Source organism: Nycticebus coucang, chromosome 18, assembly GCF_027406575.1.
Source record: "Nycticebus coucang isolate mNycCou1 chromosome 18, mNycCou1.pri, whole genome shotgun sequence".
Taxonomy (NCBI): domain Eukaryota; kingdom Metazoa; phylum Chordata; class Mammalia; order Primates; family Lorisidae; genus Nycticebus; species Nycticebus coucang.
Genome location: NC_069797.1, coordinates 33693543 through 33833186, shown reverse-complemented (window position 1 = coordinate 33833186; position 139644 = coordinate 33693543). Strand labels below are relative to the sequence as shown.

At 42.4% G+C, this 139644-nt stretch overlaps 1 protein-coding gene and 3 pseudogenes across 1 annotated transcript; 2 read left to right on the top strand and 2 right to left on the bottom strand.

Annotated features, from left to right (window-relative positions):
* Positions 1 to 31410: 31410 nt before the first annotated feature.
* LOC128570753 (calmodulin-1-like) lies at positions 31411 to 31849 on the bottom strand (annotated as a pseudogene).
* A 12881-nt stretch (positions 31850 to 44730) lies between these two features.
* Positions 44731 to 47247, bottom strand: LOC128570220 (pantetheinase-like; annotated as a pseudogene).
* A 1610-nt stretch (positions 47248 to 48857) lies between these two features.
* On the top strand, positions 48858 to 105867 carry LOC128570221 (coiled-coil-helix-coiled-coil-helix domain-containing protein 2-like; annotated as a pseudogene).
* A 12215-nt stretch (positions 105868 to 118082) lies between these two features.
* WSB1 (WD repeat and SOCS box containing 1) lies at positions 118083 to 136831 on the top strand. Its single transcript, XM_053567619.1, has 9 exons — positions 118083 to 118460; positions 125342 to 125510; positions 127031 to 127299; positions 128815 to 128946; positions 130853 to 130953; positions 133185 to 133357; positions 133945 to 134058; positions 135010 to 135117; positions 135733 to 136831. The coding sequence occupies exons 1-9, from the start codon at positions 118421 to 118423 to the stop codon at positions 135890 to 135892; spliced, it is 1266 nt and encodes a 421-aa protein (XP_053423594.1). The 5' UTR covers positions 118083 to 118420; the 3' UTR covers positions 135893 to 136831.
* The last annotated feature ends 2813 nt before the right edge of the window (positions 136832 to 139644 follow it).

Here is a 139644-nt window from a genome sequence, read left to right as displayed (position 1 = left end):
GCCTCTGCCTCCCAAGTAGCTGGGACTACAGGTGCCCGCCACAACCTGGCTATTTTTTGGTTGCAGCCGTCATTGTTTGGTGGGCCCAGGCTGGATTCGAACCTGCCAACTCAGTTGTATGTGTCTGGCACCTTAGCCGCTTAAGCCACAGGCGCCGAGCTCTTAGTATGTTTCTTTAGGAAAGGAGTTAGTCATTCTCTCAAGTATAGTTAAATAACACTTTCGTTGTAAAGGTCACGTGTGTGTGCATGTACGTGCCTACAGGCATGTTTTGATATTTACTCCCAATAGCTTCTGCCCTTCACAGAAAAGGTCAGCAAATTTAGTTTATTTGAATCCAGATATTATACGCTATAGATCCACTGCATTAGGCACAGATAAACTGCAGTGTATCACAATGCATTGAAAGTAAATAAATGGATGAGAGTGTCACTGACAACACCTCCATGCTATGGATTCCCGCTCTTGAAGAAATGAGAACAGCATGAGAAAATAGAGACATTAAGAAGAACTGGACTGGCTACCTTCTCTCTTTTCCCTGACCTAACCCCCTCTCCAGGACAAAGTTACATGCATATTAGCAAGAGAATAGCCAATCAGGAGCTTCTCCTGGGATAAGAAAGAGATCAGCTGCGACTAAAAGGTAACTTCTAGTACCCACATAAGGACAGACATATAGAACAATAGAAACGAGAGTCCAAAAATGAACCTTCACACTTGTAGTCAATCAGTTATCAATATGAATGTCAAGACAATTACCATATTTTGCCACATATAATACGCTCCCGTATATAATGTACACCCACATTTGTGGCCCAAAAAATCTTTTCTTTTGATTTTTTTAATTCAAATGTTTGTTTATATTTAGGTACTTGCTTTATTTTTTTTGAGGCAGAGTCTTACTATATTGCCCTCGGTAGAGTTCCATGGTGTCACAGCTCATAGCAACCTCAGACTCTTCTCCTTAAGTGATTCTCTTGCCTCAGCCTCCCAAGTAGCTGGGACTATAGGCACCTGCCACAATGCTCAGCTACTTTTTTGTTACAGTTGTCATTGTTGATTTTTAGCTGGCCTGGGCTGGCTTCGAACACACCACCCTTGGTGTAAGTGGCTGGCGCCCTACCCACTGAAATACAGGTGCAGCCCAGGTACTTGCTTTTTGTATTACAAAGGGATTTTAGCATTTATTTTTTAATATATTATGGTACAAAATATTGTATGTTACAAATAATTACAAAACACAAGAACAGATACAAGGTACAAGAAATATTACCTACCAGTAACAAATTTATGATTTATGCATCAGAGAAGACCAAGAGCTCTTTGTCACTGTTAATATCAGAAGTATCATCTTCTTCAATTTCTTTCTTTTTTTTTTTTTGAAACAGAGTGTCATTATGTTGCCCTCGGTAGAGTTCTGTAGCATCACATCTCACAGCAACCTCCAACTCCTGGGCTTACGTGATTCTCTTGCCTCAACCTCCTGAGTAGCTGGGACTACAAGCACCCGCCACAACGCCCAGCTATTTTTTTGTTGCAGTTTGGCTGGGGCTGGGTTTGAACCCACCACCCTCCATATATGGGGCCGGTGCCCTACTCACTGAGCCACAGGCACCGCCCATCTTCTTTAATTTCTGCATTGCTGATATCTTTGTCCCTTTCCTTATCCTGGTAAATTTCATTATCCTCAGTTCCATCTATAGCATTCTTGATGCTGTCTTTTAAAAATGGTATCAGAACCACTTCCTTCTTGACACCATTCCACAACCTTAGGATCCAATCACAAACCTGGTTGATGGATGCTTTCTGGATTCTGCCTGTATGTGTTAAATCACCTGCATCCTTGATATCCACTTGTTCTTCATTAGGGCCTTAAAGGACTTGTTTACTGATACAACAAAAAGTTGCAGTTGACTGGTTAGCCCATAAGGTGTCATGGTAAGTGGGGTTTCTAAGTCTTTTGCACTTTGTCTAACATGGGCATTGAAGTGATCAGAAACAAGCAAAACTGTTTTTTTTTTTTTTTTAAGTAATCTATCAGGTCTTCATAACCAGATATGTTAAACCAGATTTTCATGCCTTTCTCATTCATCCATCCTTTTGCGTGCATGTGGACAATAACTCCACTTGGAATCTTTTGTTTTGGAAAGATCTTTTAAAGATCTTTTAATGCTCATAGGTGGTGGCTTTGTCCCATCTGCACAACAAGCTAGACACAACAGTGAAATGCATTTTCTCATGTTCATCAGTTTTAACAGCCACAGTCTTTGCTCCTTTGACATCCACAGTTCTGTCGGACGGCACATCAAATGTGAGTGGGACCTCATCCATAGTCCCCCTATGGTGATTTGGACAGCTCAACGTTCTAAGTCTTTTAAAGATGGATCACTTAAGAAAGAAATTCCAAAACTTGATTCTTATAGGTTGCTGGAAGTTTGGGGGCAAGTTTTTCTCCTGTCCTCGGGCTCAAATCTCTGTCTTCATAAAGTTAAAATACTATTTAGGTGTCCCTGAGAAATCATCAATGTTCTTTTTCTATTCAATCCTTTTACCTTTTTCTTGTATCATCTTGGTCAAAACAGAGATCCCAGTTTGACATTGCTCCAGAATCCAGGACTTCACTTCCTGCTCCACCTCCAGCCACTTTGGAGGTTTCTCTCCCGTTGCCTCCTTCTGTCTCTGTACCTGAAGAAGCTTTTCTTCCTGTAGCCTCCACAATCTACTGACATTCAGTGTCCAAAGTGTCTCTTAGCAGCTCTGTGGCCATGCTCTTTAGCATATATAATAACTGTTAGCTTAAAGCTTGCAGTGTATGAAAACTGTTTCAACATTTTCCAAGGGATTTTCCAGTAATTTTTTGTAAAAATATCACCTATATTGCTAGTTCCTGCCTAAGGTGTATGAAGAGAAATAGTTGCTCTTCATTGGCCAAAAATGCTTTCTTTGGAAGTTTGTCATAAGTTCGACAAAACCAATTACTGTATTCTAGGGTATTATTTTACATATGGATATCGTTTCTTTCTAGAGTTACACTTTAAACATATAAGCATAAACAAAATAATTAAAAACATTTATATATTGGCTTGGCACCCATAGCACAGTGGTTATGGTGCCAGCCATATACACCGAGGCTGGCGGGTTGGAACCCAGCCCAGGCCAGCTAAACAACAATAACAACTGCAACAAAAAAATAGCCAGTGTTGTTCCGCGGACCTATAGTCCCAGCTACCTGAGAGGCTGAGGCAGGAGAATCGTTTAAGCCCAAGAGCTTAAGGTTGCTGTGAGCTGTGACACCACAGCACTCTACCAAGGGCGACATAGTGAGACTCTGTCTCAAGAATAACAACAGCAGGGCGGCGCCTGTGGCTCAGTGAGTAGGGCGCCGGCCCCATATGCCGAGGGTGGCGGGTTCAAACCCAGCCCCGGCCAAACTGCAACAACAACAAAAAAAAAAATAGCCGGGCGTTGTGGCGGGCGCCTGTAGTCCCAGCTGCTTGGGAGGCTGAGGCAGGAGAATCGCGTAAGCCCAAGAGTTAGAGGTTGCTGTGAGCCGTGTGACGCCACAGCACTCTACCCGAGGGCGGTACAGTGACACTCTGTCTCTACAAAAACAAACAAACAAAAAAAAAAAAACAACAGCAACAACAACAACAAAAAATATATATATATATGCAGAATTATTACTAGCTATATATAATGTACATCCTTATTTTTCTCTTGAAAATTTGGGCATGGCAAACTGGGTAAATTGGGAGAAAAGATAGTCCTCCAACAGATGGTGCTAGATAGCCACGTGCAAACAAATGAAGTCGGATCCCTATCTCACACCATATACTAAAAATTAACTCAAAATGGATCAAGGACCTAAATGTGTGAGCTAAAATTCTAGAACTTTTAGAAGAAATCAAAGGAATGAATCTTTATGACCTTGTACTAGGCAATGGTTTCTTTTTTTTTTTTTTAAGAGCATAACTGAAACTATAGATTTCTTAAATACCACCGACACCAAAGGAAAACAAGTAAGGAAAAAATAGATACATTGTGAAGTTTTTGTGCTTCAAAGGATACCTTTGGCTTTTTTTATTTAGACTAATGATTTCAAGGTTCATCCATGGTGTAGCATATATAAGCACTTCTTTACTTTTTATGGCTAAGTAATACTCCATTGTGTGGATATACCGCTTTTTGTTTATCTGTTCATCAGTTTATAGATCTATGGGTTGTTTCTGCTTTCTGGTAATTATAAACAATGCTGCTATGAACATTTTTGTACAAGTCTTTCCTCCTTAATTAATAACTAATTGTTAAATCCTAACAAGTTCAAGTGATTGATACAGCCATGCCTGCTCAGAAAATAGCAGAAAGGTACTCTGAAGTGGATGACCCACTCCCATCCCAAGCCACAGACCCTGGTGAGCCTGAGGCCCTCCCCAACTCTGCTCCCTCTGAAGGTTCTTCAGGACTTGGTTGTCCAGGCATGGCTGATAATCCCTCTGAGCTCCACATCTGAATGAGGAATTGTCTGGAGAAAGAAGGACGATGGAACAGATTCTTCCCAGTGGTTTCCAGTGACGTGAAGAGGTCTTCCCAAAAGTCTTATGGTGGAAGACACTTGAGAGGGTGGGACACTGTCACCTTAGGGGAATCCTCCACCCCCACCCTGTAAAGGCCTAATCCTGTGCTACTTTGCTTGTGACTCTGTGACTCATCAAGAGCTCTCACTTGTCCTTTACTAAATTTCAATTGCCTTTCCAATTGTTCCAACAGGTCAGTAAGATGAGTGGTTCTGTTTATTTGTTTGTTTATAGAAACAGTGTCTTACTATGTTGCCCAGCCAAAGGGAGTTGTTCTACCTATGCAAGCTGTGTGGGCAAGGAGAAGGAGACACACACCCCCCTCTCACATCCCAGTAAGACCTCTGAAGACAGGACTAGACTCTTCTCCTATCAAGGGGACAATCTCAGGCAGAGTTGGAGTTAGCAGACCCCTGGAAAGGGAGATGTAGCCCTCAGCAGAGGCAGGGGCAGTGGGAAACAAGCCTGTGACTCTAAGAACTGTTCGTAAGTGAGCAACTCAAGATGCATAAGACCAAACTTTCCATTTATCCCTGTGTTAAAAGAAGCTAGCCTCAGGAGGGCAGGTAAATATTTACATCAGAAAATATGAAATAAGGCTGTGGAGCAGCCAGAAAGCCAGGTTGGCTGAATTGTAGGCCAAGACTAGAAAAGCTGTAAGACAGAGGGTCCCAGGTAGGGCCATTCTGGGCAAAGCCCTGGAGGTCTGGCTGAGAAACTGGGACTCCCTGCTTATAGTTCCAATGTACAAAAGATGGTCGATGCCCAAATACAAAGGCACAGCTATGTCCTTAGCTTGGATCTCAGAAAAGAATACTTTTTTTAATCATCTGCGGGAGGCTAAGACAAAGGTTTACCTTTGTCTCCAATTATAGAATCCCGAAAGTGTGAATAATCCTGAAAGAGTGTATTGGAAGGATGTTGGTAGGTGACAGAATGGGATGGGGGCCTGGATTGCTAGCCCCAGGAAACAGGCAGGAACCAATGGAGGTGAGTCAGCAGGAAACCCAGCCAAGTAACATGACACAGGAGCATTACCCATGGCAAGGCCACTGCTCAGTCTACTCCACAGCCACTGCTGTGAATGTTCCCTAAGGGAAGGCATTATCTATAATTATTATTCCATTGCTGAGCCAAAAGACAGGCACAGGGAATGTCTGGCCTTTTCCAGCTTCCACTGTCAGAGGCCCTCCCACTGGGACCTTTCAAAAGTGGAATTCCCACTAAATAGAAAGGAGATTTGGGCTGTTGCATAGCCAAACAAACAAACCAACAAACCCCACAAAACAGCATATGTCCACAATTTTGAAATACATGAAAAAGGACTAATTCTTCTGTCAATATAATATTCTCTTCTGGTTTAAAGTCAGAGACATGGTAGGGTTTTAAAGCATAGATTTAAGATCCAGACTATTTGATTGGTTTTATACAGTGCTTTGAGGGCCTGTTCAGGAGAGTGGCTTGAACTCGGACCGGACCTGGGTTTGAGACTCAGCTTTATCGTTTCCTAGCTGTGGCCATAGGCAGGCAAATTAACCTCTCTGAGTCCACACTTTTCTGTAAAATGAGGTCATTGTAGTACCTGCCTCACAGCTTTGAACTGAGGCTTAAGAGAGATAATATTTGTGAAAATTGACGTAGTTGGCATCTAAGAAACACTCAGTAACTAGCAGCTATTATTATTGCGTGACTAGTCCTAAGGTATGAGGAATTAACTCGCCTATGAGGGATGTCCAGAGGTCAGCTTGTACCTGTTTGCCTCTCACTCCTTGCTTTTTCTCCTTTCATTGTTTAAGGCCATGGGCTTTGGTGTTACAGGTTTGGATTTGAATCCTGACCTACCACATAATGTTGGTGAGTTATTTAACTTCCATAAATCTCAGTTTTTTTCATTGCAAAATGAGAATAATGATATCTACCCCACACATGGAGAGGTGTGAGTCCTATGGAGGAGAAAGAGATAAAAAGACATGTATGCATGAACATGAATTAGGTGTGTTCTGGTATATATGTGAGTATGTGCATTTTCCTGCAAGTGTGTGTATGTGTGTGTGTGTTGGGAGTCAAGGAACAATTTGAGGTACTGTTTCCTGAAAGGTGATGGGGGTATTTGGAGCAACACAACTCTTTCATCTCTGTTTAAAGCAGTCCTTACCAATTAGCTGAGAGAGAGAGAAGAATCTTAGAAACCTTTCAAAGAAAAGAAAAAGTAGGCTCGGCACCTGTGGCTCAAGCGCTAAGGCACCAGCCACTTACACCTGAGCTGGCGGGTTCAAATCCAGCCCGGGGCCCGCCAAACAACAATGGCGGGTTGTTGCAGGCTGCAACCAAAAAATAGCCGGGCGTTGTGGCAGGCGCCTGTAGTCCCAGCTACTTGGGAGGCTGAGGCAGGAGAATCGCTTGAGCCCAGGAATTGGAGGTTGCTGTGAGCTGTGATGCTACGGCACTCTACCCAGGGCAACAGCTTGAGGCTCTGTCTCAAAAAAAAAAAAGAAAAAAAGAAAAGAAAAAGTAAACGTAAAGATTAGACACAATTAATTTTTTTTTTTTTTTGTAATTTTTTTTTGTTATAAGAGTCTCACTTTGTTGCCCTCCGTAGAGTGATGGGGCGTCACACAGCTCACAGCAACCTCCAACTCCTGGGCTTAGGCAATACTCCTGACTCAGCCTCCTGAGTAGCTGGGACCACAGGCTCCCGCCACAACGCCCAGCTATTTTTTTGTTGCAGTTTGGCTGGTTTGGGTTTGAACCCACCACCCTTGGTATATGGGGCTGGCGCCCTACCCACTGAGCCACAGGCACCACCCACAATTAATTCTTAAATAATGAATGAAAAGAAATAAATTTTTTTTTGAGACAAAGTCTCACTTTGTCGCCCTTGGTACAGGACCATGGCATCACAGCTCACAGCAACCTCAAACTCTTGGGTTCAAGTGATCCTCTTGCCTCAGTCTCCTGAGTAGCTGGGACTACAGACGCCCATCAAAATGTCCAGCTTTTTTTGTTGTTGTTGCAGTTGTCATTGCTGTTTTAGCTGGCTGGGGCTGGGTTCAAACACACCACCCTCAGTATATGGGGCTGGCGCCCTACCCACTAAGCCACAGGTGCCATCCAAAGATGAATAACATTTTAAACTGAGCACTAAATTCTGCAGGATGCTGAGAAGGAACTGGCCTGGCTCTACACTCTCTCTCTCTCTCTCTCTATATATATATTTTTTTTTTCCTTTCTTTTTTTGATACAGAGTCTCAAGCTGTCCCCCTGGGTAGAGTGCCATGGTGTCACAGCTCACATAAACCTCAAACTCTTGGGCTTAAGCAATTCTCTTGCCTCAGCCTCCCAAGTAGCTGGGAATACAGGCACCCGCCACACCACCTGGATATTTTTTTTGGTTGTAGTTGTCATTGTTGTTTGGCAGGCTCAAGTTGGATTCGAACCCGCCAGCTCTGGTGTATGTGGCTGGTGCCCTAGCCTCCTCAGGACAATCCTGGTTTTGAATATGACATCTGTTACTTGTTAGCCAATGGATACTTTGCCAATTTACTGAACCTCTGTGTGCCTCAGTTTTCCCACATGTAAAACAGGGATAATGAAAGTATGTGCCTAATAGGGTTGTTATAAGAGATCAATGTGTTTTGTAGTGTTAATTACAAGGAACTTTGGTGTTCGGTCACAAGGTAAGCATTCTCTTGGTGATTGCTAAGTTATGATTCCTATGTCCCCTCCATGGTTACTAATAGAAAAAGAAATATTGGAAATCTCAGAGGAGGGTGCATTCCTTTTATTTTTGGAGACGCTAGAATGGAGATAGGGTAGAGGGAGAGAAGAAATTGTGTTCCAGTTGGTCACAAGTTTGGACAAATGGAAGCCAACCAAGTGATAGTAGGATGTAACTGTGGATCAGAAAGAGGGTAGGCACCGCCCTGCAGTGTAAGAGAACAAATATGAACCAAGGACCTGGTCTGAGAAGCTAGAGTGTGTCTTGAACATGAAGAATGCCATTTCAAGAGGCCTGTGAGGCTTGGCGCCTGTAGCTCAGCAGTTAGGGTGCTGGCCACATACACCGAGGCTGGCGGGTTCGAACCCAGCCCAGGCCTGCCAAACTACAATGCCAATGACAACTACAACAAAAAAGTAGCTGGGCATTGTGGTGGGCACCTGTAGTCCCAGCTACCAGGGAGGCTGAGATAAGAGAATCACTTAAACCCAAGAGTTGGAGGTTGCTATGAGCTGTGATGTCACAGCACTCTGCTGAGGGCAACATAGTGAAACTCTGCCTCAATAAATAAATAAATAAATAAATAAGTGTGAAAATACAAAAATATGTTGGGGGCAAGATGTGATTCTAAGACGGACTTTGCCTAACAAATGCAATCAGTGTAACCTGATTTCTTGTACCCTCGATGAATCCCCATCACAAAAACCCAAGAAAATTCAAAAATATTTGTTCATGTACTATTTTAAGCTTATTTATACACCCCCAGTGATTTCCATACTACATTTTGGAACATATTGCTGTGTGTGCAATAAAGAACATGCCTTCGCTCTAGGTAAACTAGTCCAGACCAGGGACTGTGTTTATAACAAATACCAGGAGATCCAGGGATTTGCTGGGCCCTGTTCCCTGTGGGCCTCAATTCAACAGGATGACACAAGTTTAGAATAAAATTAAAGCATGACTACATTGGAGTTAGTTTTTGGGTTTGTTTGTTTTTTTTTTTCAATTAGAAATAAGAGGTGGGAGGACACTGAATCAGATGCTCCTTTGAAAGTGTCTCCCATTCTGTAATTTAGTGGGTTCTACACAATGGAATGTTTGAACTTGTAACTTTTAAGAACTTTTCCGTATATGTAATGTGTATACTTCACAATAAGGAAGCAGCGATTAGTCCAGCCTCTGAAATCACAATAAGAGGCTGCAAGGCTCTACGTTGGGAAATAATTCACACCTTGGAATGTTAATTGCACTTGGTCCTTAGCCTGGAGGCTGAAAATGTGGCAGGATCTTTGTGCAACGCTACACGCCTCATCTTGTCTGGCTGGCTCTGGCTTTAGAAAGGAAGAAACAAGAAAATCATTTAAGCTTTGGCAACTTATCTAGGTTGTACTAGATATAAACATTTAATGCCTTTTCCATTTTCTTCAAAGATAATTTTTTTCCAGCTGGTTTTTCCATTTGGGATATCTCCTCTCACTGGCTGTTCACCTTAGAGTTGACGCAAAGGTAATATAACCCAGGACCGGTCAGATGTACCCTCGCCATTGCATTCCACATTCAAAACATCTCCTTTCTTTTTCTGGTTATACAAGTATGAGAGTCGCAATGTTAGCAAAAGTTTTCCAGAAACTTGGGAAACACAGCTAGTGAAGTCAGCCCTCACAGACAGACTAAAAAATAGTCATTAATAAAGTATTATCAGTACACTAACAGAAAGCATAGATTGTCATTCTGGACAGACCAGACCTGTGTTTGACTCCTGGCTTTACTTACTATGAGATTTGGAACAAGTTAATTAACCTCTCAGGTGATTCTATGTATTCACCCTTTTTTTTTTTAGAGGCTCAAACTGTCACCCTGGGTAGAGTGCTTTGGCATCACAGCTCACAGAAACCTCCAACTCCTGGGCTCAAGCGATTCTCCTGCCTCCGTCTCCCAAGTAGCTGGGACTACATGCGCCTGCCACAATACCCAGCTATTTTTTTGGTTGCAGCCATCATTGTTGTTTCTCGGGCCTGGGCTGGATTCGAACCCGCCAGCTCAGATGTATGTGGCTGGCGCCTTAGCCGCTTAAGCCATAGGTGCCGAGCCACTTTTTTTTTTTTTTTTTTAAGGCAGATCACTCTGTCTCACTCTGTTGCCCAGCGTAGAGTACATTGGTGTTATCATAGCTCACAGCAACCTCAAACTCTTGAGGATCTCTAGCAATCCTTCCACCTCAACCTCTCAAGTAACTGGGACTACTGGCTTGTACTACCACACCTGGCCTGTACTCACTCATAATTCAATGATACAAATAGTACCTATCTCCTAGGGTTACTTTGAGGATTAAGTGAGTTAGTGCTTATAAGATATTTTTATTTTATTTTATTTTACTTTATTTTTATTTTTTGAGACAGAGTCTCAATTTGTAGCCTTTGGTAAATTGCCATGACAACATAGCTCACAGCAACCTCAAAGTCTTGGGCACAAGAGATCCTCTTACCCCAGCCTCCCAAGTAGCTGAGACTACAGGTGCCCACCACACTACTAGGCTATGTTTTTTTTTTTTTTGTAGAGACAGAGTCTCACTTTATGGCCCTCAGTAGAGTGCCATGGCATCACACAGCTCACAGCAACTTCCAACTCCTGGCTTAAGTGATTCTCCTGCCTCAGCCTCTAGAGTAGCTGGGACTACAGACGCCCGCCACAATGCCCGGCTATTTTTTTTTTGGTTGCAGTTCATCTGGGGCCAGGTTTGAACCCGCCACCCTCAGTATATGGGGCCAGCGCCTTACCGAATGAGCCAGAGGCACCGTCCCGCCTGGCTATTTTTTAGAGACAGAGTCTCACTCTTGCTGGTCTCGAATGCCTAAGCTCAGAGAATCCACCCTAGCTCCCAGAGTGCTAGGATTAGTGGCGTGAGCCACTGCGCCCTGTCTATCCTCCTAAGATATTAAGCATTGGAAGAACATTAAGAATAGAAGGCATATAGAAAGCAATCAAAATTGCTAGCTATTATTCTCATTATGACTTTCACGAGTACCACCGTTATGTCACACAAACTACCTGCAATCAATATGGTCGCAATCAATATGACTCACTCCATCGATGAGTTCACACAACAACATCCACTCTAACCCTTTCTAAAACCTAGAGTGTCTGGACTCTTTTGTAACTAGAGTCCTGCCAAGCAGATGCACATGTGCTCCAGGAAGGTGAAAGTGACTCACATGAAGTGGCAGCCCCATGTAGGTGGATCTTTTTTTTTTTACAAGCACGATGATGAAGGAACCTTGGTAGCAGTTCCAGTGTCCAGCCCCTGGTACTGTAGGTATTAACTGGAGAGCAGCAGCAGTGGAGTTCCCATGAAAGCAGTCCTGTTTATGGTTGGGCATTTTTCCCAGGGTTGTTTCTGGCTGTGTGATATTCTTGCTTGTTTTCCTGGCACAACTAGAAATCCTATAAGCTACCTAATACCCTACCGTAATCCCTTTCTGTTGAAACTAGCTAGAGTGAATTCTGTTGTCTGCAACTAAGAACACAGTAATTATCAAAACAATCAATATAATAATTATCAGAATAATCCTTGTTACTACAGTAATAAAGATTTCTTTATTAAGCATCTTCAGGCCACTAACAAAGTATGCCGTTGCCTTCAAAATGCATTTATCCTAAAAGATGCCGCATGAATGGAAATCTGTTTTTTTTTTTTTTTCCTTTAGGCTTAGTTTTCTTTGGCAGCAGAAAGCCTTTTTTGAGGAAGTAGCAGAATGAACTGATTAAACTTGAAGGTTTGCAGAAAAGAAATCTCACGTGGGTCTTTATGGAAGATGACAGGCAAGTCTACCTGGCAGAGAGTTCTCTCGAAATTATAGTGGGAGAGTTGAAAGATGCTCCAGAAAGCCAGTTTATGTGTATAAGTACTTGGCTCAGTATGTTGTATACAGTCATTAATGTACTCACCTCTCAGATGGCACCCAGGGGTGTGCTCAGTTACGAGGGAATGCCTTGGAAGAAGTAATTAACAAGAGCATTGAGCTATCTCTCCAGACAGATTTTGAATTAATGAAAAATGACTGTGTGGTGGGTGGGAGCCTGGGTGAAGTGTGGTTTCTGTTTTCTCTGATGTTCTTAATCTGTTGTTGATGTTAGTTTTTTAAACATAATGTTCAATTCTTTCTCCCTACAAAGACTGCTCTTAGGGTGCATTCTCTGAGGGGCTGTGGTTCCACTGGCATCTCTGGTCATTTTAATACCAAATTTTCCACTTTCCCCCCTTATATCCTCCAGGAAAAATGTAATGACCTCTTCAAAGCAGATCTGAGCTGATGGGCAGAATTCTCAAGTGCTTAGGGTACTTATTCCCTGCTTTCCTTAAGAAAAGAGCATAGTAATTCTGGACCTCTGGCTTAGTCAGGTACTTATATTAATTTCCTATTGCTGCTGTATCAAATTGCCACAAACTTAATGGCTTAAAACACAAACTTTTTACTTTATAGTTCCAGAGATCAGAGGTCCAAACTCAGTTTCACTGAGATTTAGCCCAGTTGCCTGCAGGATTGGCTCCTTCTGGAGGCTTTAGAGGAGAACACGTTTTTATGCCTTTTTCAGCATCTTGAGGCTGCCTGTGTTCCCTGTCTCATTCAAGACTGCTGCCTCACATCACTCCAACCTCTTCTTTCCAGGGCCACATCTCCTACTACTGAGCCTGATCCTTCTTCCTTCCTCTCCTGAGGACCCTTGTTATGATACTGTGCACACCAGAATAATCCAGGATAGTCTCTCAAGATCTTTAATTACATCTTCAAAGTCCCTTTTGCCTCGTAAAGTAACATACACAGGTTCTAGGGATTCAGGGGTTCTTCAGCCTACTACAGCAGGCAAGAAACTGAGTAACAGTTTCCTAAATCACTGGGAACTTACTAGAAGGTTACATAGAGAAGGGTGGGTAGGAAACAAGAAAACCAACAGGAATTTGAGATACAATGAAGATACCTGGTTACCTTGCTGTTCTCAGCAGCCAGCAGGTGCCTGTTGCTCAAGCTCTAGGCTTCTATTTTTAATAAGACTCTGTCTTTGCTTCCTCCTCTATTTTAGCAAACTGGGTTAGCCAGAGACCATCCTGTAGAGGGTGACCCTTTTCTGCCAAGCTCGGACAAGGACATTTCATTGGCTGCTGTCAGAGGGCCACTTGTGAATCTATCACCAACTCTTGATCCAATCAGCATTGGCTAGGAAAACAGGTACTGGTCCACAAGACACAAAATGTGCATAGGAACCTTGGGCTTTTTTCTCTAAAAGCAGCCGGAATGGGGTAAGCATTCAGAGATTGTCCGACTGCTCTCCCCAAGAACATCAGTGATCTCAGAGTTTGGGCAGTAGTTTTTTGCTTCCCAATTTTTGAAACGGGGATGTATATGGGTGCATGTTACAAATGTTGGGTTTGGTTACTATTTACAAAGTGCAGTATTCCTGAGAAAATATAAATTATAAAATGTCCGAAAATAGGGTGGCACCTGTGGTCCAAGGAGTAGGGCGCCGGCCCCATATACCCAGGGTGGCCGGTTTGAACCTGGCCCCAGCCAAACTGCAACAACAATATAAACATTAAAAAAAAAATGTCCGAAAGTAAAGAGTGCTTTGGAAAGCTACAGGCTTGTCATACTGGCTTGTAGTCTAAGCATGGACTCTAATTACAGGAAAAGATATGCATTTTGCCAAAGAAGGTCTTCAAAGTCAAAGGCCTATATGGGTACTTCAAATTATATACAGCAACACATTGGAATTCCCAAGCCCTGAGTCATCGATGAAAGAATGTTCAGACAGCTTTCAGGACATGGAGTTTAATTCAGAAAACATTTTATAATGTCTGCTTTCTTTGACAGAGAAAAGAGGTCTAGGAAAGGAGAGAATAGTCTGTAGTGTAGCACAGAATCAAAGTGACTTCTTTTTAATGGAGGCATAGAGCCTGTTACACTGTATATTCTCGGATTGTGTTAGATAATCATAGGTTCAGCCACTGGATTAGTCATATCAGGAATTTCATAATCACCATGTAATTGACACAGACCTTTATAAACAGTCCTTTCCCCTGGGTGCCAGTTTATTGCTGGAATTAAATGAACAGTCGCTCTGCAGAAAATAGAATCAACTTTTTACTTTGCTCACCTTGGCAGTGAGCAGGTACTTTCTAGGAGTTAGCACTCATCCTCGCCAAGTTGTTCAAGTGGAAATAAGTACCTGGTCTTTAAGAATGCAGAGTTTCAGATCAGGGGCGGTGGCTCATGCTTGTAACCCTACCACTCCAGGAGGCCTAGATGGGAGGGTCCCTTGAACTAAGAAGTTCAAGACCAGCCTAAGCAAAAGTGAGACCCTGTTTCTACTAAAACTACAAAATTTAGCTGTGTCTTGTGGCAGGTGCCTGTAGTCCCAGCTACTCAAGAGGCTGAGGCAGGAGAATCACTTGAACCCAGGAGCCTGACATTGCTGTGAGCTAGGCTGATGCTACGCCTTCTAGCATGAACCAATAGAGTAAGATTCTGTCTCAAAAAAAAAAAAAAAAAGAATCCAAAGATCTCTCTCTTCAAGTGGGGTCCCAGAGCAAAGGTAAAGGAAAAAGTAAAATCCAGGCTAACAGGCATGATTGGCTGTGGTGTGTGTGTTTCCACTGTATGGACATTAACATTTAATTAAAACTTTATATAAGCTCAGCGCCCGTAGCACAGGGGTTACGATGCCGGCCACATACACCGAGGCTGGTGGGTTCAAACCCAGTCCAGGCCTACTAAACAACAATGACAACTGAAAAAAAAAATAGCCGGGCATTGTCGCAGGTGCCTGTAGTCCCAGGTAGTTGGGAGCTGAGGCAAGAGAATCGCTTAAGCCCAAGAGTTTGAGGTTGCAGTGAGCTGTGACGCCAGGACACTTTACCTAGGGTGACAGACTCTTGTCTCAAAAAACCCCCACAAAAACCAAAAAACCTTTATACAGCTCAGACACATGTAACTCTAGCTTGGAGTCTGGGGCCAGAAGGACTTTTCAAATCCCAGAGTGGCCACTTACTGGCAGTATGATCTTTGACAGGTGGGATGGACAGGGGTGCATGTTCCATGGGAGTCATGTGGTGATTAAAAGCAGGTAAAATTTGCATGGCAGTATTGTATGAAGCCCTTACTGAGGTCACACTCCGAAGTATCCTCCAACTCCTGTGCTGCCTCTTCTCTCAAGGTCACTTCTGGAATATGGTGCACACTGGGGTCCTTCAACCTCCTAGTACACTTTCTAACACCTAAACGTAAATCTGTAGTTTGGCTTTTGGTGACATCTTCTCCTCTCCTATTCTCTCAGCGTATTTCTCTTATTTAAGAACCTTCTCTCCTGGGTGGTGCCTGTGGCTCAAAGGAGTAGGGCCCTGGCCCCATATGCCGGAGGGGGCGGGTTCAAACCCAGCCCGGCCAAAAACTGCAACAACAACAAAAAAGAACCTTCTGCTGGTCCGAGTGCAGTGGTGTTTACAACTAATTGATCACAACCAGTTACAGATTCCTTTGTTCCTTCTCCACTCCTCTTCTAGCTGGTCTATAGTCTATTATATTTTTATTAAAGTTTGACCCAAATAGTGTTTAAAAAAATGTGTTATCGTGAAAAATGTTAAATGCATAGAAATGTAAAATGAGTAGTACAATAAACACTGATATATCCAGGAACAAAATCCAATCATTGGAAACATTTTGCCTATTTGTTTCATTTACATATATGACCTATCTTTTTTGCAATGTCATCTCCATAAAATAAAGACATCTTTTACACAATCACAATGCCATTATCACCTGAAATTTAATAATATTCCCCAAGGGCGGCGCCTGGGGCTCAAAGGAGTAGGGTGCCGGCCCCATATGCCGGAGGTGGCGGGTTCAAACACAGCCCCGGCCAAAAACTGCAAAAAAAAAAAATAATAATAATAATAATATTCCCCAATATAATATTCTACCATTTCTTTATTTTTTTAATTTATTTTTTATTTTTATTTTTTGAGACAGAGTCTCACTTTGTCACCCTTGGTTGAGTGCTGTGGCATCACAGCTCACAGCAACCTCAAACTCCTGGGCTTAAGTGATTCTCTTGTTTCAGACTCCCAAGTAGCTGGGATTGCAGGCGCCCACCACAACGCCTAGCTATTTTTAGAGATGAGGTCTCACTCTGGCCCAGGCTGGTCTTGAACCTGTGAGCTCAGGCAATCCACCCGTCTCAGCCTCCCAAGTGCTGGGATCACAGGCACGAGCCACTGTGCCCAGCCCCTACCATTTCTTTTTTTTTATCCACAAAATGTCTGTTATAGATATTTGCTTCTTCTGAACCAGGATCCAATTAAGGGTGACAGGTAGCATTTTATTGTTGTGTCTCTTAAGCAAGGCCAGGGGTAAGGTGAGGTAAATGAAAGAGACCCTTATCAGAAATCAAGATAAATAATATTTTAATGCAATATTTTAAGAAACTAAATGGCAAACTACAGTCTATCAGGCACTGGCCTGTTTTTGTAAATAAAGCTTTATCAAGCTGGGATTAGCATGAGGTGAGTGAGGCAAGGTTGTACACATGCAGAATCTTTTTTTAAACTTTTTTTTTTTTTGAGACAGGGTCTCACTATGTTGCCCATGCTGGTTTCAAACTCCTGGACTCAAGCAATCCTCTTGCCTCAGCCTCCCTAGTCTTGGAGACTACATGTGCATAGTCATTCTACCCAACTCCTTTAATTTTTTTTGAGACAGAGTCTCAGTATGCTGACCTCACTAGAGTGCTATGGCGTCAGAGCTCACAGCAAGATCAAACTCTTGGGCTTAAACAATTCTCTTGCCTCAGTCTCCCAAATAGCTGGGACTACAGGCCTGTAATCTTTTGATACGTTGTTCATCATGCATTATTTACAATACATTATTTAAAATATTATGTTAAAATCTGATTTCTCTTGATCACTGAGTTTTTGTGGACTTTTTTTGTTATTGTTTTTGTTTGTTTGAGACAGACTCTCACTCTGTCCCCCTGGATAGATTACCACGGTGTCCTTGCTCACAGCAACCTCAAACTCTTGGGCTCAAGACTTCCTCTTGTCTCAGCCTCCTGAGTAGCTGAGACTACAGGTGCCCACCACAACACCTGGATAATTTTTTTCTATTTTTAGTAGAGACAGGTCTTGCTCTTGCTCAAGCTGGTCTCAAACTCCTGAGCCCAAGGGCCTCCCAGAGTGCTAGGATTACAGGCATGAAGCGCAGTGCCTAACAGATCACTGAGTTTTTGCACATCCCCTTAAGTTTTACACTTATAACAAAAACCTCACTCACCTCGCTTTAGTGCCAGCCCAACTCCTAATGCTCTATTACTCTCCACTTTATTCATAACTTTAAATTTTTTAATTCTTTCAGTAAATACTGTATTTATGGAACACACAGCCAGGCAAACCAAATTCTCTGCAGATTAAATTAAACCTCCCCTACAAGAAAGAAACATTCTAACACTGGACATGACCACGTAATATACAGAAGTCACAAATGACACAGAACAGGAACAGGAAAGGGGATGAGCACATTTCCCTCAGCTGTGGCTGCCTGAAGCTCTTACTGCCCGCAGGCCGAGGAAAGACTAGAAATTAAGAACACACACAAAAAGCTCTTCCGTGACTCCTTTTAGCTCCTACTTCCTCATTTTTTTGCTCCCTTCCTACCAAACTTCTCAAAAAAATCCAATTTAGACTTGTTTTGAGGGACCCTACACCAGTGGTCTTCCGGTATGCCTCACATGCTGGACCTGCAGGCTTCTGTTCTCCTGGTGTCTTACAACTTATTTCGTGATCTCTTGTATTTCCCCCACAAATGGACCCAAAGGCTTATCTAGATTCAGGTTAAATATTTTGGGTTAGAGTACTTTAGATGCGATGTACTGTGCCTCATACAGCATCACCTCAAAAGGCACATGGTATCCATGTTTGGAGCATTTTCTTTTTTTGGAGATAGTCTCATTTTGTCACCTGTTGTAGAGTGCATGGCATCACAGCTCACAGCAACCTCAAACTCTTGAACTCAAGTGATCCTCTTGCCTCAGCCTGCCAAGTAGCTGGGACTACCAGTGCCCACCACAATGCCTTGCTAATTTTTTTAGAAACGGGGTCTCACTCTGGCTCAGGCTGGTCTCAAACTCCTGAGGTCAAGTGATCCACAAGCCTCGGCCTCCCAGAGTGCTAGGATTTCAGTGTGCGCCCTTGTGCCCAGCCCATTTTCAATTTCTTCAATTCTGAGTCAGTGCGAGAACTGGATTCTGAGAGGGACCATTCTATTGACTGCACCATGGAGGAAGAAGAAAACTGAAGATTCAGACTAGGATGAGAGAAGCATCACGTTGTGGAATTTCTAGTGGGTGATACTTTTCTCATTAATTTTATGGAACAATATGTGAGTGTCTCGCACAAAATTAGATGTTGGGAACCCTCATGAATTGACTATTTATAAAAATGGCTATAGTTTAGCTTTTAAAATGAATATTTTATTTTGAAATAATTTTAGATTTATAACAAAGGTGCAGGGATAATAGAAAAGTTCCATATATTCTTCGTCCTAGTGTTAAAATCTTGTATAACTAGGATATATTCAGCAATAATAAGAAATTAACATTGGTACAATAATAAACTAAAGTACAGATTCTATTCTGTTCCAGGATGCCACATTGCACTTAGGAACTTCCTTTCTTTATTAAGGTTGAAGTGGTTTTAAAAATTGTGGTAAAATATGCATAACATAAAATTTACCATGTTAACCATTTTTAAGAGCACGGTTCTGCGGTGTTAAGTACATCCACATTGTTGGGCACCCATCACTACCAATCATCTCGGCAACTTTTTAATTATCCCAAACTGAAACTCTGTACCCACTAGGCAAGTTTCTTTCTTTTGTTTTTTGAGACAGAGTCTCAAGCCTTCACCCTGGGTACAGTGCGGTAGCATCACAGCTCACAGCAACCTCAAATTCTTAGGCTTAAGTGCTTCTCTTTGCCTCATCCTTCCAAGTAGCTGGGACTACAGGCACCCGCCACAATGCCCGGCTATTTTTTGGTTTAATTGTCATTGTTGTTTAGCAGGCCCGGGCTGGATTCGAACCCTCCAGCTCTGGTGTATGTGGCTGAAGCCCTAGCTGCTGAGCTACAGGTGCCGAGCCCCATTATGCAAGTTTCTTAAGTGTTCATTTCATTTTATTTTATTTGTTTTTTTTTGGCTTTTTTATTTTATTTCGTTGCTTATTTTTTATTTCTTTACTATTTTTTTTTGTTGTTGTTGTTGAGACAGGGTCCCACCCTATGCCCCTGAGCAGAGGGCAGTGGGCGTGGTAGCTCACCACAACCTCAGACTCGGGCTGCGGGCACCCCACTGCCTCAGCCTCCGGAAGCCGCAGGGATTACAGGCGCTCACCGCGGCGCCCGGCTGGGCATTTTTTTCATGAGTGGGGGTCTCACTGTCGCTCAGGTGAGTCTCGAACTCCTGAGCTCAAGCGATTCTCCCTCCTCAGCCTCCCACAGTGCTGGGATTACAGGCGTGAGCCACCGCGCCAGGCTAAGTGTTCATTTCAAACCTACAATGCATTAAATGTAAATAACTTAGTCTTAATGTTCCTGGAGAAGATTATCACTGGAGTACATTCTAGGACTTGGTGGTTATGTTTGCCTGCCCAGCCTCAACCGTTTGTACAAGTAGCATCAGCTTGATTTTGCTTTAGGGAATCACCTCTTACTCTTTACCTGAAGCCTTGGGTGGGGATTGTCAGGCATGATGCCTTGTTCTCTTGGTGCCAAGGTGTGGCACGTAACTCAAACAGGGCATACGTGCAAGGGCAGAAAGGAGCAGGAGCTAATGTCCTGATAATAGTGTCCTAAAGTACCAGGCTCCTGCCACTTCCTTCCCCCAGAGCAGCCTGGGGTCTCATCCCTGTTTTTCAGACTCTTACTGGCCCCATCTCTTTCCGATAAGTTCTGCTTCTTTTTTTTTTTTTTTTTTTTTTTTTTGGCCGGGGCTGGGTTTGAACCCGCCACCTCCGGCATATGGGACCGGCGCCCTACCCGCTGAGCCACAGGCGCCGCCCAAGTTCTGCTTCTACCCACCCCTTAAGTTAGCAGAGTCAGGCACAGCCAAGAATCCTATTTGCTACGGAAAATTATTTTAACAAAAAGACCCATGGGGGCAAGTCAACTTCAGAAAAACATTTAGCAATGCATTTGACTCCATCAGCACCAGACTGTTGCATCTGGAGAAAAGGCCCTGACAGAATTATGTCTAGAAACAGCCTCGCTGCCTGAGAAGGGGCCCTGAGCTCTGAGAGTGGTGATATAGAGTCTAGAAAAATACATAAAATAAAAAGTAGAGAGAGACTCTCACCAAATAAATGCTCCCAGGTGCTTTTGGAACAATCTCTGCTATTGCCAGCCCTCTTCTAGGTACCTCTAGTGAGGCGACCTTAGCATAGAAACACAGGCGCTATGGCACCAGGAAGACTTTAGTGAGAATCACCGCAGCTCGGCATTCAAGTAACTGAGGTAAGCTACTCAACATCTCTGAGCCTTGGTTTCCTCACAGCAAAGTAAAGCGTGATGTCTCGTGAAGGTGTAGGAATCAAAGGGATCGTGTCTTGGGCTGGGTGCGGTGGCTCCCGCCTGTAATCCTAGCACTCTGTGAGGCTGAGGTGGGTGGATTGCTGGAGATCAGGAGTTTGAGATCAGGATGAGCAAGAGTGAGACCTGGCTTTACTAAAAATAGAAAAACTAGCCAGGTGGGTGTATTGGTAGGTGCCTATAGTCCCAGCTGCGTGGGAGGCTGAGGCAAAAGGATCACTTGAAGTCAAGAGTTTGATGTCGCTCTGAGCTATGATGCCATCATGACATTCAACACCAGGGTGACTGAGTGGGACTCTGTCTCAAAAAAAAAAAAAAAAGAAAGAAAGAAAATGAAAAAAATAAATAAATAACAGGGATTCTGTGTGCAGAGTGCCTGGCATGACCTAGGTACTCACCCTAGATGTGCCCAGCTTCTTGAACTCTTCTTTGCTACTGAAATTACTTCTAAAAAGGAGTTGGGGTGGCTCGGATAGTGAACTGATTTGTTCGTCAGGTTATATTTGGTGCCTGAGCATAAGAAGCTGGTTGACAATTCACAGGACACTGAACAGTTTGGAGACCTGGGGCCTCCTGTATCCTATGGGCTTGAATGTTTGTGTGGCCAACAGTTCAGAAAGGAACCGTGCACATCCTGCTGAGAGCTCCGCAGCTCTGTAAGAAAAAAGAATTCGGTTCTACAGCAAGTGCAAAGCCCCAGGAGCTCTTCCAAGTCACCACTGGCCAGTTCCACAAGCAATCACAGGAGGTGCAGAAGAGCTGCCCACCTTCAATAAGTTCTTAAGTTCCCAACATGGCTACACTGCAGGACTATTTGCCTGAACAGAGGTTGTCGTCTCATATTTCTATAATGGAGGCCTCTTCTGTTTGGATACCCTTCTCACACATAATGCATCGTTAAGAGCAGGGCCATCACTAGAATTGTGCAGTGTACAACCTACACAACAGTACACAGTGCCCTGGGTAAGAGAATGGGCTCTAGAGTCAGAAAAAGCTGAGTCTAAATCTTACTTCCTCTATAGATTTTCAGTAAAAATGTGAGCAAGTTGATCTTTCTAAATCTCACTTTCCTCATTTGTGAAGTTGGAGTAATTACAGTAGCTACCTCTTAGCGTTGTTGTTGTGCCGAGATCCTGAAATCCCCCACAAAGACCACCAAGGAGCCGAGTCTGGTGCAAAAGCAAAAGAAGCCGTTTTATTACAAGTTGGAACTTGGACTCCTGGGGTCTCCGTTACAACGGATCCAAGCCAGGAGCCCTGGGCTCTGGAGTAGGGGGGTTTTATGGTCCCACGCAACGGGTGGGCGTGCACAGCTTGAAACAAAGGAGGCATTTCTGGATTGGTCAGGTGGGGGGAGGGTCCCTGATTAGTGGGCAGTTGTCTCATGATTTCGGGGAATTGCCTGGGCTTGCCTGGAAGGTGAAACTTACTGAGTGAAATGGCGGGGTGGGGGGTGGGGGGGAGCGAAACTTAACTCCTAAGATGGCGCTGGTCTGGTTCTTTCATTGTGAGGATTAAGATGAAATAATATATATGTAAAGGATTTGGGCACAGTGCTTGGCACTCTGAAGATGCTTATTTAAAGCTATAACAATTATTATTCTCCACGGGTAACTTTTACTCCATCTTTAAGAGCAAGGTACCTTTATTCTACCTGGAAGCCTCTTCTGATTCCTCCCCAAGCTGGGTCAAATACCTCTTCTCTGTGCCCCCAATCCTCCTGTGCTGCTTCCTTCCAGAACTGTGACCTCTTTTTTTTTTTTTTTGTAGAGGCAGAGTCTCACTTTACCGCCTTCAGTAGAGTGCCATGATGTCACAGGACTCACAGCAACCTCTAGCTCTTGGGCTTCAGCGATTCTCCTGCCTCAGCCTCCCGAGCAGCTGGGACTACAGGCGCCTGCCACAACGCCCGGCTATTTTTTGGTTGCAGTTCAGCCGGGGCTGGGTTTGAACCCGCCACCCTCGGTATATGGGGCCGGCACCCTACTCACTGAGCCACAGGCGCCGCCCTGAACTGTGACTCTTAATGTCAGGGACTGTGTCTTTCATACTAGGGTTACCACTACCTAGAATAATACCTGGCACATCATAGAAACTCAATAGATGCTAATTGAATGAATGAATGACTAAATGCTGTCTTTGATCGGACCAAGGGGGAGCTCACTCTTCTTATTTTCAGTTGGAAGCCAGAGATAGAAGAAAGAGGCAGTGAATTGGGAACCAAGTGCACGGACTGGCTATTTGGCAAAGGCAGGTCAGCCCTTCCTGTGGTCACCTTTTGGGTAGAAAGGAAACTGAGTGAAACCTTGTACCAAGCTGGGTCTAAGAAGATAAACAAGCCAAGTGTTCCACCTAGACAGTGGCCTGATTCTCCCTGACCAGGCCAAGTGGGATCTGCGGGGAGCCAGAAAAACATCCCTTCCAATTTCCTTCCGTCTGTGCTCAGCTCCTGCAAAGCATCACAGCCCACACCCTGCTCGTGGCCTTTCTTTCATGGACGGCGTCTTCAAATCTGAGACAGGCTCTTATCCGGTGAGATCTGTGAAGGCTGGTTAGAGCTGCAGTGAGCCTGAATCACTCCTAACCACAATGGCCTTAGAATGACAGAGGGTTTCTGTTTCCAGGGTGTGTTTGAAAGTGGGATTTCGGTGACACAATTTGCTTCCACGTGGCCCCTGCCACATGGGAGCTAAAATGGGCAGTTTGCATAGGTCAGACTCTTGAACTTCAAAACAGCCATGAAAAATTGTGAAAACAAAACAACAGCGGAAGTACAAAGCTGGGGGAGATGTGGTTTAACTGGAGCATGTGTGAAAAGTGACTTGGCAGCCCAGATGCTGGTAGGCCCGGCGTGAGTCAGCTGAAGGGTGTGGAGGCCAAAAAACCTCAGACAGGTCTGGGCCAAGTAGAGCTTCCAGAAAAAGAAAGGTGACAGCTGACTCTGCTCCACACTGGTCAGACCACCCTGGAGAAGTGTTGACTCTGTCTAGAGGCCCATCATATTACAGGAAAGGGTGTGTGCTGAGTGGAGTTACGGAGATTGGGGGCGGGTGGGGAGTGACTCAAAAGTTGGACAGGAAGAAGAGGAGATGGGTGCCCTGGGGGAGAAAGGGCTAGGGTGGGTGTAGAGTCTCTCTCCTCCCTGTAACTTCTGGTTGGAAGTCCTCACCTTCCTATCTTCCTGATGAACTCCTATTCATTCCTTAGGTCTCAGCTCTTGCCACCTCTTCTGAGAAGCCTTCCCTCACCTAAGCAGAACCAGCCACACTTCCATTTGGACCTCCGGCCTCTGCGTCTGGGAGTCAGGTCCCTTCATTACAGCACCTCTCACATGCAGCAATGTTTGAAGTATGTGTTTGAGCAGGGACCCCAACCAACTTCTCTTTGTATCCCTAATGCCTGACACAGTGACTGTTCTTCTGCAAATGTCTGATGAATTAAATTGCTGGCATGAAAATGGTCAACAAACTTTTTGACCATGAGGAAGAGAGACTGTATTTTTTTTTTTTTTCTATGTGGCTGGAAAAGACGGAACTGGAAGAGAGGGTGGAGATTACAAGAAAGTGGATTTTAGCTCAAAATTAGGAAGTGCTTTATTTTATTAATAATGGCAAGGGTCTTATTGCCTGATTTGGGCATCTGTTGCTACCTAATAAGTTACTCTCAAACTTAGCAGCCTAAAACATCAATAAACATGTATCATCTCATACCATTCACTTGGATCAGGATTCAGGAGCAGCTTAGGAGAGGGATTCTGGCTTGGGATTTCGCATTAGGAGGTAGTCAAGATGCCAGCTAGGGCTACAGTCACCTGAAGGCTTACTTGGGATTGGAGGATCTACCTTAAGGCGGCTCAGTCACATGGCACCTGGCAGGAGGCCCCATTTCCTTCCCCGTGAGCCTGTTCATATAGTTTGTGAGTGACCTCACAACATGGCAGCTGGCTTCCCCCAGAGCAAGCATTCTGGGAAAGAGAAGAAGGAGACTTCAGTGTCTTTCATGACACAGTCACAGTGTCATTTCTACAATAGTCAGCGTGGGCATGAACATGGGGAGGTAAGAATCAGTGGGGCATCTGGGAGGTTGGCTGCCACACCAAGTATTAACTATGTACCGGGCATTATGCTAAGTCTTTTACACTGGTTCTCTCACGTAATCCTCACAACCAATTTAAGAGGTTGGTGTTTTTATTATCCTTATTTTATAGACAAGGAAACCAAAGCCCAGAGATTAACTTATCCTTGTTCACATACCTGAAAAGTCTTTGTGCTTTGGTTTGAAACTAAAACCCTGACGTCATCACACTTCCTGCTTTATTATGCTACGCTGGGCTGCCTCTTGGATGGTCACTTGTCAGGGATGCTGGGGCAGTGATTCTCAATCCTGGCTGTGCATCTGCTGGGAAAGTTTTACAAATTATGATGCCTAACCCCAGGATTCTGATCTCATTGGTTTGGAGTTTGATTCTATTTTTCAGCCAGGGTTGAGAACCACTGCTATAAAGAAATTGTCAGCATTGATTAGAGGACAGCTCATACCCTTCCTGAGGTCCCTTCCAATGTTACACATGAGCACGTGGGTGAAACGGGACATATTTTTATTACCCTAGCAGGTAGTGATTCTAATATAATCAATGTGTCAGTGACTTCCTACTTATTATCTTAGGACCCTTGAAAGGCAAATAGATGTTGCACAAACTGAGAAGGAGGCATAATCCAACTAGAGGGAAATACTCAGGACCTAATGTCAGGGTAGAATTTCAGGAATGTAAATTATTAACAAGAGAGTGTTTATGGAAGTCTTCTCTCAGATCCTCTAACCATTGCCAGCCTAATTCCTCACCTCCCTCATCCACAACTCCAGCTCCTACCCACTGTCCATGGTGATCAGAGACACCTTTCTTAATGCAGATACAGAGAAGAAGCCGGAAAGGACCCAAGGAGGAGGAGTCTCTGGGATATGCCCCTGAAGAAAAGGCATGGGGGAGAATTCTTTTTAACTTAATGCTCTGCTAGTATCCTTTGCTTCTTAAGAATGATAGTTTTCAGAAGTTGAATCACAGGATGATGTTCTCAGGTAGTTGTCATAAGTGTAAGAAGACTGGCTAGGGCTTCTATGTGGCTTTCCTTTCAAATCATGCCACAACTTCCTGTCCTGTCTATCTAAGCACACTACTGCCAGTAACACCGATCCTGGTATAATATTTTTTCATCTTGGAGATGCTGATTGAGAGACTGAGCCAGGCTCTGATCTAGACAATAGAGATGATACCATGAATAAAGCAAAGACCTTGTTTTCATAGAACTCTCCAGAAAGATAATCTCTAACGGCACGAGGATTTGACTAACATCAGAATCCTCAATAGGATAAAAGAGATGTTAGAGGGATATTTTCAAAGTGCCAAAAGAAAGGAATTTTGACCCTAGAATTTTATATCCAGCTAAGCTATCTTTTAAAGGACAGAGTTATTTGAAAATAGTGTCCGGTACCCTAGAGGCCCTCATAAGATTTCCCACTCAAAGACTTGCTTCGAAGACATAGTTGGAAGTGTCTTCACTTCCAGCAAGGAGAAAAATAAAGCCAGAGAATATTTTGAGATGAAGGCATTGAAATAAGTTGCTCAAGTTCATTGCTGTGTAAATGCATGGAAAAAATATATATAATGTCATAACTCAAACTCTAGAAAATACAAATAACAGCCACAAAAAGACCAGACCTAGGGAAACATACCTAGATACATGTCTCTTTTGGAGAGAACAAACAGATACTGATAAGCTTAAGAAGTTGAATGGAGGGGGCGGCGCCTGTGGCTCAGTCGGTAGGGCGCCGGCCCCATATACCGAGGGTGACGGGTTCAAACCCAGCCCCGGCCAAACTGCAACAAAAAAAATAGCCGGGCATTGTGGCAGGCGCCTGTAGTCCCAGCTACTTGGGAGGCTGAGGCAAGAGAATCGCTTAAGCCCAAGAGCTGGAGGTTGCTGTGAGCTGTGTGAGGCCACGGCACTCTAAGCCCAAGAGCTGGAGGTTGCTGTGAGCTGTGTGAGGCCACGGCACTCTACCGAGGGCCATAAAGTGAGACTCTACCTCTACAAAAAATAAATAAATAAATAAATAAATAAATAAAAGAAGTTGAATGGAGGAAAGTATAGGTATAAAGGGTGAATCCCAGAAGAACAAAAATAGAATGTAAAACACAAACCACAAAAGCAGTTTTTTTAATCCAATAAATGTAGGAAAAGAGTAGAAATGAAACAAGATGAAAACATGAAAGTAAATGATAGAAAATGTCCTCATATACTGGTGGTTAGAATCTATGTGAGTTAAATTCACCAATAAAAACATTATTTTTATTTTTTATGAGAGAGGTATTTGAAGCCAAAAGATATGAAAGGTAAAAAAAAAAAAAAAGAAAGAAAACTTGGGAAGCAAGTTCAATAGCTGACAGAATAAATGAAGGCATCCCAAGAGTCAAAGAAAAGTAGTAAAAGGAATAGTAGAATGAACATAAATAGCACATAAACCTGTGCTATGCAGGTTTATGCAGTAAACAATATAGCTCCAAACCTATGCAGTAAACAATATAGCTCCAAACAACAAAAATTAATAACTGGTAGAATTACAAGAAGAAAAATATAAATTAACATTTCTAGGCATTAGGATACCATTTTCAGAAATTATACGTCAAACAAGCAAAAAAAATTAAGCAAAGATAAAGATTTGAACAATAAACCTGATCTAGTAAGCATAAAGAGAATTTTCACGCCTGTAGTCCCAGCTACTCGGGATGCTGAGGGAAGAGACTCGCCTAAGCCCAGGAAGGAGTTGGAGGTTGCTGTGAGCTGTGATACCACAGCACTCTATCAAGGGCGACAAAGTGAGACTCTTGTCTAAAGAGAGAATTTTTCACTCAGTAGAAATTACATATTTTTAAAAATACTTGTGAGACTGTCACAAAAATTAGACTAGATTAGTCTAAAATAAAAACCTCAAGGAGCTTCAAGGAGGTCCAAACAATTTATATCATGCAGACGTTCCTCTTACAGTAATGTAATCAAGTTAAAAATGAATTTTAACTGTTAGCTTCAAGGCTGAGCACGGTGGCTCATGCCTGTAATCCTAGCACTCTGGGAGGCTGAGGGGGTGGATTGCCTGAGCTCAGGAGTTTGAGAACAGACTGAGCCAGAGTGCCTGAGCAAGAGTGAGATCCCATCTCTAAAAAAAATAGCCAGGCATTGTGGTGGGCGCCTGTAGTCCCAGCTACTCAGGAGGCCGAGGCAAGAGGATCGCTTAAGCCCAAGAGTTGGAGGTTGCTATGAGCTATGACACCATGGCACTCTGTTGAGGGCGACAAAGTGAGACTCTCTCTCAAAAAGAAAAAAAAAAGTTAGCTTTAAAAGTCCCATACAATTTTAAGCTAAAATATGTCTAAATAATTTTTTAGATAAAGAGAAAATCATAAGGAAAATTCCTACATATTTAGAACTAAATGAAAATGAATGAATTTTGTGTCTAAATGTACCTAAAACTACAATTCGAAGAAAATGTATAAGTATAAATACATTAATAAGAAAACTAGACAGTTGTTTTTTTTTTGCAGTTTTTCGGCCAGGGCTGGGTTTGAATCTGCCACTCCGGTATATGGGGCTGGCGCCCTAATCCTTGAGCCACAGGTGCCGCCTTAGACAGACTGTTTATAAGTTAAATGTTTAATTGAAAATTTAGAAACGAAACAAATAGAGTAATCCTAGAAAAACAAGATGGAAAAGAAACATAATCAATGAACTAGTGAACAAAATAGTGAGATTAATAAAGCCAAAAGTGATTCTTCTAAAGACCCATCATAGGCTGGGCATGGGGGCTCATGCCTGTAATCTCAGCACTCTGGGAGGCGAAGGAGGGTAGATTGCCTGAGCTCACAAGTTCAAGACCAGTCTGAGCAAGAGCAAGACCCCTGTCTCTAAAAATAGCCAGGTGGTGTGGCGGATGTCTGTAGTTCCAGCTACTTGGGAGGCTGAGGCAAGAGAATCTCTTGAGCCCAAGAGTCTGAGGTTGCTGTGAGCTCTGACAGCACAGCACTCTACCAAGGGTGACAAAGTGAGATTCTGTCTCAACAACAACAACAAAAAGACTCAGATGAGGAAGAGGACAAGGAGAGAGAAAGTAAGGAAATTCTAAGTATAACACAGAAGAAAAAGAGACTACGAAGAAAAATGGAGATTTAAAAGGTAACAAAAATATATTAGAAGCTATATTCCAGTAAATTTTAAAATCTAGAAGATCATAAAATACCAAAATTAGCATAGGAAGAAATAGAAAATGTTAATATACCCATAGAATGAAAGCAAATAAATTGCTAGTCAACGTATTCTCCTTCATCCCTAAATTCTCTGGCCCTAATAATTCCACAGGTTTTACCAAACTTGCAAGTTAGAACCTCTATCTTGTGCAATACAGAATCAATAGGATTTATTCATTCATTCATCTGTTTTTTGTTTTGTTCTTTTTTTGAGACAGGGGCTCACTCCTTTACCCTGGGCTTGAGTGCTGTGGTGTCATAATAGTCCACAGCAACCTCAGACTCCTGGGCTCAAGCAATCTTCTTGCCTCAGCCTCCTTAGTAGCTGGGACTATAGGCTCCCACCACAATGCCTGGCTAATTTTTCTATTTTTAATAGAGACGTGGTCTCGCTCTTGCTGATGCTGGTCTTAAATCCCTGGGCTCGAGCAATTTGCCTCTTTTGGCCTCCCAGAGTGCTAGGATTGCAGGCATGAGCCACTGTGCCCAGATTTTTTTGAGACAAAGTCTTGCTCTGTCACCCCTGTTAGAGTACAGTGGCATCCCCATAGCTCATTGCAACCTCAGATTCCTGGGCTCAAGTAATCTTCCTGAATCAGCCTCCTGAGTAGCTGGGATTACAGGTGTGTGCCACCACATCCAGCTATTTTTTTCTATTTTTGGTAGAGAAAGGGGTCTTGTTCTTGCTCAAGCTGGTCTTGAACTCTGGGACTTCAGCTATTCTCCCACCTCAGCCTCCTAGACTGCTAGGATTACAGGCATGAGCCATAGCACTTGGACCATTCATTCATCTATTATAAGGAATAATAAAGAATTTACTATAAGGAATTGGCTCATGTGATTATGGAGGCTGACAAGTCCAAATCTGTAGAGTTGATGTCTGGTTTGAGTCCAAAGGCCAGAAGCTGCTGCAGAACCAGGAAGAGCCAATGTCCCAGACTGAAGGCTGTTAGGCAGGAGAATTCCCTCTGACTTAGGGGAGAATCAGCCTTTCACTGTAGTGAAGCCTTCAGCTGATCGGATGAGGCCTACCCACATTAGGGAAAGCAATCTTTTTTTGACTCTGTCTACTTACTTAAATGTTAATATCATCCAAAGATACCCTTACAAACAACACCCAGATTAATGTACAACCAAATATCTGGGCACCCAGGGCCCAGTTGACTTGACACATAAAATTAACCAACACTGTGTTCCTCCTCACTGATGTGATAAAATATTAAAAACAGTCTCTAATGAATCATGCCTCGCTGGATACAGCTCTTTTCAAGGTGACTTTTTGTCTCCAGCCACCACCAAAGCCTTAGACATATGACTAAAGGCATCTTGAGGCCTCTGAGTGAGTCAGGTCAGCCCAGCTGACAGTGAGGGGCAGCAGTTCCTGCTGAGTGCTGCCTAAAATTCTGACTCCTGGAATCCTGAGCAATAAAATGGGTGTGTTCATTCACTGAGTTTTGGGGGTGGCTTATTTTCAGCCTTACATCAGTGATAGAACTGATCCCACTGAGAAAGTAATGAGCACCTATGAACTAAGATATGGCATAAGAGCATCAGCAATCATTCTTTTTTAATTGTAACTTTTTTTTATTGGAAAACAAATATACAACTTGGAATGGATTTGAGGCAAATGGTGCCATAAGCAGATTTTCTTTAAGTGGCTAAACAAAGTTTAAAAGCAAGTAACAATAAAAGAAAATGTTTCTGGTACTGAGCCAGCAGTATAAAAAAACCCCCCCAAAACCCCAGTGTATGAGTACCTGGATAATACACCCGTTTTACAATAGTGCAACTTTTAAGTACCTATTGTTGACTGTCCATAGTCCATGCAGAGTTACAACTCCACACTTCAACAACAACATGCTGATAGTTCCTAAAAAAAAACTACTTAAAAAAAAGGCATAACCCAGATGGTCCCTCATTGGACCAACGCCATCTAAGTGTAGATGTGCAGAAGGGCTTAGATATATCCAGAGTAAGCCACTTGCAACATGTTACTTGATCAATTTTCTAAAATCAGGTTTCAGGACAATGACAGCCAGGTAAGGATAAGGGAAGAAAACATGGAGGAATGAAGTCCTAATTACTACACATGCATATTTTTTTGACATAGTGAGAAACCTTTTACAGATAAGTTACAAAGAAAAGGCAAATAAACCATTTTGTACAAGACATTTAACACATTCTATACAATGTCTTCACTTCGCTGTCATCATTTGTACAAACTCGTCATAGTTTACTTGACCATCACCATCAATATCTGCTTCCCTGATCATTTCGTCAACCTCTTCGTCTGTGAACTTCTCTCTGAGGTTTGTCAGCACAGGGCGAAGCTGCACTGATAGAGCCGTTGCCATTCTTACCAAACACAAAGAATGCTTCTCTAATTTCTTCTTCACTCTCTAGGTCTTTCATTTTTCTTGCCATCATTGTCAGAAATTCAGGGACAACGGGACATACCCTCAGCATCTACTTCACGAATCATGTCCTGTAACTCTGCTTCTGTGGGATTCTGTCCAAGAGACCTCATTACAGTTCCCAATTCCTTTGTTGTTATAGTTCCATCACCATCCTTGTCAAATAGTGAAAAAGCTTCTTTGATTCTGCAATCTGCTCTTCAGTCAATTGGTCAGCCATGCTGGAAGCACTACTGGTTTCTGAGACGCCACCACCCAACCACTCTCCTCACCCGCTCCACTCCGACTCGGCATCAGCAACTATTGTGTACCTTGGAATTAACTGAAGAAAAATGCACAAAATCTTTATAAGGACAAATGTTAAAGTCTTTTAAAAGATATAAAAAAAAGACTCAGATAGGGCGGCGCCTGTGGCTCAGTGGGTAGGGCGCTGGCCCCCTAGACCGAGGGTGGCAGGTTCAAACTCGGCCCTGGCCAAAACTGCAACAAAAAAAAAGCTGGGCGTTGTGGCGGGCGCCTGTAGTCCCAGCTATGGCACTCTACCAAGGGTGACAAAGTGAGACTCTTTTTCTACAAAAAAAAAAGACCCAGATGATCAAACACATGCCGTCTTTTGAACAGTTTTACTGAAGTATAACTGACATACAATTGCTTACACATTTTAAAGGGTAAGTTTTCACATATATCTATAGCTGTGAAACCATCACCATTGCAAGACCCATGGCTCCCAAAAGTTTCCTCATGTCCCCTTGCAACACTTCCCTCTCACTCTTCCTTGCACACTTATTATCTCCATCCCCAAGAGACCGTGAAACTTCTTTTTGTTATAATAGATTAATTTGCATTTCTGGAATTTTATACATGTATAAATAGAATCATGCAGTAATCTTGTCTGGCTTCTTTAACTCAGCATAATTATTTTGAGATTCATATACATGGTTGTGTGTATCAATAGTTTATCCCTTTCTATTTCTGGCTAGCATGCAAAGGTCTATATATAACCATAATGTATTTATTCATTGACCTATTGATAGACATCTAGGTTGTTTCCAGTTTTGAACCAGTATGTATAAAGCTACTATGAATATTCATATACAAGTCTTTGTATGGATTTACACTTTTTATTGCTTTTGAATAAATACTAACAATGAATGGCTGAGTCATATGGCAGGTGTACATCTAGATTTTTCAAAAACTGACAGATGGGTTATCCACTTTACATTCCCACTACCAGTGTTAGAGAGTTTCAGTTGCTCTACCAATTCACCAACATTTGGTATGATTAGTCTTTTTAATTTTAGTCATTCTAGTAGGTATAATGCATAGTGATAACTCATTGTGGTTGTAATTTGAATTTCCCCAAAGGCTAATAATACTGGTTTATAACCTTTTTATGTTCAATTGTGTGCTGTGCAGCATCAATATTTTGGTCAATGATGGATCCCCAACCTTTTTGGCACCAGGAACTGGCTTTATGGAATTTTCCATGAACCAGAAGGGGGATGGGATGGTTTCAGGATGATTCAAGTGCATTATGTCTATTGTGCACTTTATTTCTATAGTATTACATTGTAATACATATGAAATAATTATCCAGTCACTATAAGGGAAAATCTGTGGGAGCCCTGAGCTTATTTTCCTGCATTAGATGGTCCCATCTGGGGGAGATGGGAGACAATGACAAATGAAGCTTCACTGGGTCACGTACTGCTGTGCAGCCCCATGTGGCCCAGTTCCTAACAGCCAGGGGTTGGGGACTGTAGCAGTATATGACTGTGTTCCCATAAGATCACATGGACTTGAAAAAAAAAATTTTTTTTTTGAGACAAAGTCTCAAGCTGTTGCTCTTGGTAGAGTGCTGTGGCATCACAGCTCACAGCAACCTCAAACTCTTGGGCTTAAGCAATTCTCTTGCCTCAGCCTCCCAAGTAGCTGGGACTACAGGCGCCTGCCACAACGCCCAGCTATTTTTTTTTATTGCAGTTGTCATTGTTGTTTTAGCTGGTCCAGGCCAGGTTCAAACCCGCCACCCTTGGTGTATGTGGCCGGCACCCTACTGACTGAGCTACAGGTGCCACCGGGGTTGAAAAATTCTTATTGCCTGGTGACGTCGCAGATGTTGTAATGTCGTAGTGCAAAGCATTACTCATATTTGTGGTGATGCTGGTATAAAAAGACCCACTGTGCTATTTTGTTGTTGTTGTTGTTGTTGTTGCAATTGTTTAGCTGGCCTGGGCTGGGTTCTAACCCGCTACCTTCAGGGTATGTGGCTGGTGCCATAACCACTGTGCTATAAGCACTGAACCCACTGTGATTTTTTTTAACTGCCCAATTTTAAAAAAAACAACTGGGCTGGGCATGGGGGCTTACGTTGGTAATCCTAGCACTTTGGGATGCTGAGATGGGAAGATTGCTTGAATGGAGGATTTCAAGACCAGCCTGAACAAGATAGTGAGACTCTATTTCCAAAAAATAAAAAAAAAAATTAAAAATTAGCCAGGCATGGTGACTTGCCCTGCAGTCCTAGCTATTCAGGAAGCTGAAATAGGAGGATCTTGACATTGCAGTGAGCTATAATTGTGCCAGGAAGCTCCAGCCCGGGTGGCAGAGTGACCTTGTCTCTAAAAAAGCCCCCCAAATTGTTCCTTTTTCTATTATTGAGTTTCGAGAGTTCTGAATGTATTCTGTGTACAAGTTTTTTATAAACATATGATTTGCAAATATTTTCTTCATTCTCTGTTGTCTCTTTAAAAATTTAATTAATTTAATTTATTTCAAAACAGAGTCTTGCTCTGTTGCCCAGGCTATAGTGAAGTAATACAATCTATCATAGCTCACTGCAGCTTCAAACTCCTGGGATTAAGGGAACCTCTTCCCTCAGACTCCCAAGTAGATGGATCTACAGGCACGTACTGGCCTGTCTTTTTATTCTCTTAACAAAATCTTTCAAATAGTAGAAATTCAGGGCAGTGCCTGTGGCTCAGGGAGTAGGGTGATGCCCCATATACAGAGGGTGGCAGTTTCAAACCCAGCCCCAGCCAAATTGCAACAAAAAAATAGCCGGGCATTGTGGCGGGTGCCCGTAGTCCCAGCTACTCGGGAGGCTGAAGCAAGAGAATCACCTAAGGCTAAGAGCTGTGACGCCACAGCACTCTATGGAGGGCAACAAAATGAGACTCTATTTTTTTTAAAAAAAAAAGAAAGAGTAGAAATTCATAATTTCCCCAAAGTCCAATTTATCAATTTCTTTTATTATGGATTGTGCTTTTGGTGTAGCTAACAAATCTTTTCCTAATGCAAGGTCCCATAGATTTTCTCTTATCTTTTCTTCTAAGAAGTCTTTTTTCATTTAGTTCTATGATATATTTGAGTTAATTTTGTATATGTTGTGAAATATGGGTCAAATCCACTTTTTTTGTTTGTAGATATTCCATTATGCTAGTACTATTTACTGAAAAGACTATCCTTTCTGCACTGAGCTGTTTTGTACTTTTACTGAAAATCAGTTGTTCATATATCTATAGGTCTATTTCTGGACTTCTCTTCTAGTCCATTGATTGAGTTTGAACTATTTGTCTCATGTCAATGTTCTCAGGCTCCACCTTAAGATTTTAGAAAAAGAAGAACAAATCAAATCCAAAGTAATTAGAAGAAAGGAAATAAAGATTAGAGTGGAAATCAATAAACTAGAAAACAAAAACAATAGAACAAATCAGTGAAACATAACCTGTTTCTTTGAGAATATCAATAAAATTGAAAACCTCTACTTATATGAATCAGGAAAAAAAGAGAAAACACAAATTCGTGGATTAGAAAGGTGATGTCCCTGCAGAGTCTCAGATATTAAGGAGATGATAAAGGAATTCTATGAACAACTATATGACAACTTCTATAACTGAGATGAAACAGATACATTTCTTGAAACATATAAACTACCAAAGCTCACTCAAGAAGAGACAAACTGAATAGCCTTACATATCTATTAAAGAAGTTGAAGCTGAAGTTAAAAATTCTTTTCACTGGCCAGGCATGATGGCTCAAGCCTGTAATCTTAGCACAAGACTAGCCTGAGCATGGGTGAGACCCAGTTTCTACTAAAAATACAAAAACTAGCCAAGTGTCATGGCTGACACCTGTAGCTCCAGCTACTGGGGGATTGAGGCAAGAGGATTGCTTGAGCCCAAGAGTTTGAGTTTGCTGTGAGCTGAGATGATGCTGTGGCACCCTACCCAGAGTGACAGAATGAGACTCTGTCTCAAAAAAAAAAAAAAAAGAGCTGGAGGTTGCTGTGAGCTGTGATGCCACAGCACTCTACTGAGGGCAACATAGTGAGACTCTCTCTCAAAAAAAAAAATTTTTTTTTGAATGGAATTTAACATACATAATGAAAGCTACACCAATGATAAATGCAGGGAGAATGGGGACCGAAGACCACATTCTTGGCAAAGGAAAGTACCCCCAGAAGAAGAAGAAAATTAAAAGTAAGCTGAATGAGTTGGAACAAAGAAAAGTCAGCTAGTTTACATTTAAGCTAGTCATTGCTAGCAAGCGTCCTACCTTGTCTGAAATTCTAGCCTGTTGGGGATATAGCATCCTTCCTTTACTGAAACTCCAGCCTGTTGGGAATACAAACACCCCACTGGGTCTGTGAGCATTCTGAGGAAAAATGGTCATAGAAGAGGCTATGGCAAAGACCTAGAAAGATGCATTAACTGGGTTGTCTCCTGCCTAGTAAACAGGCAAAGCAGATACCCATGGTGGAGATTTGCACTTGCCTGGGGCAGAGATCAAGGGAGTAGCTTGAGTCCTGAGATATGGGCAGAAGAGCTTATATCCCTTATTACAGCAGAAGATCCTCTGTAGTGGTGATGGGAAGAAAATTCCTCCCTCCCACCAATTCTCAGAGGAGATTAATGCTGATGGCTTTTTACTCCACAGCGAACTAGCAGAGTTTAACACCTGCCTAGAAATCTCAAGCGGGAGGCTCTCCCAATGCAAGGCTCAGATTTCAACTTTCTCAAGGCTACCCTTAAGGTTAACAATAATTATAGGAGCTGATATGCTCAATCAGAGAAACTGCTGGCATTTTTGTTCCCTCCCTCATCTTACTCTCTGGGTAAATAGACTTTAATAAAAGCAGAGTGGAGCAAACACTCAGTGCCATTGCCAGAATCCCACAAACAGGCAATGGACCCCTGAGCTCCCACTTTTAATTCTACTCTATGTCTTATATCTTTTTTACTGTTGTTTCTACCTCTATATTTCTTCAGCTGGTCACGGCCAGTTTCCACAGGTCTTAGAGGACCCTGCTCCTGGGGTGGGACCCCGACAATGAGTGTACAACACAATGCATTTTTGCAATATAAGCAGACCCAGATCCAAAACACTAAAGCATTATCTGCATCTCAGGAACACACTCAGTATCCACCCCTCTGGTAACCAGACAAAATACCTTTGCCTGTTTGAACTTTATACAAATGAAATGTGGGTAGTGTATAAAAGGAAAGTATATAATTGAACAAAATAAGGCAGCTCCTTGAAGATGATAATGTGTCATGAATTGAAGGGCATGATTAACTCAATTAAAAACCTACAAAACAGGGCAAAGGAGTAGGAGCCTACTCCTGTGGCTCAAAGGAGTAGGGCACCAGCCCCATATACCAGAGGTGGTGGGTTCAAACCCAGCCCCGGCCAAAAACTGCAAAAAAATCCCCCAGAAATCTACAAAACAAAGTAGCAGAAAACATAAAAGCTCTGGTGAACCTGCCTTGCCAAGTCTGGACAGATCTGAATTGCTGTGGCAGACACATCTCAGGGTCATATTACTTCCATCTCCCACCCCCACCATCTCCAAATACAACAAAGTCCCTTTTGGGGGCTAATAATATCCTAGCCTGGGTCTTGGCTGTCTTGTCATTGGATTCTTGTCCTATCCCTGTCTTGTCATTGGATTCTTGTCCTCATCTTTCAATGTCCTCATCTGCTAAATGGGTTTATCATTGGGTTTGCTTGTCTCGTCTCACTCACAAGGATTTGAGGAGAAAGATCAAAATAGGGTAATATATGTGAAAACAATTTGTATACAATAAAGTATGCTTAAAATAAATTGCATTGTAATGATTATTTTAAAAGATATGTTCCAGGCTAAGCACGGTAATGAGGCTCCCACCAGTAATTTTAGCACTTTGGGAGGCTAAGGTGGGAGGACTGCTTGAGGCCAGGAATTTGAGATCAGCTTGGGTGACATACAGAGAACCTGGCTCTACAAAAAGAAAAAAATAAAAAGGAAAATTAGCTCTGGGCATGGTGGCAGTGCCTGTAGTCCCAGCTACTTGGGAGGCTGAGACAGGAAGATGACTTGGGCCCAGGAGTTTGAGGCTACAGTGAGCCATGATGATGCCATGGCCATCCATCCTAGACAAAGGAGGGAGATTCTTTTGCAATAAACAAAAGAAAAAAGATAAGAAGCATTCCAAACAATTCTACCCTGGGTTCTTAAAAAACGAAATCAACTTTATTCTCCAGCAAAGCAAGTTAGCAACAACAACAAAAAAACCACTTTATTTTATAATGCAAAATATTTTATAACATGTAAGAAGTATTTTGATTTGTGGGAAAATATGAGCCCCCATATTGAACTCCTAAGCACTGTGGTTTGCGTATATTACTTATTTATTTATATGTTAAACTTCAGATTAGGTGTAATAAACTGTCTGTGGTGCAATGCTATTGATTTCTCTGCATTAGAAGCTGAATTAAATGTGCATTACTCTGGAACTGGGCACCACACGGGAAGTTTACAAAGTTTTGAGGGAGAGTAAGTGAAGCCATTAAGGCTGCCTAGGCCCCATCTCCTGCTGATCCCTGTCACCCTAGGGAAGTTTTACTGCAATTTGGTCGCATGTACATCCTCGTCTTAATGCTTCCTCTAATGATATCTAATGGCTACTTGGCTACATCACTTACTTTATAAAGAAACCTTCTCCAACCTTGTCTTAAGCGTGTTCTAGAAAAGAGGGGTGCTCTTGAGTATGGCCCATGTCAGCTGCAAAACTCTATGGTGAAAAAAAAAGGAATAAATTTGCTGGCGGAAACTGTGGCTCAAAGGAGTAGGGTGCGGGCCCCATATACCTGAGGTGGTGGGTTCAAGCCCGGCCCCGGCCAAAAACTGCAAAAAAAAAAACCCCAAAAACTCTATGGTGAGTCTCTTTTGTTTCATATGTTCATTTGCTCTTCATTCAGCTAACATTTGTTGAACATTTACATCGTTCTAGGCATTTAGCCAGTTGTATTTGTTATCACAAAATTACAATACTTATCTCTGTGATCAGCCCTTGGAAGTGAATTACCATTCATTTGTCCTCAGAGAATATTAGATAATTGGGGAAAGTAAAGAAGTGAAACCCTGGATTCGGATCCTTCCATTACCTCCCAGGTGGGTGGCCTTTGTCAAGTTATCTTTTGAAATTAATTAAGCTTTTCTTTGTGGCCTAGCAAATGATCAATTTTTATAAATATAATGTGTCTGCTTGAAGAGAACATTATGGATTGTGTGTGTATATGGTTTAAAGTTTGATATGGAGACATTAAATCAGTGCAATAAATTATTTATTAGCGTTATCTATATTCTAATAATTTTGTCCTTATTTTTAAGTTAAAAATGTGACCAGACTACATTTAGACTTTGTTTAAATTAATTTTTCCTGACTTTCTGTGACCTTTGGGCTTCAGAATTAGACTATCTTCACTTTAGTGTTTTTCCCCATTTGATTCTTTGATTATTACTCCTATTTTATCAGTTCTGTATGCTCCTTCTGGGGGCAGCATATTTCAGTCCTATTATAGGTCTCTTTAGCCAAAATCCCAAAATCCTAAAATGTCAGGAAATCAAACATTTTCCCACAAGTTGGCAGCACTTATTTCGCAGCAAATCCTGACCTAATATGATGTGAGACTATTTAACATCTTTATTTCCCTCTGTGTTTTACCACCAAAATGTTAATTGTTTGTTTGCTTGTTTGTTTTTTGAAACAGAATCTCACTTTGTCACCTTGGGTAAAGTGCCATGGCATCATAGATCACAGCAACCTCAAGCTCCTGGGCTCAAGTGATTCTCTCCCTCAGTCTCTCAAGTAGCTGGGACTATAGGCACCTGCCATAGGACATGGCTAATTTTTCTATTTTTGGTAGAGACAGGATCTCACTCTTGCTCAGGCTGGTCTCGAACTCCTGAGCTCAAGCAATCCATCCACCTACCTCAGCCTCCTAGAGTGTTAGGATTACAGGCATGAGCCACTGCGCCCAGCATGCTAATGTTTTTGATGACAGGGTGCTGACCTAGACTCTGCTGGGAGGTGTATGTGGCATCAGCGTGTGGACCACATCTTCTTTCTGAAGTCCCCCAATACTAAAGGCTATTGGTCTGCATGCATGTCTACCTCGGATCTCTTTAATGTCTTCCACATCACTCTTGGTTTTGTACTTTTCACATTTCTCCTCCAAGTTTTGGTGGGTTTCTCATTTGTCTTCCCCAAATCATTGTTTGGAAGCTCTGCCTCTGAGTGGTTTTTCATGTGGCATTTATGGCTAGCTTCTCCATGGAGATCTTTCCAGATCGCAGAGTGACCCTCCTTAGGACTTCTCGCTCCGCGTCAGCCAGTGCTCCCTTCAACCTGGCAGGATGAGAGGATGAAGCAGAAGCCCCGTTTGCCAGAACACTTCAGATACAAGACCCAGAAACCCAGCTGGAGGTGGCTTGAGGGAAAAGGAATGTTACTGGGAAGATGCTGGGGAAGCTGAAAAACTGTTTGAAGCATTTCAGAAATGGAAGATTTCTCCAGGGACTTCACAGAGAGTCGGGAATGCTGGACTAGTTTTCATTTCTCTCTGTCTTCTTGGCTTCACTGGTTTCATTTTCTCCTATTGGATTTTTATCCCTTGGTTAGAAACATGAACACTAGTAATATGAAATTTGTGTCCTTTCAGCTCTGCAGTCCAAGAAGTGATAGAGTTTCTATCTTCCAGCTTCAAGAGAAAGTTTCAGGGAAAGACTTTACTGGCCTGGCATCCACGGGAGGAGGCCAATTATCAAAAGAAGTGGGGGAGAGACACAGAACAGATTAAACAGCTACATCCATTTCATACATTTTCTAAAATGTTGCATGTATTTTCTTGGAAAGTTTCTCCTGATGCTCCAGGGTGGTTCTCTTCTTTTGATTTGCAGCATCTTTTTCTCTTTGCTCATTTGGAAGACAGCCCCGCTGGATGGATGTGTGGCCTGGTGCAGCTGTCTGCTCAGAGAAAAAGCCCTCCAGGGCAAGCTCACTGTGTCTGCTGTCCTCACCTACCGTGGGGAGGATTCTGTCAGGGTCCATCCAGCACCAATTCCAGATGCAAATGAATGGCCCGTCTTGAAGTGTGTCTGTTAGGTTTCCATTTGCTACGTAACAGAAACCCCTTTTGTATTGGCTTAAAAAAATAAAGATTTATGGGCGGTGCTTGTAGCTCAGTGGGTAAGGTGCCAGCCCCATATACCGAGGGTGGCGGGTTCAAACCTGGCCCCCGCCAACCTGCAACAAAAAATAGCCGGGCGTTGTGGTAGGTGCCTGTAGTCCCAGCTACTCAGGAGGCTGAGGCAAGAGAATCGCCTAAGCCCAGGAGTTGGAGGTTGCTGTGAGTTGTGATGCCACGGCACTCTCCCGAGGGCGATAAAGTGAGACTGTCTCTGCAAAAAGTAAATAAATAAATAAAGATTTATTGGATCCCATCACTTAAAAAAATCCCTCACTAGAGGGTGATCAGATGTGGTACAATCAGGGCTCCGGCGCTGCTTCTGGGATTCCCTAGATTTGCCTCTCCCTTGAATTGGATCTCCCATACGCTGGTAGCAAGAGAGTTGCCACAATTCTAGGCCTTGCCTGATGACATCCAGAGGGAGACAGTTTCTTCTGGCAGCCATCTCTTAAGCACCAGGATATTTTATTAAGAAAAAAAAAGCACCAGCTTTTCTAGAAGCTTCCTACAAATTTCTCTTTATATCATATTGCTCTAATTGATTACCAACTCTTTTGTGAAGCCATCCCTGTGTCCAGGGAAATGTCATGTGTTAATTGATCAAGTCCGGGTTCCTGAAGCAATCAATGAAAGGGGATAAAAATCCCCTTAGGCCAAGGATGCTGGGAATAGGTTGGTTCTGGAAGCCCATAGGCTATCTGAGGGAAGGTGGGAACCTGGGACGCTGCAAAGAAGAAGGGAATGGAGACTGGGTAGGTAACTCCTGACAAGCACTCTGCCTAGTCCCCGCACCTGATCTAAGTCCCTGCCACATTAAACCTGTTGGGAATTCCCCATGAGAATCAGGGAGGGGTAGATATATTAGAGGCTTACATTTACTTTGATATCTCATTCCCAAACCCTTAGAGACCAACCAACTCAACCTCTTCACCAATCTTTTGCAGGTTAAGAAACTGAAGCTCATTGAGGACAGTGGCTACCACAAGTCACACTTGGTAAAGTCATTTAAACCTTCCCAGTTCTTTTTCTGAGACCCATCTGTGATAGTTAATTTTATGTGTCAACTTGGGCTAGGCCACGATACCCAAATATTTGCTCATACATTATTCTAGATGTTTCTGTGAAGGTATTTTTTTTTTTTAGATGAGATTAACATTTAAAGCAAGTTATTCTCCTAAGGTAGGCGAGGCTCAACTCATCGGTCGAAGACCTTAATAGAAAAAAGACTACCTGTCCAGAAGAAGAAGGAATTCTGTGCGCAGACTTGCCTTTCTTCCCTGGGTCTCCGGCGTGCCAGCTGACCCTACAGAGTTTGAACCTTGCCGACTTCCACAATTGCATGCGCCACTTTCTCCATGTGTATACGCAACCTATCAGTTCTCTTTCTCTGGAGAACTCTGACCAATACCATCATGACTTCCTTAAAGGCTCAACCTGCTACTTGTCCTGACCTTGGACTCAGACCCACATTTTAATAAATACTATTCTAAAAGAGTTGCTGCTCAGCAATAGGTATAGGATGTTAAATAACTGGGTTTGAGTTAGTGATGAGTTGGTGGAGCGTACAGAGATAACTAGCAGGGGTTTTCCCTGCTGTACTTATAATGTAAAGACAAGAAAGAGGCTTATGCTATTGGTGTTAAACATCAACAAAGATCTTTTTCTCCCCGCTGCATCTCTCAGTGTTTGGGATGATGTGTCCATGTGATCAGGATCTGCTGTAGGTCATCGGGCTCCTATCGGTTGACCTTTGGGCTGCCCACATTCATTGCCCCTGAATGGCACCCTCATTTTCTTTCAGGCATTATCTCTCCCCACTGTGGGTGAGTAATTGCAGATGATCCTCTTGCTAGGAAGTGCTCAAAAGGCCAGACCCACCTCTCCTGGCTGCAACTGGTAGGCGCAGTGTGACTTGGGGTAGCCACTGTCCTCACTGAGCGTCAGTTTCTTTTTTTTTTTTTGAGACAGAATTTCACTATGTCTCCCTTGGTAGAGTGCAATGGTGTCACAGCTCACAGCACCCTCGAACTCTTGGCCTTAAGCGTCCTGAGTAGCTGAGACTACAGGATTCTTTCACACACTCTGCTAATTTTTATTTTATTTTATTGAGACAGAGTCTCACTCTGGTACCCTGAGTAGAGTGCTGTGGCATCATAGCTCACAGCAACTTCAAACTCTTGGGCTCATGTGATTCTCTTGCTTCAGTTTTTCTATTTTTAGTAGAGAAGGGGTCTAGCTCTTGCTCAGACTGGTCTCAAGCTCCTGAGCTCAAGTAATCCACCTGCTTTGGCCTCCCAGAGTGCTAGGATTACAGGCATGAGCCATCCTGCCCAGCTATACTCTACTAATTAAAAAAGAAAAGTTTTTAGAGACGGGGCTTTGCTATGTTGCTGAGGCTGGTCTTGAACTCCTGGCTGCAAGTAATCCTCTGGGATTACAGATATGAGCCACCATGTCTGGCCAGAGTTAGTTCTTAAAAGGAGCAATCCTTAAAAAAGGGGGGGAAATGGAGCAATCCTTTAACCCTGAGCAATTTTCTTTCCAATGGTCAATTGAAATTCCTTCTGGGAAGGCAAACTAATTTTAACAAACTATAATCAGGAAAAGGAATTTGCAACTAAAAACAGAGCTTTTGTTAAAATGAATTCTCTTATTCTCTTCTCTATTACTCTATAAACATCATTAAACAGTCACTAAAGATAATTATGGGATTAGCGGATATGGGGTATGAAGATAGCTATGACTTTGCTCAAATAATTCTAATTTTAACTCTTGGTTACACTTTATGTATGTCAGCTGTTACTGTTTCTACTAGATGGCTCTCTACAGATAATCCCAAGAGTATTTATTCAGTCTGATAAGATAATCAACATTTGCCTGTGTTTTATCAGACAATAATACAGTTCTAGGTACTGGTCCTGATTGTACCACTACGTAAGTAACTGTGTGACCTTGGGTAAGTCACATAAGCTCATTAAACCTTATTTTCTTCATCTCCGACATGAGGGATGTAGAAGAGACATCCTATTATAAACTTCAACTCTGAAATTCTTTCTTCGCTGGTTGCTTTGAAGGATGTGGGGCTTTGCAATCCCGAATGCATCCAGGAGAGGTCAGGAGAAGTCATTAAAAGCTCTGAAATCTAGTCCTAGTTAGCTGTGTGAACAGTTTATGTTGTTCCTCATCCTCCATGTTACTTGCCTGACTTTTAAAGATCAGACCAGGCATAAAAGCAGATATTTTTCTTGAAAGATTAAAGTAGAGTAGAGCTACACTTTGAGCTTTGTGCCTCTTTGTCAAATGTAAACCATTTTTCTACTGGCCAGAGCCTAGTGAGCAAAGGGAAACTGCCTGGGCAAAGGTGATATGTGGGAATGATTTCATACTCAGAGTAAATATAAACAAGTAAGCTCGCCACAGCACATACCGTGTCATCAAAGCTCTCTCTTTATAGCAATGGATTCCTAAACTCTACCTATAATGAGCTAGTATTTTGCAAAATATTTACCTCAGCAAAATTCTCGTCGCAATGGGGTTTGATAGATATTTCTTTTCTTTCTTTTCTTTTTTTAGAAGAAGCCCAGGCCAATCTTTTATTCTTCATCTGTCAACTTTTTAAATTATCCCAAACAAAAGAGAGAAAACATAAATATTCTACCAATATTTATGTAATAAATAAACAGTTAGTATTATAACTGCTAGCATTATTTGTAGTGTTTGTGCTAAGAGGTCTGATGAGGTGTTTGATGGCCAGTCCTTCTCATACAGCCTCCCAAACAGAGTCACTGTTAAGACAGGTCTAGATGTTGGCTTCAGGCTAAACAAGCGTCCATCACTTGACACCTGAAATTCTCCAGGTGCAAGCTGAATCTCACTCAACAACACCTCAGGGAAGACATACGGGGTTCCTAAAGGGCCACTGAGGGAGAACATTTCAAACCTGGTAGAAGCTACTTCAACAGAGTCACCACAGGTGTTTAAGTCAGTCGTTCTACACTTCAGCAGTGTGCAAACCTGCAGATGATATTGACCTTCCACGGTGTGCAGTCAATCAAATGTCCCAAGGACATAAACCTCATCTGCTCTCTTCTCTGACATCTGGTAGCTTAGATGACAAACAGAGATCTTTCTGAAAAACTGTGTAATTTGCAGTGACTCCTGTGAGCTCCACAAAGGTGTATTCATCAAAAAAGATGCTGCTTTTAAATTCCGGGTTTCCAGTTGAGGGTGCTTCTACACTGCTGGCGTAAGACACCCAGTTTACTACAGAGTGGTATGGGTGGGACTCCAGTTGTGAGAGGAGGAGTTTTCTCTCCTCTGTCTTCATATCATAATGAAATGCTCTTGCAGAATCGGGTGCATAGATGCCGCTTGCTGTCATTTTCATTGAGGGGTAATGTATATTAGATGCAAGGACGTTGATCCCCATACCCATAGCCCAAGCTGAGTGGAATTCAATAGCTGACAGATGAGGTAAAACATTCATCCAAGCCGTCGGGAAGAGTGTGGTGTCCACCTGGAAGTCCTTCGCCAGGGTGACAGCAGGGTCACAGAAGACTATATCGAAGCCCGTGAAAATGCCAAACCTTCCAAAGGTGGTATTGAAAGTCACAACCTCAGTCTCCATGGGTACATTGAATTGATTTTCAGCCATGAAAAGGTTATGCTTATGGTAGCGTGCCACCAGCCTACCCTGAGAATCAAACACCGCATTAGGGTTGTATTGGAAATGGCCATCATGGGGACACTGAGGGTCACTGGCATTTCATGGCTTCCTGTCCCCAATATTTGCCACACATAGATAGAATTATCCTTGGCCAGACAGCTGAGGAGTTCTTGTACTGGGGTGTAGCCAAACCTGAAAAGATTCAACCTGCGAAGCCTGACTGACCTCACTTTGTACTGGCTGACTCCATCTTGTACACAGTTTGGAACTTTGCAGCTCCCACTGCCCCGCCCTCCCACACTGTTACAGGCCCCTGAGCACGTACACCCCGATGTGTCTTTTGGTTGTTCCTGAGTTGTATCCTTTATAATTAAAACTATAATTGTAAGTACTGTTAGGATTATTACAGGGGATCCGGTTTACTGGAGGGTGTGGGATAGCCTCCAAGTATGGGTAGAGAGATTCTCCGGTCAAGTTCCAGCCATATGTACCATCTTCTGGAGTCACAATAATATGTGCACCCTGCTGTACTACTGATATGATCGCTCCTTCCAAAAGGTCCAGATTCCGATTCATTAATGCCAACGCCTCCTCATCAGACACTGGTGTTAGGGTGGCGTTAGGCTATACCACGGCATGCTCATAAACAGCTGCAATAAAAGTGTCCAGAAAGCTGGCTTTTAAGACACAGGAAAACAAAATCGCCACATAGGCCAGCAACTGAGAAGTGACCATGTTGAAGTCCAGTGACTGCTGAAACGCAGAGTGACAAGTCCTGATATTTATAGACAGAGAACACGTGGTTCCCAGAGCTCAGTACCTTGAAAATAAATTACACACTGATAACTGTAGCACTCTGGAAAGCTGAAGTGGGAGGATTTCTTGAGCTCAGGAGTTTGAGACCAACCTGAGCAAGAGTGAGGCCCCACATTTACTAAAAATAGGAAAATTAGCAGGGTGTTGTGGTGAACACCTGTAGTCCCAACTACCTGGGGGACTGAGGCAGGAGAATTGCTTGAGACCAAGAGTTTGAGGTCGCTGTGAGCTAGGGTGACATCACGGCTCTCTAGCGCAGGAGACAGAGAATCTGTCTCAAAAAAACAGAAAAACAAAAAGAAAAGTTTGGACTTCACTCCATTTTTAGACAACAAAGACCCTCCCTAATTACAGGGATTGTGAGAATTAAATCAGGAACTATATGCATATTAGTTTACAAGGGCTGCCCAACAAAGTCCCGCAGACTGGATGGCATAAACAACACAAGTTTATTGCCTCACAATTTGGGAGGTTAGGTGCGAGCAGGGTTTGTTCCTCCTGCAGGTTCCCTGGGAAGGCTGTGTTCCAGGCTTCTGGCTTTGACTTGCAGACAGCTGTCTTCTCCCTTCTCCTGTGTGTGTGTCCGGTTTCAAATTTTCCCTCCTGTCGGAGATTTTTAGAGGATTTCGTCCCGCTGCCGTTGGAGGGTGAGTAGGGTTCCCGGACATCTTCCTGTTGAACTTCCCCAGCCCCTCCGGATCGCCCTATCTTCCCTCCTGCATAGATAGATTCCTCCAGCTCCCACTGCTCCACCCCCATACCCGACACTACGCTAATCCGGATCTTCAGGCTCCATAGATATTTCTCTCCTCTGGTTTCAACAGAAAAATCATTTGGGAAATACACCGTTGCAGAGATGAAGACTTGTAATTAATATTTAAATATTAGAAGCATTGTTTTTTTAGTCAGAAGCTGGAGGAAGGCCTTGCAGTCAGGTCAAGCCACCCCCAAAGAGCTGGATAAAGAAAAGGCAGGCTGGCTATGGTGGCTCACACCTGTGAGCCTAACACTCTGGGAGACCAAGGTAGGAGGATCCCTTGAGGTCAGGAGCTGGAGACTGGCCTGAGCCAGAGCAAGATCATCTTCACTGAAAACAGAAAAATTAGCTGGGTGTAGTGGCAGGCACCTGTAGTCCCAGCTACTCAGGAGGCTGAGGCAGGAGGATCACCTGAACCCAGATGTGAGGTTGCTGTGAGCTAGGCTGACACCTTGGCACTACAGCCTGGGGAACAGAGTGAGACTCTGTCTCAAAAAAAAATAAAAAAAAGTAAGATAGAGTCTACTAGTAAGAAGACATACATTTAAACCCTCGTAAAGTTACTTAACTTCTCTGGAGATAAACTCAGTTTCCTTATCTACATAAGGAAGACAGCGATAAGACCTCATAAGATTTGTGTGCAGATTAAATGACGTAATATATGTACCTAAAGAGTTTAGCAATGAAATGAGCATATGAATGAGAGCTATTGTGGTACATTAATTCCGGCAGAGCACAGGTTTTTAGAAGAAGCAGAGAAGAAAATCGCCTTGCCTTTTTAAAAACCTTTTTCTTGACTATACCAGATTTAAGTTCGATGTCCCTGCTATGAGCTTCAGCCATTACAGCTGACAGATCCCAGCCCGGCCTCCTAGCCACTTGGCTACTTGGCCACCCAGCCTGCTCGTGCCCTACAGAGCCGAGTGGCAGCGTGGTACCCAACTCTCAGGGGCAACGGATGTCCAGTCCTTATCTGACCACAGTCCAGCAGTAGCAGTCAGAGACTTTGCCTTCCCTATGGGGGAACTTCATGCAGAACCCAGGCTTGTGCTGGGTCACTCTCTATCGCAGTAAACTGTTCCTCTCAGGGCTTTACCTTGGACCTCTGACTCTTTATTTTTTCTTGAATGCAGCTCTCATTCACTCATTGTCATTGCCACTTTTTTCTCTGCTATAACAAGTTCCCCAAGACAAAGTCTGCATTCGTTCTCCCACGTCATTAACCCTGGCAGGTAGGTTGGACTGGATTCTGAGGGGAGCAGAGATGCCACCTATGTACGTCCTGCATTGGAGATAAGCTGGGTCACACGGCTTGTGCTCTGATGAGAAGTTTGTGATCAGTGCAGCAGGAAGGGCAGAGGTCCGAGAGGGGCCAGCAGGGGACGATGATTCAGCAGAACCCGCCAGATCAGATTCGTGATGAGGGCGGGGGCAGCAGCAGGATTGCTACAATCTGCCCAGGCCAGTCGGCAGGGAGATGGCTGTCTCCTCACACGGACCAATTCTGACCATACTCAGAATTCACTACAAGCATCTGCTTACTCAAATGAAAAGAAAGTGGAAGGAAGTGTCGATTCAAAGAGAAACTTTCTGCTTCCGCCTCAAGAAAACTAGATTGTAAGTCTGGCTCTGACAACTGTCTTGCCTAGACCAGCCAAGCTCCCCACCGCCCCAGGCCTTACTTATGGTTTCTGGAAGGCAGCTCTGGCTTAATGGTGGCCAGCCCCCACCTGTGGGAGCCAGAAGGAAGGGTGAGTATAATTTGTAATTGCCCGAAATTCCAAGGCACCCCAAGCACAGCACGTTGCTGTCTGTGTAATTTAAGTTATTTTTATGAAGCCTCAAAAAAGACAAAAATCCAGGTCTATCTAGTTGGAAACCTCTTTGGGAAAGTGCTAATACTAAATATCGAACACACATTCATTGTACTTATAATTACCCTAAAGATAGCTGCCATTTAATTACAAAACATACCTGGAACATCATAGAGCAATAGCACCATTCTTCCCATTTTCCAGACAAGGAAACTGAGCCTTAGAGAGATGAAGTCATCTGCCTAGATGTAGACCACTAATAAATACCAGGTCCTGAGGCATGCTTGACTGCAGAGCTATTGCTTTTAAACTCCTTCTGGGTCTCTTCATTGACAGTGAATTCCCTGCTTTGACCACCCAGTTTTAGTCGCACAGGCAGCCTCCAGCCTCCTCATGGTGCCTCGGGCTGGTCTGCCTCAGGACGTTTGCAAGTGCCACTCTCCCCACCCGGAATTCTATTTCCCCATCCCTTTCTCTCCCTCTCTTCTTTCAGGCCTCTGCCCACCTGACACCTTATTATTGAGCCATTCCTCCTGCGTGAATACCACCTCAGACCCCTTGCTTTTTCCTGTCTCCCTTACTTGTCAGAGTCTCCTTCGTCTAGACTTTGTCCTCCCCTACGAGAATGAAAGTCTTGTGTGGTCTTTGCTTTGTCTTTGTTTGGTCCATGGCTATATCTCGGGCATCTAGAAGAATGTGCTTACTCACTATGAATTCAACAAAGAAGTGAGTGACTGAGTTGCCCCCGGGGCTTCCGGGGCTGGACAGCTAAGCAGCAGCAGTGGAGATACTGGGCTCTGAGGGGAAGCCACCTGCAAGCCCTCATCACTCTTACGTGAGATTGAGCTGCGCCACAGGGCCGGGTTCTAGAAGAACGCAGTTCAACAGCCCAGAATGACACCACCCTCTCCATTCTGCTCTTTATTAGAAGATTGACTAACCTCTTCCCTCTGCTCCTCTCCCCACACGTACCTCTCCTCTGGGCCTTCTGCGCACTTACAAGGTGCTCTGGGAGTGGGGATGGGGGAAAAGGAGCAGGCAAATGTGGGGGTCTCTGAGGGAGGGAGGTCAGTAAACGGCTCCCCAGTTTTTGCCCTGAAATCCCACTGTGATCTTTTTTCCCTGGCTGGTTTATTCAGCCAGAATAAGCTTCCTTTAGGGCTGATCATCTTCGGAGGGCTTTTCAGACATGCCAGCGCCCTCCTTGCTGGCCTCGGGGTCGTGACAAACCTCTCTTTACTTATCACAGCCTTTTTTTCTCTGCTTCTCATGGTCTGAGATTATACCTTTCTTCCTCGGAGGCCCAGCACAGCCTCTGGCAGACAACCGGTCCTCAAATCAACAGAAGGGGATTGGGAGGGCACTTCAAGACAAACGCAAGCGACTTCTCCATCTGAGGGCCAGCACTACACATTATCAATGAACATTACACTTTTTTGTATGTCTTCTCCAGCCACAGCACCAGTGGCAGCTGGGAATCCCAGAGGTTACCGGATTTTATTGAGGCTGTACATGTATATATCTCGTTCAAGACGAATGATGCTTTGCCCCGAAGAACCAATGATGCTGGTAGCAGGTGGCCCTGCACTTAGCCACCTTTCACTCCAGAGAGTGAAGAGCCCAGCACCACGGCTGTTCATTCCCTTCTTCCTCCCAGCAAACCCCAGACAGTTTTCTCACTCTCAGCCCAGGTTCAGCGTGGGCAGCTGGGAAGTTGGGAGGAGTTATATTTTACAGGGCGAAGGAAGTCATGGATGGGGCTTGGAGGAGGGGAGAAGCATTAGGGAAGCCCCAAGCAGTACCAAAAGGAAGGAAGCCTGGAGAACATATGCCCTTTCTCCTGACCCTCCCTCCCTCCCTCCCTCCCTTCCTTCCTTCCTTCCTTCCTTCCTTCCTTCCTTCCTTCCTTCCTTCCTTCCTTCCTTCCTTCCTTCTTTCAGAGACACAGTCTCACTTTGTCGCCCTCCATAGAGTGCTATGGTATCACAGCTCACAGCAACCTCAAACTCTTGGGCTTAGGTGATTCTCTTGCCTCGGCCTCCCGAGTAGCTGAGATTACAGGCACCCACCAAACGCCGGGCTATTTTTTTGTTGCAGTTTGGCTGGGGCAGGGTTTGAACCCATCACCCTCGGTATATGGGGGCAGTGTCCTACTCACTGAGCCACAGGCGCTGCCCTAACTCATCTTTCTTCTACTTCTTTCTAGCTTCTTGGTAAAGACAAGGCCCTTGCTAGGAGGGTTTCCAGATGGCTTCAAGAAGGCTGAGATGGTGCAGCCCCAGCCACACCCATCAAGAACTTGGATGAGTCTCTCTTGCTGTTTTTCCAGTTTTTGTTTGCACCTCACAGGTAGAACTGGTCCACCTTCATTCTCAAACCCACCAAACTGACAGGTTAGAGTGACCCAGTGACCACCCCATAGGCAAGCAGTTTCCTCACTGGCTGGACTGATTCCCATTCTGTGGTCTGAGCAGGGCCTCCAGGTGTACATTAGGCAGCATCTGCATTTTGAGAACTCCTGTTCTTTTTTAATATTGAAACAGAGTTTCACTCTGTCACCCTGGGTAGAAGTGCTGTGGCACCATAGCTCACAGCAACCTCACACTCTGGGACTCAAGCAATCCTCTTGCCTCGGCCTCCTGAGTTGCTGTTTTACTAGAGACAGGGTCTTGTTCTTGCTCAGGCTGGTCTTGAACTCATGAGCTCATGAAATCCTCCTGTTTCAGCCTCCCTGAGTGCTAGGATTATAGTGTGAGCCCCTGCACCCCATTGAGAACCCCTGTTCTGGACAAAAACCAGATTTCCCAAACTTGCCAAATCAAAGGTATCACCTAGAAGTTCTACCCTGTTTCCCCAAAAATAAGACAGTGTCTTATTTTAAGGTGTGCTTCCAAAGATGCGCTAGGTCTTATTTTCAGAGGACGTCTTATCTTTCCTGTAAGTAGGTCTTATTTTCAGAGGATGTCTTATTTTCAGGGAAACAGGGTAATTAGGTAGTTCTGGGGATGCCCTGAAATCTCTTTCTGAAGTGCCCCAGATGACTCATAAAATTGCTGATAGAAACCAAATTCATTGTCATCTACCCCCCTCCTACCTGTCAGGCCTAATTTCCTGACACGTGCCCTGGGCTTCCTGTGGTTGGCTCTGCCTGGAAGGTCTTTTCCCAGTCTTGTCTGTGGGCCTCTGAGGCTGGGTGTTCAGCCTGGGAAACCTTGTCCCATCATCCTCAGGACCCTTTACAGAGTTAGGGGTGTCCTCTTCTGCTCCCCTAGCTCTGTGCATGTTTTCGATTTGAATGTAGGAGGTGGCTGTAAGAAACCAAGTCTCATGTATGAATAAACATGTATCACTAACTGATACACAGGTGCTGGTTAAGTTTTGCTTTCCCTGCCACAATCCCAACTTATACCTGATTTCAGAGTGAAATTACTCACAGCACCCCCTTTCCCTCTCAAAAGTATTACAGTTTGAATAACTAATCATCTCTTTGGTATTTTGTATTAGATAATATTTTATTTCAACTTTTATTAAACTTAAGGTGAAGCTTTATAAATATTAATCTACTCTGAATCTCTTAAATGAAAACAGGTAACCATGGTCACTATGTTACAGGTAACCATGGTTACTGGGTTACAGCTACAGCCTCATAAAATGATAATCAACTTATGGCTTAAGAAACATTGGCTGCCACTGGTGAGAACAATGCCAGTGAACCTAGAGAAAAGAAGATGGACGTCCTAATATATGAAAAACATGGCTTGAACGTGCAGAAATGCAAATGTTTTCTTCTTTGTTCCTACTGTACTGTCAGAGTTCAACAGTGGAACTTGACTTAAATTATCACATTTGGGCGGCGCCTGTGGCTCAAGGAGTAGGGCGCCGGCCCCATATGCCGGAGGTGGCGGGTTCAAACCCAGCCCCGGCCAGAAACTGCAAATAAATAAATAAATAATGACATGTATCTCACATCCTCTTGTATTTTTTTCATTTTTTTTTTGAGACAGAGTCTCAAGTTGTCACCCTGGGTAGAGTGCCGTGGTATCACAGCTCTCAGCAACCTCAAACTCTTGGGCTGAAGCGATTCTCTTGCCTCAGCCTCCTGAGTAGCTGGGACTACAGGGGCCCACCACAAATACCCGGCTATTTTTCTTTGTGGTTGTTGTTGTTTGGCAGGCCCGGGCAAGGTTCAAACCAACCAGCCCAGGGAGCATGTGGCCAGCGCCCTAACCACTGAGATACAGGTATCACCCTCATCATGGTTTTAATTTGCTTTTCCCTAATGGGTAGCATTGTTGAAACATTTTTCTGTGTTTATTTGCCATCCACATCTCTTTGGATATCAAATTTCCTTGATGAAATTTCTGTTCAAGTCTTTTGTCTTTTTTTTTGAGACAGAGTCTCAAGCTGTTGCCCTGGGTAGAGTGCTGTAGTATCACAGCTCACAGCAACCTCAAAGTCTTGGGCTTAAGCGATTCTCTTGCCTCAGCCTCCCAAGTAGCTGGACTACAAGTGCCCACTACAAGGCCCGGCTATTTTTGTTGTTGTTGTTGCTGCAGTTGTCATTGTTGCCTTAGCTGGTCCAGGCCGGGTTCGAACCCTCCAGCCTCAGTCTTTGTGGCCGGCACCCTACCCACTGAGCTATGGGCATCACCCACATCCTTTTGTATTTTGCTACACTATGACCTCCTCAAGGGCAGGAACCTTCTAGGTTTCAGGACTCTGCTCAGAGAACCGTTGTAAAATGAACTGAATTCCTCCAACAATGTCTTAGGAACCCTGAGCTAAGATTACATAGACATCTTTTGTTTATTTCAAGGTATTTCAGGATCAGAAAAAAATTTTCTTTTCTTTTTTTTTTTTTTTTTTTTTTTTTGGTTTTTGGCCAGGGCTGAGTTTGAACTCGCCACCTCCGGCATATGGGACCGGCGCCCTACTCCTTGAGCCACAGGTACCGCCCTTCTTTTCTTTTTTTTGAGACAGAGCCTTAAGCTATCGCCCTGGGTAGAGTGCTGTGGCATCACCGCTCACAGCAACCTCCAACTCCTGGGCTTAAGCGATTCTCTTGCCTCAGCCTTCCAAGTAGCTGGGACTACAAGTGCCTGCCACAACGCCCGGCTATTTTTTGGTTGCAACCGTCATTGTTGTTTGGCGGGCCCTGGTTGGATTTGAACCTGCCAGCTCAGGTGTATGTGGCTGGCACCTTAGCCGTTTGAGCCCCAGGCACTGAGCCAAGAAAAAGATTTTCTTATGTTAAACATATGTGCAGAAGCTCAAGTACTCCACAAACATACTAGGATTTGTAACTGAACTGGATTCCTAAATTTTCCCCGTCACTCAAATTTGGATCTTCCCCCATCCCCAACAGCATCCCAGTATTATCTAGGTCAGTAGCTCTGATCCCTTTAAGAGTTTCCTCTGGCTGGCTGGTTGCCTGCTGGGAGTCCCATGTCCACATCATTGGGTGGGACAGCAGATTCGTACAGTTGATCAGCCTCACTCTCTGACCCTAAATTATTTCCACCGTGTCTGGCAGCAAGTCTAAGATGCAAGTCCCTAGCATGCTGCAGGCGCTGTGAATGACCTCTCTGCCCCTCCAGCCTCATCTGCACCAACCCTGCCTCTACTGTCCCTACATTTTCTCATAAGGGCCACACTCTTCTATTCCCCATCTTCATTCATGGTCTCTTCTCTGCTTGGAATGGCTTCTCCTCACATCCCACCCTCTCTCACCTGGCTTCTACACAGCTGTCGGAAGTCACCTCCTCAGGGAGGCCATCCTGGGTTGAGGAGAGGTGAGACAATTTTCCCTAACAAGATGGAGAAATCAGAAAGTCCCCAAATAGGAGGTTGGATAAATACCTGATTGTACCAACATAAAATGAAATTAAGGTGGAGGTGTGAATTTTCTCATTTCTTTATAAGGCAGTTTAAAATAATAAAAATACATTCATGGTAAAATATTCACAAATGTACAGTGAAGTGTCTCCCTCCTGTTCCTGGCTCCAGCCTTCCCTGAGGCACTGGCTGATGTCTACTTATTTATATATTTATTATTTATTGATTGATTTTTATTGAGACAAGAGTCTCACTTTATTGCCCTTGGTAGAGTGCTGTGGCATCACAGCTCACAGCAACCCCCAACTCCTGGGCTTAGGCGATTCTCTTGCCTCAGCCTCCTGAGTAGCTAGGACTGCAGGCGCCCGCCACAAGGCTCAGCTATTTTTTTGTTGTAGTTTGGTCTGGGCTGGGTTCGAACCTGCCACCCTCGGTATATGGGGCCGGTGCCCTACCCACTGAGCCACAAGTGCCGCCCGTACTTCTTTAAAGGTATATATAGGTAGAGGTAAAAGAGGGGTAAAGGAAGGATACAAAATATACTTAAGTCATGGTCCTTGCTTCTTACAATCTCAGAACCTTCTTTTTTTTTTTTTTGGTTTTTGGCCAGGGCTGGGTTTGAACCCGTCACCTCTGGCATATGGGGCTGGTGCCCTACCCCTTTGAGCCACAGGCACCACCCCTCACAACCTTCTTGAGAAGGTAGGTCACCACGCAAACACTTAGCAGTTTTCAATAAGACGTGGGGACCTATATGTGGTCACTCACTCAGAAACACTCAAAGCCATTCCCAGCCAGGATTCAAGCCCCAGTGAGCTTGAATGGGCTCATTCTATAAACCACACACCCACCATAAATAAAGGAGATGCTATTCATGAGTAGAATCAAGACATAATTTCTAGACCCCAGTGCCTATGTATAGCTTGAATTCACATATTTTAGTCCTATTGCAGGGTGCTGCTGACTGGGCTTTTAAAGCTGGGACACATCTGAGTCTGGGGTTGGAAACCAAGTCTGGCAGGGTGCCAATAAAACTAACCGTCCATTGGGCTTTCCTGCTTGAACTGGAGATAGAAGTTATTGTAGGAAAACCAAACAAAACACTCCATGAAACTGTAGCAGTGAAATGAGACCCCGGCTTGGAGAATAGAAATGATGTTGAAAATAGGAGCAGTTTTTTTTTTTATTAAATCATAGCTGTGTACATTAATGCGATCATGGGGCACCATACACTGCTTTTATAGACCGTTTGACACATTTTCATCACACTGGTTAACATAGCCTTCCTGGTATTTTCTTTGTTATTGTGTTAAGACATTTATATTCTACATTTACTAAGTTTCACATGTGCCCTTGTAAGATGCACCGCAGGTGTAATCCCACCAATCACCCTCCCTCTGCCCACCTCCCCCCTCCCTCCCCTCCCTTTCCCCTTCCCCCTATTCTTAGGTTATAACTGGGTTATAGCTTTCATGTGAAAGCCATAAATTAGTTTCATAGTAGGGCTGAGTACATTGGATACTTTTTCTTCCGTTCTTGAGATACTTTACTAAGAAGAATATGTTCCAGCTCCATCCATGTAAACATGAAAGAGGTAAAGTCTCCATCTTTCTTTAAGGCTGCATAATATTCCATGTCATTCCTTTTGGAAAGATGTTTGGAGAACACTTAGAGATCTAAAAATAGATCTGCCATCCAATCCTATAATTCCTCTACTAGGCATATACCCAGAAGACTAAAAATCACATCGTAACAAAGATATTTGTACGGGAATGTTTATTGCAGCCCAATTCATAATTGCTAAGTCATGGAAAAATCCCAAGTGCCCATCGATCCACGAATGGATTAATAAATTGTGGTATATGTACACCATGGAATAGGAGCAGTTTTTGATCTGGCTTCTCCACCGGACCATTTGACACATGAGAAAATCTAGAGAGGTGAATGGACTTGCCTAAAGTCACTAGGTTGATTTTGATAAAATGAAGACTGAAATATATGGCCCCTACCCTGAATGTAGTGCACTTTCCACAGCTCTGCCTTCCCTAACACAAAGGGGGAAGGATGCCTGCAGAAGAACAATGTGTGTTCACATCCTTCCTGACACGTACATAAGCCATAACTCTGGTGTCCCCAACGCCACAGGGTGAGAGTTGCCAAATGAAAGTCACATGTTTGGGGAAATTGCAACACAGGAAGAGAAATTGAGCAATTGCAAGGAGAAATGAAGTTTATGATTCAGGAGGAAGGGAAGGCTAATCTCTCCCTACCCTGGTTAAGAGATCATTCGAATGAGGAAGAGGAGGAAAAAAGGCTAACGTGTATTAAGCACCTACTGTCTTTGAGTGCCAGGCACTGAGCTGTTACTGACATGATCTCTTATAATGTGGAGAAAGGGACACAGTACAATCGTGATAATTTAGGGGATCAGGAAAAAGCACTTTTCTACTCGTTTCATCCGTTAACGTCACACCCTTCTGCTCTCTGTTCCCTCCCTCAGTCCTTTCCTGGAAGGTGGAGACGGTTGTTGAGCTGGGGAGGACAGTGGAAGCCTAGCTCTGCCCACCTCCTGCTTTCCTTTGGGTGGGGCCTTCCTGCCAGCAGGCCACCTGTGAACACAGCTGTCAGGCAGCCACCCTTGCAGTGAGGTCCTCTATCTCAGCACTGCCTGTGAGCAGCAGGTGGGTCTAATTCTGGATATGGTATTAGGAAGTTGGTTGTTGGCCTAGTTCATCTAAGCCACACCCTTGGTCCTGGCCTTTATCAGCAATAAAGGTGATACAGCAGTCCACACCTCCTTTAATCCTTTATCTCTCAATAATTCAGAACTCAGACTGAGAAAATTTCTACCCCATAGTAATTTCTGATAATATTGGCACAGTATTTGCCAAATTAAAGGATTCACATTTTAATCATCCTAGGAAACAGAGCTCCTAAGTTGGGGGTCAAGGGATGGGCTTCCAGCATTGGTCATTCATTTCTTCATTCAGTAAATATTTGTTAAATGCCTTCTGAGACCCCAGGCTTTTTTGGGCATTGAAGATACCATGGTGAGAGTGAAAGTCTCATCTCCCTTCTCCTTGGCACCCTCCACCAGAGAGTCTGGAGAAAAATACTTGCTTTCCAAGACCTTCTTGCAGTTAAAAGAACCACATCACATAATTGGTTAAATTTGCTTCGTTTAGCCAATTATGTGATGTAGCTCTTTTCTCTCCCTTTCTCTTCCAAGTCTTGGAAGAATTCTGGAAGCTTCTGGGAATTTTTGCTTCCTTCGTCACAGCTGTGATTTTTAAAATTGGGGCAGCAACCTTGGGTGACAAGACATAGTCCCAAAGCTAGCTTGCTCAAAAAGGTGAGGGAGAAAGAAATTGCCTCAGTTCTTGGTGGTGGTGTTTGAATAATTCTAGTCTCTAGAACAGGCACAAAAGGAATCATCAATGAAATGACTGATGTGGGAAACAGCATGTAGAACACTGAGAAAAGAGAGAAAATACAGAAAATAGGAAGACGGTTTTAAAAATTAACAAATGTATCAGGTAAGGAAAGACCTTGAACTCATAAAATGAGATTAGGATACTCCAAAAAGAAAGAACAGAGAACAAAAAAAGTTCTTGAAAATTAAGCATATGGGCTCAGCGCCCGTAGCACAGTGGTAACGGTGCTGGCCACATACACAGAGGCTGGTGGGTTCAAACCTGGCCAGACCTGCTAAACAACAATGACAACTGCAACCAAAAATAGCTGGGCATTGTGGTGGGCACCTGTAGTCCCAGCTACTTGGGAGGCTGAGGCAAGAGAATCGCTTAAGCCCAAGAGTTTGAGGTTGCTGTGAGCTGTGATGCCACAGCACTCTACTGAGGGTGACATAGTGAAGCTCTGTCTCAAAATAAATAAGTAAATAAATAAATAAAATAAATTTAAAAAGTAGAAAATTAATGGGCAGCGCCTATGGCTCAAAGGAGTAGGGCACCAGCCCCATATACTGAAGGTGGCAGGTTCAAACCCGGCCAAAAAAAAAAAAGTAGAAAATTATTAAGTAAGAATAATGTATCAGATAAAGCACAAATCATTTTTCTGTAAACAAAAAATATATACTGGTCTTTGTAAACATATCATAATAAAGTAAACAGAACCAGGGCGGCGCCTATGGCTCAGTCGGTAAGGCGCCGGCCCCATATACCGAGGGTGGCGGGTTCAAACCCGGCCCCGGCTGAACTGCAACCAAAAAAATAGCTGGGCGTTATGGCGGGTGCCTGTAGTCCCAGCTACTCGGGAGACTGAGGCAAGAGAATCACTTAAGCCCAGGAGTTGGAGGTTGCTGTGAGCTGTGTGATGCCAGGGCACTCTACCCAGGGCCATAAAATGAGACTCTGTCTCTACAAAAAAAAGAAAAAAAAGTAAACAGAACCAGAAAAAAAAGTATGACTGTATTTAATAAATGTAAAATAATAATAATATTTAGGATCTTAGGGGAAAAAAGGTAGAAAATTAAGCATATGATAGAAGAAATAAAACATTCAGAAGAATAATTAGAAGTCAGATCAAGAAAATCTTCCTGGCTGGACAGGGTGGCTCACATCTACAGTCCTAGCACTGTGAGAGGGCAAGCCCTGTGGATCACCTGAGCTCAGGAGTTTGAGACCAACCAGAGCAAAGCAAGACCCCCATCTCTACTAAAATGAGAAAAGCTAGTTGGGGATGTGGTGGGTGCCTGTAGTCCCAGCTACTTGGGAGGCTGAGGTAAGAGGATTGCTTGAGCCCAAGAGTTTGAGGTTGCTTTGAGCTATGATACCATAGCACTCTACCTAGGGTGAGTGAGTGAGATTCTGTCTCAAAAAAAGAAAAAGAAAAAAGAAAAGAAAGGAAAAGAAAAGAAACGAAAATCTTCCTAAAAGTAGATCAAAAATAAAAAGAGATAAAAGAAAGAGATTTAGGCTCAGCGGCCATAGCACAATAGTTATGGTGCCAGCCACATACACCTAAGGTGGCGGGGTTTGAACCCAGCCCAGGCCAGCTAAACAACAATGACAACTGAAACAAAAAATAGTTGAGCATTGTGGCGGGCACCTGTAGTCCCAGCTACTTGGGAGGCTGAGGTAGAAGAATCGCTTAAGCCCAAGAGTTTGAGGTTGCTGTGAGCTGTGATGCTACAGCACTCTACCGAGGGTGACACAGTGAGACTCTGTCTCAAGAAAAAAAGAAAAAAGAAAAGAGATTTAAAGGACTAACCCAAATTACAAATGACTCTCAACTTACAATGATTTGAGGTTACGATGGTGCAAAACCATATATCTTCAGTGGAAACTATACTTCAAATACCCCTACAGCCATTCTATTTTTCACTTTGGCACAGCATTCAATAAATTGCATGAGATATTCAGTACTTTATTATGAAATAGGTTTCTGTGGCTGGGCATGGTGGTTCATGCCTATAATCCTAGCACTCAGGGAGGCTGAGGCAGGTGGATTGCTTGAGTTCCGGAGTTCAAGACCAGCCCGAGCAAGAGTGAGAACCTCATCTCTACTGAAAATAGCCAGGTGTCATGGTGGGCACCTGTAGTCCCAGCTACTTGAGGGGCTGAGGCAAGAAGATCTCTTGAGCCAAGGAGTCTGAGGTTGCTGTGAGCTTTGATGCTGCCGCAGCATTCAACCCCAAGGTGAGAGAGCAAGACTCTGTTTCAAACAAAACAAAACAAAAGTGGGGCCACATCTACGGTGCATCTTAGAATGGGTACAGGCGAAACTTACTAAATGCAGAATACAAATGCCTACATAAAGTAACTAAGAAAATGCCATGAAGGCTACGTTGAACAGTTTGATGAAAATATTTCAGATTGTATATGAAAACCGCACATTGTACCTCTTGATTGCGCTAATGTACACAGCTATGACTTAACAATAAAAATAAATAAATTTAAAAACAAAACAAACAAAAAAAACCTCAGGCTTCTGTTTAGATGATTTTGCCCAACCGTAGGCTAATGTAAATGTTCTGAACACGTTTAAGGTAGGTTAGGCTAAGCTATGATGTTTGGTAGCCGAGGTATATTAAATACATTTTCAAATTATGATATTTTCAACTTATGATGGGTTTGTGGGGAGAGGTAGCCCTACAGTAAGTTAAAGAGTATCTACATTCTGAAGATTTCTGTATTCCCTGAAGTGCTGTGGGCAAACCCTGGCCATTGCCTTTGGGAGCTAGTGACCATAGACTTCTCTAGTCCACCCGAAGGTCAGGCCATTTGGAGCAGCAGTGACCTGTGCCTTGTAGTGGTGGGAAGGAGAAAACGGCAGAGACCCAAGGCCCTAGGAGTCAGCTTGCATTGTGGAGATCACATTCTAAGGCTCTTTTACTGTATTTAATTATTTATTTTATAGAGATGGGATCCTGCCATGTCCCACAAAGGCTAGAGTACAATGGTTATTCACAGGTGCAATCATATTGCACCATGAGCCTTGAACTTGAGCTCAACCCTTCCTTCTCCTCAGCTCCTGAATAGTTGGGACTATATGTGCTACTGCACTGGCTTTCTAAGCTTCATTTAAAAAATTATTATATATGGCTTGGCACCTATAGCTCAAGGAGCTAAGGCTCCAGCCACATGCACTGGAGTGGGCAGGTTCGAATCCAGCCCTGGCCTGCCAAACAACAATGACAACTACAAACAAAAAATAGTGGGGTGTTGTGGCAGGCGCCAGCTACTTGGCAGGCTAAAGCAAGAGAATCGCTTAGGCCCAGGAGTTGGAGGCTGCTGTGAGCTGTGATACCACGGGCACTCTATCCAGGGTGACAGCTTGAGGCTTTGTCTCAAAAATAATAATAATAATAAAATTATTATATAAATACCTTCAATTTATTTATCATATAGGCAGTGCTCTAAATATTCAAGTTTCAAAGTGAAAAATCTCCTTCCCACCCAGTCCTCCTGTTCCTCTAACTGGATCCCCTCCCCCTCAGATTCCGGTAACATTTTCCTGTAAGTCCACAAGTTCTCTTAATGCAATCAGGCTTGCACAGATATTCTGGTCAAGCAGCTTAGGCTTTCATAAACGCTCTCCTCAAACTCCTTCCAGCTTGCAGATGCTGGTGCGGACGTGGGGAGAAGAGAACACTTTCAACCTCTTGAAAGTTTCTCCATACTTCTTTCCAAAGAGGCTATATTAGTTTGTAATACTTCAAAAGAATTGTCAATGAAATGTAATACTCAAAAAGAATTGTCGATCGTATTGTCAATTATTAGTTCATAATACTTCAAACTAATACAGCCTCTTTGGAAAGAAGTACGGAGAATCCTCAAAGAACTCAAAACAGACCTTCCATTCGATCTCGTAATCCCATGACTAGGCATCTTCCTAGAAGGAAAAACATTTTATCACGAGGACGTTTGCACTAGATCGTTTATAGTTGCCAATTTATAATCGCCAAAATGTGGAATCAACCCATGAATGAATTAATAAACTGTGGTATATGTGTACCATAGAATGCTATTCAGCCATAAAAAAAGATGGTGACTTAATATCTTTTGTATTAACCTCTATAGAGTTGGAGAACATTCTTTTTAGTAAAGTATCACAAGAATGAAAAAGCAAGTATCCAATGTACTCAACACTAATATGATACCAGTACACAAACAAATACGTGTCCACACAAGAGAAAAACACAATTAAACTCAACTGGGAGGTGGGGAAAGAGGGGAGGCAGCAGAGAGATCGGTAAGCTCTCACCTAACAGGCTCAGTGTAAAGGTATGTGGCGCATCTCCTGGGTGAGGGGCACAACGACAACTTGGACTCTACCTAACAAATGTGAGCAATATAACCTAATCCTCTGTACCCTCCTATTAATCTAAAAAAAGAAAAAGTCTTTCCAACTTCCACCCACTGCCTAATTCCAAAGTCATTCCCGCGTTCTTAGGTATTTGTTACAGCAGCACCTCACCAAAATTTGCTTTGGTTATGTAGAGCTGCATAACAAACCCCAAATTTAGCAGCTGAACAAAATAACTATTTATTAGCTCACACTCTTTCAGGGGGTCAGGCATTTGGGCACCTTTTCTGTCCTTGGGTCTCTCACCAGGCTGCAGTCCCATGCCAGCCGGGGTCACATCATGGGAAGGCATGACTGGTGTTGGAGAATGTGCTTCCAAGATGACTCATTCACATGGTTGTTGGCAGGAGGTCTCTGTTCCTCACCAGGTGGACCTCTCCGTGGGGTTGCATGAATGTCCTCATGACGTGTTAATAAATTATCCATGAACAAGGCAAAACCACAATGTCCTTGAAAGTTAAATACCAGTATTTCGGTGATACCCTGCTCACAAGTCAGCCCAACGTCACCTGTACAAGAGTGTGAACACCAGCAAGCTTGACTCTCCGAGATCTTGACAATCTTCAGAGGCAAACAATGTCACTACTTTCTTATGTGTCTTTTCAGAAATACTTTGGACACAAGCAATTACAAATGCACTTGGCCCTCGGATACAACCAATTGTGGATCAAAAATATAGGAAACAAATTACAATATAAGGATAAAAAATAATACAAATAAAAACGACGGCATGGCTTGGCACCTGTAGCTCAAGTGGCTAAGGCACCAGCCACATACAACTGAGCTGGCAGGTTCAAATCCAGCCCGGGCCGCCAAACAACAATGACGGCAGCCACCAAAAAATAGTTGAGCGTGTGGAAGGGGCCTGTAGTCCCAGCTACTTGGGAGGCGGAGGCAGAAGAATCGCTTGAGCCCAGGAGTTGGAGGTTGCTGTGAGCTATGATGCCACAGCACTCTACCCAGGGTGATAGCTTGAGGCTCTGTCTCAAAAACAAAAAAAAACACAACAACATAACAACTGTTTATATAACATTTATACTGTATTAAGTAATATAAGGAATCTAAAGATGCTTTTTAAAGCATACAGCAGGATATGCACAGATTATGTGCAAATACCATGCCATTTTATACAAGGGACTTAAACATCCATATACTTTGCTATCTGCTACTGAGGGACAACTGTACATGTAATCCTCTTTTTCTTCTTTTTTTTTTTTGAGACAGAGTCTCACTATGTTGCCCTTGATAGAGTGCTGTGGCGTCACAGCTCACAGCAACCTCAAACTCTTGGGCTTAAGCGATTCTCTTGCCCCAGCCTCCCCCAAGTAGCTGGGACTACAGGCACCTGCCACAATACCTGGCTATTTTTTGTTGCAGTTGTCATTGTTCTTTAGCTGGCCTGGGCTGGGTTTGAACCCGCCAGCCTAGGTGTATATGGCTGGTGCCGTAACCACTGTACTATGGGAGCCGAGACTGTACGTGTAATTCTTTGTTTCCCTCTTTTAGAAAATTGTGTATTATGCATACCATTCTGTATTTTGGTTTTTCACTTAAAGATACCTTACAGCATGCCCGATTCTTTTTAGCATCTGCATGGTATTCCCCTGCATGATCGAAGGGAAATTGATTTAACCGGTTTTCTATTGTGTAATACACATACATGCTGCTTTGAATCTTTTTTTTATTTTTCTTTCTTTCTTTTTTTTTTTGAGACAGAATATCACTTTGTCACCCTGGGTAAAATGCCATGGCATTATAGCTCACAGCAAATGCAAACTCTTAAGCTCAAAAGCTCCTCCTGCCTCAGCCTCCTGAGTAACTGGGACTACAGACCCCCAATGCCCAGCTAGTTTTTTTAAATAGTAGAGACAGGGTCTTGCTTTTTTTTTTGAGACAGAGACTTACTTTGTCACTCTTGGTAGAGTGCCGCAGCATCCTAGCTCACAGGAACCTCAAACTCTTGGGCTCAAGCAATCCTTTTGCCTCAGTCTCTTGAGTAGGGACTACAGGTGCCCATGACAATACCCATCTATTTTTTTAGAGACGGGGGGTCTCGCTCTTACTCAGGCTGGTCTCAAACTCCTGAGCTCGGGCAATCCACCCACCTCGGCCTCCCAGAGAGCTAGGATTACAGGTGTGAGCCACCGCACCTGGCCTTTGAATCTTTTTTTAAAGGTTAGAATCTGATTCAAACACTTCTAGCCATAAAAGTTACTTTAGGCTTTACATGCAGGGTAACTTTAGGCAAGTTACTTATCCTCTTTGGACTGTAGTTACACGACCAGTTAATCAGGAGTAAGGAGTCCCTCCCTTGGACCTCACAGGGCCATTGGAAGGATTAAATGAGATGAGCTGGCACAGCAACTAGGGGACAGTCCTGCAGAGGCAGTGGCTGGTCAGGATTTCTTCTCGTCTCTCCCACTGTCGTGGCTCTCCAGAGCCCAGCAGTGCCTTGGGGAAGGCTCTCTTATTTCCAGCCTCAGCAGGAGTAAATTTCAATCAGAGGAAAGGTCCCCAGCGTCCTGGCCAAGGCAGGATCATGGAGGGGCTCCCTCTGGTTTCTTCTCACACCCTTGTGTTATCACACTCTGAAGGCTGGCCTGGCTGTGTGCCTTCCCTGACACTGACCTAGTTGGCAAAGACTGCAGAGAAATGTCAGGCCCAGGGCCCAGGGCTCAGGGCCTCCTCCGGATGTTACCACAGGGCAAACACAAGTTTGCTGGCTGGGTGGATTCTTGTCAAGAGGAAGATAAATGGATTGAAGGCAAACAAGAGAGAGATCCTGACATGGAAACAGGAAGAAGGCTGGCTGCTGGCTCTGTCAGGGGTGGGGATTTATTTATTATATATATAATACAAAACTGCTTTATTGATACATAATTCACACACCATTCAATTCATTCATTTAAAGTGTATCATCCAGTGTTTTTTACTATATTCACAAAGCTATGTGACCATTATCACAAGCTATTTTATTTTATTTTATTTTATTTATTTTTTGAGACAGAGTCTTACTCTGTTACGCTGGGTAGAGTGCCGTAGTGTCACAGCTCACAGCAATCTCAAACTCTTAGGCTCAAGTGATTCTCTTGCCTCAGCCTCCCGATTAGCTGGGACTACAGGCACCTGCCACAACACCCAGCTAATTTTTTTATTTTTTAGTAGAGACAGGATGTGGCTTTTGCTCAGGCCGGTCTCAAACTCCTGAGCTCAAGCAATCTACCTGTCTCAGCCTCCCAGTGTGCTAGGATTACAAGTGTGGGCCACCGGACCTGGCTAACTCACAAGCAATTTTAGAACATTTTTATCACCCCAAAAAAGAGTTACTCTGCCCATTAGCAGTCACTTCCCATTTCTCCCTACACTCCCCAGCCCCTGGAAACCACTACTTTCTGTCTCTATGAATTTGCCTATTCTAGCCATTCATAAAAATAGAATCATATAACACGTGGTCTTTTGTGACTGACTTCTTTTATATAAGTATGTTTTCTTTTTTTTTTTTTTTTTTTTTTTGGTTTTTGGCCGGGGCTAGGTTTGAACCTGCCACCTCCGGCATGTGGGACTGACGCCCTACTCCTTGAGCCACAGGCGCCGCCCATATATAAGTATGTTTTCAAGGTTCACCCCTGTTATAGCCCAAATTAGTATTTCATCTCTTTTTTATTGCCCCATAATATTCCATTATAAGGATGTACCATATTTTGTTTATCCATTCGTCAGTCAATGGACATTTGTTTCCATCTACCTTTGGGCTATTTTGAATAATGCAGCTATGAATATTCCTGGACAAGTTTTTGTATGAATATACGTTCCACTTCCCTTGGATATATACCTATGGGTGGAATTACTATTCATAGAGTAACACTATGTTTGACCTTTGGAGGAACTGGCAGACTATTTTATGAAGTGGCTGAGACATTTTACATTCCCAGCAGCGGTGTATGAGGGTTTCAGTTTCCCTGCAGCCTCACCAACACTTATTATTACCTCGTTGATTGGAACCATCCTAGCTGTTGTGCAGTGGTATCTCATTGTGGTTTTGATTTGCATTTCCTTGGTAACTAAGATGTGTAGCATCTTTTCATGTGCTTATTAGAAATTTGCATGTATTCTTTGGAGAAATTTCTATTTAAGTACTTTGCCCATTTTTAATAGGGTATTTGTCTTTTTGTTGTTGATTGTGAGAGTGCTTTCTATATTCTAGAGGGAGGCCTTGCTTTAATCTTTTTGGAATTACGGTATTCTCAATCATCCTCATAATCACATTAGAGCAGCAATGTCTTTAAATCCAAAGAACACACATAGTGAGTTTGCCAGGAGGTAAAATTGTTTGCAAATTGATTCAACATTATGGGGCCCTAGAGACCCCTATACATGAAATCCAGCTAGCAGCTATTAAAAAAACCTTTTGATTCTCAATAAAGATAATCCTTGGCTTGTTTCTTTGCCTTCCTTAGACAGAAAGAAACATATCTGTTCTACCACCTCAAGTCCGTTCCCCCAGGGAAATTGAGTCAGTAGGGAAAATGACAGTCTAGAGGATCACTCATGGTACAGTGGACAGCATGACCCCAAAAGGGTTTCATTACCTCACTTCTTCTGATTTCATTTTGGTAGAAGTTTAATGATGGCTTCCTATCTGTTGCATATAGAGATTCAAAGACAAATAAGTCATAGAGGAAGAAATAGACAAACAAATGACTTTAACGCCAAGTGGGCAGGGAAGTATCTGAAGTGTCGAGAAAGAGGCAATCCATTTTGTCAAAAAGAGGCAATGCTGAGAAGGGGAGGTGGGAACTATGGTCAGCTTCATGGAGGAGATGATATTTAAGGTAGTCTTGAAGAGTATGAGATTTCCCTGTGAACAAGAAAATGGGCTCGGCGCCTATGGCTCAAGCGCTAAGGCGCCAGCCACATAGACCTGAGCTGGCAGGTTCAAATCCAGCCTGGGCCTGCCAAACAACAATGACGGCTGCAACCAAAAAATAGCCAGGCGTTGTGGCGGGAGCCTGTAGTCCCAGCTACTTGGGAAGCGGAGGCAGGAGAATCGCTTGAGCCCAGGAGTTGGAGGTTGCTGTGAGCTGTGACGCCACAGCACTCTACCCAGGGCGACAGCTTGAGGCTCTGTCTCAAAAAAAAAAGAAAAAGAAAAAAGAAAAGTAAATGGTATATGCAAAATCATAGAGGTTTAGGCCTGTAATCTTAGCACTCTGGGGGGCCAAGTCAGGTGAACTGCTTGAGCTCAGGAGCTTGAGACCAGCCTGAGCAAGAGTGAGACCCCGTCTGTACTAAAAAAAAGAAAACCTAACCAGGCAGGTGGCACACACCTGTATTCCTAGCTACTTGGAAAGCTGAGGCAAGAGGATGGCTTGAGCCCAGGAGTTTGAGGTTGCTGTGAGCCATGACTCCATGGTGCTCTAGCCTGAGACTCTATCTCAAAATGAAAAAATCATAGAGGTTTAAACAGAGCATGGCAACCTTTCCTGTGCCTTTAGAATAGGTGGCTTTTGAATGAATCAGTAAGTTCAGTAACTAACAGTGCACTCTAATTCCAGCTCACGTTTTGGTTCAGCGTGGGTGTGGAGCAGGAGTAGGGAGTAAAGTTCACCCACAGCAGAGGCTGCTGATGAAGGGCGTTGATCCATAGTCCAATCTAACTCCTCAGTTCTCAAGGTCCACACTGGGCCTGATCCAGCTGTATGCAGTTTTCAGATGGGGCATAATTCTACTTCCTATGAAAAAGTCACCGAGAGGGACCAGATAGGAAGAGGGGTGGGGACAGCAACGACAAGGGGATTGGTAGGAGTGGGAGGGAGGGGATGCGGAAGGCTGGCTCTGTTTCACTCCGTCCCTCTGTTTGTTCTCACATCTTACCAGTGTCTACAGACTTATAATGAGTAACTAAATGAACGACGTCAAAAGCTGAGCCCTTGGTGTAAAACAGGCATTCTTCTTCAGTCCCCAAGTGCCAAAACACACCCCATTGCCCCTGGACACTTGTCCTCTGGAAGCTGGAGAGAGGCCAACCATGGTTTCCCTAGAATCCCCAGGCAAGCTACCAGCTGGTTGTGTGTTTAAGCTCTGCTGCTTTGGGCTGGGTTTGACCAGCTACCTGAGGTGTGTGTTGCTTTCTGAGAGCATGATATACCCTTTGGGAAGCTTCCTGACGCCAATCACTGTCAGCCCCACTCAAAATGGCTTACCCAATAATGAAAGGTATCCTCTCATATAACAAGAATTGTAGAGGCCAGACAGTCCCAGATTTGGTTAATTTACCAGCAAAATTGGGTCATCAAGCTCTAGGCTGGGTGCCGTGGCTCATGCCTGTAATCCCAGCACTCTGGGAGGCTGAGGCGGGAGGACTGCCTGAGCTCAGGAGTTCGAGACCAGCCTGAGCTAGAGTGAGACCCTGTCTCTAAAAATAGCTGGGCATTGTGGTGGGCACCTATAGTACCAGCTACTTGGGAGGCTTAGGCCAGAGAATCACTTAAGCCCAAAAGTTGCTGTGAGCTATGATGCCATAGCACTCTACTGAGAGTGACAAAAAAAAAAAAAAGAACTCAAGTTCTTTCCATCTTATTTTCAGTGTACTGGCTATTAAACTTCATGACCTTTGCCCTTCTGATAGATTAAAAAAAAAGTATGTAATAAATAAGAAACAAGCTTCTTGACTTTCTGAAGAAGCATCTAGTAGGCCAAGGAACTGAGAATACCCTGACTCTTGTCCTAGAAAGTAAATGCACCCAATCAACTCCTGGGATCTCCAAATAGACTGGATTAAAAATGGAAACAGCAAAGAATCTTGGCAGAGAATCCTCTGCGATTTAGTCAGATACAAGATTTTAAAAAAACAAAAAGGTTCTTTATCTTCCTTCCTAAAGCAAATTCTGATAAAGACAAAGACCCCTAAGAATCCAAAGTCAACTGAACATAGAAAGTTTAAGACAAAGGAATTCTCCCACATCCTAATAGGAAGAGAAATGTTTACAATCTCTGCACATGGCCTAAGATGGCTACCCTAAAAACAAGCTCACTTTGTTTCAATTTCCATGAAAAGAGAAGCTCAAGGGCATGTTTAGACCAGTGCTGCCCCAGTATATATTTGTATGGTGATGACTATGTTCTTTATCTCAGCTGTCCAATACAGTAGCTCCCAACCCTGTGTGACTACTGAGCCCTTGAAATGAGGCTGGTGAGAATGTGGAGTTGAATTTTAAATTTTATTAAATTTTACTTAATTTAAAAAGCCTCATGTGACTAGTGGCTACTCTATTGGACAAAGAAGTTCTAGTGAGACTTGTTTAGGGGTATCTTTTGCTAAGAGAGATGTCAGGCCTCACTGGTTCAGGATGCCCATGACTGAGACCTCTGGACACAACTGGGGCTGTTGCTGACAGACCATAGGATTGTGTAGCTTCAAACTTTCATAAAAATAAATAATATGTTCGGATAGAAGATTCTTCCCTCTGCAGAAAACCCCGCCCAACGTCCAACCACTCCCTGGCTGTGTCTGTGCTAATGAAATCAAGTTCTGGGTTGAGATAAATGCCTTGCTCAGAGAAAGAAGTTTGGTAGGAGTGGGGATGAAAATGGAGGGTTCTAAACATTCTTAAATGACCTGGATGTAAGTGCTTTTCTTCACTAGTTTAGCCCCACTATCACAACAAAATTATAGAAGGGAGTACTTGCCAGGTACAATTGCAACCTCTTTTTTTTTGAGACAGAGTTTCACTCTGTTGCCCAGGCTAGAGTGCCTCGGTGCCAGCCTAGCTTATATGAACCTCATACACCTGGGTTCCAGTGATCTGCCTGCCTCACCTCCCACGTACCTGGGACTACAGGTACCCAACCTGATGCCTAGCTGGTTTTTCTATTTTTAGTAGAGATGGAGTCTCACTCTGACTCAGGTGGGCGTCGAACTCCTGAACTCAAGTGATCCCCGCCCCTAGCACTCAGAGTGCTAGGATTACACATGGGAGTCACCATGCTCAGCTAATTCTTCATATATTAGTTTTTGTTTAAGAATCAGCAATAGCTGTCAGAATAGACACAGAAGAGCTGTGTAAATATTGATATCTTTTGACTGATTTTGCCTGGAATAACTTTTACATCTAACATATAAGATGTTATGCTTTGTTTAGTTTTGTTTTGTTTTGAGACAGAGTCTCACTTTGACACCCTTGGTAGAGTGCCGTGGTGTCATAGCTCACAGCAACCTCAAACTCCTCTTGCCTCAGCCTCCCAAGTAGCTGGGTCTGTGGGCGCCCACCACGATGCCCAGTTATTTTTTTTAGAGATGGGGTTTCACTCTTGCTCAGCCTGGTCTCGAACTCCTGACCTCAAGCATTCCACCTGCCTCAGCCTCCCAGAGTGCTAGGGTTACAGGCGTGAGCCACTGTGCCTAGCCCATATAAGCTTTTTTTTTTTTTAATTAGTTTCTTTGATTACATCCTCAATTATTAGGTCTGTTCTTATTTTGTCCTCAGCAACATCTCTAATTCTTGATTTTTATCTTCCTTCCCTATTTTCTATATTTACCATCCTTTCTCTTGTTATTTTGAACTTATGACGTTTTCTTCTGAGTTTTAGGAGAACTTCTGGCCTCCTTATTGTGAAACCCAGAGACTTTACCATTTCTCATGTATTTTCAAATTCCATTGTGCTGCTTTAATATGTTTATATTATTTTCTTATCTTACCCAATTTCCTTTTGAAAAGCCTTTATTGACCTCTGCCTCTCATCTAATTCTCTTTATCTTAGTCTACTATTGGAGAACTATTTCTCAGCTGTTGTTTCAGAGTCTGTTTTTGTTTTCTTAGGATCGTAATGAGAGTTTTTATCTAACATGTACTTCAGGCTCCACTGTAATTCTGAATCAGCCTGTCTCTGGAGCTTCAGATGACCTCGGGTCGCCCTCCATGCTGTAGGAAGTCCAACACCCACACTCAAGATTTCTCTGGGTTCCTTGTGCTTGCTCCATTTTCCTGATCCTTCTCCTTTTGAGCTCATTTGTCTCTTCTCACGCTTGTTGTCTTCTCTGCTCAGGGCCTGCTATCTCCATGAGGTTCTTGGACTAACCCTCTCTCCACCAGACTCTCCCCACATAACATCCCATCTGGTTGATAACAACTCCTCCCATTCTGGTACACTTCTTATCTCTGGATCTTTTTGATCTCTAGACCATCTTGGTCATGCCTAGAAGGCTTCATCTGCAAAGCTAGTCATGCTCTACAAGATATGTCCTTTTTTTTTTTGAAACAGAGTCTCGCTGTGTCAACATGGTTAGAGTGCAGTGGCATCACCATAGCTCACTACAACCTTAAACTTCTAGACCCAAGTGATTCTCCTGCCTCAGCCTCCCAAGTAGCTGGGACTACAGGTGCATGCCATGATTCCTGCCTTAGTAGAGATGAGGTCTTGCTCTTATTCAGGTTGGTCTTGAACTCCTAACCACAAGCGATCCTCCCCGCTCAGCTACCTCAAGTTCTAGGATTACAGGTGTAAGCCCCCTTGTCCAGCCAAGATATGTTCTTAAACAAAATATTTCACTCCCATGAGAAATTAAGTATTCAGCTCATAAAGCAATATTCTCTTCCCTCCCCAATGTGCTACAGTTCACCTTACTCAACAGCATGGCCTTCCTCTTGAGTGCTATGTTCTGTTTGCTTTATGATCCAGAATATTTTCCTTTTTTTTTTAAGAGTCAAGAGTCTCACTTTGTCATCCTTGGTAGAGTGCTGTAGTATCACATCTCACAGCAACCTCCAGCTCCTGGGCTTAGGTGATTCTCTTGCCTCAGCCTCCTGAGTAGCTGGGACTACAGGTGCCCACCACAATGCCTGGCTATTTTTTTGTTGTAGTTTGGCTGGGGCCGGGTTCGAATCCCACCACCCTTGGTATATGGGGCCGGCACCCTACTCACTGAGCCACAGGCGCCACCCTGATCCAGGGTATTTTCATGATTTCCATGTTGGGTGTTTGTTGTTGTTGTTGTGTTTTGGGGTTTTGTTGGTTTTTTTTGCATTTGTACCTTTGAAAATTGAAAGATTTATCTAAATTTCCTATATAACCCTGAAACTGGGTGAAATGATTCTCTTGGGATCTCATCACCAGTTGTTACTATAATGCTCTTTTCTGATCTTTATTTAAAGACCTCTTTGATCCTTAGACTAAGGAAAGAAGAAAGGGCCCCTGGGTAGAAGCTAATGGGCAGAGACTATGATTCTAGGAGTTTGGTGATGCACCAGGCCCAGCTTTGTCTGACTGGTGCACAGAGACTGGCCTGGAGGCCCCAGGTCCCAGGTGTAGTTTAGCCACTGTTGCGCCCACCAACTCTGGAAGGAATCCCATTTCTACTCCTCCACATCGACTTTCTCTATGGGCTGGCCGCTTGTAACCTTGGGCCTCACACACAACTGTTTTTTAAAGGTAAAAGGGATTGCAAGTGATATGATTGATTTGTCTATTTTTACCTTTGACCCCTCCTCTTTCCAATCAGGGCATGTTAGTAAGATCTAGGGTCACCTTTAATCACTTGTAACCAAAGTAATTCTTTCCCAGGGGGGTAAGGGAGGCCAGGATGTCCTGGAGCTTTCCCTTCAATGCAAACTACTTGTTGCAGTCCAATAGAAGGTCCTCAACATTTTTGAAATACAGATGAGAGCTTTTTTTAGTTGTAGCACTGAGGCATGTTTCACTTGTATTTTATTCCTTTCAATTAGGGACTAGGAGGAGTATGGGTGGGATTGGATGTTACCATTCAAGGTCACCCACATTTTCCAAAAGTACCAATAATTTCTTACCATGTATTTTCTTTTCTTTTCTTTCTTTCTTTTTTTTTTTTTTTTGAGACAGAGTCTCACTATGTCACCCTGGGTAGAGTGCCGTGGAGTCACAGCTCACAGCAACCTCAAACTCTTGAGCTTAAGTGATTCTCTTGTCTCAGCCTCTCAAGTAGCTGGGACTATAGGCACCCATCCCAACGCCCGGCTATTTTTTGTTGCAGTTGTCTTTGTTGTTTAGTGGCCCGGGCCGGGTTACCTGCCAGCCTCTGTGTATGTGGCTGGCACTGTAACCACTGTGCTATGAGCACCAAGCCTGTTTTTTCTTTTCTAACTCATAAAAAAGCCTCTTTAGATTTAAACCAGATATTTATAACATACCAAGTTTGGTACCTACCTAGAGAAAGGGTCTACTCAAATGTACCATCATAATCTAACTGCTTGAGCAGACATGGAGTCTTGGTGGCAGTGGCTCTATTTTTATTAGGATGGTCTTTGGATTGTTTTAATCCTGTTCTGGTAGGGGAAAAAAATCAGCTTAGAGAAATCTGAACGCTTACCAAAAATAATACGCCACTGAACATTCCTTTTGTGATAGTTTTCTCAGGAGGCAGAGCTGGCCTTTCCATTTCCTAGCAGATCCCTCAAAGGTCAAAAGCACAGGGAATGTTTGTTTGTAAGGGCATCTTGTGTGTGCTTTTTTTCTTACCAGGCTTTAGGTCCCCTGGAAATACCAGATTCTAATAAAGAAAATAATCTGAGGAGTGGAAGAAACAGCAGGCCCCTTTTTGATAGGATCCACTGCAGCCAGAACACCGATCTGGCAGTGGGCGGAGCACCATGTCACTGTTTTGAACCTATAAACCTTCCATCAGTTTGGTTACCAAAATTCCAAGGGAAGGGGGAAAACGTGCTCCCAGCAAACTCAAATTAAATGGCATTAGTACAAAGATATAGATAAGATGAGCTTCCATCTGGTAAGCAAAATACCTCATATCAGACTAGTCCATGCAGAGTGGTACATGTGGTTATGGACTAAGTCTCAAAGGAATTCCAGAATTCTTTTTTTTTTCTGAAATGGAGTCTCACTATCTTGCTCTGGGGAGAGTGCTGTGGCATCATAGCTCACAGCAACCTCAAACTCTTAGGCTTGAACAATCTTGTTGCCTCAGCCTCCTGAGTAGCTGAGACTGTAGGCATTGTGCCACCACACCAAGCTAATTTTTCTATTTTTAGTAGAGATGGGGTCTTGCTCAAACTTATCTCCAACTCCTGAGCTCAAACAATCCACCTGCCTTGGACTCCCAGAGCGTTAGGATTATAGGCATAGGGACTGGAATTCCAGAATTCTTCACTGCCACGGACATGATAGTGGACTTGGAGTTCATCTAATGTTTTCCTTTGTGGTCTTCCCCAACACCGGCATGTAATCTTTGCATGCTTCATTTCGTGACTGATCCTTCCCTGTTCTAACGTTATCTATAGCACGTTTCCTCACTTCCTTGTATGAGTTTGCTAAGCTAAAATTGGAATTTGTGAGTTCCCTGTTGTTACTCAATTTGGAGAACTGAAGGCATCGGATATAGAAGTGTGTACTTACCAGGTAAAAGATCCAGACTATCTCTAGCAACAGTGCCATCGAAAGAGAAGTGTGTCACTTTGGGATTACAAGAAACTTTGTTTTGCCATATGTGAATGTTTCTTTTTTTTTTTTTTGTAGAGACAGAGTCTCACTTTATGGCCCTCGGTAGAATGCCGTGGCCTCACACAACTCACAGCAACCTCCAACTCCGGGGCTTAAGCGATTCTCTTGCCTCAGCCTCCTGAGTAGCTGGGACTACAGGCGCCCGCCACAACGCCCGGCTATTTTTTGGTTGCAGTTTGGCCGGGGCCGGGTTTGAACCCACCACCCTCGGTATATGGGGCCGGCGCCTTACCGACTGAGCCACAGGCACCGTTTCTTTATCATTAAACCGCATCGTTTTAATAATACAACACGTTACTAAATAAGTATATTTAAATTTTTAAAATCTAACACTGAAACATGTAAATGTAATAAATGAAATCAATTCTGTCCATACTAAAACTTATAGTCATATAATAATCTTCATCTTCTTTAGTAAAGTCACCAAATAAATTTTGCAACTTCCAGTGGCTTGAGCTACTAGATTGAGAGTTAACTTTGGTTGCAGCTGGGCAAGGTGGCTCTTGTGGTTCATGCCTGTACTCCCAGCTACTTGGAGAATAAGGCAGGAGGATCACTTGAGTTCAGGAGCTCAAAGCTGCAGTGAGCACAAAGCTGTTTGTGTTACTATATTCCAGCCTGGGCAATGGAGGGAGGCTCTGACTCTTAAAAAAAAAACAACACACATATATAGCTACATATTTTTGCTCTTACTTATCAGTATTTTCCAAACTTCCCTGTTGATGTTATTCACCCACAGAACACGAGGGTGTCTCTGTCACTCAAAATCTAGTGCCTAGTTTGGCAGAGAGCTGGCAATTCTCAACATCCACCAATATATTCAAGCCCCAGTGTTCCCAGAGTTTGTTCTTTGTTTTGCATAGAAAACATGAGTGAGAACAATGCCTTGAACTTGAGCAACAGCAGGCACTATTTATTTATTTTTATTCTTGTTTTTCAAACAGGCTTTCTGCAAGGTATTATTTTTGGTTTTGAATTTTTTTTTTTTTTGAGACAGAGTCTCATTATGTTGCTCTCGGTAGAGTGCCGTGGTGTCACAGCAACCTCAAACTCTTGGGCTTAAGTGATTCTCTTGCCTCAGCCTCCCGAGTAGCTGGGACTACAGGTGCCCGCCACAACACCTGGCTATTTTTTGGTTGCAGTTGTCATTGTTGTTTAGGAGGCCCGGGCCAGGCTCGAACATGCCAGCTTTGGTGTATGTGGCTAGCGCCCTACTCACTGAGCTATGGGCACCAAGCCAGTTTTGAATTTTTTTAATTGATGCATAATAACCATACATATTTATGGGGTCCATAGTGAGATTTCAACAGCAGGCATTAAAGATGGGTGCTGTGAGAATTTTCAGTTAAGGGAAATGCAAATTGATTAACGCGTCCAATCCTTTTTCTCAGATAGTATGCCTACAATGGATTCTTGCTTTGTGAAGAATCATTTCTTGAAAGTGCTAAGGTTCGTTTTCTTGCTTCTTATTGGTCCAAGAAACTTTGTTTTGTCCTATTAGAAAGTTGCTTTAATATTAAACACATCATTTTTAAGAATAGCAACATATTACCAAATAAATGATTTTAAATTGTTTAACTCTAATACTAAAATGAGTAAACATAATAAATGAAATCAATTCTGTCTGTACGAAAACTTCTAATAGTTTCATAGTAATCTTCAGCAAGTTATGAGTCAGTATTACAAGTGAATAAAATAGCACAGCATTCAAAGCAGTTGTACACGCCAGCCACGAGACATTTTGCAATATTAAACAATTCATATTACTCTTTAATAACATCTAAATATGTAATGTGGGCAGACCTATGGCTCAGTGAGTAGGGTGCCGGCCCCATATACCGAGGGTGGTGGGTTCAAACCCGGCCCCTGCCGAACTGCAACAAAAATATAGCCGGGCGTGTGGTGGGCACCTGTAGTCCCAGCTACTCGGAAGGCTGAGGCAAGGGAATCTCCTAAACCCAAGAGCAGGAGGTTGCTGTGAGCTGTGACACCATAACACTCTACCAAGGGTGATAAAATGAGACTCTATCTCTAAAAAAAAAAAGTAATGTGTGTGAAGTGTAATGTGCATTGTGTAATAGAAAAGCTACTATGTGCCATTAAATTCTAATGTGCATGGATTTTTCAATGAAAATCATTATCATTTAGTTAAATTTTTAAAAATTTGAATAAGCATTTCTGCTTTATTAAAGTAATTTCAAGGAAAATGTTTTGATATTAATTATAAAAGGTACTATTGAATATTTTATTTTTATTTTTTTGAGACAGAGTCTCAGTGTGTCACCCTCGGTAGAGTGCTATGATGTCACAGCTCACAGCAACCTCCAACTCTTGGGCTTAAGCGAGTCTCTTGCCTCAGCCTCCTAAGTAGCTGGGACTACAGGCGCTCACCCCACACCTGGCTATTTTTTAGTTGTAGTTGTGATTGTTGTTTGGCAGGCCTGGCCGGGGTTTGAACCCTCAGGCTCCGGTGTACGTGGCTGGTGCCCTAGCTGTTGAGCTATAGGCGCCAAGCCGTGTTGAATATTTTAGAAGTAAAACAACTATTTGAAAACGTATGAAGGGTACAACTACAACTTGGACTCTACCTAATAAATGCGAACACTGTAACCTAACCATCCGTACCCTCATATTAATCTAATGATTAAAAAAATATGAAAAGTAATATTTTTTATTTTACATTGTTTATGTCCCGATGAAATATATTCAAATTTTTATACTTTTGAATTTTATACAATTCAAAGTATAAAAATACAATAAAATATATTCAAAAATACAATAAAATATATTCAAATTTTATACTTTGAATACAATTCTACTTTGTAACTCTTTAGATCGTTTTGCCCATAGAGCACAATTATGTGAAAAATATTATCATTGCTTTTTAGTAATTTTGCTGAAATGAAGATAAAAATAAATTTTATGAAATGAATATATAGTAACATAAATTATGCTTGTTTTATTCATCTTTCAAACATCCCTCATTCATTAACTGAATACTAAGTTATAGTTGATAATAATTATGCTTTCTCTTAGATAATTTACTGATTTGGGCATATAAAACCATAGCTTTACATGTATTTTTAAATATTGCCATTTTGGGTATATATTTGTCAAGGTAGCAGGATGGAACACATTTTACTCAGCAGTTTGTTCACCTGATTTCTGTTTTTTTGTTTTTGTTTTTTTGAGACAGAGCTTTAAGATGTCACCCTGGGTAGAGTGCTGTGGCATCACAGCTCATAGCAACCTCAAACTCATAGGCTCAAGTGATTCTCCTGCCTCTGCCTCGCAAGTAGCTGGGACTACAGGCACTCGCCACCATGTCTGGCTATTTTTTGGTTGCAGCCATCATTGTTGTTTGGCGGGCCCTGGCCTGGATTCGAACCCGCCAGCTCAGGTGTATGTGGCTGGCGCCTTAGCCGCTTGAGCCACAAGCACCAAGCCTGATTTCTGGTTTTTAAATGTTTATCTATATAGGTTGTGAAATTTAATACCAGAGACTCGAAATTTTAGGACTGGCACTAATGGGAGCTTCCTGGGACATGGGGTCCAGTCTTCTACTGACGGCGTTTCTCTTGGGGATGAGCTTTTCTATAATTCTAAGAAATGTAATTTCCTTCACCTCCTTACACATAAAAGGACAGTTAATTTCAAATCTCTGAGACATCAGAGTTCACCCTGACATAATTCGTATGTACAACCTGATGTTCTATTATACCAGGAGTAGGACTTTGAAAACAAAAAAATGCTAAAGTCTCTTCCTTTTGGCCAGAGACACCATCTTCCAGTCATTCACCAAAATGACAAACACTAAGGGAAGGAGGGTAGGCACCCGATACATGTTCTCTTGGCCTTTTAGAAAACATGGAGTTATTCCTTTGGCCGAATACATGCAAATCTATAAGAAAGGTGATATCGTAGGCATCAAGGGATGGGGACTCTTCAAAAAGGCATGCTTAAGCGCCTGTAGTCCCAGCTACTTAGGAGGCTGAGGCAAGGGGATCGCTTAAGACCAAGATTTGGAGGTTGCTGTGACCTATGATGCTACTGCACTCTACCCAGGACCCAGAATGAAATTCTGTCTCAAAAAATAATAACAAATAAAATAAAATAAACAAAAAGGCATGTCACACACAGATGTTACCAAGGCAAAATTGGAAGAGTCTATAGTGTTACCCAGCTTGCAGTTGGTGTTATTATAAACAAGTTAAGGGCAAGTTAAGGCTGAGTGGATTAATGTTCCTATTAAACATATTAAGCACTCTGGGTTGGTGCCCATAGCATAGTGGTCACGGCGCCAGCCACACACACCAAGGGTGGCAGGTTTGAACTCAGCCCCGGCCAGCTAAGCAACAATGACAACTGCAAAAAAAAAAAAAAAAAAAAAGCCAGGCATTGTGGCAGGCGCCTGTAGTCCCAGCTACTTGGGAGGCTGAGGCAAGAGAATCGCTTAAGCACAAGAGTTTGAGGTTGCTGTGAGCTGTGCTGCTACGGCACTCTACCAAGGGTGACATAGTGAGACTCTGTCTCTAAAACAAACAAAACCCCCCAACATATTAAACACTCTAAGACCAAGAAAGCTTTCTAAAGCATGTGAAGGAAAATAGTCAGGAAAAGAAGGAAGCCAAAGAGACAGGTACCTGGGTTTAACTGAAGCATCAGCCTTCTCTACCCAAAGAAGCATACTCTGTTGAGAGCCAGTAGAAAGGAGCCTGAGATGCTGCAAACTTTTCCCTATGAATTCATGGCATAATAGTCATAAAAAATAAAAGGCTACTGTCCGGGCGCTAGTGCCTCACACCTGTAATCCCAGCACTTGGGAGGCCCAGGTGGGTGGAGTTCAAGATCAACCTGAGCCAGAGCAAAACCCCATCTCTAAAAAATAGCTGGGTGTTGGGGCAGGTACCTGTGGTCCCAGCTACCTGGGCTGAGGCAAGAGAATCACTTGAACTCCAAGAGTTTGAGGTTGCTGTGAGCTAAGATGCCACGGCACTCTACCAAAGGTGACCAAGTGAGACTTCGTCTCAAAAAATAAATAAAATAAAATACTACTATTAAAAAAACAAAACAAAACAAAAAAGTGCTAAAGAACACAAAAACTAGTTAAAACTAAAGAGCTGGAAACAAACTGAAGTCTAAAACCCTTTGTTGGGGGATGTCCGTACTCAGTGGTTAGGGCACTGGCCACATACACCAAAGCTGGCAGGTTTGAATCCAGCCCGGGCCAGCTAAAATCAACAATGACAACTGCAACAACAAAAAAATAGCCAGGCGTTGTGGCGGGCGACTGTAGTCCCAGCTACTTGGGTGGCTGAGGCAAGAGAATAGCCTAAGCCCAAAAAGGTGGAGGTTGCTGTGAGCTGTGATGCCACAGCACTCTACCAAGGGTAACATAGTGAGACTCTGTCTCAAAATAAATAAATAAATAAATATAAAACCCTTTGCTGGACGAAGTGAGGTATTCAGCAGAAGCACTGGCCCTACCTAAAAGCTTGTCAGAAATGTCAAATCTCAGGTCCCACTTCATGGCTACTGAATAAGAATATACATTTTCACAAAATCCCATTCAAGTGTGGGAAGCACTTTTATAAGTTTAGAGTGAGGTAATTAAAGGAATAAAGGTGAGTACGAGAGGAGCATGGTGACTGGGAATCAGCTAGATGTCTGGGGAAGGACAAGCTGGAAGTCCTGGGTCCTGGATCTCCTTGCCGGCAAGGAGACCCTGGCAGCAACACAGGAACCCAACAGGTGTGACTGGGCCACTGGGTTCCAGAATGGGGAGGGTGTACTAAAAGCTATTTTAGGACATCTGCCCATCCATTGCATCTTCTGGGAGTCTCCTGTTGATGAGTGATCATGTTGTGTACGGTGTGACCTGAGGCCCCTGGCCATAAGCAAACTCATCAGGGACGGACATCAGACCAAAGGGCAGCTAATTCCTGGCCTGACCAGTGACTTGTGGCCTGGCTTGAAAATATGAACTGAGCCATCAGATTCCAAGTGGGAGACTTTAGAACGGTTAAGGGGGGAAGAGTAGAGGTGGGGGTTCTGGCAAGTTCTAGAGTTAAGGTTGAGTGGCTCTGATGGGCCATGTGCAAATCTAAGGAGGGAGGAAAGAGAGACCACAGGTGAGCAGAGGAAGCCAGACAGAAAAGAGAGAGAGGAATGGAGTAGACAGACACAGACGCGGGGTGGGGTCGAGAAAGAGCAGGCTCCTTTCTGCTCTTCCTCAAACTTATGCTTAGTTTTTCTTTGCTTCTAGCAACCAAAAGGCCTTTGACTTAGAAGAGCAGGGAAATTAATTCCTAGTAATCTAATCCCAAATAACCTAAAACTATCAGTTATAATCCTCTTATTAGTCAGGAAAAGTGAATTGTATTGGGAAGAAAGAATCTATCTTTGAGACCGACATCTAGGTGACCTGGCACCTAGCCTAGAGGTTGTGACAGCATTCATGTCTCATTACTTGGTGTATCTCTGTGTTTTTTAAAATTGGAGAAAACAGCCAGGCATGGTGGCTCATATCTGTAACCCTAGCACTCTGGGAAGCTCAGGCAGGTGGATTGCTTGAGCTCAGGAATTCGAGACCAGCCTGAGAAGAGAGACCCTGTCACCACTAAAAATAGAAAAACTATCCCAGGCATTGTGGTGGGCGCCTGTAGCTCCAGCTACTGGGGAGGCTGAGGCAAAAGGATAGCTTGAGCCCAAGAGTTTGAGGTTGCTGTGAGCTATGTATGACACCCTGGCACTCTACCCAGGGCACAGAGTGAGACTCTGTCTAAAAAAAAAAGATTGAAGAAAACTTTCAAAAATTCAATAGAAAGCTCAGATTAGGAGCTCAGATTGTTGGTTAAGTGCTTATTATTTTGAGCTTAGATTATCCAAATTGATTTTGCTAATACGTTTGAATATTTTAGCATATGAAGGAAGATTAATTAGAGAGGTTTAAAATAATACTGATGTAGAAGTCTTGGCTTTAACCAGGGTCCGTCCTTGGGCTGTTCAGACAGGTCTAACTGCACGGTGAGTGGCGAAGTGAAAGTGGGAGCTCTAAAGGAGGCGATTCTAGACTGTCCATTTATGTAAGAGTAATAGTGGACAGAACAGGAATGTTTACCCATACGAGAGGACAAGAGATTTAGGAGGCAGCATTGATCTGAGTGCTAGAGAAGAGACACTTTTAAAAGATGCTAAAGGTGAGTGGTGCCTGTGGCTCAAAGGAGTAGGGCGCTGGTCCCATATGCCGGAGGTGGCGGGTTCAAACCCAGCCCTGGCCAAAAACTGCAAAAAAAAAAAAAGATGTTGAAGGAGCTGTTGCCCCTAAGGAGTCCCACACTTTTCCTTCCACCTCAGAGCCTTTGTGGGAGCCTGTCTGGCTGCCTGGGCTCCTGGTATTTTCTGAATTGCTCCCTCTACTGCTAAGCCTTTCCTGATCTCCGTCTAGTGACTTACTCTCGGAGAAAGCCATTTTCTATCACGTCACTGTTTTATTCTTTCAGAAAATATGCCTCTGTCCAGAATTTCCATGGGTCTGTTTCTTGTTTGTTTATTGCCTGTCTCCCTCCAGTATAAAGAAAGCTTCATGACAGCAGAGACCTCATCTGCCTGGATGGCTACCGTATTGCCAACACCTAGAACAGTTTCAGGGGCCCGGGAAGCAGGTGATCAATAAATACTCGTTGAAAGTACAAATGAGTGGATACCCCATCTCTGGTCTCACACTCGCCGCTCTGATCGAGTGCCTTCTTGAATTTGTGCCTGGATATGACTCTTCTCCACTGACACCTACTTCTGGAAATACTGATACATTTTTCATTTCAAGCCCTGTCCCTGGAATTTTCTCTAGCCTTCGGAAAGGAATGTTTGACTTGGTGTGTTTAGACTTTTGATGATTGAAGTGATTGCTTCCTTTTGTTTTTAATTTTTATTTTGAGGCAGAGTCTCTCTCTGTTGCTTTGGGTAGAGTGCCATGGTATCATCTTAGCTCACAACAACTGCAAACCCTCAGGCTCCAGAGATCTTCTTGCCTCAGCATCCCAAGTAGCGGGGACTACAGGTGCCCTTCATGATACCCAGCTAGTTCTTTTTCTATTTTTAGTAGAGATGGGGGACTCGCTCTTGCTCAGGCTGGTTTCAAACTACTGAGGTCAGGGGATCCACCCACCTTAGCTTCATAGAGTGCTAGTATTACAGGCACGAGGCACTATGTCTGGCCAGAATTATTGTTTCCTATTTTGCACCCACTCAGCTTTGATGGGAAATAATTTTACTGGCACGTTATTCCTTTTATATGCTGACCTTGTGTTCTAAGACAGCAGACCTGCTTCCTGGCAGCACCTGGGCCTCATATCCAAGGAGGCTGCCACCAATGAGGTGGTGATTGTCTCTCCCAAGTTCCTGATGGAAAGCTCCTAGGGGATCACTTAAGCCCAAGAGTTTGAGGGTGCTGTGAGCTATGATGACACCACAGCACTCTACCCAGGTGGACAGAGTAAAATGCTGTCAAAAGGAAGGAAGGAAGGAAGGAAGGAAGGAAGGAAGGAAGGAAGGAAGGAAGGAAGGAAGGAAGGAAGGAAGGAAGGAAGGAAGGAAGGAAGGAAGGAAGGAAGGAAGGAAGGAAGGAAGGAAGGAAGGAGAGTGGAGTGAGGGAAAGAAAGAAAGAATATGAAAACTCCAAGAGAGGACTGGCCTGGTTAGGGTCACACTTCCACTGCTGGACCAGTCAGCTGTGGCAGGTGGATTCGGTCCTACAGCACAGACATGGCCATGAGGGTCCAGCCTTGAGTTTCAGGGCTGTTCCCAGAGAAAGGAGGCTTTTGGGAAGCATGAATCTGCCCCTGTCTTCAGCCTTGGCTGATAGGACTCAGAGTGGATGTCTGACTCAAACTGACCCAGGAAGAACCCCTTCCACGAATTTTTGATGAGTGAATTAGTGTAGGGCAAATCAACTTTACCGAGGTGTAATTTACATACAATAAAATGCACTCATCTTAAGTTCAATGAGTTTTGACAGATGTGTGCATCTATGTAATTCTCCCTGTGATCAAGATAGAGAATATTTTAATTACTCCTTAAAGTTACCTTGTGCCTATTTGCGGTCAGCTTCCCCACCCCAAACCCAGGTAACCCACTCATCTATTTTCTGTCACTATGATTAGTTGGCCCTTTTCTATCATAGAATTTTGTGTAAATGGAGCCCTATAGTAAGTATAGATCTGGCTTCTATCACCTGGCACAAAGACTGTGAGATTCATGTACATCATTGCATTTATCAGAAGAAGGAAGCCACACTGCAGAGACGGAGACCATATGACCAAGAAGGGTTGGAGAATGACCTCAGTGCCTGACCCTAAACCAACAGCTTTAAAAACAACCACCACCACTCAGGCATGTACGGCAGGATCCCATTCAAAACAAACCCATATATGAATTTATTTGTTTAGACAAAGGCTAGAAAGATACACACCGAAGGGTTGATTGTGGTTATCTCTGGGTGGTGGGCTTTTGGGTCTTTAAAAATATAATTTCTGTTTATCTAAAGTTTGAATTTTCTACAATCAACCACAGCTGTTTCTACTTTTTACGAAAGTAGTTTTTTTTTTTTTTTTTGTAGAGACAGAGTCTCACTGTACCGCCCTTGGTAGAGTGCCGTGGCATCACACAGCTCACAGCAACCTCCAACTCCTGGGCTGAAGCGATTCTCTTGCCTCAGCCTCCCAAGTAGCTGGGACTACAGGCGCCCGCCACAACGCCCGGCTATTTTTTGGTTTGCAGTTCAGCCAGGGCTGGGTTTGAACCTGCCACCCTCGGTATATGGGGCCAGTGCCTTACCCACTGAGCCACAGGCGCCGCCCACGAAAGTAGTTTTAATTTCAAATACGCAGCTTCTAAAACCTGGCTGGGCAAACTTCTCGAACTCTTACTATTTTTTAAATGATGACCAATATTCCCAGTTACATTTCAAACCTGCAGTTTGAATGTTCTGCTGCAGTTGCTTAAAAGCAAAACTTGTGAAATAGTGTGTGTAAATCATTTCTGACTAATTATTTACTTACCTCGGTTAGGCTTTGGGGCTCTCGAATTCTGATCATTCTATTTGTGGGCAGAAACCTTAACCCAGTTGTCTGCATCACCCTTGAGCCAGCAGTCAAGTGGAAAGATTGTGTTTATTGTAGCCCTTAAAATGTGGGATAGTAGAGTCCCTTGGGGTGGTTGTGAAAACACAGATTCCTGAGCTGCACTTCAAGACTTACTGACCTGGGGTCTCTGGGGGCGAGTCCAGAATATGACTTTTAAATAACCCAATTAGGGGATTCTGGAATGCCCTAATTACTAATATTTGAGAGCCAGTGTTAGTTTCTAGCCAAATAAGCTCCTACGCTGTACAGGTCTTCTCAGACCCACAATTCTAATCAGTTCTTCCCACCCCCAACCCCAGCCCCACCTCCTGCTCACAGTCATAACGCTAGGCAGAAGAGAAGATAATTGATATTTAACTAGTATTAATCCCGTTTCACGCTTTTGCATGTCTAGTCTCTTTTGGAAATCTCCATCCGCCCCCACCTGGGTCCCCTCAGTGTCTGGGGACCCCTTCTGACTGGTTGCCTGCCGTCACAGAACCCCTGTCACATCCCCTACCCCTGCTCCTACCGTTTTGCACTGCCTGTTTCCTGCTACCTTGACGACTGCCCTCCGGGCTGAATCCATTTGTGCATTTAGCTGGGTTTTATCCCATCTCCCACCTATTTACCACCAACCATATTCTTTTTTTTTTTCTGTGCTGATGGCTACAACTGCGCTGGTCCCATTCTGCTGACTGAATCCCAGAAGGTGATGGGGGAAGAGGTTGTGTTCCATGACTCAAGCTTCTCTTGGGCTTATTCCTGAGTTCCACAGTGGAAGTTGTACTCCTTCCCTCCAGCCCTCTCTCCCAGGTGCTCTATGTGTGATGTCCTACGGGCACATCCAACTCCCTGTGTCTAAAAGACAACTTTTTTTTTTAGACACAGTCTCACTCTGTTGCCCAGGCTAGCTCACAGCAACCTCAAACTCCTGGGCTCAAGCATTCCTCTTGCCTTAGCATCCCAAGTAGCTGGGACTACAGGTGTCTGCCACAATACCCAGCTAATTTTTCTTTTTAGTAGAGATGGGGTCTTGCTCTTGCTCAGGCTGGTCTGGGACTCCTGAGTTCAAGCAATTCTCCCACCTTGGCCTCCCAGAGTGTTAGAATTATAGGCATGAGCCGCCTTGCCCAGCCTGGACTTAATTTATTTCTTTTTAAACTTTTGACTATTCCATTCGTTCAGTTTATCCTCTAGAATGGAAATAATCACTAGAAAACCCATGACTTATGACTGTAAACATCTGTAGTGCATTAAAAATCTAAACAGTGTTTACATTTTTATTTTATTTTATTATTTTTTTTATTTTTATTAAATCATAGCTGTGTACATTAATATGATCATGGGGCACCATACACTTGGTTCATAGATCGTTTGACACATTTTCATCACACTAGTTAACATAGCTTTCATAGCATTTTCTTAGTTATTTTGCTAAGTACACTTTTAAAGTCAACTTAATCAAAGAATCAATAGCTTCTTTATTTAGCTTAAATGTGGCTAAAACTCAAATTCAGACATTTGGTTGGTTGGAAAGCTTAATAAATTTCCAACTCTCCCAAACAGAATTAGCCGAGAGCAAGATTCAGGTTTGTTTCTTTGTTTTCGCCACAGAAATACAGTTCACTAGAATCACCAACACCTCTAGAGAATTGTTAGAAAATACAGAGTCCTGAGGTATGGCAGATTGCATTTTTCAGAGATGGCTAAACAACGTCTTCCACACAACATGCTCTTCTGCAATGCGGCCCTGCCTCTCCTTTGGCAAGTGAAGTCACATCCACCTCCCCCTCCTGAACAAAAGAATTTGGCAGAAGTGACATTCTGGGACGTTCAAGGACAGATCACAAGCAACTTTGCACTTCCGATCAACTGCTATGTAAGATATCCAAGTACCCTGAGATGTCTGTTAGGAAGCCCAAGCTAGCAACGTGGAGAGGTGATGTGGACGGGGAGGGAGGGTGATGATACGCAGGCCCTCGCTGTTGCAGCTAACCCAACCCAGATTCCAGACATCTGAGTAATGTAGCCGTCTTGATCATAAGGTTATAAGGAATGTTGGCGTACTTCAGTTTTCCACTGTTCTTCCTCCTAGGTAAAGATCTGTGAATGTGTGAAATTCTGCCGTTGGCAATTGAGGCTGTAATGAGAGCCCTGTGTCTCTATGCATGAGAAATTTTGTTTAGTTTATGAATTTTATGTGTGTTTCCTGTTTCCTCAAGAACCTCTATGCTGAGGGATTTCCGGATGACTCAGCAGCAGCTGCTCCCCCGCATCCAAGGGTGGGTGTCAGAGAGTGTCAGATGCTGATGAATGCAGTGGCCTGGGAAGTGCTAGCCCCCTTTCTGCAACAGGAAGCCCCCCGAGGCCCCAGCTCTTCTAGGGTCCTGCTCTGGTTTCCCAACAGCTGTTTTGAATCCTGGTGAAGCTTAAACCACAAAGCAGAGAAGGGCCAATTAAACGCCCAGAAGAGATTCCTAACAATCACGCTGAGACCAGGGGGTTGGGGGCAGGGGTGCCCTACAAACGGTGGCCGAGCTGGGACAACCTCCTGGAGGACAGTTTTTAGAAATATTTCTTTGAGTCCTGTTGAACTCTCGAGGATCCCTCTAGGATTCACTACAGTTATCAAATGAATACAGGAATAATTATTTCCTACTTCAGAAATGACTACCTGATGGTTCTAGATCCACTGACAGCTTTGCTGGTTACAACGCCATTGGTGGAGAAGGTTGGACTGACTGTTGGATGAACCTCGGAGGGGCGTGTTGGGACGCCTGCTAGTGTCTGCATCATCTTTAGGTCTTTAGTTATATCCTCTGGCAAGTTTGTGAGGGGATAGATTGGGGTAAAGATTTGTTCAGGATTGCTTTATCTTCTCAAAAAGCAGGCTGTTGTCATAGGTCCATCCACACCCTTTTAATGCTACACCAGGACAGCCAAGAACACACAAGACAGTTCTAATTAAACTTTATTCCTAGCTCCCAGCAATGTCTACTGGAAAGACTAAGGCAACAGAGGCATTCTCTAGCCTGGAATTTCTTGGCTTGAGGACCCAGCTTCTTGGAAAATAATACAGTAAAGGAGAGAAAAGGGGCCTTGTATTATAACTACCTAAACCCAAATGATTTTCTTAAAATTAGCACATATATGACTCAGTGAGTAGGGCGCCGGCCCCAAAGACCGAGGGTGGCAGGTTCAAACCCAGCCCCAGCTGAACTGCAACCAAGAAATAGCCGGGCGTTGTGGTGGGCGCCTGTAGTCCCAGCTACTCGGGAGGCTGAGGCAAGAGAATCGCTTAAGCCCAGGAGTTGGAGGTTGCTGTGAGCTGTGTGATGCCACGGCACTCTACTCAGGGCGATAAAGCGAGACTCTGCCTCTACAAAAAAAAAAAAAGAAGAAGAAGAAGAAGAAAGAAGGAAATCATCAATCAAATTATTTTCAAATAGAGTTCAAAACACAGTAAGTATATTCTTTTTCTTTTTTTATTTTTTGAGACAGAGTCTCAAGCTGTCGCCCTGGGTAGAGTGCTATAGCATCACAGCTCACAGCAACCTCCACCTCCTGGGCTTAAGTGATTCTCCTGCCTCAGCCTCCCAAGTAGCTGGGACTACAGGCGCTCGCCACAACGCCCGGCTATTTTTTAGTTGAAGTTGTTATTGTTGTTTGGTGGGCCTGGGGTGGATTTGAACCCGCCAGCTCAGGTGTATGTGGCTGGCGCCTTAGCCGCTTGAGCTACAGGCGCCAAGCCAGTATATTCTTTTTTAAAAAATCAACATAAGGGCGGCGCCTGTGGCTCAGTGAGTAGGGCGCCGGCCCCATATGCCCAGGGTGGCAGGTTCAAACCCAGCCCCGGCCAAACTGCAACAACAAAAAAAAATAGCCGGGTGTTGTGGCGGGCGCCTGTAGTCCCAGCTGCTCTGGAGGCTGAGGCAGGAGAATCGCGTAAGCCCAAGAGTTAGAGGTTGCTGTGAGCCGTGTGACACCACGGCACTCTACCCAAGGGCGGTACAGTGAGACTCTGTCTCTACAAAAAAAAAAAAAAAAAAAAAAATCAACATAAATTAAGTGTGCTGCAGAAATTTAATTATAAGTTCAAGTGTGCCCTGGGATAAGAAAGGTTGAAAAACACTGCTCTAGACCCAGCACTGCAAGGTGGCTCACACTTGTAATCCAAGCACTCTGGGAGGCTGAGGTGGATGGCTTGAGGTCAGGAGTTAGAGACTAGCCTGAGCAAGATTGACACCCTGTCTCTACTAAAAGTAGAAAAACTAGCTGGGAATAGTGGGCGCCTGTAGTCCCACCTACTTGGGAGGCTGAGGCAAGAAGATCACTTGAGTCCAGGAGTTTGAGGTTGCTGTGAACTAAGATGCCACTGTACTCTATCAGGGGGACAGAGCGAGACTCTGCCTCAAAAAAAAAAAAAGAAAGAAAGAAAGAAAGAAAAGAAAAACACTGCTCTAAGCACATTGAAACTCATCATAAAAAGAACAAAGTTTGTTTGATCATCTTGTGTTGTTCATAAAACATGAACCCTAGTGAATGAGAACAATGGTAGTGTTGCCTTACGTTTCCCAGTGTTCATTCACAAAGTGCCTAAAGACATCACTGCCTTTTAAAGATGCCAGCGTAGCTAGGCATCGTGGCTCTGCCTGTATTCCCAGCACTTTAGGAGGCCAAGGCAGGACTGCTTTGAGGCCAGGAGTTCAAGACCAGCCTGAGCAAAAATGAGATGCCAGTTCTACAACACGATGCAAAAATTAGCTGGGTATGTTTGTGCTTGCCTGTAGTTCTAGATTCTCAGAAGGCTAAGGCAGGAGGATCGCCTGAGCCCAGGAGTTTGACCCTGCAGTGAGCTGTGATGATGACACCACTGCACTCCAGCCTGGCAGCAGAATGAGACCCTGTCTCAATAAAAAATAAAAAAAAAAAAATTAGCGTGTCAGTGAAAACATTGAAATTTGATTATACCATACGTTCTCTTGAGAAACACATCTTACATTTGAAAAGAAGAAAAGTTATTTTAGTAAATATAAAGCTTCAGAGCAGTGATAGAAGTTGACTATTTCATTATCATGGTGAAATATAGCAGTTACATAAGGCGTTTGCTTATGGAAAAAGCAACTAAGTGCTACAAGTTAAAAAGAAAATGGTTTGCTGATTCATCGTATCCTGGATATGAATTATAAACAGAGTTGGTTTTAGCGAGTACAATGAAACGACTAGACAAACACAGGGAGAGAGTGTTTATTAATCTTTTGTCTTTTTTTTTTCCAGGTAAGAATAAAGGGAAATTCTGGGTATGGTAGAATTTGTAGTTTTTCCCTGAATGCTTACAATTTATTCCTCCACCCTCTCCCCACCCCCAACTAAATGAGAAGAAAGCACAGCCTGTTAGTTGAGGAGATCACCCCTGGGAGTTAATTCCAAAGGTGAACTTGACATCTTCCCACTGAGACCTCATCTGCCAACTGCTCCGACTTTTCATGGAGATGCACACTAAACTTCTGTAGAACAATTTTAAGAATATATATTAAAATTGGTGGACTGTTCAGAAATTTTCATGTGAATGTGTTTTCCAATTGATGGTGAAATTATAGCTACCTTTGCTATTAATACACTGATATGCTTATTAAAGTTTTTTGGGCCAGGGCTGGGTTTGAACCCACCATCTCCAAGTACATGGGGCCGGCGCCCTACTCCTTTGAGCCACAGGTGCCACCCTAAAGTTGGCTTTTTTTGTTTACATGCACTCTTTTAGGCTACAAACTATGGGAAAAGTCACAAAAGCACTTCCAATTTTAAACGACTTTTAATTTAACTTATAGCAGTGATTTTCAGCTGATGTGCTTATGCCCTTCTATAGGGACTATTGGGCGCCCATGAGCAAGGTGAAATCTAGAGCAGTGATTTTCAACCAGTGTGCCATGAGAGGAGAGGTGTGCCTTGAAAAAAAAAATTTTTTTTTTTTTTTTTTTTGTAGAGACAGTCTCCCTCAGCCACCCTGGGTAGAGTGCCATGGCATCACAGCTTCCCCCAACCTCAAATTCTTGGGCTCAACCTATTCTCTTGTCTCAGCCTCCTGAGTAGCTGGGAACTACAGGTGCCTACTACAATGCCTGGCTAGTTTTTCTACTTGTAGAAAAAGGGTCTCACTGCTGCTCAGGCTGGTCTCAAACTCTTCAGCTCAGGCAATCCATCTGCCTTGGTTTCCCAGAGTGCTAGGGTTACAGGCATGAACCACTGCATCTAGCCAAAAGGTTGAAAAAATGATGAGTTATAGGGATAAATTAAGTGTCTTTGGAATGTGAGATCATTAAACCTATGGCTCTAGTAGAAGTCTTTGTAGTTAATGCTCCTCAGACTCCATAAGGTATATAGTATATGGGCAAATGAAGATGTTGATTTTTATGGAAGATTTTGCTGAATTTAGAAAACCTATACAATAAAGAAATGGTGGAGGGATTTTTTCCCACCCCCATCAAGCACAGGTGAATCCCTTATCGTATTCATTCTAAAATTTAGAATCACTCTCAGAGATGTGAGGTCTGCAGAAGCAGATCTCACAGGCATAGAACAATTGAGGCAATACCCACAACACAGAGAGATGAACTCACTGAGAGATGAACCATTCAGCTGAGCCCTGCCAGAAGTCCCCTGCCTCCTGAAAATCCCCGAAGGCAAGAACAACAGAGTATATGTTGGGATTCAGAGAAAAGACATCTATATAAAAATAAGAAGTTTAGGATTGTTTCTGTTTGTCAGCAGCAAAAACATTTTAAAGCTGTTTTTTAAACTTTCTGTCACTTAGCCATCTTAGCTCTGCCTCTGTGACACAATTACTGTAATTCTTTAAATTATTCCCTCTATATACAAAGTATTGGATTGGGAGAATACTGTCTTGTAATGTTAGATCGATTTGCTTTATACAGTTGACAACTTTGCTTTTTGTGTTTGATGTCATCAATTTCTGCTGTTTATTTTTATAAAGACATAATTTCTTTTTGAGGAGTTTGCTTTAATAGAGATTTGTATGAACATCTTCTGCTTCCTAACATCTATTGACAAGGAAAGGAGCAAGGAAACATAGATATGGTGCTGGCTTGCCTTTTTTTTTTTTTCTTTTTAAGGTCTATTGCTTATATGCTATGTCCTACAGTGGAAAGAGGGATAAATTTTTATCTAAGTATAGCTTGAGAGAAAAAAAAGAGAACTAAATTTATAATTGAAATTCAGGTGCAGTTTTTCCTTTTATGTAACTTTACCTAAAAAAAAAAAAAATTATACTAAGTAGGAACAGCTCATGTACCCCAAAATATTAAATTATTTGACTTTATCAGCACATTTCTTAATACTCAAAATTTAATAGTTATCCAGTTTCTCATACTCTCTACTGAACAGCCTACATTGTTCTTACTTGTTAAGCCATTATAAATAAGCAATTCTTAGATTCCACTGTGATGAGAGACAAACTTAAGCCTACCTACTTAAAAAATAAAGCAAAAGGGGCAGTGCCTGTGGCTCAAAGGAGTAGGGCTCCTGCCCCATATGCTGGAGGTGGTGGGTTCAAACCCTGCCCTGGCCAAAAACTGCAAAATAAAATAAAATAAAATAAAAAATTAAAAATAAATAAAGCAAAAGAAAAACAGAATCCTTTTAAATGCCATGAAGTAAAAAAAAAAAAAAATACATACTACTATAAGGATGACTCATTGAAGACTTTTGTTTGGGTGTTTTGTTTTGTTTTGTTTTGGTCTTTTTTCAAAAATTTTATTATTTTGGGTGGCGCCTGTGGCTCAGTGAGTAAGGCGCCAGCTCCATATGCTGAGGGTGGCTCATTTAGTTGTGAGCCGTGTGACATCATGGCACTCTACCCAAGGGCGGTACAGTGAGACTCTGTCTCTACAAAAAAATAAAAATAAAAATTTATTATTTTATTAAATCATAGCTGTGTACAATAATGCAATCATGAGGTACAATGTGCTGGTTCCATACACAATCTGAAATATTTTCACCAAACTGGTTAACATAGCCTTCATGGCATTTTCTTAATTATTGGTCTTTTTTTTTTTTTAGAGAGAGTCTCACTTTGTTGCCCTCGGTAAAGTGCTGTGGCGTCACAGCTCACAGCAACCTCCAGCTCTTGGGCTAAGGCGATTCTCTTGCCTCAGCCTCCCAAGTAGCTGGGACTATAGGTGCCTGCCACAACGCCTATTTTTTGTTGCAATTTGGCTGGGGCCGGGTTTGAAACTGCCATCCTTGGTATGTGGGGGCCCGGGGCCCTACTCACTGAGCCACAGGCGCCTCCCGTATGTTTTGTTTTTATTAAAATGCTGACTGAGGCTCCCTGCCTGTGGCTCAAGTGGCTAGGGCGCCAGCCACATATACCAGAGCTGGCATGTTCGAATCCAGCCTGAGCCCGCCAAACAACGACAACTACAACCAAAAAATAGCTGGGCGTTGTGGCAGGCGCCTATAGTCCTAGCTACTTGGGAGGCTGAGGCAGGAGAAATGCTTGAGCCCAGGAGTTGGGGTTGCTGTGAGCTGTGATGCCACGCACTCTACCCAGGGGGACAGCTTGAGGCTCTGTCTCAAAAAAAAAAAAAAAAAAAAGCTGACTGAAAATGAAAAGACTCTGCATTAAAAGCCTATTCCTGCTACATTTCATCACATGGTATGAGGGATACAGTTTCAGAAACCTCAATTGATCCAGTAGTTATTTAAATTTGTACAGCAGAAAAAGGAGCTGAGCAAATGTCTCTGATGATGGAATTCTAGGTAGTTTCCAGGGATAAAATCCTGCTATTACTCTTTCTCACTCTTACAAATATTTTTTCCCAAACAAGTGCATGTGATCCCAGAAATGTTAAATGACTCTTCCACTGCCCTCTTGGTCAGCAGAAGTTAGGAAGCAGAAGGTAGCCATAAAAGTCTCCACTGAAGCAAAACTCTTCAGAAAGAAATAATCTCTTTATAAAAATGAGCTTAACAGAAGGTGATCGCATCAAACACAAAAAGCAAAGCAATGCTGTAAACTAATATAAAAGAAATAAATGGAATTTATAAGATGATATTTTCTCAATCCAATACTTTGTATCTAAATTAAGTAATTTAAAGAATTACAGTAAGGCCGGGCATGGCTCACACCTGTAATCCCAACACTCTAGGAGGCTGAGGTGGGCGGATCTGTTGAGCTCAGGAGTTTAAAACCATGCAAAGCAAAAGCAAGACCCCATCTCTACTAAAAATAGAAAAAACGAGTCTGGTGGTGTGGTAGGTGCCTAATAAGTCCCAGCTACTCAGGAGGCTGAGGCAGGAAGATCACTTGAACCTAGGAGTTTGAGATGGCTGTGAGCTAGGCTGACCCCACTGCAATCTAGCCTGGGCAACAGAGTGAGATTCTTTTTAGAAAAGAAAAAGAGGCTCGGCGCCTGTGGCTCAAGCGGCTAAGGCGCCAGCCACATACACCTGAGCTGGTGGGTTCGAATCCAGCTCAGGCCCGCCAAACAACAATGACGGTTGCAACCAAAAAATAGCCAGGCATTGTGGTGGGCGCCTGTAGTCCCAGCTACTTGGGAGGCTGAGGCAGGAGAATCGCTTGAGCCCAGGAGTTGGAGGTTGCTGTGAGCTGTAATGCCACCGCACTCTACCCAGGGCGACAGCTTGAGGCTCTGTCTCAAAAAAAAAAAAAGAATGGAAAAGAACAGAAAAGAAAAGGAAAAAAGAATTACATTAATTTCTGTGACAAAGGTAAGGGTAAGGAGGAAGGAGAAGAATGGGGACTTGCATCCTGAACTATAATAAAAATATTATTTAGACTAGGTGTGGTGGCTCACACCTGTAATCCTAGCACTTTGGGAGGCCAAGGCAGGTGGATTGCTTGAACTCAGGAGTTTGAGACGAGCCTGAACAAGAGTGAGACCCTGTTTCTACTAAAAATAGAAAAACTAGCAAGGTGTTGTGGCAGGCGCCTGTAGTCCCAGCTACTTGGGAGACTGAAGCAAAAAAAATCACTCAAGCCCAAGAGTATGAGGTTGCACTCTACCCAGGATGATAGAGTGACATTTTGTCTCAAAAAAAAAAAAAAAAAAGAATAGAGAGTCCAGAGGAGACCCAGTTACATGTGGGGAGAGGAGATAGAGTTAATGGATTTTAAAAATAGGCTCCCTTTTTCACACCATAAATAAACTCCAAGTGTACTAAGGACTTAAATGTGAAAGGTAAAACCTTAAAAATAAGAGAAGAAAATGGAGGAGAATATATTTGTGACTGTGAGTTGAGGAAGGGCTTCTTAGACAAGACCCAAAAAGCATAAAAAATGATGGAATTACTGCATCTGTGGGCTCATAGAATGCTTTATCTGTCATCATGTTACTCCACACAATGTCACTTCTGACTAAGGAGCTCATTTCACAGCAAATCAAGTGTGACCAAAGGCCGTGCTCACGGAATTTACTGTTCTAACCATGTTTGTCCTTATCCCGAAGCAGCTGGCTTGATAGACTATGGCATTTGGAAGACTCAGTATATCAATAGTACCAATTAGCTGGCAATAGTAGCTGTGGCTCTAGGGTGCTTCCTTCAGAAGGCAGTATATGGTCTAAATCAGCATCCAATATACACGAGGGCATTTCTCTCAGAGCCAGGATTCACAGGTCTGGAAACCAAGGGATAGGACTGAGAAGGGTTCCTCTCACTATTATCCTGGAGATCCATCAGCAATAGTTTTACACCTCACCCCAGTGAGTGATGTAGAGATTTTGGTTCTAAAGGGATAAATGCTTCCACCAGGGGAATCACAACAATGATTCCAATGAACTGGAAGTTGAGAATGCCCCCCCCCGACTACTTGGGGCTCACATCTCTGAATCCACAAAGAAAGGGGTACCATCTGTGGTGACTCACCCAGACCATGAAGGGAAAATTGGGGTGCTATTATGCAGTGAGGGTAAGCAGGGATGTGTCTGAAATGCAGGAGAGTCTCTAGGGTTCCCCTGGTCCTCCCATGCTCAGTGATTAGGTCAATGGAAACTATAACGCCCACTCAAGGCAGGACCGCTGATGGTCCAGAGTACCATTTAGGAAGGAAGGTTTGGGTTATTCTAGCAGGCAGGAAACAAATCGGCCGAGGTGCTTGCTGAGGGTGCAAAGGCTATAGAACGCAAAGGAAAAAAAATCGTTATAAACAATGTGTGGTGAGGGACTCATGCTCATGGAATTCACTGTTCTTATCAGGTCCCCATCATCCCGGAGAAGCTAGCTTGATAAACCAGTTTGTCATCACATAATTTGTTGCATATACAAGGACTGTAATGAGTATTTCTTCCTTCTTTTCTTTTTTGAGACAGAGTCTCAAGCTATTGCCCTGGGTAGAGTGCTGTAGCGTCACAGCTCACGGCAACCTTAAACTCTTGGGCTTAAGCAATTCTCTTGCCTCAGCCCCCAAGTAGCTGGGACTTAGAGGCACCCACCATAATGCCTGGCTATTTTGTTGCAGTTGTCATTGTTGTTTAGCCTGCTCAGGCCCTAGTCACTGAGCTCTGGGTGCCACCTTCTTTCTTACTGTCACACGAATGTGCTTGCATCTACGTTAACAGAATATTTTTGGTTTTCTTTCCCTCCCCCATACCCCTGTCATCTAACATGTGTTAATGGCAGGTCAGCTGTATATCAGTTTTTAAATCATAGACTATCAAAGAGACAGTGTGAATCACCTAGAAGAACAAACATTCCTCAAAGACTAAAAAGGAACTTTGACTCTTCTTTGGGGGAAAGGGTTAGTGTGTTTTGGTTTGTATGTGGTATATAGAGTTGTGTAATGTTAGAAATATGACTTTGTTGTTGTCTTTATTTGGAGATTATGTTTGGTTTAAACTATGGGTGCCAAATTGAGAAGGGACAGACTGTGGTGACTTTGCCATACCATTTGTCAACTTGGCTAGGCTGGACTACATTTCCCAGAATTCCCTCCCTCCATGGTTCTGGTTAAGGTGGGCCCCTGGGAGACATTTTAATGCAGATTTGAGGGTGGAAGGGAAACAGCAGCCATTTTGCAGCTCACATTGTTGCTTATCTGCTGGGTGACCTCATTGGCACACAGCAGTGGCTGGGCCTGCAACTGCTCCAGCTGCCCCTAAGTCCCCCTGTTTTCCAACTCTCAGGCTGGGTACGTGATGAAGGAGGACCGCTTCTCCAGCAATATATCTGTACCATCAAGGTCACAGGCTGTGAGAACTGACAGGGCTTTATGTCAATATTCCCTGCCTCCCTGCCTTCCCGGAGGTCCTCAGGCTCCAGGATTAGGTGTAAAGACAACAGCTTTACAGAGATTGTTTAGACAGCCCTCACAATTATGTAAGATTGTATATGATATATTACATACATACACATATCGTATTGGGTTCTTGGGGTTCTGCTCCTGTGATGGAATCCTGACTGATAGTATTATAATGATTTTGTAATTTTTTTTTTTTTTTTGGAGACAGAGTCTCAAGCTGTAGAGTACCACCACAGGTGCCTGCCATAACGCCCGGCTACTTTTTTCATGTTGTTGAAGTTGTTATTGTTGTTTTAGCTGGCCTGGGCCGGGTTCAAACCTGCCAGCCTCGGTGTATGTGGCCGGTACCCTACTCACTGAGCTACGGGTACCACCATGATTTTATAACTGGGTGTGAATGAAATATTTTCCTTGGATTTGCTCTTCTAAAAACTTTATCTTTCAGAATAGTGCATTGTGGGTTGGTTATGCAGATTTTGTATGTTGAGGACTAAATTGCAGTCACTACATACGATGTAGAGAGTGAAAAAAAAAATGTTTACAAATTTTCAGAAAGAAAAAACTGTATTCAAATTGTAATAATTTATACCAATAACAAAAGATGATTACAAGTCACATTGAGCACTTCTTGTAATCGCAGAAGTCAAACGTGACTGGAACATTACAAATGTAATAGTTTTTTCCTTTCTTAAAATGTGTATACTTTTTTTGGCATCCTCTGTGCATGTGTAATTTTTTTTTTTTAAGAGATAGGGTCTTGCTATGTTGTCCAGGCTAGAGTGCAGTGGCTATTCACAGGCACAATTGTACTGCACCATAACCTTGAACTCCTGGGCTCAAGCGATTCTCCCACCATAGCCACCCAGGTAGTTGAGACTACCTGAATTAAAAAAAAAACAACAACCAGTAAACTTGATCAAATAGCTGGTTTACATTTTGAAGCTTTTCATAATTAATTACCCAGCCTATAAAAATTGCTGTCACAAAATAGAGATAATATAATATTTCTTAGAAATACAGAGATACATGTCTGACAAGGGAAATTTAACAAGTTGAGTGGCTATCTCTGAGGGGTAGGAAGAGATGATGGGGCAGGAAGGAAACTGTTGCTTTTGGTCTAAGTCCCCCACCCCACCCCCTTTTTTTTTTTTTTTTAGCATAATTTGATTCCCCAAACTAGTTGCATGGAATATTTTGATAAAAATGAGCATTGGTGGCTCAGTGCCTGTGGCTCAAGCGGCTAAGGAGCCAGCCATATGCACCTGAGCTGGTGGGTTTGAATCCAGCCCGGGCCCGCCACACAACGACAGCTGCAACCAAAAAATGGCCAGGTGGAAAAAAAAAATAGCCAGGTGTTGTGGCAGGTGCCTGTAGTCCCAGCTACTTGGGAGGCAGAGGCAGGAGACTCGCTAGAGCTCAGGAGTTGGAGGTTGCTGTGAGCTGTGATGCCACAGCACTCTATCCAGGGCGACAGCTTGAGACTCTGTCTCAAAAAAAAAAAAAAAAAGAGCATTGGTTACAAGAAAATTTTAATAAAAAGCAAAACAATGATGCCATCTATTTTTAATAGCGTAGGCAAGAAGAAAAGAAATAGGAAAGGTTATCATTTGAGATGCTTAGTAGACGTTACTGGAGAGATTCCAATGTGAGTTGAAAAGGTCAAGTTTGGGGAGGAATGTGAAGCTGTAAGACTTAAAAGGATAAGAGGATGAATTCTTCCTTCTTTCTGAGTCATTTGCTACAAAAAGAAAATCTTGGCAACATATTCCCAGGCTTTTCCCTTCTCCCCGCCTCTCTGCCTCTTCTTATCTATACTTACCTGTTGTGCTAAATGAATCTTAGGGGTTATTGAAACAGGATAATACACTGAAACAGCTCCTTTCAAAGCTGTCTTTCCATAAACTTGAGGAGCCTGGAGTTCTGGGATTGGTAGAGTAATGGCTGCGAAAAATAATTTTCACTTAAGAAAAAACTTGTATTCCTTACATGGCTTGGTGATATTTTAGCTTCATTCATTTCCTTTTTGTGACTCAACCGTTTGGATTTCTGCCCTCTCCCGATTCTTCTACATCCCCAATTTGACCTTTCCCTCCGCATTTATTATTTTCCACCCATGCTTCATCTACAGAAGCATCATTCAGAAAAATTGGGATGAATTTCGCTCAAGGCGTTGGTGAGAAAGGTTAAGTGGTTAATGCTTCCACAAGGCTCCTCTAAGAAGTAGATGGATGAGAAGTTTTTTAAAAAAGAAAAAGATAAGGTGGGAAGAAAAAAGTAAGAAAGGTTTTTTGTTTTGTTTTGAATTTGACCGAGGCTGGGTTTGACCCTGCCACCCCCAGTATAAGGGGCCGGTGCCCTACTCCTTGAGCCACAGGTGCCACCCAAAAGTAAGAAAGGTTGAAGGAAAAGTTCTGGGAAAATGGTTCTACTCTGGCAGGAAAAAAAACAAACCCAAATTGTATATTCAGCAGCTTTGCTGGTCCTATTTCAAAGCAATAAAATGGATATTATTTTATGAATTCACTTACATCTATTTGGAACTGCCTATTCCTCCATAATGTGTAGCTTATTTCTCCAAACACTTTATAATTCAGGGTTCATAAATTTCTTTTTCTTTCTTTCTTTTTTTTTTTTTTTATTGTTGGGGATTCATTGAGGGTACAATAAGCCAGGTTACACTGATTGCATTTGTTAGGTAAAGTCTCTCTTGCAATCATGTCTTGCCCCAAGAAGACACCAAGACCCCACCCCCCTCCCTCCTTCCGTCTCTCTGCTTTTCCTTCCCCCCCATAACCTTGTCATTAATTGTCCTCATATCAAAATTGAGTACATAGGATTCATGCTTCTCCATTCTTGTGATGCTTTACTAAGAATAATGTCTTCCACTTCCATCCAGGTTAATACAAAGGCTGTAAAGTCTCCATTTTTTAATGGCTGAGTAGTATTCCATGGTGTACATATACCACAGCTTGTTAATCCATTCTTGGGTTGGTGAGCATTTAGGCTGTTTCCATATTTTGGCGATTGTAAATTGAGCTGCAATAAACAGTCTAGTACAAGTGTCCTTATGATAAAAGGATTTTTTTCCTAATGGGTAGATGCCCAGTAATGGGATTGCAGGATCAAAGGGGAGGTCTAGCTTGAATGCTTTGAGGTTTCTCCATACTTCCTTCCAGAAAGGTTGTACTAGTTTGCAGTCCCACCAGCAGTGTAGAAGTGTTCCCTTCTCTCCACATCCACGCCAGCATCTGCAGTTTTGAGATTTTGTGATGTGGGCCATTCTCACTGGGGTTAGATGGTATCTCAGGGTGGTTTTGATTTGCATTTCTCTAATATATAGGGATGATGAACATTTTTTCATATGTTAGCCATTCCTCTGTCTTATTTAGAGAAGGTTCTAATCTTGTCTCTTGCCCATTGATATATGGGATTGTTGGCTTTTTTCATGTGGATTAATTTGAGTTCTCTATAGATCCTAGTTATCAAGCTTTTGTCTGATTCAAAATATGTAAATATCCTTTCCCATTGTGTAGGTTGTCTCTTTGCTTTGGCTGTTGTCTTCTTAGCTGTACGGAAGCTTTTCAGTTTAATGAAGTCCCATTTGTTTATTTTTGTTGTTGTTGCAATTACCATGGCAGTCTTCTTCATGAAGTCTTTCCCCAGGCCAGTATCTTCCAGTGTTTTTCCTATGCTTTCTTTGAGGATTTTCTTTACTTTTCTTTTCTTTTTTTTTTTTTTTTGCAGTTTTTGGCCAGGTCTGGGTTTGAACCCACCACCTCTGGCATAGGGAGCCAGCGCCTACCCCTTTGAGCCACAGGTGCCGCCCTCTTTTTTCTTTTTTTTAGAGTCTCACTTTGTTGCCCAGGCTAGAGTGCTATGGCATCATAGCTCACAGCAACCTCAAACTCCTGGGCTCAAGTGATCCTCCTGCCTCAGCCTCCCGAATAGCAAGGATTTCAGACACTCACCACATGCCCAACTAATTTTTTGATTTTGATTTTGAATCTTAGTAGAGATGGGGTCTCATTCTTGTTCAAGCTGATCTTGAACTCCTGAGCTCAAAGGATCTGCCTTCCTCAGCCTCCCAGAATGCTAGGATTATGGTCATGAGCCACTACTCCCAGCCCAGGCTGTATAAATTTCTAACAAATCCAATGAAGTCTGTGGGCTAATTGATAAGGATTATAATACCATCCTGCCTTCATACATAATTTTTCTTTTAGAGACATAAAGCATTGCACAGATTTGTTCTATTTTTATTCACCAAGTATTTGTAAGCATGCAAGAGAAGGCTGCACACCATAACTTACATGAATTGCCAGGAACAGAGACCCAAGTTCCAGATCTCAAGTTCTGGACTTTTTCCACTGAACTTTGCCACCTCTAGATAGACCCAACGATGTACTTTGCAGACTGTGATTCCTTCTGATTAATGATTGTTCATCTTCCTGATTCTTCATTGCCCAGGAATCTCTTCTATAAGAACTTCCTCTAGATTGGTTTAATTCCTTAGGGTATAAATTTCTCTTTTTTTTTGTTGAGACAAAGTCTCACTCTGTCATCTTGGGTAGAGTGCTATGGTGTCATAGCTCACAGCAACCTCAAACTCTTGGGCTCAAGCAATCCTCTTGCCTTTTAGCTTCCCAAGCAGCTGGGACTACAGGTGCACATAACCATGTCCAGTTAGTTATTTTCTACTTTTAGTAAATATGGGGTCTCATTCTTGCTCAGGCTGCTCTTGAACTTCTAAGCTCAATTAATCCGCCCGCATTGGCTTCCCCAAGTGCTAGGATTACAGGCATGAGCCACCACGCCCAGCCTGGGTATAAATCCTCAACAAATTCATTTAATAACTGTTTTTCTTAACTTCTCAAAAAAGCCTTTCTATCCTGGCTTCATGATGACTTTGGCAGGTTCCATCAGAACCTTAGAATGGAAATTGTCTGGGCCTGAAGACTTAAACTCTTTTATGGGTCTATGTGGTCTCTTAATTTCTTCTCACTTACTTTGTGCTTTAATTCTCTTGAGAGATGTATGCTTGACTTTCTGATTTGAAATCATTTTTTTCCCAAGAGAGCAAGACAAGAGCTTGGTGACTAATGCGAGCTCGGTTCTTGACTGTTGTGTTAGTCACTGCTCTAAGATCTGTTTCTCCCCACAGAGCACTTCTGACACCAAATGTGTGAGGTTTTTCCTCGTACCAACAACTAGTTCCCCAACTCTCCAGACACCAGTTGAGTGTCCTTCAATTTAATTCAATTCTGACAGTTACTTGGAGTTAGCATCAGATGGCATAGTTAAAGGTTCGGTCCTACAAGACTGCCCTCAGTTCAAATGTCCATCGCAAGTCCCAGGTTGAAAGACCTGTGCTTCTGACCAACCAGCCATGAACAAGTGCTTCCTACAAGCTTTGCTTCAAGTTTGATGTTTTGCTGGAATGGCACATAAAACTCAGGAAAGCACTTTATTTATTAATTAATTATTATTATTATTTTATTTTTATCAGCCTCTCAAGCCGGGACTACAGGCACCCGCCACAACACAGGCTATTTTTTTTTGTTGTTGTTGTTGTTGTTGCAGTTTGGCTGGGGCCGGGTTCGAACCCACCACCCTTGGTATATGGGGCCGGCTCCCTACTCACTGAGCCACAGGCATTGCCCTATTATTATTATTATTTTATTTATTTATTTTTTTTGAGACAGAGTCTCACTGTACCACCCTTGGTAGAGTGCCATGGTGACACAGCTCACAGCAACCTCAAACTCTTGGGCTCAAGCGATTCTCTTGCCTCAGCCTCCCAAGTAGCTGGGACTACAGGCACCTGCCACAATACCTGGCTATTTTTAGAGACGGGGTTTTGCTCTTGCTCAAGCTGGTCTCGAACTTGTGAGATCAAGCAATCCACCTGCTTTGGCCTCCCAGAGTGCTAGGATTACAGGCATGAGCCACAGGCCCAGCCTAGGAAAGCACTTTATTTACATTTAGTGGCTTATTATAAAAGATACTATAAAGGATAGAGATGAACAGCTACATGAGAGGTACAGAGGGCAAGGTCTAGAAGGATCCAGAAGGATCCCAGGACCTTCTGTTCTGGGGTGGTAGGGTATGTCACCCTTCTGGTATGTGGATAAATTCACCAATCTGGAAGCTCTGTGAACCCTGTAGTTTGGGGAGTTTTGTGAAAGTCTCATCATGATTAAACCATTGGCCATTGATGATGAACTCAATCTTCAGTCTTTCTCTTCTCCTTTGAGGTTGCAGAATGGGACTGAAAGTTCCAACTCTCTAATCCCTTGGTTTCTCTGGCGATTGGCCCCTGGCCTAAAACTCAAGGGCTCATCAAGAGTGGCTTCATTAGAAGGAAAGATACTTCTATTACTCAAGAAATCCTAAGGGTGTTAGAAGCCCTGTGTCAGGGGCAAAGACCTAAATTACAATAAAAATGGCTCTCCCTATCATTTAGGAAATACGAGTTTTAGGAGCTCTATATCAGGAACTGAGAATGAAGACCAAATATATATTTCTTATAGTATCATAGTATCACACACCGACTTGAGGACTTCCACTGTTCCTTGCTGTGTGCTCTTTGAAAATAATTCCTTTGTGCTTTAAAATTGCATATCAATAAAATTAGAGTCTTTCCAATAGAAGAATAATTCCTGGTTTTAAGATAATATGAAACATATAAAACCTGATATGGCTTCTTAAATGCCATTTACTACCCACAGTCTTAAAGTTTCTTGATTTTAAAAAGGGAACATTATAATTTTTTTGATGTGTTATGTTGAGGGTGAAATGAATGTTAGATGAATTATCCAAAATCAATGATTGCATCAGACAAGCCCCTGTAAAATAAGGAATATGCTACTCACTGGCTCCTCCTATAATACGGGTCCATTAACTTTTGGCTATGTTTCAACAAATAGAATTAAAAGATAGAACTCTTATTTCCCCATTAAAAGATATCCCCCAGATATTTCACAAAATTTTTGCATTAGGATATATGACCCACTGGATCATGGAGTCACAGTGCCTCGGATTCAGCTGTATGAGGAGTGTGGGGCAGCAGCATCCATGGAGGGTGAGTGAGGTGGTATCTGTAAATGACCTGCTGAAACAGGAAAAAAAGTTTCCATCTGGCGCGGTGGCCATAGCTCAGTGAGTGGGGCACCAGCCACATACACTGAACCTGGTGGGTTCGAGCTCGGCCTGGGCCTGTTAAACAAAAATGACAACTGCAACCAAAAAATAGCCAACTGTTGTGCAGGCACCTGTCGTCCCAGCTACTTGGGAGGCTGAGGCAAGAGAACTGCTTGAGCCCAAGAGTTTGAGGTTGCTGTGAGCTGTGACACCACAGCACCCTACTGAGGGTGACATAGTGAGACTCTGTCTCAAAAAAAAACACAAACAAATAAAAACCAGAAACAAAAAAACAATGGCTCTGGTCTCAGTTCTAGATGCCGAGGATCTGCACACTTGGAATGCCGCGTGGAAGCCGAAGCCGCACCTCCCGCATGGCCCCTCCGGCCAGCCGGGCACCTCAGATGAGAGCTGCCCCCAGGCCAGCACCAGCAGCTCAGCCATCAGCAGCAGCCCCACCGTCTGCAGTTGGCTCACCTGCTGCTGCACTCGGCAACCTGGTCTGATGGCCCAAATGGCAACTACTGCAGCTGGTGTGGCTGTGGGCTCTGCAGCTGGGCACACTCCAGGTCATGCCATCACAGGGGGCTTCAGTGGAGGATGTAATGCTGAGCCCTCAAACCCCGACATCACTTACCAGGAGCCTCTCGGAAGCCAGCCGGCACAGCAGCAGCAGGTTGGCCCTTGCTTCTATGAGAGAAACAGTTTTTGGAATGTGCCCAGAACCAGACTGATATCAAGCTCTGTGAGGGATTCAATGAGGTGCTGAAACAATGCAAACTTGCAAATGGATTATCCTCATCAAGAAGTACAAATTGAAGAAAAGGAAAATTGCCTTTCAAGACCAAGTTAATTTAGCATGAAAATGTAATTGATAATGAAAAGGGTAAAATCATCAGTTAAACCTCTCGTTGTTAATAGCTTCCTTTCTTCAGAATTGTAGTGGAAGAGGGTGTTCTTAGTGTGCAGAAGTTCACTGAGATGATACAAGATTGGGGGCAGATGTTGGTGTTGCCTCCTTAAACCAGCTGTTGTGATATTATTTGTGAAGTAATTAGAATAAAGAGATTTTCTTCCAGGAAAAAAAAAAAAAAGCAATGGCTCTGTCTTCTTGCTGGCTGAGGGCATTATGTGCTCAAGGAGTGTGAAGAGGTCCTAAGATATTTGCAAAAGCTGCTGCAGGCAAGGCAACCACAGAGGGGAAACCTGTGTTCTTCCCCCTGTGTCACCTCTCCTCCTCCCATTCCCCACCACGCCTGTCTCTCTCCTTCCTCATTCTCACGTCCCTCTGAATTCCTGGTTAGTAATACCAGGAATTACCATGGTTCGTAATACCATGATTAGAACCTTTAAGCCTTTTCATTCCAAGAAATTGCCCTGGGAGCATCTCCTCATCAAAAGCCCTCCCGATAAGATTTAGGAGATTGGGTGGCGCCTGTGGTTCAGTGGGTAGGGTGCTGATTACATATGCTGAGGCTGGCAGGTTCGAACCTGGCCCGTGGCCAGCTAAACAACAATGACAACTGCAGCAAAAAAATAGCCGGGCGTTGTGGCAGGGCACCTGTAGTCCCAGCTACTTGGGAGGCTGAGGCAAGATAATCGCTTAAGCCCAAGAATTGGAGGTTGCTGTGAGCTGTGATGCCACAGCACTCTACTGAGGGTGACAGCTTGAGACTCTGTCTCAAAAAAAAAAAAAAAAGATTTAGGAGATCATCAAGTCCCATGATTTATACATTATCTCTCAGTATGGATTATTGCTACATATTACTCCAGTTTGTATCATTATTAATGTTAATTATGGGGTTTCAATTTTTTCGCACCAATGTCTCATTCTGCTATTGCTCTAATGTAACAGTATGATCCAATATAAAATTAGTGGGCCCACTTGTGTACCCGTGCAAGGTGATGAGAAAACTTGGGCGGCACCTGTGGCTCAGTGAGCAGGGTGCCGGCCCCATATACCGAGGGTGGTGGGTTCAAACCTGGCCCCAACCAAACTGCAACAACAGCAACAAAAAATAGTCGGGCGTTGTGGCAGGCGCCTGTGGTCCCAGCTACTCAGGAGGCTGAGGCAAGAGAATCACCTAAGCCCAAGAGCTGGAGGCTGCTGTGAGCTGTGACGCCATAGCACTCTACCAAGGGTGACAAAGTGAGACTCTGTCTCTAAAAAAAAAAAAAAAAGAAAACTAAGGAAGCCCATGATTGGGCAGAAGAGAGTAGCGATGATAAAGGATCTTTGGCTTTTCTGATTAGTATTACATTTCAGTTTGGTGGCAAAATTGGCCTAGAACCAAGTCTCCAAATTCATAATTTCATGGTATTAATGAAACACCTAAGCTCAAGAAATCAGGGTGAGGGGGCTGGATTCTGACTTTGCCTCTTACTATAATTGTGTGAATTTGCAAAAGTTACTTAACCTCCTTGAAACGGTTTCCTTATCTGTGAAATGGGGTGTGCTGGGAGGGTTAAATAAGGGCTAGATAGGGTTTAGTGAAGGGTAGCCTTCTCCCCACCTCCTGAGCCCTTTGCTTGATAGCTGGAGCAAACTTTAAGGATTGCTTAGCTCCTAGATTCCCAGGTCACATCAAGAGGGAGGGAAGGTGGCCAAGTCCTTATCAGGAATTTAAGCTCCTAGCTTATTTGCCCCTGGCTTAGTCATATGTGCTGTGTTGGGATAATTTGCCAAACCTCTCTGGAATTCAGTTCATCCCTCTGTGGGCTGAAGTCGTAACAGTCTATGCCCTTAAGACACAAAGTTAGATAAGAGCCAATTAACTTATAAAGCACATTGTTACCCAAAGGTGAAAGTACAGAAAACATATTTTTACTAACTGCTATTTTTGGACAGTACAGTTGTTTCCCCAAATGTGAGGTGTGAATTGTTGGTGGTATGATTTAGGCAGGAAACAGCTGCAGCCTAAAATGACATTAAAATACAGTAGAAAGTTATTCTCCTTTTAATTGTCTTTGATTGCCTCAGGAAGCAAGTCTCACTTTGAGTCTCTAACACTTGCTAATTTCTCTCTTTAAAAAGAGAAAGTTCTTCATGTTTCCATGCCTTCAGCAAGAGCAGGCACTAGACAGAATTTAGAAATATTATTTCCAGGGCCAAGCGTGGTGGCTCATGCCTGTAATCCTAGCACTGTGGGGGGCGGGGGGGCAAGATGGGTAGATCACCTGAGCTCAGGAGTTCGAGACCAGCCTAAGCAAGAGAGAGACCCTATCTCTACTAAAAATAGAGAAACTAGCCAGGTGTTGTGGTGGGCACCTGTAGACTCAATTATTAGAGAAACTGAGGTGAGAAGATCTCGGGAACCAGGAGTTTGAAGTTGCTGTGATCTATGATGCCATAGCACTCTACCCAAGGGAAAAGAGTGAGAGTGTCTGTCTCAAAACAACAACAAAAATTTCCAAAGACTTTTTAATTTAAGTTTTACTTTTAGTGCATAAAAAAATACCAGTTTTTCATTTACAGTAATTTCTTTTAAAAATAATCTGACATTGGCTTGGCTTGGTAGCTCAGTGACTAGGGTGGCAGCTACATACACAGCTGGCGGGTTCGAATCCAGCCCAGGCCAACTACAAACAAAAAATAGTCGGGTATTGTGGCGGGCTCCTGTAGTCCCAGCTACTTGGGTGGCTGAGGCAAGAGAATTGCTTAAGCTCAAGAATTTGAGGTTGCTGTGAGCTGTGATGCCATAGCACTCTACTGAGGGCAACATAGTGAGACTTTGTCTCAAGAAAATAAATAAATAAAATAAAATAAAATAAACTGACATTAGGCTGGGCGCATGCCTGTAATCCTAGCACTCTGAGACATGGAGGCAGGTGGATTGCTTGAGTTCAAGAGTTCAAGACCAGCCAGAGCCAGAGTGAGATCCTGTCTATAAAAACTAACCAGGTGTTGTGGCAGGCACCTGTGGTCCCAGCTACTTGGGAGGTTGAGGCAAAAGGATCACTTGAGTCCAAGTGTTTGAGGTTGCTGTGAGCTGTGACAACATCGCACTCTTCAGAGGGCGACAAAATGAGACTGTCTGAAAAAAATAAATAAACTGACATTTAAAAATATATACAGGCCATGATGCAATGGTACATTTCCAAACTATTAAGAAATGAGTATAATTGTGATGGATGTGTTACTTAGCTCAATGTAAACATTTCACATTGTATATCAAAGCAGTACCCTGAACCCCATAAATGCATCAATGTACAAAGTTATGATTTAATAAAAAATAATTAAAAAAAACAAAATAAAAAGGATTAACAATTAAAAAATATATATATATGTATATACAGGCCAGATTGGTGGCTCACGCCTGTAAACCTAGCATTCTGGGAGGCTAAGGTGAGTGGATTGCCTGAGCTCACAAGTTCAAGACCAGCCTGATCCAGAGCGAGACCCCCGTGTCTAAAAATAGCTTGATGTTGTCGTTGTCACCTATAGTCTCAGCTACTTGGGAGGTTGAGGCAAAAGAATCATTTGACCCCAAAAGTTTGAGGTTGCTGTGAGCTATGACACCACAGTACTCTACCAAGGCGACAAAGTGAGACTGTGTCTCAAAAAAAAAAAAAAATACAGTATTAGATAAAAAAAACTTTTAAAAAGTGTTGATTCAAATAAAATATTAAGTACAGATGATATATAGATTAGGAAAGATTGAAAAAGTGGTTAGCAAATGACTGAAGACTAGGAAACATTGGCCTAGTCCTCTACCGGGAGTTCTGGGTCCTAGTCCTACATGTGATAAGAACTTACTGTTAACTTTAATAAAGTCACTTCAACCCCTCTCACCTAAGCATCTTCATCTGGAAACTGACAGAGCTTGCCTAGGTGGTCTCTAAGGACTCATTCTGCTTTAATACTCCATAATTTGAAGCAAATGATTAGGGCATCTGCTGCTATTTTAAATAAGGGTCAACTATTCTGTCCTCCCAGCCCATACTCTCTCCATACCTCTTGTCAGGTATTTTGATACCTAATCAAGAGGAAATATGGACTTGCATTTTATTAACACTCATAAATTGGCTGGGTGTGGAGGCTTATGCCTGTAATCCTAGCACTCTGAGAGGCTGAGGTGGAGGGATTGTTTGAGCTCAGGAGTTCAAGACCACCCTGAACAAGACCCTGTCTCTACTAAAAAAAAAACTAGCCAGGCATTGTGGTACACACCTGTAGTCCCAGCTACTGAGGAGGCTAAGGCAAGAGGATTTCTCAAACCCAAGAGTTTGAGGTTGCTGCAAGCTATGACACCACAGCACTCTACCAAGGGTCACAGAATGAGACTCTGTCTCAAAAAAAAAAAGAAAGAAAGAGAAGAGAAAACTTCATAACTTTAGCCATTGGATAAAAATGCAAAATAGGTTGGGTGTAATGTCTCATGCCTGTAATCCTAACACTGTGGAAGGCAGAGGTGGGTTGGTACCTTGAGCTCACGAGTTCAAGACCAGCCTGAGCAAAAAGCGAGACCCCCGTCTTTTTAAAAATAGAAAAACTGAGGCAAGGGTGGCGCCTGTGGTTCAGTGAGTAGGGCACCAGCCCCATATACTGAGGGTGGCGGGTTCAAACCCAGCCTTGGCTGAACTGCAACCAAAAAACAGCCAGGTGTTGTGGCGGGCGCCTGTAGTCCCAGCTGCTCGGGAGGCTGAGGCAGGAGAATCGCGAAAGCCCAAGAGCTGGAGGTTGCTGTAAGTCCTGTGACGTCATGGCACTCTACCAAGGGCGGTAAAGTGAGACTCTTTCTCTACAAGAAAAAAAAAGAAAAACTGAGGCAAGAGGATTGCTTGTGCCCAAGAGTTAGATATTGCTGTGAGCTATGATGCCACAGTACTCTACCCAGGGCAACAGCTTGAGACTCTATCTCAAAAAAAATAAATAAATAAAATAAAAGTACAAAATAAAGAAAGGAATTCTTTATCATGAAAAGAATATTGGAGTTTGAGAGCGACAACATTCACTGTCATCCTTGCTTTGCTGTTTACTGACAATGTGATCTTAGTAACCTAAGTTCCTGTTGGTACTAATATTCCATAAAATGCAAATGGGTCTATAAAAAGGAAATGGACCAACTAAGAATTTACTCCCTTTCCTTTCTGAGATATTTAACACCCCACAATAATGTTTTAATGTAGACCCAAAGCTGAAAGGAGATCTTCACTTTAACTTTAACTTTTGATCCTAACCTGGTACTTGGCACATAATAAGTAATCAACAAATATTTACACAGTAAGTCACCTATAAATATTTAATGAGTAAATAAAGAGTGGCTTCTTGTGAACATGAGACTGAGAAGAATCATATTTCACCATGTAAGAACCCAATTCAAAGAGCGTTAATTGAACACCTACTGTTTTGTAGCCATATTTGCCAGGCACTATACATTTGTAGCTTCCAAAAAAATTGAAATGAAAAGACGTGACCTCTGGGGCCAGTGTGGTGGCACACACCTGTAATCCTAGCACTCTGGGAGGCCAAGGTGGGGGCTTGCTTGAGCTCGGGAGTTCAAGACCAGCCTGAGCAAGACCTTGCTTCTACTAAAAATAAAAAAAAGTAGTCAGGCATTGTGGTGCATACCTGTAGTCCCAGCTACTTGGGAGGCTGAGGCAAGAGAATCACTTGAGGTCAAGAATTTGAGGTTTCTGTGAGCTATGATGCCACAGCACTCTACCAATGGTGACAGACTCTGTCACCAAAAAGAAAAAAAGTGACCTCTGTTTTTCATTAACTTATAACTCCTTTTGAAGCGATGACATAATTCAGTGCAATAGAAAAAGTGCTGGGGGCGGCGCCTGTGGCTCCAGGAGTAGGGTGCCGGCCCCATAGACTGGGGGTGGTAGGTTCAAGCCCGACCCCGGCCAAAACTGAAAAAAAAAAAAGAAGAAGAAGAAGAAAGTGCTGGGCTTCTCATGAGAAAAACTGTCCCTCATCTTCATTCTGTCACTAAATAATCATATGAATGTGAGAAAGTCATTTCTCACAACAAGACACCAGTTTCATCATCTGTAAAACAAGTTCACACACGTGATCAAATCTTTACAGTCACCTCTAGCCATGAGTCTGAAAATGATTCTGTGCTTCTTAGAAAGTAGCTTAAATGCCTGCTCTAAAAACTTTTAAATATGTATTGGAGACAACCTCTTCCATACACTTTTTTTTTTTTGCAGTTTTGGCCAGGGCCAGGCTTGAACCTGCCACCCCCCATATATGGGGCTAGCACCCTACTCCTTGAGCCACAGGCGCTACCTTCTTCCACATACTTTTTATCCTGTCTAAAACTAATAAAAAAAGTCACACAATGCAGTAAGGCCACATACCTACTGGGATATGTCCCAGTGGGTGCTCCAAACCACAGATAGTGCTGAATCCTGTGTACACTATATTTTCTCCCATACATACATACCTTTGATAAAGTTTAATTTATAATATAACTAATAATAAAGCTAATAATAACTAATAATAATATAGAACAATTATAACAATATGCCAGGATCACTTCTCTTATGCTTTGGGGTCATTATGAAGTAAAATAAGAATTACTGGAACACAAACACCGCAATTTAAAACTTATGAATTGTTTACTTCTGGATTTTCCTTATTTAATGAATTCAGACCACGGTTGACTGCAAGTATATGAAATCTTAGATAAAGGGGGACTACTAGATGCTTTTTATTGGCCTAAATCCACAATTGCCTCAATCTTTGAACTCTCCTATAAGCAAACTTTTTTTTTTTTGAGACAGAGCCTCAAGCTATCGCCCTGGGTAGAGTGCTGTGGCGTCACAGCTCACAGCAACCTCCAACTCCTGGGCTCAAGTGATTCTCTTGCCTCAGCTTCCCAAGTAGCTGGGACTACAGGTGCCCACCACAATGCCTGGCTATTTTTTGGTTGTAGTTGTCATTGTTTGGCAGGCCTGGACTGGATTCGAACCTGCCCAGCTCTGGTGTATGTGGCTGGCACCTTAGCCGCTTGAGCTACAGGCGCCACCTATAAGCAAACTTTCTAATTTGAAAACTGAAAACATTTGGGAACATTTGCTTTCTAAATCAACGTCAAGCACTGTATTAGGAAGCTAGATGAAAGATAAAATCCAAATCCATTCAAAAACATTGAATATCAGTTATGTGCAAAGTCCTAAAGTTGTTTCAAAGACAAAGAAAGGTTATGGCCCTTAAGAAACCTACAACCAAGTAGAGAAAACAAAAGATGTGCATTATATCAAGAGTACTTCTTTTTTATAGAAAGGGAAAAACAAATTCAGGAAGGAAAACAGTATGAAAGATTAAAAGGAACTTAAGAAGAAATTATATGGAGTGTTGGAAACCAGTCAGAGATTCCTCAACCTAAAAAAACTATGACCACTAGCGAGATAGCAATAGCAAGATCTTGCATTGAAATCCATTCCATTAGGGAAAGATAGCCAGCAGGAGTGAAATCTTGAGATAGCTTGTGACCTGTCAGTAGAAGTCTCTGAGACCCCTGGGAAAAGATTCAAGTTCCAGCCCTGCACCGGAAGGGAGAAACAGCTGGCTGAATAGCCTGCCAAAAAAGCCAGGCAACTGGAGATGGGAAACATTTCACAAACAGGAAGCAAAGAGTGAAGGGGGAGGCCAGGAAAGAGAAATCCTCAAGTTTTATGCCATTGGTGAAGGGTAATTGCTTTCTTCCTCTTGATCTCTATAGAATGGTCACAGACAGAAATATTCAGAAAAATGAAAGTGCAGAAACTCTATCAGAGGAAGAGAAAAAAGATTGATCACTAGGAAAATCTCTATCATTATATGAAATATTCCATCCTATACAGATGTCTTCTGAAAGTCAAGGACTGAGCTACAGGACGTCCCTGAGGTTGGGGGTAAAGAGATCCAGGGGTCAGGGGAGGTGTTAATTATCTAATTGGTGAGGTGGGAAATCCCCCAAAACACTGGAGACAGGGGCCCCCTGCCTAGTCTTTTGGATATACTAAATAATAGAATTTTCTGAAAGCTGCCAGGGGCATTCTGGCCCAGATATAAATGCAGAAACATCAACTGGCTGCATATTTTTCATAAATGGATCCCTGTTGGGTACAGGTGTAAACTAAGGACAAATTATACATCTTTGAAAACCCAATGCTAATATTCTCATACTACAAAACACCTCACCAAAAAAAGTGAAATCGGGGCAAAGGGAGTGTAAAATCCAACAGGAGAGTAAAAATGAGACCACTATGAGATGTTTTATCCCCAGAAAGAATAACATAGCTAAAAGTGATTGCCACCAGAATTTTCTTCTGGGCCTTATTAATAATTCCAGCATTATTATTCCTCTGCAATTATAGAGGTATCTATTACTGTTTGTTTATTTATTTATTTATTTTGAGACAGAGCCTCAAGCTGTCACCCTGGGTAGAGCGTCATGACATCACAGCTCACAGCAACCTCCGACTCCTGGGGCTCAAGCGATTCTCCTGCCTCCACCTCCCAAGTAGCTGGGCCTATAGGCACCTGCCACAATGCCTGGCTATTTTTTGGTTGCAGCCGTCATTGTTGTTTTGGTGGGGCTGGGGCTGATTCGAACCCACCAGCTCAGGTGTATCTGGGTGGCGCCTTAACTGCTTTAAGCCACGGGTGCCGAGCCTGTTACTGTTTATTAATACACATGCTCATGTGTATAAATTATACTTGCCCAGCTGAATCCTGAGCAGATTCCATACTCTTCATTCCAGAATGCCAGACTTTAATACCACAAATTCCATGGTCTGAAACTCCTGGCCTAGAATCTGAATCTAAACCCTGGATAAATTTGGATGAATTCTTAGGCTTAGCCTCCGTTTAGTCTAGAGAGACATAGTAACAATGAAATATTTGCATTGGGTCTTTTTTTTGTTGTGTACAGGGAACTTTATTTATTTTTATTTTTTGAGACAGAGTCTCACTATGTTGCCCTCTGCAGAGTGCTGTGGTGTTGCAGTTCACAGCAACCTCAAACTCTTGGGCTTAAGTGATTCTCTTGCCTCAGCCTCCCAAGTACCTGGGACTACAGGCACCAGCCACAGTGCCCGGTTATTTTTTTGTTGAGTTGTCATTGTTGTTTAGCTGGCCCACTGTTGTTTAGCTGGGTTTGAACGCAGCACCCTCGGTGTACATGGCCAGTGCCATAACCACTGTACTATGGGTGCTGAGCCCAGGGCACTTTATTGATGTTATATGACAAGGTGGGACTCCCTAGGCCCCTCCTATTCAGGTGGTCTGGTGTGGAAACCCTTTCTCCCTCCTCCTCTCCTCCTAAGACAGTCACAAAGGATATGGCTAACCTACCCCCTGAGAAAATCACTCTAAAAGGCCCTAACTTTCCAAACAAGCTGTGGAATATGCCCACCCCCTATGGCTTCATATAAAAGGGATCTCTAACTGCCCCCTCCGCCAGCCACCATCTTTGCCCTGCCCAAGTGGGTCATCCTCCCCCTTTCAAAAAACCTGGCCTGAACATCTTCTCTGCAGCCTTATCTTTGGGTGCCATTGTTTACGCCTTTCACCAACTACTTGGGGAGCTGAGGCATGAGGCTCTCTTGAGCCCAGGAATTTTGAGGTTGCTGTGAGCTATGATGACGCCCACCACTCAACTCCAGGGTGACAGAGTGAGACTCTGTCTCACAGTAAATAAATAAATAAATACATACATACATACATAAATAAGTAAAATGTGGAGTGGATTTGGGAGAAATAGTGGTCAGTTTGACAAGTTGAGCTCTACCGTGAGCATGTGAATATGTAAATTTTAAGCACAAAAGAGAAGTCAGGTTTGGACTTGATAGTCTTTGCATACAGCTGGTAGTTAAACTCAGGAGACAGAGGTTGCCATAACCCAAGGAAAGCATAATAGAAGAAAAAAGCTGTGGGCCATGGACGGAACTTTGGGGAACCCCAGCATCTATGGGATATACAGGGAATAAGAGGGCCATTCAGATTTGACATTAAATAACAAATATATATATGAAATGCCAAGTATATATTTTCTTTTTTTTTTAATTGCTTGGGATTCATTGAGGGTACCAAGTATGTATTTTCAAGCTAGGTTTCATTTGTGAGTGGCAAGGTAGCCACTCACAAAACAGCAGTGAAGGGCAGTCAGACTAGCACTTGCCACCTAACTCATTCTGTGACTGTTTTCAACTTACTGTGTGCTTATGAAATGTGAGTATCACCAATACAATGCTCAAATGGGTTAATTTTCAAAAGCACTTGCATGGTTCAGTGCCTAGGATGTAGCACGGACCCAATATATATTGAATATTATCACCAAAGAATACACAAATCATAAAGTTATTTTTCATTTCACTGTCATATATTGGCAATTGAGAAAATGGTCAGGAAGTCTGTTGACTTGCAGGAATAAACTAAAATGATAATTAAACAACTGTATTAAAAACCTACCAAAATAGGGCTGCACCTGTGGCTCAGTGAGTAGGGTGCCAGACCCATATACTGAGGGTGGCGGAACCCGTCCCCGGCCAAACTGCTACAAAAAAATAGCCGGGCGTTGTGGTGGGCACCTGTAGTCCCAACTACTTGGGAGGTTGTGGCAAGAGAATCGCCTAAGCCCAAGAGCTGGAGGTTGCTGTGAGCTGTGATGCTACGGTACTCTACTGTGGGTGACATATTGAGACTGTCTCAAAAAATAAATAAATAAATAAAATGTTTTTGTTCTACTAAATATTGAGTACTTAGCCCCAGTACCTGACACAAACTCCTCAATAAATGTGTTGCTGAAGATAAAGCGATGTTTTATAAAGGGAGGGGAGGTGATGATTTCTTATATTTATTAAACACTTCACAATTGAAGAATTACACTCATGCAAATAAAAAGATGGAACAGACATGCCCGCAGGGGTCCTCAAACTACGGCCCCGTGGGCCACATGAGGGGTGTGATTGTGTTTGTTCCCGTTTTGTTTTTTTACTTCAAAGTAAGATATGTGCAGTGTGCATAGGAATTTGTTCATAGTTTTTTTTTTTTTTTTTAAACTATAGTCGGGCCAACGGTCTGAAGGACAGTGAACTGGCCCCCTCTTTAAAAAGTTTGAGGACCCCTGCGTGAGTGTTATTTGATCTTTCAAGAGTATGGCTATGCAACTCCCTCTCCCCTGAGTCTTCATCACATATTTCAATTTCTCAGCTTTATATGCTCTCCTTTGGAATAAGGTTTACAGTCCACACATGGTCCCATTAAAATGCAAATATGTCCTCTGTAAACCGGAACCAAGCTGGCATCAGGCAGACACCGACACATTCGTCAGCTGGGATGTGTGAGTAGCCAGTTGCCTCCCAGGGGCTCCTCTCTGAGCTGAAACTGTGGGGTGGGCAGTGGCCAGCGGCGGAGACTTGCGCTAACCACCAGCTCTGCGGCAGGCTCCTGCTGCAGGGACCAGCCAGGACGGCCCCGAGAGGGGACCCGAAGTCTCCTTGCTGTTCCCCATGCTATACAACCTCAGCCCTCCCTAAAACTGGTGGGCTCAAGCCAGAACCGTGGCCAGTCAGGCGATGCACAAAGATGCTAATTCTCATCCCATCTTTTTTCATTACAGGAGGGCTCGGGAGGAGGCCGAATCGAGTTAACATCTCAATGTCTTATTTGGTTCAGCCAGTTTAAATTCCATGCAATCTTTAAGCTGTGGTTTAATACGTATTATACCATTCTCTACTTGTCCTTTTTTCTTTTTTGAGACAGAGTCTCACTTTGTCGCCCTTGGTAGAGTGCTGTGGCGTCACCGCTCACAGCAACCTCCCGTTCCTGGGCCTAGGCGATTCTCTTGCCTCAGCCTCCCGAGTAGCTGGGAATACAGGCGCCCGCCACAACGCCCGGCTGTTTTTTTTTTTTGTTGCAGTTTGGCCCGGGCTAGGTTCAAAACCGCCACCCTCGGTATATGGAGCCGGCGCCCTACTCCCTGGGCCACAGGCTCCGCCCTTCCTTGCCCTTTTCAAAGGCATTGCAGCTTCTAAAGGTCATGCTAGCGCATCCCGGTCGAGAAACGCGACCGGGTTTACAGGCACAGTCAGCAGATGTCCCCCTCAGCCCCGGAGCGTCACCGGGATGGACTGTAGATCCGCCTCCGCTCCCTTCCGCATCTCTACCCACCAGCGCCCCCAGATAACGCCGGCGCGCGCTGGGCTCAGGCGGTCACGTCCCTTGCGCCTGGAGGCGGGGCCTAGGGCTCTGACGCGCACGTGGCCACGCCTCTGCCGCCCAGCTATCTGCTGCGCCGCCCGCCATTTTGTCGTCAGTGTTTCGTTTGCGTGGACGGAATTGAGGGCGCTGTTTTGGTCCGTAGGGGAGAGGCAGGGTACAGGGTCTATTGTCTGTGTTTGACTCTGTAGTTTGATCCGAGGCCTTCCGGAGCTTTCCCGGGGTAGCCGGCAGGAGCCGCAGCGGCCGCCCCCGCCCCTCCCCTCCATCCCCGGCCCGGGAGGGACAGAGCCCGCGTCACGCCCCTCCGCGCTCGCCGTTCTCTTCTCTGTCGCTGCGTCCGCATCGTGTCCCCGGAATCAGACGGTGCCCCATAGATGGCCAGCTTTCCCCCGAGGGTCAACGAGAAAGAGATCGGTGAGGAATGGGACTCCCGGGGGAGTTTTGGGAGGAAGCATCTGAGTCTCACGGAAGCGCTTGAGTGAGCGGGGCCAGCCCTACAGCGGAGAGGGAAGCAGCTCGCGGTGGGTGTCTGCGGCGGGGAGCCCCGGGCGAGGGCGGCGGTGGGCCCAGGGCCGGCCTCCCGGTCGCTTTGTGGCCGAGGCGGGCACTCATCCCTCCGGACCCCAGTTTCTTCACCAGAGGTCCGCGCAGGACTTTTATCCTGGGATTCTCTTGGCTCAGGGTTTGGGTGTCGAGTGGACAGGAGGTTACTCCGAGGGGTTACTGGCAAGTTTCAGGGACTCTCAGTTTACGATGGGACTAGTAAACTTGTGTGTTCTGAGCTGCAGTGAAAGGAAAGGGTCCTCATGTGTGTTACCCACTGTTGACTGAAAAATGTGCCAGCATCCTGGGAGAGGAATACAATATTAACATTAAAAAAAAAAAAAGCTAGGACCTTAAGAAAGGCTGTGGTTCAGGGGCGGAGACTCTTCAGAATTATCATTCAAACACACATGGGAGGAGCTGAATGGTTGGGTGGAGTGACAGAAGAAAAGCTGTTTTACAGACGAGCAAACTGGGAAGGGCTTTTCTGGCTTAGTGGCTGGACTAACCCTGCTGAAGACAGGGCAACAGGGTTTCGAAGGTTGTGCGTCCACACCTACTCGGTGGCTCAGTTGAAAACACCTCGCATTATTTAAATCCTCTCTCTTCAAATAAAATACGTGGAACAATTTTGGGGAATGTTGGGGGTCCTTGTGCATTGATCGATATGCTTAATAGAACATCTGTCTTACTCTTTTAATTAGATAAAAATTGGCGGTGGCCACTCAGTAGAGGGTATTTGCATTTTCCTGCTCTTGAAGTAAATATGCTTTACTAAACACAGGGCGGAGGTATTTCTAGAGAGGAGGAGATGCTGAAGTAGCCAGAAAGCCTTCCGTCTTGTATGGGAGTGAGTTTTGATAGCTGGAAAGAGCTCTCTTAGAATTCTGGACTTTTGTTCTCATAAGGTTAAGACTGAGTGGCTGATTAAAAGGGAACTTTATCCTTGGTTTTAATAACTATTTTAAAGGTTCAGAAAACACCCACATTCGGGTTTTTTTTATTTTTTTTTAATTTTTTTATTGTTAAATCATAGCTGTGTACATTAGTGCAGTCAAGGGGTACAATGTGCTGGTTTCATATACAATCTGAAATATTCTCATCAAACTGTTCAACGTAGCCTTCATGGCCCACATTCGTTTTTTTAACTCCAGTTTTTAACTATTTTAAGACTAGTTTTGAAGTGGGACATAGACATCAAATAATAGTAATAATAATAATATAATCTTTATAATTGGTCCTGTGGGTTTTTTGCCCTCCACTGTAATGTTGATGAGTGATCTACCTTTAATTTATCTGTCTCTAAAAAAAAAAAAAAAAAACAGTTTGAGATTGCTGTGGGCTGCAATGCCTCTGCACTCTACCAAGAGTGACAAAGTTTCACTCCGCGCCCCCCGTAGAGTGTTGTGGTGTCACAGCTCACAGCAACCTCCAGCTTTTGCGCTTAGGCAATTCTCTTGCCTCAGCCTCCCAGTAGCTGGGACTATAGGCACCAGCCACAACGCCCAGCTATTTTTTTGTTGCAGTTTGGCCAGGGCCGGGTTTGAACTGGCCACCCTTGGTGTATGGGGCAGCGCCCTACTCACTGAGCCATAGGTGCCACCCAAACTCTTGGGTTTTAAGAGATACTTTTGCCTCAGCCTTCCAAATAGCTGGGACTTCAGGCGCCTGCCATAATGCCCAGCTATTTTTTGTTGTTGTGGTGGTTGTTATTGTTGTTTAGCAATCCCGGGCTGGGTTCGACCCACTAGACCCACTATCCTCGGTGCATGTGGTCGAAGCTGTAACTACTATGCTCCAGGCGCCAAGCCTTTTTTTGCATATTTAAATGTCTCAGTGTCATTTCCTGGATATGATACAAAAAGTTACTAGCAAAATGCTAAATATCTAGAAGAACTTTGGTCTTTCCTAAGTTTTTTTAACTCCAATTTTTTGATTCGTTGTTTCTTTTTTTAAGTATCATTTGGATACAAGATTAAACATTTATGTTTCTTTGTAGCTCTTTATGAGCAAGGACTTTTTCCTATTTGGGAGCCAAGTTTGATTTGTGGAGTACCACTGAGAGTAGAGGCAAGATTCTGTGAAAGATTAAGGAATTTGGTAGGACTGAGGAGTTCCTGCCCTGGGCTACTGCCTTTTCACAAGGCACTGCCACGGATCCTTTGCTGGGAGGAATGTGAAGAAGGAGCTAAATCTGGTTTGCTTGGTTTAGCAGTGGCTGGGATGATGTGTTACTCCTGTACAGATATTTATAATGTAGTGTTGTGTCTTACTTATGGCTGAGTTTCTCTTCTCTTATGCAAAATCATTAAATGATAAATTTTTGTTGCTAATATTAAACAGTTGCAGGTAATGTAATAAGATCTAACTTAAAGAAATTTTTATTCAAAGCACTTTATTAGAAACTTTGTGCTAAGTATTTAACATTGTACTAGTATTTAAATTGAGTGCTTAAATCATTTAATTAACACGAAAAAAGCATTTGATGTGCTTGTTAACTATTAAGGATACACATGGCAATTATCAGTAAAATACTTTTAACAGTTAACTTGGCAGTTTGTATAATGACCTCATTTCTTGAATTTCTGTATGTTTGAGAAGAGACTAGCTTATTAGTTAATGGACCTTTGCTGTTTGAACCAGCATATGTTAAAATGGTTAATTTGTTTTTTTAGTTAATTTAATACCACAATCATGAAACTCTTTTTGGAACTAAGATAAAAGAAGAAAAATATAGAATAATCTTAAAATATAGACTTATATTTATGCATTTTTAAGCATATTACTTATGCTTGCTAAGAACTGAATTCTAAGTCTTAATTTACCAGATGTTTTTCAAGTTGAATGCCAGGGCTTCCCCTTGTATACAAATTATATCAGTATTCTCACTTAGTTTGGGCGCTTTTACATTGAATTTTAAAACTTGCTTCCCTTACTTGTGAACCTTGCTTTTTTTTCTCCTTAAATTTATGAATTTTAAAAGATAGATGTGGCTAATCAGAAACCCAAGTTAAAGATTTAGACAAGGCTCGGTGCCTGTAGCACAGTGGTTAACCGTGTCAGCCACATTCACTGAGGTTGGCAGGTTCGAACCCAGCCCGGGCCAGCTAAAACAATGACAACTATAACAAAAAATAACCGGGCATTGTGGCGGGTGCCTGTAGTCCCAGCTACTTGGGAGATTGAGGCAAGAGAATCGCTTAACACCCAGAGTTTGAGGTTGCTGAGAGCCGTGACGCCATGGCATTCTACTGAGGGTGACAAAGTGAGACTCTGTCTCAAAAAAAAAAAAAGAGAGAGATTTAGACAGGGATTGCTAATTCACAAGCTGAGCATATAAAAAACTATTGAGATGACCATGTAAGACTGTGGGATTGGAAAAATGTAGGTAAACCATGCTTTTTCTGAAATCATTTATATATTTAAAAATCATTTTTTTTCTGGAGGCTGAGGCAGGAGGATTGTTTGAGCTTAGGAGTTAGAGCTTTCATTGAGCTATGTTGACACTGCTGTAGTCTAACTGGGGCTGCAGAATGAGACTCTGTCTCGAAAAATAAAACAAAATAAAAAGTAAAAAATCATTCTGTGGGCATCTGACAGTCACCAGTTTGTGAATTTTGTGTTTGAATGTTGGGTGACAGTAAAATTAATGTTACCTATGCTGGGTTAATACTGTGAGATGTGTGGAAGGGTTTGCTTGTTTGATTAAACCACACCTGAAGTATTGTGTTTAGTGCTGGTTGCCAGTTTAATGAGGGCCACTATTACTTGGAATTTGTCCAGAAAGGTTATGATGAAGTTAAGACAGGGAATGGACTTTACCTTAGAATGGATAGGATATAAGGAATGATTGAAAGGACCAGAGATATTTTATTTATTTATTTATTTTGAGACGGGGTCACTATATTGCCCTTGGTGGTAGAGTGTGGTGGCATCACAGCTCACAGCAACCTCCAATTCCTGGGCTCAAGTGATCCTCTTATCTCAGCTTCCGAAGTAGCTGGAGATATAGTTGCCCACCACAATGCCCAGCTAGTTTTTAGAGACAGGGTCTCGCTTTTGCTCAGTCTGGTCTTGAATGCCTGACCTCCAGCAATTCATCGGTCTTAGCCTCCTAGAGTGCTAGGATTACAGGCATGAACCATTGCACCTGGCCACTAGAGATATTTTAGCCTAGCAAAAAGATTCAGTTGCTGATGTCATAGCTATCTTATATATACAAATGTGTTTTGAGACCAGGATTAGCCTTATTCTTTTAAGTCTGAATAACTGGGGGAATGAGAGGTAGGAGATAGATTTTGAGTCATTAAAAGGAAAAATTTCTACAGCATACCACCTGGATGAAGGGCTCAACTACAACTTGAACTTTACCTTAGAAACACAAACAACGTAACCTAATCATATTAATCTAAATTTTTTTTAGAAAGGAAAAATTTCTGATAATCTCAGATATACCAAAATGCAGGGTATCCATAAAGTTCATGTGCAATTTAAAATAGGCAACTATTTTATTTTTGTTTTTTGAGACAAAGTCTCATTATGTTGCCCTCAGTAGAGTTCGTGACATCATAGCTCACAGCAATCTCCAACTCTTGGGCATAAGTGATTCTCTTGCCTCAGCCTCCCAAGTAGCTGGGACTACAGGCGCCTGCCACAATGCCAGTCTATTTTTTTTGTTGCAGTTGTCGTTGTTTAGCAAGCCCAGGCTGGGTTTGAACCCGCCAGCCTCTGTGTATGTGGCTGGCGCTGTAACCATTGTACTACGGACGCTGAGCCCCAGTTATTTTTTTTATTGCAGTAGTCATTGTTGTTTAGCAGGCCCAGGCCAGGTTCAAACCCTCGAACCTGCCAGCCCCTGTGTATGTGGCTGGTGCCCTAACTACTGAGCTACAGGCACCGAGCCTACACAACTATTTTAAATTGCATGTGAACTTTTCCACCCTGTAGAATAAATTTGATTAGGTATTCTTAGTTATGAATATCATAAAAAAACAGATCTGGGGTTTTTGTTTGTTTTCTTTTCTTTAAAAAAAATTTTTTTTTGAGACAGAGTCTCACTATGTTGCCCTCAGTAGAGTGCCGTAGCATCACAGCTCACAGTGACCCCAAACTCTTGGGCTTAAGTGATTCTCTTGTCTCAGCCTCCCAAGCTATATTTTTGTTGCATTTGTCATTGTTGTTTCAGCTGGCCCGGGCCGGGTTCGAACATGCCAGCCTTGGTGTATGTGGCCAGCACCCTAACCTCGAGCCTGTTTTTGTTTTTTAAACTGTATTCATTTGTTAATATGTCAAAGAATTGGACAAAGAACTTATTTAAGTCAAAAACACAAAAATACTTGATCAAACTCTGTTCACAAAATAGGTAATAGAGAAGCTAAACTGACAATAACTTATGACACAAAAAGGGAAAATAGGAAAATTTGAAATTAAGACTAGCCCAAAGCAGCATTGGTAATACTGATAAAGAGTATCCTTTGCCAAAATTAAATTCCAGCTAAATCTGCATGTGTGCATTGTAGAAGGGACTTGTTGGTTATGCTTTTCGTTACATATGAAAGTACTATTCTCTGTATGCTCTGATAATATGCCTTTTTTTTTTTTTTTTTTATTGAGACGGAGTCTCACTGTGTCAACCATTGGTAGAGTGCTGTGGTGTCACAGGTCACAGCAACCTCAAATTCTTGGGCTCAGGGATTCTCTTGCCTTAGCCTCCCAAGTAACTGGGACTATAGGCGCCTGTCACAACGCCCAGCTGTTTTTTGGTTACCATTGTTGTTTTAACTGGCCCAGGTTGGGTTCAAACCTGCCAACCTTGGTGTACGTGGCTGGTGCCCTACCCACTGAGCTATGGGCGCCGCCCTGATAATATGCCATTTTTGTTATGAATGCAAAATTTGAGTAATATTAACTAAATTAAAGATGTATGACATTGTCCATTTTTTTGTCCTTAAAAACCAAAAGTGTTTTATTTTTGAGTCAGTTTGGGGCACATTAGGAAGACTCTTAAGTACCACTGTTTGAAAATCATAAATATAGGGCGGCACCTGTGGCTCAAGGAGTAGGGCGCCGGTCCCATATGCCGGAGGTGGCGGGTTCAAACCTAGCCCCGGCCAAAAAAAAAAACAACAACAAAAAAAGAAAATCATAAATATAGTGCATTTTAAAGCACCGGTTAGGAGGTTAGACTAGACAACCTTTAAGTCCCTTCTAGTTCTGAGGGTTTTGTATTTTTGTGACTTGGAAGTGAAAAGGATAAGAATAATCATGTTTGAGTAGATCATTTTATAATGCTTTCCTTTGAGTAATGGTACAATAATCATATAGTGGTTTATGGTTTTTGAAGCCTAAAAAACTTAATTTGGAAGGCAACTCTTCTTGCAGAGTAATTTTAATTTATTGGATTTTAAATGTGAATAATTTGATGATAATGTAATGTAATGCAAAAGTTAGGACTTTAGTAATTGCTAGGCCTAATTTAGGGCATTACATTACTATATTACTATTAATTTTTTAAACTCTTGGATTGGGAAGCTTTAGGAAAATCACTTTACCAGAACTTGAAGATAGTTATTATCATTAAGGGATCTTCATACCCCATACTTCTCCTTAGAGAGTGGAAACCAGAACTCTCAATATCCTGTGTCTTCATAGAAAAAGGGAAAATACTTATACTGAATCCTGAAGTAACATGGGAGCTGTCTTACATTCATTTTCAGCTATGTATGATATCCTGTATTTTTGTTTTCTTTTAGTGAGATCACGGACTATAGGCGAACTTTTAGCTCCAGCAGCTCCTTTCGACAAGAAATGTGGTCGTGAAAATTGGACTGTTGCTTTTGCTCCAGATGGTTCATACTTTGCTTGGTCACAAGGATATCGTACAGTAAAGCTTGTTCCGTGGTCCCAGTGCCTTAAGAACTTGTAAGACACTCTTTTCTTTTTGTATTTTATATGTTTGTGGAATTTACCATTTTTGTCAGTGTGGGGGTGATAAAAACATTCTGACATTGAAGTTTTTCCCTTCTTCATAGATGATATTGTAAATGTGCCTTAATCATAGGCTGAAATATTTTTTGGAAATTTGGCCTAAAGAATTGTCTGGCTTTATTTATACAATATAGAATATTTTCTCAAATATTTATGTGTCTTTAAGTTTTTCTGCATTTTGAAAGGCAGGTTAATTGTTTCCTGTTAATGTTTATATTGTGTTGTGCCAGAGCAAGTAACCTTTGTCACTGTGAAACTTTCTGGATTCACTTTGGATTTTACAACATCTTACTGGATAACAGCGGTGCATAGATCATATAATTATTTTTATGTACTTTTTTGTTGAGTTTGAATATTTGTTGAAAGTTTTTCTAAAATACGTCATATGCTAAATTGCATATTTTCTTGCTTTTTGTATATCGCAGACTTTCCTTGTTGTATTCATTAATGTTCTTATTACATATGACTTGAGGTCTAAAAGGTTTGAGAACCTAATAATTATGGATTTTTAAAATTTAATTTAATTTTTATTTTGAGACAGTCTCTGTCACCCTGGGTAAAGTGCTATGGTGTCCTAGCTCACAGCAACCTCAGACTCTTGGGCTCAAGTAATCCTCTTGCCTCAGGTTTTTTTTTTTTTTTTTGTCTATTTTGTTTTTGTATTTTCCTTAGAGATTGGGGTCTCACTCTTGCTCAGGCTGGTCTTGAACTCTTTTTTTTTCTTGAGACAGAGCCTTAAGCTATCGCCCTGGTAGAGTGCCGAGGCATCACAGCTCACAGCAACCTCCAACTCCTGGGCTTAAACAATTCTCTTGCCTCAGCCTCCCAAGTAGCTGGGACTACAGGCGCCCACCGTAACACCTGGCTATTTTTTGGTTGTAGTTGTCATTGTTTGGCAGGCCCGGGCCAGATTTGAACTCACCAGCTCCTGTGTATGTGGCTGGTGCCCTAGCTGCTTGAGCTACAGGCACCACCCAGTCTTGAACTCTTGAGCTCAAGAGATGCATCCACCTCGGCCTCTCAGAGTGCTAGGATTACAGGCATGAGTCACTGTGCTTGGCCTTACGGGTTTTTTTTTTTAAAGTTTATCTTCTGGGATCAGCCTGACAATATAGGAAGTTACTTGGTTTTAAAAATTTTATTATATTTTTGTTTTTGGGTTGAAGGAGTTCCAGTTGATACAGTGGCTTTGAGGGAAGATTTGGGAGGCAGTTAGATTATAAATTGCTTTATTGTTGAACTTGTTCTCATCCACTAAGAATTTCCGTTAATGACCTAAATTTATTTGATTCATCTCTCATGGTTCAAGTAGCAACTTTTCCCCTTCCCATCCACAGGATTTTGTTGTTATTTAGTATTGTAATTATATTGATGTTTTTACAAACATTCATAATTATTCAATAACCAGAAGGATAAATGATTACGCAGTTTTAATCTGACTTTTTTCCCCCCAGTCTCTTGCATGGCACCAAGAATGTTACGAATTCAAGCAGTTTAAGATTGTCAAGGCAAAGTAGTGATGGTGGCCAGAAAAATAAGCCTCGAGAACATATTATAGACTGTGGAGATATAGTCTGGAGTCTTGCTTTTGGGTCTTCAGTTCCAGAAAAACAGAGTCGCTGTGTAAATATAGAATGGCATCGCTTCAGATTTGGACAAGATCAGCTACTCCTTGCCACGGGGTTAAACAATGGGCGTATCAAAATATGGGATGTATATACAGGTATGAATTCATAGGTTTGTTTGTTTTTTGACAGGAAAACATGAAGGGTTTATTGCACATAAAGTATTAACAGATCTAGAGACTCTAATTTTTTTTTTAATTTCAGATTAATACGGGGTTATAAACCATTAGAGGATTCATAGTTTTAAAAAGAAACTTAATTATTTTATAATGCAGGGCACTGTTTTAGCCCCGGGATATGACTTGAGTGTTTTAACTTACTGAAAAGTAAGAATTAGTGCTATGGGTGTGTCTTTATAATTTACCTAATATCTTCAGCTCATGATTTTGATTTTAGGAAAACAATATAGTGTTCACTCTTCAAGAATAGTATAGTAGGGAAGGGCAACTCTAGGGAACGTTTTGTTAATTATTTATAAACTAATAATTTAGTATATGAGTCAAATAACAAGGTGTTTTTTTCCATACTTTTTCAATGATTCATATGTAGAGGCTTTCAAGAAGCAAATGGGTTTCAGCAATCATCTAACCTTTGCAAGGCTTTAGTGACAGTTTAAAAAGTCTGGACAGGTTGAGAAGTTAAATTCTTTAGGCAATTAAAAATAAATGTTTTGTTTACTGCCTAAATCAGTTTCTAGCATATCTTATGTATTTAAAAATGTAAAAGATTTTGGGCGGCGCCTGTGGCTCAGCGGGTAGGGCGCCGGCCCCATATGCCGAGGGTGGGGGGTTCAAACCCAGCCCTGGCCAAACTGCAACAAAAAAATAGCCGGGCGTTGTGGCGGGCGCCTGTAGTCCCAGCTACTTGGGAGGCTGAGTCAAGAGAATCACCTAAGCCCAAGGATTTGGAGGTTGCTGTTAGCTGTGTGAGGCCACGGCACTCTGCCGAGGGCGATAAGGTGAGACTCTGTCTCTACAGAAAAAAAAAAGTAAAAGATTTTAAAAATGAGCATTAAAATAATATGTACATTAGAACACAAGTGATACTGACACTGCATGGGGATAGTGAGCCAAAATTTGATTGGCTTCTTAAAGAAAATTTAAGATAAACACATAAATTCTCCTGGAAAATAAGACTCTTATGGTATTAGATAAATAAAGTACATTTTTTCCACTGGGATTATGTTTGAAAATTAAAGTTGTTGTGGGATAATATGTATCTTTTGGGGAGTTTTACAAGGTCAAGGAAATATAAGCAAGGGAATAATTTGATTTTATGTTTTAAAGTCATGCTGTTCAAAGATTTGAAAATGATAATGTGGGAGCTTTTTTGTTATTAAATTACATGATCTTGGAGTTTACATTTTAGATACTCCCTTTTTATTTTTTTGATAAACTTAGGTTTTTTACATACTATCTTCAAAAATAATCCATTTTAGTACATCTTTAAAGGTAACGGTAATGGTGCTAATAGATAAGTCATTTTATACTTGATAAACTAAGACCGTGGCCAAGAATTTCAATTCATTTTTTTCATGGTGAACAACCCTGATTTTCAAAAGTAGGAGTTAATAAAAATATTAATTTATTTTTTTCCTCTTCCATCACATTTAGGAAAACTCCTCCTTAACTTGGTAGATCATACTGAAGTGGTCAGAGATTTAACTTTTGCCCCAGATGGGAGCTTGATCCTAGTGTCAGCTTCAAGAGACAAAACTCTCAGAGTGTGGGACCTGAAAGATGATGGTATGTCTTTTTCCAGGCTGTGAAAAAGGATTAGTTTCTTAATAACACTATCAAGAGGCATAAGGGTTCATCTGGGGTATTTAGCTTTAAAAATGGCATATGATCAAAATTTCCTTTTCTTGGCTTAATCCTTCGGTTCCTTTCCTTTTATAGCCCAAGTAAGATCATAAATGTGACCCAGTATAGGAAGTAGTAATTACTAAGTAAATAATCTGATGTTGTTCAGAAACTAACCACACAAATCTCTATATATCACTTGCTGTATTTGAGGACAAAATCTTGATCAGATTTAGGGTCTTGGTCCAGGTGCAGTGGCTCACGCTTGTAATCTTAGCACACTGGGAGGCCGAGGTGGGTGGATCGCCTGAGCTTATAGGTTTGAGACCAGCCTAAGCAAGAGCAAGACCCCATCTCTAAAAATAGTCAGATGTTGTGACAGGCACCTGTAGTCCCAGCTACTTGGGAGGCTGAGGCAAGAAGATTGCTTGAGCCTGAGTTAAGAGGTTGCTGTGAGCTATAACACCATGGCACTCTACTCAGGGCAACAAAGTGAAACTGTCTCAAAAAAAAAACAGATTTAGGGTCTTGCATGAAATGGTCTTTGTTAGCTTATTTTTTCTAAGGGAGAGTAATTAACTTCTTGCATTTAGTTAGTGAAAATTTAAGCAGATGTTGAAGTAATTTAGTAATCGAATAAAATTTAGATTAAAACATAATTTTCATACCAGAATTCATAATGTGTAAATGTTAGTTAATAAGCACCATAAGTTGGATAGGTTAAGAAAGAAATTTTTTTCAAAAGTAAAAGATTTGTCTTTCAATATAATATATGTAATATATCTTTCTGATATGTCAATGACAAGTATTCACCTTTTTCTGAAACCTTGCTATTTGTGATGCTTACAAAGTTTTGGAGAGGCTACCTTATTTGAGAGGATCAGAGATGAGCATTTCTTCTCCCTTTTTAGTCCCTAAGGAAGGAGTCTACATTTTTAACTAAAACCTTATATTTAAATAAGATATGCTTGGTGCTCTAACAGCCTTAAGCTGGAGGTTGTTAGGGGTGATGTAACTTAAATTGAATATGGTAGGAAAGAGAACTCTCAGATTTGGAGATAGTCCAGCTGATCGGTTGTAACTATTGCCTAATAGAGTAATATGCTAACATTAATAAATCATGAAGTACCTTCTCTGTATTTTATGAGTTCTCTCTTTGCTTAGCTCTTGAGGGGCAAAGGGATCTCAATGGTTAAAATAGTTTGATTAGTAATTTTTTATTTTCCTTTGCATATCAAATGGTGCTTGCTTGTCTCAACCTAATTTCAGTTGTACACATATATTTTATGAATGTAGGCTTTAGTAAAATGTAAGCTCCAAGAGAGTAGTGACTTTGTCTAATTCACAGCTATCTCCTCAGTGCCAGCACAGCGCTGGCTATGTAGAATGTACTTAATAAGTATTTGTAAAATTAAGAGTTAAATATACTTAAGCATAGTTGTATGCTATGGGTATAATACTCAAGGACTTTGCAGTGGAATGTCGTTACTCTCTTAACTTTGCTGTGTTCCAGTTCCTTTATTTGTAGAATAATGGGATTGGACTAAGAGAATTATGTCTTCTCTAGATAACAGTCCTAGGCTTTTTCTTAAAAGAATAGATGTTAAATATTTAGGATTGTGAACCATACTGTCTGCTGTAGTAGCACAACATAAACACATGGGCATGATTGTGTTGTAATAACATTTTAGTTACAGAAATAAGTAGCTGGTACCTATTGCCAACCCCTGTTACATACAGATAAATTGCTTTTCACTGTAAATGTTTATGATCCTGTGATTGACTGCCACTTTGAAATACTTCTCATTTGAAATGGATTCTAGGGCTAACAGATACTTCTTTTCTTTAGGAAACATGATGAAAGTATTGAGGGGGCATCAGAACTGGGTGTACAGCTGTGCATTCTCTCCTGACTCTTCTATGCTGTGTTCAGTTGGAGCCAGTAAAGCAGTATGTGTCAAAGTTCTTGTACATTCATTGTGAATTGGATTATAATAATATGTGCATAATCATTTTAAATCTAAGTAACCTATTAAGTCTGTGCTCGGTGTCATGAACATCTTAAATGTTTTATTTCATAATGGGGGAGAATTTGCATGAAGGAAATAAATATTGATTGTGAAGTGAGAAGTTGGATTGCTTTTAAGGATGATATTCATAAAATGAGGGGTCTGTCAAATTTATTTTTTGTAAGCTCTAGAAAAGTTTATGTGCTATAAAGAGATCTAGTCCATATGTTAAGACATTCCCTTGCTAATTATTTTCTTCTTTGTTGTTCTATTTTTTTGTCCAGTTTGCTGTTTTTAAAGTTTTGAGTCCCAGCTGGTCCTGGACATTTAACTGAAAAAAAGTAACTTAAAAACATAATGAGAATAAAAATAGCACTCATGTATGTCCTAGAGTGAATTAGAGATGAAATCTGATAATGTATGTTTTACATACCTATAGACAGCTTAAGTAAAACAACTAAGAGGGTTATGCTTATTTAATGAAGTCCTTTAGTTTACCAGCTGAGTTAGTATAGTTAAAGGGATCTCAGTAGAGTCAGATATTTATGAAATGTTGAAGTCCAACTACATGTGATGATCACAATACAGTACACTTTGAATTAATGGGGGTGTGGGAGGCTAGTTAAAATGCATTTTATTTAGCTAAGAAGTATGTTAAAATGGTAGTTGCAAATGTTGGAAGTTTAGAATAAGATACTCAGTTTAGTTCTTTAAAAATCATAAGAACAACAAAGCTAGATGTTGACATTGCTATTTTAGGCTGTGTGTTTTCCATATGCTTCTTGCTTTCCCTGTCACAGGTGGTGGCAGCAATATTGGTGTGATTGAGGTTATGCTGGCACCACTCGCACACAAGCGCACAATGGTGTTAGCTGGGCAGAAAGAGTGGCATCTCTGGCTACCGGGCTGGGGGCGACCTTTACCGTAGGATGAAGTAACCTTGCATTCGGCTGCAAGGTGTACTGTACGTACACAGGTGCTGGTCGATGTCCACTTTCTGCTTTTCTTTCTTTCTTTTTTTCTTTTTAAAAATAATTTTCCCCACAGTGAAATCCACTGACTCCTCTAAGTAAATTGATCTTCCAGTTTGATGGAATTGGGAGTCTTGACAAATGAAACCAATTTAATGTAAAGTAATTGACTTTCAAATGGTTTCTCTGTTATTTTTTTGCAATTCTTTAAGATGTTAGAGCTATTTTAAGTCTTTGCTCCAACTTGTAATTTGTAGTTATTTTCCTTTGCAAGTAATATATTGTGTCTGTGCAGAAAAAAAAGTAGTAAAAAGGATTGCTTTACTCCAAGAGGAGGAGAGATTGTCTTATTAGGATTGTCACAAACGTCCAAACTCACATTTAATATAACAGACTGAAGTGAGTATTAGACTTCTATTTAGAGCTATTCTGCACAGCCTAAACTACTGATCTTTAGAATCTAAGACTATATGTAAACTTGTTCTTAAATAATTAAACTGTTTTATACATAAAATGACTAATGATTATGGTCATTTTGGGAAAAATAAGATTGGTTGGTAAATCTTGACTGACAGAAATGTTATAATTGTATTATTTTCATAAACTAGCATTTTCATTTTGTAATGTGTTTTAACGTCCTTGTTGTTTGCCAAATAAGTTTCATTTGGCTGTGAAAATTCTCTTTGCTTGCAGTATCTGTTTCTCTTCCTAGGCTCACGTTGGTGACCCAAGCCTATTGTAAACAAGTGATTATCTCAAAGGGAGATGCCAATGGAGTAACAATTTGTTAACCTTACATTTTCTGTCTGTATATTTTTTAAAAATTTGATAGTTTCTGGAAAAAAAGAGAAGGGGGTTTGTAGTATTTAACCTTATTTATTTCTGTATATTTTAGTTATTTAGTTTTTGGAATAAATGGATTTCAGTATAACTTTGTGGTTAAATTGCATTGCTTTTAGGTTTAGGCTTATTTTTTAATTAACATTTAACAGAAACATTTGAAATAGAATTTGCATGTCTGCTTTAATTAACTTAAAGACTGATTTTAATCTGACTGTGACACTGAGCATATTCTTTAAATTACTCATAATTTATAATGTTTAATATAATTTTAATTAAATTTAGCAGTTTTAGTTTAAGATGTGCCATTTTATTCTCTGTGTGTCTGAATGAAGCTATAACATTTACCTTTTTATTGCAGGTTTTCCTTTGGAATATGGATAAATATACCATGATACGGAAACTGGAAGGACATCACCATGATGTTGTAGCTTGTGACTTTTCTCCTGATGGAGCTTTACTGGCTACTGCATCTTATGATACTCGAGTATATATTTGGGATCCACATAATGGAGACATTCTGATGGAATTTGGGTGGGTAGAGCATGATCTATTTAATTGTCTATAATTCATTTCTGGCTATCACTAAAGCTTTTAAGAAGTTATGTGAGTATTTAGAATCATTAACATATGAAACTTAAAATTACAGTCTATCATAATTTAAAAGTTTGGTATCGTTTAAGCCAGTGGTTCTCAACCTTCCTCATGCTGCGACCCTTTAATACCGTTCCTGTGGTTTGCGACCCACAGGTTGAGAACCACTGGTTCAAGCCTTTGAATAATGTAAAGCTTTAGATACACATTCTGTAAATAATTTGGCTCTCTTGATATAAGTATTGCTATGTAATAGTACCTGACTCTTTGTAGAAGTGGAGATTATATTTAAAGTTTCATGTTGGAGAAAAATAGTTAAAATCAAAGTTGGACCTACACTTACTGTCTTAAGCCAACCACATCGTGAAGAAGAGATTAATATTTTGGATATATCAGCTCTACTCAGTCTCAACTGTATTCATTAAGGCTATTTTAAATCTCATTCAAAGACATATACTTTGTAACCTGGTTAGTTTTGTTTCTTGAAGTAACTCTGATATCCACTGAAAACATGTATTTGACCTCAGGCACATGTTTCCCCCACCTACTCCAATATTTGCTGGAGGAGCAAATGACCGATGGGTACGATCTGTATCTTTTAGTCATGATGGACTGCATATTGCAAGCCTTGCTGATGACAAGTAAGTTTGTGCATTATCACTTGACATACTTATTATTGCCTTTGAAAGATTTCCTTTCATCTTTCTAATTAATGAAAACATTCTGGAACATTAAAGCCTTTCTGTAGTTAGAGTTTTAAGGTCTCTCTCTAGATAAGACCCCTTTAGAAATGCTGATGGTTTTAAAGAATATTGACCTGAACAAATTATTCAATGTAAACTGAAGATAATGCATGCCTTTCCTGTGTTTCTTGTTTAAGCAAACTGATTCTTAATCAGCTTTTAGCCCAGCTGACAAAGCTTTTTTAAAGTTGGTATCTTGTAAAAGTTGAAGCAGAAGGAAATTTCTGAAGTGAAGTAAAAGTAGAAACATAGTAATTGGTATCCACTGTGATTGAGACTAGAAATAACAGGTCACATGAAAGAGATGGTCTTATTGGTAAGAATGTTAGCAAACAAATGGGGAGAGTTTTATTTGTTACAACCATTGTTTTCCTCTTTGCTCAGATAGATTCTGCATATTAGTTTTTCACTGTATTCCTAGACACATACTATCTAGGCTAGGTAAGAAACCTTTATAAAATGTCTTGGAAGAGGGTAAAACAGATCAGATATTGATTGTATTTCAAGTGCAAGAAAGGGAATACTTGCAGTTGTTGAACATTATAAATCTGAATGCTTGGAAGGGAAAGCAGTCATGCTTTGTAGTCTCTGTGTCTTACGTGTGATTAATCCAAATTATCAAATAAAGTAAGTTATAATAATTATGGTGGTGCCTGTGGCTCAAAGGGGTAGGGCACCAGCCCCATATGCCAGAGGTGACGGGTTCAAACCCAGCCCTGGCCAAAAACCACAAAAAAAAAAAAAAAAAACATAAAATAAAAACAAAGTAAGTTATAATCATTACCAAAAAGTTGCTTTTACCTTAAATTTCCTACTAGATACTCACTAGATAATTTATTTCCTTTCCAGAATGGTGAGGTTCTGGAGAATTGATGAGGATTATCCAGTACAAGTTGCACCTTTGAACAATGGCCTCTGTTGTGCCTTTTCTACTGATGGCAGTGTTTTAGCTGCTGGGTAAATGTATTTTTCTCTTTAAGGGATAATTTAAGTGGCTTTTAGGCAAAGTAGCTGCTAACTTGTCAGTAATTCTCTAATAATAAGTGCTCTTTGGGCGGCGCCTGTGGCTCAGTCGGTAAGGCGCCGGCCCCCTATACCGAGGGTGGCGGGTTCAGACCCAGCCCCGGCCAAACTGCAACCAAAAAAAAAAAATAGCTGGGCCTTGTGGCGGGTGCCTGTGGTTCCAGCTGCTCGGGAGGCTGAGGCAAGAGAATCGCTTAAGCCCAGGAGTTGGAGGTTGCTGTGAGCTGTGTGAGGCCACGGCACTCTACCGAGGGCCATAAAGTGAGACTCTGTCTCTACAAAAAAAAAAAATAAGTGCTTTTTATAATACTATTTCATTGTCATTGGGTATATCATTGGTTCTCCTTAGTTAGGTTTGTTTGTTTGTTTTGAGACAGAGTCTCACTCTGTCACCCTGGGTAGAGTGCCATGGTGTCATACATAGCTCATAGCAACCTCAAACTCCTGGGCTCAAGCAATCTTTCTGCCTAGGATAATAGTTATTTGAGGTGTAGGGATGTTAAACTACGCATACTTGAGTACCTAAGTTTATGCTTTGTTTCTTTCTAGGACACAGGATGGAAGTGTCTATTTTTGGGCCACTCCAAGGCAAGTCCCTAGCCTTCAACATTTATGTCGTATGTCAATCAGAAGAGTGATGCCCACTCAAGAAGTCCAGGAGCTGCCGATTCCTTCCAAAGTTCTGGAGTTTCTCTCCTATCGTATTTAGAAGACTCTGCCTTCCCTATTAGTAGGGACTGACAAAATACACTTTACACAAACCTCAAGCTTTATTGACTTCAAGTATCTGTTTTTAAAGGTTTAGAAGATTTATTTAATTTGATACATTCTTGTACTGCATTTTGATCAGTTGAGCTTTTTAAACATTATTTATAGACTAGGAGTATAGAAATATTTCTGAACATATCAAATGTAAATTTCTTTGAGCTCTAACTGTGAAAACATATACATACATGTATATATTTAGATAAGCTACTGTATGTTGAATGGACCCTTTTGCTTCTAATTTTTAGTTTTGGCATGTGTATATTGCTTCAGTAGAACCACAATATGTATCTTTGCAGTAAAGTGGAAGGAATTTTTTTTAATTCTGAGATGCTAAATACTGGCTTAAGCTAAATTGCCTCATATAAAATGTATTTGGGGGTGGGGGGGCATGTCAGACTGACCTCCAAGTGAAACACAGTTTTTATATAGGGAAAGGTGGAGTTTGAATTTTGAATGTGACATTGTTTGTTTGTTTGTTTGTTTTTAAATCAGAGCCAGGATATAACTAGAAAAAGGATGCCTTTCTCCCCTACCCCCGTCCTCTAAATACTGCTGTGGGCCTTAATTTTGGAAAGCAGCTTGCTACTTTACTTTTTGGTATAAAGTATTATAAATATTAGCCTTTTTGGAAAATCCATCTGCTGTGTTATTGCTAAATATTTGTTTTTACTAAGGGACAGTTATTTTAAGACCATGGATTTTTTTTAAAACACTTATTATGTTTCTGCAGGGGATGATATTGGTGACTTGCCAAAGAGAAGCAATACAGTATATCTGCTTTTGCCTTCTGTTATTTATCTTACCTGCAGATATTAAGAATGTATGCATTATGTAAAATGCTTGATTATATATTTTTGTTGAATTTTTTAATAAAAGGCTTACCAAAAAACCAATATATTGCAAATAATTTCCTAAATGTGTTAGAAGGATTAGTACTTTTTCATTGATCTCCAGTGTGAGCTTGACGGCACAACCACAAGTAAATTAAGCAAAAAGGGTAAGGACGAAATAGCATGAGATTAAGGTACTACTTTAAAGTTCATTCAGTGCTTCATGAATGCAATGGCTTTTATGTTGGTTTGGTTTGGAGAGAACTATTATAGTAATTCTTTTTTTTTTTTTTTTTTTTTTTTGAGACAGAGTCCCATGATGTCACCCTTGGTACAGTGCTGTGGCGCCACAGCTCATAGCAACCTCAAACTTGTGGGCTCAAGCGATTCTCTTGCCTTAGCCTCCCAAGTAGCTGGGACTACAGGTGCCCGCCACAAGGGCCAGCTGTTTTTTTTTTGTTGCAGTTGTTGTTTAGCAGGCCAGGGCTGGGTTTGAACCCGCCACTCTCGGTGCATGTGGCCGGCGCTGTAACCACTGCTACCGGTGCTGAGCCACTATTATAGTAATTCTTACTTTAAAAGCATAGAAAAGCTCTAGAACAAAGGAAAATAACTACTCAGCAAAGGCAACATGTCTTCTATGGGAAATAACAGGCTTTCTTTCATAAGCCTATCTGGTTAAAGTAGATATAAGAAAAATCTAGTGATCTAGGTCCTGTTAACAGATTTAACAATTTAGAGGGGTGCAGGTTATAAATTTGAAAGTCAGTAGAAAATCCGCCCAAATTACTTCTTGAGGATCTTCTGTATTTTGCAAAAAGCAGTGCAAAAGCCATCTTATCTTTAAATTGCTTGTGACTTTAGTTTGCATTTTACTTTGTAATATATCAGATTCAGAATTTTAAAAGAAGGTACTGTTATTCTCCACACCATTTAATTATTTACTCTCCACATCATCATATCCAATCAAGTAAAAACAGCATTTTTGGAAGATAACATTCTCTGAGATATCCACAATTATTTTCTGCCTCTTCTCTAGAAACGGTAGTGCCAGTAAGAAAGGAAGATTGCAGAATACATCAAGTAGAAGCATGCTTGAATTTTCGGTTTGTGAGAAACAACAGGATGATAATACTTTACACTGAAAGGAAAGTAGGGAAATGTGACTGGATTATTCACTTGGGTCAGATTGTACCTACGTGATTTTAAAATGACAGTGCTTCTTTCTCTTTGCCACAAACGTGTCATTTTTAAGAGTGGCAAGAGTCTTGTTCAGATTTGATTTCCTGTTGTATCCCACAGGGGTGCATGTGAACGTCGGAAATTCTGTCACACGCAGGAGTTGTGCTATCCTTTTACAATAGTGCAGTCATTTTAAGACCTGTAATGATCATGGGTTGGTAAATCTTAAATTTATGATCCTTGAGATTCTCTGGCTGCTGTGATTAAGATAAAGTTGGATTCAGCTGGTTTGCACTGCCCTCAAGGCAGCAAGACCAAAAAAGGCTGGACTGCACTGTGGCGTGCTTACGGGTTGAGGCAAGTAGCAGGGGACTTGGCTGTGAGCCAGCACAGGATTAAGGAAACAGAAAGCATAAGTTCAACATTGTCTCACAAGCTAGAAATCATTGAAACAGGGACTCCAAGCTCCAGATAGATAAGTGAAGTTTGTGGATGATACAGAATTTTGTCCAAGTAATTCTGGGGAGAGTCTGACCTATGCAATGCATTTTAACTAGTGAATGTATAGTTGATAAAGCATAAATAACTACAGTAGAGTTATATGTGGATTTGCTGTTGTATGTCAGTGATAAAATCAAAGTATCCATGGGAGTATACTGGGTTTTTGGTTCTTCAATTCTTTCCCCCCAGAAATAAGAGCTGTTGGCAGCGAACAATAAAATGCAAACTAGAGAAATAGTCATCATGACCTCGGCTTAGTTTATGTAAGATGTATGGGAGGAATGCAGATTAGAAGACTTATCTCTACCTGCCCTTTGCTCTGTAAAACTTTATCATGCTGGCACCTTGATCTTGGACTTCCAACCTCCAGAACTGTGAGAAACAAGTTTCTGTTGTTCATAAGCCAACTAGTCTGTGGTATTTGTAATAGCTGCCCAAATGGACTGAGGCGGGACTGGTAGGAATGCTTTCTTAAGTCATCTTCATTAGATACAAGCTCTGCCAGAGCACACAGCCAATCTGTGTTCTCCAGCTCTACCATGATTTGGCAGGAATCCTGTAGGTTTCAAGTTCTCTCTTGGATGAACCCAGTTGAGCTCAGAAGAACATTACTGTGTACTGTTACAAGGGTCTGCATAGAGCACCTGGGAAACAGGACGAGGAACCTCCCACGTGTCAAAGGTGTCCCTCCCCCTCCATGTCCTTTGTGTGACATGAGCATGTTTCATTTGTTTTACTAAAGTTCTGGACATGTGCAATTCTTGTAAAAATTTTGGTTTATGGCGTTACTTAACTGGCCTCTTTCTGGTGGTCACAGGTGAACCATCCCAGCTGAAGAACTAATTTTACCCTTTTCTTTCTAGACTTCCACCAAAGTCCCAATTTCCCCACTGCTTTTTTGCCTTTCATATGATGTCCTCTTATTAGTTACTCATTCTTAAATGTTGATGCCTCATTTAGAAGGCAAACTCCTTACTAAAGTGATCCCTCAGTCTTTTCCCACAGAACTCTGTTCCTGGCTGATAGCAGGATCACAGTGCCATGGAAAAATGAGAGACTAGTCCCCTGGTCAGCAGGCATGGAAGTTCTCCTGGGCTGTCAAGTTCAGATGAGCATACTGGGGGCGCAAGTACAGCTCATGTTGGGCAGAAACTGGGTCACACTTCTCAACACCTGGCAA

Excerpts from the sequence above, each read along its gene's own strand:
- WSB1 (XM_053567619.1), top strand. The coding sequence starts at position 118,421 with ATGGCCAGCTTTCCCCCGAGGGTCAACGAGAAAGAGATCG. Across the intron at positions 133,358-133,944 it reads GACATTCTGATGGAATTTGG|GCACATGTTTCCCCCACCTA; the intron begins GTGGGTAGAGCA and ends ATTTGACCTCAG. Across the intron at positions 135,118-135,732 it reads GGCAGTGTTTTAGCTGCTGG|GACACAGGATGGAAGTGTCT; the intron begins GTAAATGTATTT and ends GTTTCTTTCTAG.